This window comes from Rhinolophus ferrumequinum, chromosome 22, assembly GCF_004115265.2.
Source record: "Rhinolophus ferrumequinum isolate MPI-CBG mRhiFer1 chromosome 22, mRhiFer1_v1.p, whole genome shotgun sequence".
Taxonomy (NCBI): Eukaryota; Metazoa; Chordata; class Mammalia; order Chiroptera; family Rhinolophidae; genus Rhinolophus; species Rhinolophus ferrumequinum.
In genome coordinates, this window is record NC_046305.1 from 39,109,439 (window position 1) to 39,253,617 (window position 144,179).

General features: G+C 34.8%; 1 pseudogene; it reads right to left on the bottom strand.

Moving 5' to 3' along the window:
- Nucleotides 1-60,472: 60,472 nt before the first annotated feature.
- Nucleotides 60,473-110,017, bottom strand: LOC117015065 (protein FRG2-like-1; annotated as a pseudogene).
- Between the last annotated feature and the right edge of the window lie 34,162 nt (nt 110,018-144,179).

A 144,179-nucleotide genomic window follows, 5' to 3' on the forward strand; every position in this document is an offset into this window, starting at 1 on the left:
GAGTTAACAGTTATTTATGATGTAGAATTAGTCAGTGTATATTCTGGAAACAAATCTCAGATCTCTGGTGATAAATTAACAATGATTTTATTTTTTCTGTGTTTTAGGAAGACCGCAAAATCACAGTTCTTTGAATCTTTGTCATTCCTCTATGCTTATAACTTCTGCGTTCCATTGTTTCTTTCCATATATTTTGGTCTTGTTTTCTACCAACTTGTTTCAGTTTATTCCTCTCAGATTTTTTGTGCAGTGGCTTGAGTATTGTAGACATTGCCAGTCAGAGAAACTGTTCCTTTCTTTCTGGTTGCTAAACTAACTCATCAATCATATTGTGTGAAATATTATTCTCAGCATTTCTCAAATAGATTAATTACTGACAAATATTCAAGTTTTGTTTTCTTTATAACATTTCAATTTGACACTTTTCCAGATGCCTGATGTGTTCAGAAGGGTGAGCTCTGAAGAACTGAGGAATATCAGCATCGCTATCTATAAATGAATGAATGGCTATAAAATATATAACAATTAACTTTTACTTGAAAGTTCAGATCACTCAGAAGTCTAAAGAGGAAATTAAGTTATAAAATAAATGATTATTTTTAGCTCAATTATTCCTTAACAGTAGAAAAGAGGTCTGCACCAAGTTGATCATTCCCATGTAATCACATCAACAAATTTTGGTTTTGGTCAAGGCAGTTTGGAAACTGACAGCATTTGCTTATATAAGACCCTTGGTTGGTAGTGTACCCTCTATAAAGAAAAGCTCATTAAAGTGACATTTTATCCAAAACTGTATATAAGAAGATATATGTATTAGTTTCCCTCTATATGCAATCAATCATAACTGTGTTGTTTTTAAAGGGACTTTAGATTTAGATTTCCTTATAAATTAAAAGGAACAGAAATAAAAGTACTAGATATTTCCTAGGGTCAAGGAATTGGAAATCAGAGTATGTCTTTAAATATTATTTAAATATTTAAAATTTGTATCATCTCAAGTAAAAAAAAAAAAAAAAAATCCAATCTGTCCTAAATCATCCTTCCAGTACCAAAGCATTTCCTTTGGCTCGGTATTTCTAGCAGTTTTCCTGAATCAGGGACATAATTCAAATACTCCTGGAAATCCTACTACACTCACTTCCTTGGACAAGACTCACAGACCCGCCTCTTACACACACATTCAAATTGCCTAAGAGATCGTCAAAACTGTTTCAGTGACCCCAAGACGTACAGAAAACCCATTATCCGTTCATGTCTCATCCCTTGGACACTAATCTCCTTTAACAACCCCCTTTGTGCACTTTCATCTGTCTGGAGAGTCACACTTTCTATTGTACAGGAAAAAGAAAATCCTGACTCTAACTCTCTATTTCATACCTTCATCTAATTAGCTAAATGTATGTGAATAAATATTAAACTAGCCGTCTATTGTCAGTTTATATCCATGAACAATAACATCAAATTGGCCATTATTATTTAGCAAAACAATTGCTTTTACCCAGCTAAGTCACTCTCTTGATAACTTCAGTGATTAGTTTACACTCCTATCTCCTCAGGCCTGATGTTCTGTTTCTCACTTTCAAGTGATGGAAATAAAAGCTATTAAAAGAGAATACCTACCGCTCCCACCAACAAAAGTGTCAACTAACTGTCCCAGACTTCACTTCCCATATTTTTCAAAAGGTAAAGAGCTGGTGGTCATATCTAGGAATACACTGCCCATTTGTGCACTGGATTCTCTTATTTCTCAGCTATTCATATGCTCCTCCTGTAATTGTCTGCTCTTTCTCCCTAGTCATTAATTATTCCCTCCCTACTCCCGTCAGCATATACCAGAGTTTCTTAAAATTTCTCATTCCATGCGACCCTCAGTGCCTCTGTAATTTCTTCAGAGCTCTCAAACCAAAACTGTATTTAATCACTTCTTTTACCACGTAGTTCAGTCTAAATAAGTTAATCATTATTTATATCTTAAACATGTAGTAACCTGTAAAATGACAACTCTCTTTTGCCTGTTGCTCAGGCCCCAAATCCGGACTTGTCTCTCACATTCCACATCTATACCTGCTGGCTCTAACTTCAAAAAAATGCTTGTCTCTCTAACTTCTCAAATCTAAAATCTAATGATTTGTCACCAGTTCCACCGGTACTAGCCAATTTCAGGTCATCAGTGTTCCTCAGCTAGATTATCGCAATGACCTCCTGCTTCCATTATTGCCCTGTACCATCTATACAATACAAGTGACCCTTTAAAACCTGAGCCAGATGATCAGTCTTCGCTTTGAAACAAGCCAATGGCTTCTTACCTCACTCAGACTAAAATTCAAAACTCTGTTTCACCTACCCAATATTTCTTTATTCTTTGACCTCATCTCCCACCAGTCTCCCCTTCCAGCCATACTGGCCTTCTTTATGTTCCTCAAATATACAAACCTGGTTCATCTCAGAGCTCTTGCATTATTCTGTCGGCCTGAGCTGCTCTTCCTTTCTAAAGGAGTTTGACTCACTTCCACACTTTCCTCCAGTCTTTACTAAAAACCCCTACAGCAAAGACACATTCAGTTAGTACTCCATCTAAAATAGTCTCCTACTTAACACTCACCATCTTCTCACCCTGAGTTTTCTTCACTTAGTTCCATTAATCACCACACAAAAGAGTATGTTCATTTATTTATATATTATCTATTACTTTCTGGCACCCCATTAAGAATGTAAATCTTCTGAAAACAGAAGCTTCTTTTTTTACTACTGTATCCTGGGTCATATTAAAATTTTAACAGATATTTTGATACATGAATAAATAGACAACTGAATTTTGTTGATAGACATTCTAAAGCCATATTATGATTTAGTAGAAAAGATTGTAGTAAATAATTAGCAATATTTGAGAGCACAGTGTCAGTTGTACCTTATAAATATTTTATAGGAATAGGAATGGACTTTGTTGTGACTATATTAAGTATTCTCACAATGCGTAGTTCTTCAGAGTAAACCAGGAGGTCACTTACCTTCTGTGGTGTATGCAAGGACTTGCACTAAGATTTACATGACTACAGCATAGAGTGACAGGTAGTAGTGATAGGGCTGAGGGAGAAAAAGCGAGGCCCATTCATAATGGCTTCGTAGCCTGTGCATATATTTTCTTCTCCAAGGTCAGTGCCCTGAGGAAGTCTAATTCCAAATCATGACAAGTTGTGCAGGAACCAGTTTTACAGTGTCAACTCCTTTTAATAATTAGGCTGAATTAAGAGTCATTCACCAACTTGTGAAAATAAATAATGCATTTTAATACTTTTTGTTGTTAATGTAGGTATTTTTCATTCAAATGTCAGTGAACATTGGGGAATCATGTTTCCTATTATTTTATATGGCAAAACTACATATAACAAGCTTATCAATTATTTTGATGAGAGTAATTAAACTTTCCATTCCCATAATTAACAATGCATAGCATTCTTGGTAATGTGTTTTCATGATCATGGCTAATTTTTTCCATCTGCTAATTTTTCGTGAATTTGATAGCATGTATGCAGAAATTAATTGACAATAAAACATGTAAACGTATTAACTGAATTCAATTTAATGCAATTATTTAAATGACTTTTATTCTGCAAATATATTTAAAACACTCTAATGATTACTGTTTTACCTACAGGTGGGATCATTCACCTTAATATTTCAAAGCAATATTACCGAAGAAATCTTGAATTAATTGCCAGTAACTGTAACTTAAAAATAACGTAATGGCAAAAATGAATATATAAAAAGATGGTCAATTTTACTAATGGTAAAAAAATGCAAAATAAAGTAACAATAAGAAATACTCATACATTATTAGTAGGAGAGTATATGACACAAATTGGGGAGTGCAATATGTAGGGCCACCACATACGGATGTGCAAATTGTTTATTTTTAGTTCTATTTGGAAGTTCAAAGATGTGTAGAATGGTGTTGTGCATGGAAGCATGCCAGTTTCTGCAGCATATGGCAATCAAACGCACCCAGGGGCCAGTGGATCTTCGTGACATTTTTTCCAGCAGCTTTGGAGTGAACTGCCACAGGTGAGACACCTCCTTGTGAATGGCCTCCTCCCGGCCCCCCACCGTGTGACTTTATAGGGAGTTCTAAGTGGAACCCGTTTCTGTGACACCCCAAAGCATGGTTTTTCAGCAAGTGCTGGTGAGGCACCTCAGCAAATTCTCCACTATCCAGTAAGACATGGCTGTGCCCTCGCCAGTGTCTTCTGAATTCAAGCCCCGGTTGGTGGAGGGGGAGTCTTTCTGTGGGCATTCTACCTCAACCCTAGAGGTAGTGCTATTCCCTGTATCTTCAATTACTGGATTTTTACACTTCTATTTCACTACTGTTCGCAATTTCCCATTCTCTAACCCTCCGTTAGTAACTCTTTATAATACACTCTGTCTCTTTAAATTATTGTGTGGTTTTTGTCTCCTCATTGAACCCTGACTTACCATGCTAATTCTATTCTCATGAATAAAACTTCACACCTCATTCAAGGTGTCACGCATACGTGTATGTGTGTATGTAGGTTTGATTTGCTTTGTGTGTTTTCATTAAAGAACTGAATTTAAAAACTTTGTTAGAGCATGCAATATTTTAAATGATGCATATATTATTATAAAACAATACAGAATTATGTAACAAGAAAACAGGGGAAAATAATATATGTATCTAAACAGATAAAGAGCAATAATAGAATAAGATACATAGAATACGCTCAAGTCTTCCTGGTGCCACTGAAGAAAAGTGCAGGGCCTTTTTAAAGGGTGATTGCACAGATGCATGTGGTTCATTTGCCAGTCTGTCCTGTAATCTAACTAGGCATTGTCATTATTCGTTCTTGTATCACCACCTTTAAGCACCTAGTAGCAGAAAGTGGTAGCTGTCTCCCAGTGTCACTTCTCCTTACTCCAGAGTAATAGAATTTACACTTACATTAATAGAACTTTACATTTGGGTATGGGGGTTTTCTATTGATCTGCCTTACCTCACTGATTCTTTCCTTAGTTGTGTCCAGTCTACTGATGAGCTCATCAAAGGAATTCTTCATTTCTATTACAGTGTTTTTAATTTCTAGCATTTCCTTATGATCTGTTCTTAGAGTTTCCATCTCTCTACTTACATTACCCATCAGTTCTTATATATTATCTACTTTTGCATTAGAGCACTTAATACATTCATCAGAGTAGTTTTAAATTTCTGTCTGAAAATTTTAAAATCTGTGTCATCTGTGAGTCTGGTACTGATGCTTGCTTTGTCTTATTCTTCAGATTGTGGGGTTTTTGTTTTGTTCTGTTTTGTTTTTGGTTTCCTTTGCCTTTTAACATGCCTTTTAATTTTTTGTTGAAAGCAGCTATAATGTATCAGGTAACAGGTACTGGGACAGGCTTAGTGTGAGGTTTTATATTAATCTGACTAGGAGTTGGTCTGGGTTTAATGTTTGTTTTAGCAAAGAAACTCTGTGCCTGCCAGAGGCTTCACATTCCTCTGATGTCCTTGTTTTTATCTCTACTTTTGACTTTGGGCTTCTATAATAATTCCTCTTCATATAGAGCCTGCATCTTGCAGCTCTTATGGGTGTAATCCACCTTTATTATCCCAGAGCTCTGTCGGTCAGGTATGGGAGAGGGGTAGCATTCTATAATCTTAGGAACAAATCTCATTCTTTTAATGGACCTGTGTCCATGGGCTGTGACTTTCATGAGTGTTTCTAGTCCTCCTTCCCTTAGGTGTGACAGGAAAGCAAAAGGAGCTAGAGTGAGAGAAACGCCCCTCCCCCGTGGGTGATAAGACTCTGGTAATGTCTTTTCTCTGCAGAGAAGTTCTTTGTGATGGATTATTCTGTGAGCACATCACAATGATTACTCTTCTACTCCTGGTAGAGCAATGAGAGGATCTTTCTTGGCTCTTCATCATGAGAACCTGGTGGGGTTGCTGGAGGTAAAACCCACAAAATGTGGGGGCCTCCTAAGACTGTGGCCTTTGGAGCTTCGACTCACAAACTAGTTCACACTTAGGCTCCAGCCACCAGATTACCATTTAATTGCTCTGATCAGTTTACAGCTCCAATGGCCACTGCTCTAGGTAAGCACATCGTGATTGTAACTCTGGATTTGCCTGTCTTTCCAGATTTCAGCATGGAAGTTGGTCCTGTAACCTCAATTTTCTGAAGGGTTCAAGAAAGGTCATTTTCAATTTGTTCAGATTTTTCTTGTGTCAGAACACGAGTGTTGACTTGCAAGCTCTTCACAAATTAGAACCGGAGCCAGAAGTAGAAACCTGTTTTGAAATCCTAGAATTATGGTTAGTTCTCTAGGGAAAATTAAATGGTGATTTTTAGAGGAAGAGAACACTGGTTTAGGAGACAAAATCACCCAAGTTCTAGTCTTCTTATTCCACTTAAAACTGTATGACTTTCTCCAAATCATAAGCATTACAGTTTCATTTTCCTTATTAGGAAAATGAATATTAGAGTACTGATTAAAATATCTGGCAGTTTGAATCCTGGTGTAACGAAGGAGTAGGCAGTGGGATCTGTCTAGATGTCTAACTAGCTCTTTCTTTGCCTTGCTGGTTAGAGCTTCAGGAGAATTTGAAATGGTTCGTGATAAGGCTGGAAAGGATTCTGGAAAGGCCAAGACAAAGATGGTTTTCTGCTCACAGAGAGCCAGCTTGCAGTTCTTGGTGGGCCCTATCTATCTTCATGGCACCTGAAATCTAAGATAACCAGCCATGCAGATGTTGGCACAACTTCCACTGTGTGCAGTGCAGCCATCCTGGAGCACCTTGCTGCAGAGACTATTGCTATCATTCCACACACCCACAAATCTCTGAGAGAAAAAGGACACAGAAGATTGTCTAAAGGATGTTTGGCTTCCTTATTTTCTCAGGATTCTAAACACTCTTACTGCTGCCCAGCATTGGTGATGCCAGTGGGCTGTGTCACTGTGAAAAACACAATTTTGCACTTTTGTAATTCTATTTGAGCAGGTTGGAAGTTTAATTAGATCTCTAACCAACCACATTTTTGCATTCTAGTCTTAATCATTGTTAAGTGTTACTTTGGCTTCAAAGAAGCTATTGATTTTAAAGTAGTGGGCTTTGATTGCGTTGACTATTAAAAAACAAAAACAAAAAAATGCTGGTCTTATTTTATGAAGCACAAGTTAGAGTAATAAACATTTGCTTTTGTAGAGACATTATTTCTACTTTGATGGATACGCTCTACGAAGGTCATGCTCCCCCTACCCCACCCCCGAAAAAAAAATTGTCACAGTCCTTATAGAGGTCATAGAAGAAAATTAAAATGGAATTACTTTTAAACTGTGCAAGTCTTAGCAATGCATGTGAAATATATTCTTGGAAAAAGATAATAGTCTCAGAGAAAGATGTATAACATTCTAATAAATGTTTTAAAATTATATTAAAGAGACTAAAATATTCCCAAAGTAAATAGAACACAGTAGTGCATTTGTCACAATGTCTAAGTAACGGGTCATGGATCACAGGCGGTATACCGAATTTAAACATGGCTCATTGCAAATATTATAACAGCGTCACAGGACATAATGAATACTAAACTAGGAGGTAGGACCTACTGTTGCAAAAGTGGATCTGTACGTCTTGATCTCAGAAGTTACTCTCTGAATCACACTCCAACATTCGCTTCTGTGGAATTCATTATTAAAGCTGGTTACAGTTATTTACCTGGAAATTTACCTGGAAAGAAAAGAAAAGTAGCAGCAGTCTTTGGATTTTGTTATCATATTTTTACTTTGATTTCCCCCAGTACATAGAGGGATATAATAATTGTAGTTAAATTGCAGATGTTTGAGGAATATTTTATATCTTTGAATTATTTCATATATATATATATATATATATATATATATATATATATATATCAAAGGAAGTCTATCGAAAATATCTAAAATTCCCTTTATAAGTGGAGGGGAGATATGTATTATTTAGAAATGGAGAAACAAAAAGACTATAAGTAAACTATAAACAAACATGTAAATATGTCAAAGAATGAAAAATAATGTTTTTCATAAGGCAATATACAAGATGTACAAAAGTTAATAATGCCAATGTCACATCTTTGTGCAACTCATGCTTTTGAATACATAGAAATTATCCTGTAGTCATAAAATTAAGCATGTACTCAAATTTAATCTCCCTTTAACAGAATACTTGTGTATTTCCAAGAAAGATTTTCCAGAGACATGCAAACTAGTATCTGCAAATTAATGTTGCATAGGTTCCTGATCTCTCTCTCTCTTTGTCACAAGATTATAAAAGCTTGGTTTCATAACCAATAAAAGATTGTGTAGAGGACGAATTTAATCTGAGAATTATAAGAGAGAACACAGTCCTTTTTGAGTATGACATTACCTGTAATTATTTGAAATTTCCTCAAAAAGCTATATTTTCTGGGTATACGGTATGTTCAAATACTAGGAGAACTCCAAAGTGAATGTACTAGGGCTTCTTAGGAAAAAGGAAACGAGAAGATCTGAAACACATGCGACCAAGGGAATTGTGGATGGAAAGCCGAGTGTGACCTTTTGCTCGGTTCTACTGCCCCCAACAGCTGCACTTTGAGCAGCATTCTTCAGGGCCATTGCATGTGCTCCATTTAAAGTGGAGCAGGTCTAAGTCATTGGCACAATAAATTCCTTCTATAAGTACATTTTCTGGTCACAAAGCAGGTGATCTATAAGATCAGCCTAGCAGGTTGTTTTCTTCAATATGCAGCACGCATTGGAAATGGGAAATTTGAGGAACACAAAGTTAGGATTTGTTTGCTCATGTGAAAAAAAGCAGAATTCACAAAAGAATTGATTCTCCCTGTTTATTATCTGTTCTCTTCATTGACCATGTTTCAAATACAGAAACCTACCACTGTATTCCTAAAATCACCTTCTCTGATATCTCTCTTCCTGTACTCTGTTATAGAGTTCCTTGCGTTTCCTTCCTTCTCATAAATAGCTATCATGCAAATGTACCCTAATTCTACTTGCTTTTAATCTAACCCTTAGGGTTTTACTGAATGCTTTATTTTTAGAGCTCTTTCATGATTAAAAAAAAAGATTAATCCTTCAATTAATTGGTTTAATAATGATAAGCCAAATTCGTGCCTGAAACTTGTTTACATTTTGACAAAACGAGGCATAACCTATAAGAGTCATCCTAGAGTATAGAGTCTAGAAAGGAAGACTGATATTAATCAAATAGCTATTCAAGTAAAGGTAACATCACAAAGGTAGCTAGTGCCATGAATGAGAGATACTTCCTAACACGTGAGCGTCAAGTCAAGGTATCTACAGACTCAAGGAGGACAAGGAAGTTTTCTCTTTGGAAATGATGATTGGACGTGGGTGTGGATATGAAAATGTTAATTTGTAGGAGAAAGAAGGTAAGAATTGCAGAATACAAGTGCAGAGTTTCTATAGGTAGAGGGACCTGGAGTGAAAAGACAGATAAGGTTTAAGGAGTAAGTAAAGTAAAATCTTGCAGAGATTTTTGAGTCATGTTTAAAGAAAGATTTTTTTTTTTTTGTCCTAACAGTAAATAAGAAGCCATGGAAGTCTTTTAAGCAGGCAATACTATATATGTGTTTCAGAAAGATTTCTCTGCCTGCAGTGAGAATGAGAAATTGAAATAGGCAAGAATTGATACCACGTGACCACTTAGAAAACCGTGGAGGAGTCTCAGAAAAAGATGATGGTAAGACTGAATTACATTGGGTATGGAGAGAAACATATATAGATTTGAAAAATGTCTTACTTGTGTAACCACAGTTTTGGCATTTTATTGATTTATGGTTTAAATTCACTTTCCTATAATATTTTACTATGTGAGTAATACTTGTGCTCTTTTATGTCTAAACTCTCTATCGCAAACTAGAGTATACATAATTAGTCAAGAACAAAACATTTATTTGTCAAGAATAAAACATTTTATTTCATGGTTTGTGAGTAAAGAGGGAGCCACAGAGTTCCATGTGTCAGAAGCTAATTCCATTCTCACAATATCCACATCAATACCAATCTAATCTGCCTAAGATATTATCAGGACAATTCCCTTCAAGATCATCACTTAGACTGCCATCTCTAGACCTGTACATGTGCTCATCTTTCTCCAGTTCTCACTTCTTTCCCCCAATTTTTCCACTGTGCCCTCTGGATCTCACCGTCTGTCATCAGTCTGTCATATCCTATATCCTCATCCTCTTCTTTGAAATTTTCCAGCTGCTTGTCTAACCGAAACCTGGATTTTCACTGAATAAACTGTCCTTCAGCCATATATGTCCCCCTGCCTTTGATCCTGACATTGGAGGAGATGGTGTCCTCTTTGTTTCTTCAGATGATTATTCTTCCCTCCTCTCTAAAATCCATAAGGTTTCGAGATTATAGTTTTAAATTATATTTATTATAATCCTTGAGCTATTCAATAGGTGTGGAATTAACTTTTCAGTAATCTAGCCTCTTAGAAACTTGACTTCCTCTCTTTCCATCCTACCCTCTCTGTCTTCCCACTTTCCACTTGTGGGAATGCTTCCCACAAAATAAAGCATTCCCTCAAAAATATATGTAATCTCTAAGGATTCCATTAAAAGCTCTCTGGCATCCTCCCTTTCTTACTTCTCTTTATACCCACCCCACTTGCAGTTTCATCTACTGACTTTCTCAGCTTTCCAGAGTTGCACAGCCTGTTCATATCCTCACTTCTCTTCTTAGTCAGCCTACATGAATTGTTCTTATAATCAGGTCTTCTCACACACACGTATTTCTTTCTATTTCTGTTATTCTGACCTGGAAAAACACCAAACTAGTTAAATTCAAATTTCTGTCTCCTCCGAAGCTTCTCCAAAACAGCTAAACACAGTTGGAGAAAAATGCGCAACCATGATGACTGCTCTCTCTTTAACTTTACGAAGGAAGAGTAATATTTAAGTAGCTAGAGAGGAATGAGTATGACATTTCCAGTGAGCCAAGTGACAAAATAGGTCACTTTGGGCAGGTCAGAGAAAAGTTTAGGGAGCCTGAGGAACAGATTTTTATCCATGAGTGCCAAACGCGAGAGTCTGGGCCCCAATATAAGCTTTTCAATATGATCTTCCAGATGCACAATAGTAATTTTAAATAATTAATATATCTGTCATTTACTATGAATTTTACTGTCAATATGCCAGTTAAGAATCAGTTAAAGCAGGTTTGAAATGTGGAATTCCTGAATTAGGGTATGTGCTAAATTCTCATTATAGTTGCAAACTCAGACTCCATCTTTAGTTTTTGCATTTATAGTAAAAGCACAATCTTGCTACATTTGTGAAATGGTATCAATCAAAACTCCTTTTTCCTTTCGGTGCAGTTATTTGTATCAGATGAACACTAAGACCTTAGTTCTATTACTTTAAAAAGGTCTTGACCACCAGATAAAACGCATTACAGACAATTCCGCTTGTACTGGATACGATATTGCCTCTTCAAGGTAGGTAAAGTACAATAAATCTAAAATTCTCACTATGGTAATTACAACTTCAGGAAAATTCTCATATTGGATAAAGTAACAAAGTAACTTCTTATCATTTCTAGACTGAACAAACGACTAAAATGATAGTTTATCTTCAGAATGAAAGTACATTAACCTATAAAGTCAGTCTGTCTCATTGAAAATAAACGATTTTACCTCTATAAAGTCAATGTAGAAATCTCTTGTGGGAAAGAAATATCATTAAACCATAAATTGTGAGGTTTAACAAAATTCATTAATAATGGTTAAACAAATTCATGTTCATGGCATCCATCAAATATGGCAGGCACACAAATATGTGTCGTTAGCTTAGAACTGTTGGAACATCATTAGAAGCATACACTCATATATTTTGTCTGATCTCTAATTAGGGGAGCACAGAAATATAAGACAATGTATGATAAGCAGTAAGGGAATGTATATTGAGAAACTATGAGTCAATAATGTTTGCATCATACTAAGGACTATAGAAATATATAAAGTGTTTCAGACTGCATATTTAAGCATAGCTCTCTAAATAAGGAGTGGTTTTACTTAAAAGAATATTTCAATCTACCTAATGCATATTGGTGAATGAAAGAGTGTTCCATTATACACTCAATATAGCTTTAACTTAAAAAAAATTACATTACCGAGCTTTTCCTAATTAATGTATAATCCACATTGCAAGACTGTAAGGTTTGATGTAAAGGTTTGACTGTAAGTTTTGACTATATTTGACATAAGGATTGATGTAAATATTACATTTAGATTACCTGAAAGTTATGGTCAATTCAAAGATGTATGGGGCTAAAAAAAAAATGGGTCCTGACTAGCCCTAAGCAAGCACCCCATACTTTGTAAAGCTTCAAACAAATGTAAGTTGTTATTATTATTATAAGTCTAGCTCCATATAGCTACAAAACAAGTTAAATAAATATAAACAATAGAATTGATAGAAAGTTTGTGAACTTCTCTGGTTTAAGAGAAAATTAAATTTTCGCTGCCTATAAATAAGAATATTTACTACAGAAAGAAATGTAGAAATGATTTGTATTGAAAGTGAAACTAGCACTTTTGAGCTACTGTTGAGTTAAGTTTTCAATAAATCTGGCATAGGAGAGAAAAAAAATAAACGAAAGAGCAATCCTAGACCATAACTCTTTCTGTAAATAGCTTCCTATCTCCATTGAACTCAATCAGAGTGTGAAAAACTTCAGTGACCAAGTGGTTTGTTCTCTTTATTTTACTGGTGAGACAACCGATACCACTAGACAACATTTGGACTTCCAGTGTCTGGTACTGAATGTAAGAAGCTTAGAAGTCACCACTCTGTCGTAACAAGTACAAACAATGCGCAACTGAAAAATCAACAACTCTTCTTAGATCGTTAAGGGAAGTGAGGTCACAGGGCTAACTGCTGCCCCCCAAATTGGAGTGAAGACAGAGAATCACAAATTACCAGAGCACAGACTCACAAGCGGGGACTTTGGTGGGAACCAGTGCTGGGGTAGGAAGCCCTGACTGAATTGAAGGAAGCTCAATGTGGACAAGTCTGAGAGTTAAAAACTCTTGAAGAATGTCCCAGCCACACTTTTGTGAGTTTTATCTCTAGTAGCTTGCCCACGTCCTCAGAGAAAATTCTCCTGTTGCTAGCTTGCGAAGGGGGAAAAGAACCATTGTGAAATATGTCATAGCATTCTGTTCTTACCCAGGGCAAACTAGCTGGGGTTTTGTCAGACACTGACTGACCTGGGGAATGGGAAATACCCTAGTCCACTTAGATCTAGCCTTCCACAAGGAAAAAGAGAAACACCCAATTCCTGCCCCCTCTAACCATCGGATCCCACCTAAGAGGGTTGGGGGAGGAACGGAGAAGCAAGTGTGAAGTTTACAGTCCAGAGGCACAGGTTCACTAAAAGACTGGCACCTCTTTATAGGACTACAGAATGCTCCCCTCCCCCACACCTTCCCTCCACTTTACTGAAGTTCTAGTTACAGCAGTTCCTTTTACCGGCACTTCATGTCTGGCTATAAAGAAAAATATACAAGACATACTGAAGGGCGAAAATGACAGTTGGAAGAGACAGAGCAAGCATCAGAACCAGACTCAGACATGACAGGGATGTTGGAATTGTGAGACCAGGGATTGGAAACCATGATTAATATGTAAAGGGCTCTAGTGAAGAAAGCAGACTGCATACGAGACCAGATGAGCAATGTAAGCAGAGAGCTAGAAATTCTAACGACAACAACAAAAGAAAAAAAAAAAAAAAAAGAAAGAAAGAAATGCCAGAGGAGGTCATAAACAATGTGTATGTCTTCGATGGGCTTATTAATAGACTCTTCACCGCTGAGGAAAGAATTTCTGAGCTTGAAACTATCTCAGTAGAAACCTCCAAAACTGAAAGGAATCAGAAAGAAAGACTGAAAATACAGAGGAGAATATCTGAGAACTGTGGGAAAACTGCAAAAGGTGTCACATCTGCACATCAGCTAATGGAAATACCCGGACACTAGTAAAAACCAGGATTAGAATTTAGGCCTCTTAATTCCGGTTCTGTTTTTCATTTCTACCCCATGCTCCTGTAACACATAGGCCTGCTTTCCAAGTGCCTAACTGCTTCGAATTGCTGGCTGCTCACGAAGCCTCTTGGATGGTCTCCTTGAAAATGCCTTCAATTTACTAGTATATATACATGTCCGCAACCATAAAAACATCACATTGATAAAATATCAGGGTACCAAATAACTATACTAAAAGACAGTTAAGAGGTTAACAAATAAACAGAAATAAATTTTATTTATTTTCTAAACATGAAAGTAGAAATCAATATGTATGTTCTCTTAGTTGCACAGAAAGAGAAGGCAATTAAAAGAATAAAAAAGTTCTTGCTTAACATACTGAGGATTTCTTTGCTAACATTCACTGAAAATTAAAATAGCAGCTCATTTCCTGTTAGTAGAGATTTTAAAATAAAATGTCTGTTACTTATTCTCCCTGGAAAGCAATATTTGCACTACTGCAAAGTAGTTCAGTCATTCCCAGGTGTGAATTTTGATTGTCAACTTTATAATGGCAGTGAAAATAAAACAAAACTTGCCAAATTTAAGTTATAGAATAGCTGCTGGTTCTTATTGTATCCAGAAGGGCAGTAAAATATTCATACCACTTTTGGCTTTGAAATGAATGAGTTATTTGAAAAATATTTTACCTGAACTTTGGGAAACATATGTTAGAGAAATATATTATGAGGTGAGAGAAAAGGGATAGTAGTGATTAATGTTTTTTCTTATTTCCAAAGTATTGCTTATTCTTCTGTTTATGAAGGTAGTTTTATTTTCCATAAGAGAGCACTGCCTTACAAAAAGCAGTTTTCTGAAAGGGCCATGAATTTTAGAAGTCAGCTTCTAATACATGTAGTTCCTTAGCTTATATATTTTTTAATGTCACACCTGCCTAAATATTTGTAAAAACATTTCTCATACCACTGCCTTCTGAAGTCTCCTCTGAACAGAGCCATCTTAAGAGAGAAACAAAATGTCTTTCTAGATAGAAAGCTTCATGAATTTTGGGTAAGTGGCGGTCTTGAAGTCAATGAGTATCCTGACTTCTGTCCATGAGTTTCCTATCTAATGCATATACTTTCAGTTCACAAGGAAAATTTTGAACTCCAGTGGAAAGGGTATTTAATGGACCCATCCTTGTTACTTTGCCACAATAAATATTAATACTCTTCCTGGAGAGACATGCACAAGGTTTCTTACCTGTACTGTGTGCAGGTCTTATAACATCCCTGCTGAGTAAATATCATTAAATCCACTTGTAGATAAGGAAATTGAGACCCGAAGACATTAACTATCTTGATCAATCACAGTCCATAAGGTGCTTAGGATGGAATCAAGGAAGAGCATTTCCAAATAGGATGAGAATCAACTCCTTAAGGTGGATAAAAGGATATATTATGGCACTTGATTTACTCTTTTAGGTTAAGGCATTAGAAACTTTTTCAAAATAATGTATCGGTAAGGAGAAACCATTAACCCTTGAGTATATATGTATGAACATTTTTTTTTTCAGTTTCACCCAATTGAAAATCAGAGTCTGAGAAAAATAGGAAATAGATGGACCTATTGTGCAACAAATAAAGAGCCTCTTGACTTCCTGGAGCCCAGTTTGTGATGCCCTGCTGAGGTACCTGGAAGCAGGGGAGCAGATAAACAAGCAAGTGGGAGATTATGGGCTAGTTGTTCCCCATTAATTGGGAATTCTTACTAAGTATTTTGAGGGAAGATTTAATCAGGCAAAAATAATTTGAAAACCATAAATTTAGGAAATGAGATGTCTATAGGATGTGAATCGTCAAGCAATTAGTGGACTTAGGCAGAAACCATGACGGGAGGGGAATAGTTGGCTTGCATCAATTTTTTTTTTTTTTTTTTCCCCAGGCTGATGGAAAAGCTATTATCCTTTTCAGAGGAAGGAATTAAATACAGCAAAGAGGCTTACCAAAACTAAGAGGGCCGAGTGAGGGTTCTGCCATCAATGCTTACACTCCTCTTTGCAGTATTTTCTTCACTACCCGGATCCATAATTTGAACATCCACTAATTTGCTAGTTAGCACAATGTCAGCAGTCTCTAATGCTGTCACCAGAACAAAGCTGCGTTACAGTCCTGACCTAGGGCCACAAAGCTCTGTTGTACTTTATATATTGTACGTAGACACTGACTAAGGAGACAAATAGGAGGTGAAATCCAGCTGGCACTCAATTCACCAAGCTTTATTTCCTTGCTCAGGAATGTGTCTGGATGGAGGAAGGGGGACCCTTTTCTCACTTACACAAGGGTAATGCCATAGGCTATAACCTACATTTACTGCTCTCCTGGCATTTTACTCATAATAGTGTAACTCCCTGTAAATTTGGGACATTATTCCTTGCCATATAATAGCATAAGCATAATGGTAGGTTATTATATTTCCTACATCTTAGTATTGTCCTTAATACATTTTATATACTTCCTAATTCTCTTTGGACTGTTATTAAATGAATGAATGTTCCATGTGGTAAAATTAATTTATATAGTTTTCAATATAGAACTTAAAAAAATGCACGTGTGCTTATGGACTTTAGGACTTTTTTTATGTTATGATATTTGATGCACTTTGTGTATTAGATGAATGATATAAAGCATATTTAATTCACTGTAAATCCCGACATCAACTTATGTCTATTCTGTAGTACTTGTCAAGCTTCTTTAAACATTGTGATGCTCTCCATTGGCAAAGATAGTAAACTATAAAACCCATAAGAATGTGATTTAATCAAATCAGGTATTTGGCTAACAAGCCATCGGCTGGAGGAGGAAGAGGAAGTTTCTATGTGGTATGTCCACTTGAAATCATTCTGTTTCATTTTAAACTTACAACCACTCTTTGTAATGAAAGACTTTTCATTTTAAAAATGAGGCAACTTAGTATCAGAGAACTTAAAGTCTTAGAAAAGTCACTTATCTTGTAAGGGCCAGAATTAGAAAGTCCAGTGTTCATATGGGAGCCTAATTTTTCCAGTTGATATTTTACTTACACTTATGATGCCTTCACAATGATGAACTGTTTTGTTTACTTGGCAATTTCAGCTAATTATCTCAATATTATTTTCTACAGAATGAAAAATGACCAATTTGAGTGATGGTATTTTTCCTCAATTAGGTGGTATATTTCCCCCAACCTAACTGAATGTATTGACATCATTTTTGCATAGTCCAGAGCCAACCTCTAATTTCTCATTGAATCTAGTTATTTTACATGAAGTGAAATAGCAAGCCACATTTAAACATAGGGCAAAGACAATTTTCGTTATCAGTCCCCAACAAGCATGTATATATTTCCTTTAATGAAAATGGTTATCTTTTCCTAAATTTGTTCATGCAGAATAATTGAGTTTTCATCGTTCAAAAATGCCTTCCTGCTTCAAACTCTTCAGTAAGTTTTTTGTTTTTATGGTTTTGTTTTTTTAATTATACTGGGTGATTCTAGGTAATTTTACATAATATATGAACATACTCAAAAAAATGATTAAGTCGTGCCCAGAATATATATTTCAAAAGGAATCAAAGATATTAAAGCATGCCAGATATAAAATATAGCAATTACATATACATATTTTATACATGTTTTGTAATATATACAAAATATATAATATATAATTACAAATTTAGGTCTCTAGAAATGTGTGTGGAACATTATTTTTATATATACATAAACAATATATATGACACACACACACACACACACACACACACACACACAGTCTGACAATTAAGTTCGTGAACTTGTTGCAACAATGTTGCTAACCTTTTTGATGTCAGAGGGATTATTCGTTATGAATTTGTACCAACTGGACACACAGTTAACCAAGTTTACTATTTGGAAGTGCCGAAAAGGCTGCGTGTAAAAGTTAGATGAAACTGACCTGAACTTTTCACCATTTCATGGCTTTTGCGTCACGACAATGCATCAGCTCACATGGCACTGTCTGTGAGGGAGTTTATAGCCAGTAAACAAATAACTGTATTGGAACACCCTCCCTACTCACCTGATCTGTCCCTCAATGACTTCTTTCTTTCCCCGAAGATAAAGGAAATATTGAAAGGGAGAGATTTTGATGACATTCAGGACATCAAGGGTAATATGATGACAGCTCTGCTGGCCATTCCAGAAAAAGAGTTCCAAAACTGCTTTGAAGGGTGGACTATGTGCTGGCATCGGTGCATAGCTTCCCAAGAGGAGTACTTTGAAGGTGATTGTAGTGATTATCAGCAGTGAGGTATGTAGCACTTTTTCTATAATAGGATGAATTCGCAAACTTAATTTTCAGACCTCATGTATATGTTATACGGTATACAAATATAAGGTTAAATTTGCAAATTGCGTCCTCCTAAGGTGTTTTGTTTAGAAATAATGTTCTGTTTTGTTTTGTTTTGTTTTGTTTTGTTTTGTTTCTAACTCGTCATCAACACTTAAAAATTGGGCAATTTCTCATAAATGCCCAAATTTAAAAGACCGGGCAATGTTGGCTACGTGAGGTTACAGGAGTAGCATCCGTTAGATAGGATGTTCTCCAGGTTGTCATTGTACCTGTCACCCTTGTACGTGCGGTTGACCTCAACGGAATTAGGTACTCCCTTATCCACATATCATGGTTTAGGATAATTGAAAAGGAATGGGAATTAACTATTAAAAGAATCTAAGGAAAGAATGAGGAGCTAGCATGTTTTAGGTTGGATTGGACCGGCAGAGAAATTCACCCAGCAAATTAGACTGAAGATCACCTAGGAAATGCAGTAAAAAAAGGTATATTGGTGATTTCAAGTCCTCAATATTATTAAATAAACAAACTAGATCGAGTGCAAAATCTGTCATAAACTTTCTTAGGTAACAACGTGAGTAGCACAGTTCAGAAATCTGCGTAAAGGCAAATAGATAAATAATTTTTCAGCATCTACTTTATGCCTAGCACCAAACTGGGCCCTGAAGATGCTAAATTTGGGAAGCCAATCTCTGCCCCAAGGAAGTCACAAATGAAAGGTGGAGATCAACATATGTAAATGCATAAAAATAAATGAATTTATTAATATAACTCTATAATAAAAATAATCCAATAAAAAAATAAGCAAAGAACTTACCTTACACAACATTAAAAAACTAACTCAAAGTGGAATAAAGACCAAAATGTAAAAGCTGAAACTATAAAACTCTTAGAAGAAAACATAGGATAAAATTTTTATGATTTTGGATTTATTAATAGTTTCTTTGCTATGACAGGAAAAGCACAGCCAACAAAAGAAAAAATAGATAAAAGGACTCCATCAAAATTAAAAAAAAAACTTTTGTTCTTTTTCACCAAAGAACACTTTCAACAGAGTAGAAAGGGAACCTACAAAATGGGAGAAAACACTTGCAGATCACATATCTGATAAGGGATTAATATGTAGAACATATACTAAGAAGATATGTATGTGTATGTATACAATATATACATATGTATGCATGAGACATATATCTATCTACAGCTATATGTCTATCTATATCTATATATCTATATCTCTATGTACTCTTATATATCTTGTAGCTTATGGAGAGACGAGATTTACGCTAAGCATTTGGCTCATGTGATTGTGGGGCCCTGGCAAGCTTGAAGTCTGTGGAGCAAGCCACAGAAGGCTGGAAATTCTGGCAGCAGTTTTTTTTGCCGTCTTGAGTCTGAAGACAGTCTGAACAAAGTATTCCTTTATCTTCTGGAGACTGCAGTACTTTCTCTTAAGTACTTTACCTGATTGGATGAGGCCCACCCACATTATGAAGGATAATCTTTTTTGTTCAAATGTTAATCACATCTAAAAAAAAAAATGCCTTCATAGTAACATCTAAACTGGTGTTTTCCCAAACAAATGGGTATCATAGCCTTAGCCAAATTGAAACAGACAATTAAACATCACAGAGAACAAAGAATAGATGTGACAACTAGAAAACAAATAGTAACATAATCAATCTAAACTTAACCACGTTAGTTATCACATTAAATTTAAAATAGTGTAGTTTCTGGGCAAGATGGCAGAGTAGGCAAATGCTGTGCTTGGCTCCTCCCATCACCACATTAAAATTACAACAAAATTATAGAATGGTCAACCTGGAGAACCATCTGAAGACTAGCTGAACAGAAGTCCCATAACTAAGGATATATGAAGAAGCCATTTCAAGACTGGTAGAAAGGGCAGAGATGGAAAACAAGCTGGCACCACTCTCACAGGTGGCAATTGAGAATAAAGAGGATATCTTGGCCCTGGAGTTACCCCCTGAGAAGCAAGGGGGTCCCAGCCCCACACTGGGCTCCCCAACCCAGAGCACTGATACCAGGAGGAGGAGCCTTCACAACATCAGGCTGTGAGAAACAGTGGGGATTCTGTCTGTCCAGGGGAGACAGAGGGCTTCTGGAAATTCAGACACTCTCTTAAAAGGCATTCACACAGACTCTTTAACTCCCAGGCACTAATCCTGGGCTCTGGTGGAGAGATGACAGCTTGGCAGCTCCAGAGACATATATGGAGAGACTGAGTTGTGCTGCTACAAGATGAGGGTGGAACAGCCATCATTACGCCTGTGTGAGCCCTTCTCCTGTGCAGCTGGCAGGTGGATGCCATATTTCCTGTATTGAGCCCTCCCCTCACATGGCCAAATCTGAATCTGCATTAACCTGGTGAAAATTGCTTACCCCATCTTAATGACTACCTAACTCGTGTACTGCCCAAGTGGCTGAGATTTATGGGCAGACAGCAGGCAGTGGCAAGGCTTGGAGTGACCTGCACCTATTGCTGAGCTGCTCCATACTGGTGGCATCCAGCCACAGTTAGCAACGTGGCCTCTCCCAAATGATTCCAGGTCCAGCACAGGAAGTGACTAATCACAAATTGTTTTGTAGCACCTACCAGATAGCCCCAGGCCAGTCACTGTCTGACTTTGGCCTGCATGGGAGCTACTCATAAGATGCCCCAGAACCTACACATCAAGTGATTGGCTTCAGACCACAGCAGATCACCACTCAATTAGCCCCACAAGCGGCACACCCAAAGGGTGGTCCAGAGCCAATGGGGCAAATCCCACTCCATGAGGTCAGCCCCCACATAGTAGCTCATATGCTGTGGTCGTGGCCAATCCTCACAGCCAGTTAGCCTGAGGATCAATCCTACCCACTGATGTGCCAACAGCAGTCAAGGCTCAACTGCAGCAGGAGGGCACAAACAACCCACACAAAGGACAGTTCTGCAGCACCAGGCTCAGGTGATCAAGGAGACTGTGCCACTGGGCCCCACAGGACATCTACTACATAAGACCCCCTGCCAAGACTGAGAGACACAACAGATCTACCTAATATATAGAAGAGAAAAAACAAACAAACAAACAAACAAAACAACAACAACTAAAAAATAGAGAGGCAGCCAAAATGAGGAAACAAAGAAATATGTCCCAACAGACAGAACGGGAGAAAACTCCAGGAAAAGAACTAAATGAAATGGAGGCAAGCAATCTTCAGACACAGAGCTCAAGACAATGATTATAAGGATGTTCAAGGAACTCAGAGAGAACTTTAACAAAGAAAATGTAAGCATAAAAAGGGACATAGAAACCGTAAAAAAGAACCAGTCAGAAATAAAAAATACAATAACTGAAACAAAGAATGCACTAGAAGGAAACACCAGCAGACTAGGTGAAGCAGAGGATCGAATCAGTGATTTGACAGACAAAACACCCAGTCAGAACAGGAAAAAGAAAAAAGAATCCAAAGAAAATGAGGATAGTTTAAGGGACTTCTGGGACAACAGCAAGCATAACAACATTTTCATTATAGGGGTGCCAGAAGGAGAAGAGAGAGAGCAAGGGATTGAAAACATATTTGAAGAAATAATGACTAAAATCTTCCCTAACCTGCAGAAGGAAATAGACATACAAGTCCAAGAAGGACAGAGAGTCCCAAAGAAGATGAACCCAAAGAAATGCACACCAAGACACATCATAATTAAATTGCCAAGGGTTAAAGACAACAGATAATCTTAAAAGCAGCAAGAGAAAGACAATTAATTACCTACAAGGGAGCTCCCATAAGACTTTGACCTGATTTCTCAACAGAAATGTTGCAAGCCAGAAGCTGTTGGCATGAAATATTCAAAGTGATGAAAAGCAGGGACCTACAACCAAGACTACTCTACCCAGAAAGGTTATCATTTAAAATTAAAGGAGAGATAAAGAGCTTCCCAGGTAAGACAATGCTAAAAAAGTTCATGACCACCAGAATGATATTACAAGAAATGTTAAAAGGACTTATTTAAGAAGAAGGGGTGGAAAAAACCCATAAATGTGTATAATAAAATGGCATTAACTGTGTGCCTATAATAATCAAGAATCACTTTAAATGTAAATGGATTAAATGCCCCAATCAAAAAACATAAGGTAGGTGACTGGATAAGAAAAAAGATCCATACATATGCTGTCTACAAGAGGCCCACTTCAGATCAAAAGACACACACAGAATGAAAGTAAAGGGACAGAAAAAGATATTTCATGTAAATGGAAGCCAAAAAAAGCTAAGATAGCAATACTTATACCAGATGAAATAGACTTTAAAACAAAAGCTACAATAACAGACAAATAAGTAGAGTTCATACTGAAAAAGGGATCGATCCAAGAAGTGATATAGCCCTTGTAAACATTTTGGCACCAGTGTAGAAGCACATAAATATATAAAGCAAATGTTGACCAACAGAAGGGAGAGAATGACAATCATACTATTATAATAGGGGACTTTAACACCCCATTGACACCAATGGACAGATCTCCCAGACAGAAACTCAACAGGGAAATGGCAGTCTTAAATTATACATTGGGCCAAATGGATTTAATTGATATTTTTACCTGAAAGCAGCAGAATGCACATGGAGTATTTTCCAAGATAGACCACACTGGGGGACAAACAAGTCTCAATAAATGTAAGAAGATTGAAATCATATTAAACATCTTCTCTGACCACAGTGGTATGAAACTAGACATCAATCACAAGAAACAAAAAAAAATAAAAACAAACGCATGGAGGCTAAATAACATGCTACTAAAACAATAAATGGGTTAACAATGAGATCAAGGAAGAAATGAAATGATATCTGAGACAAATGAAAATGAAAATGCAAATCCAGTATCTTTTGGACACAGTAAAACCAGTCCTAAGCGGGAAATACATAGCAATATAGTTTTACATTAAGAAACAATAAAAGTTTACAATCTAATCTTACACTAAAGGAACTAGAAAAAGAACAACAAACAAAGTTCACAGTGAATGGAAGGAAAGAAATAATAAAGATCAGAATGGAAATAAAGAAAATAAAGTCTGAAGAAAAATACAAAAGGTCAATGAAACCAAGAGCTGTTTCTTTGCAAAGATAAGCAAAATTAATGAACCTTTAGCCAGACTCATCAATAAATAAAGAGAAAGGACCCAAATAATAAAATCAGAAATGAAAATGGAGAAGTGACAACAGAAACCACGGAAATACATGGGATTGTAAGAAAACATGATGAACAATAATATGCCAACAAATTTCACAATCTGGAAGAAATGGATAAATTCCTAGAAACATACAATTTTATAAGAATTAAGAAGAAACAGAAAATCTGAACGGATTGATTACTACTGAAGAAAACCAATCAGTAATCAAAAACTCCACAAACAAAAGTCCTGGATGGGATGGCTTTACAGGTGAATTTTACCAAACATTCAAGGAATTACCACCTATTCTTCTCAAACTATTCCAGAAAACTCAAGAGAAGGGAAGGCCCCAAGTTCATTTTACGAGGCCAGTAAAAACACTGATTCCAAAAACAGACAAAGACATTACAAAAAAAGAAAATTATAAGCCAATATTGCTGATGAACATAGATGCAAAAATCCTCAACAAAATATTAGCAAACTGAATTCAGCAATACATTAAAGATGGTATATCACAATCAAGTGGAATTTATTCCTGGGATGAAAGACTTGTTCAATATCCTCAAGTCAATTAATGTGAAACACCAGATAAACAAAATGAAAAAAAAAATCATATGATCATATCAATACATGCAGAAAAAGCTTTTGACAAAATCTTGTATCCATTTATGATAAAAACTCTCAGGAAAGTGAGAAGAGAGGGAACATCCCTCAACATCAAGCTAAAAGTGTTTTCCTTAAGTTCAAGAACAAGAGAAGGATGTTCACTTTCACACTTTTATTCAACATAGTATTGGAAATCTTAGCCACAGCAGTCAAGAAAAATAAATAAAAGGTGTACAGATTGGAAAGGAAGAAGTAAAACTGTCATTATTTGCAGGTGACATGATACTATATAGAGAGAACACTACAGATTCCACCACAAAAGCTATTCAAACTGATAGATGAATTCATCAAAGTAGCAAGATACAAAATTAATATTCAGAATTCAGTTGTATTTTTATAGACCAGTAACAAAGTATACGAAACAAAAATTAAGAAAACAATCTCATTTACAATTGCATCAAAAAACAAAAACAAAAACAAAGAAACTTAGAAATAAATTTATCCAAGGAGGTAAAAGACCCGTACTCGGAAAATTATAAGACACTGAAGAAAGAAATTGAAGAAGATATCAATAAATGGAAGGATATTCCATGCTCATGGATAGGAATAATTAACATTGCTAAAATGTCCATACTACCCAAAGTAATCTACAAATTCAACATGATACCTATCAAAATACCAATGACATTTTTCACAGAACTAGAACAAATAATCTTGAAGTTTATATGGAGCCACAAAAGACCCCAAATAGCAACAACAGTCATGAGAAAGAAGAACAAAGTTAGATGCATCACGCTACCTGATATCAAAGTATACTACAATGCTATAGCCATCAAACTAGTATGGTACTTGCACAAAATCAGACACATAGATTAATGGAACAGAATATAGAGCTCAGAAATAAACCCACAACTTAATGGTCAATTAGTCTATGACAAAGGAGGCAAGAATATGCAATGGAGTAAATACAGCCTATTCAATAAATGGTGTTGGGAAAACTGGACAGATAGCATGCAAAAAAAGAAGAAGAAAAAGAAGGAGAAGGAGAAGGAGAAGGAGGAGGAGGAGGAGGAGGAGGAGGAGGAGGAGGAGAAGAAGAAGAAGAAGAAGAAGAAGAAGAAGAAGAAGAAGAAGAAGAAGAAGAAGAAGAAGAAGAAGAAGAAGAAGAAGGAGAAAAGAAAAAGAAATTGGACAACTCCCTTTTATCATATATAAGAATAAACTCAAAATAAATTAAAGACTTAAATGGAAGACCTGAAACCTAGAAGAAAACACAGGCAGTAAACTCTCTGACATTGCTCTTAGTGAGTATATATATATATATATATATATATATATATATATATATATATTCACTACATATAATAAATATATAATATGTATTATATAGATATGTAGACATAGATATATAGATATAGCTATATCTCCTTGGGCAAGGAAAGCAAAAGAAAAATTAAACAAATGGGACTAAATCAACTAAAAACTTTTGCACAGCAAAGGAAATCATCAAACAAAATGAAAAGACAACCTACTGAATAGGTGAAGATATGCAATAATGATACATCCAATAAGGGGTTAATATCCAAAATTTATAAGGAACTCATACAACTTAACACCAAAAAGAAAAGAAAAGAAAAAAATCAAATTAAAAAATTGTCAGAGGACCTGAATAGACATTTTCCAAAGAGGACATACAGATGGCCAATAGACATATAGAAGATGCTCAATGTCACTAATCATCAGAGAAATGCAAATTAAAACCACCATGAGATATCACCTCAGACATGTCGGAATGGCTAGCATCAGTAAATCCACAAACAACAAGTCTTGGTGAGGATGTGGGAAAAAAGGAACCCTAGTGCTAGTGCACTGTTGGTGGGATTGCACACTGCTGCAGGCACTGTGGAAAATAGTATAGAGGAAATAATAGTATAATTTTCCTCAAAAAATTAAAAAGAGAACTACCTTATGACCCAACAATTCCACTTCTTGGTATTTATTTGAAGAAATCCAAAACACAAATTTGAAAAGATATATGCATCTGTTCATTGCAGTTATGTGCAATAGCCAAGATATGGAAACAGCCTAAGTGCCCATCCATAGACAATTGGATAAAGAAGAAGTAGTACATATATACAATGGAATATTACTTAGCCATAACAAAAAGAACAAAAAGTTACCATTTGTGACAACATGGATGGACCTGGAGGGTATTATGCAAAGTGAAATAACTCAGACTGAGAAAGATAAATACCATATGTTCTCACTTATATGTGGAATCTAAAAAACAAAACAAATGAGCAATCAAAACAGAAACAGACTCATAGATACAGAAAACAAACTGATGGTTGGGAGATGGGAGGGGTGTTGGGGGGATGGATGAAAAATGTAAAGGGATTAAGAAATACAAATTGGTAGTTACAAAATACTCATGAAGATATGAAGTACAGCATAGGCAATATAGTCAATAATATTATAATAAGTATGTATAGTGTTAGGTGGGTACTAGAGTAATCAGGGGGATCACTTCATAAATTTTATAAATGTCTAACCACTATGTTGTATACCTGAAACTAATATAAAATAATATTGAATGTCAACTGTAATTGAAAAAATAAATTAAATGGTATAGACACCTGATTAAAAGGCAGAGATTTTATAGTGGATAAAACAGCAAGATTCAACTATATGCTGCCTAGAAAATTTTTTTATTATTATTATAAAGGTACACATAGGTTAAAAAGTAAAAGGATGGATCAGATATACCATTTTAAAATAAATCAAAAGAAAGCTGAAGGAGCTTTGGTAATATCAGACAATGTATTCTTCAAAGTAAAGAATCTTACCATAGATGATTATAGAGGTATAGAATTATCAGGTAATCTTAGCCATCTTTAATGTGTATGTACATAATATAACCGAGCTTGAAAACACATGAAGCAGTATTTGATAAAATGCAAGGCAAAAATTGAAAAATCTACAATTGTAGTCTCTCTCACTAATTGATTGAATAACTAGAGAGAAAATAATTAATGATATAGACACAAAGATATAGTCTTAAAATCACTTAACTTGGTTGATATTTATAGAACTCACAATCCAACAAAACAGAATATACATTTTCTTTAAGTTCATACATAATATTTATGAAGATGAACCATATTCGGGGCAATAAGCAAGTTTCAATTAATTTAGAAGTTTCAAATCATATAAAGTATTGCCCATTAATACCTTGGAGCTAATTTAGAAATCAACAACAAAAAGATCTCTGGAAAATCCCTAAGTGTTTGGAAATTAAACAGCTATAAATAACCCATGGATCAAAGAAGAAAGTAAAAGAAAATTAGAAAGGTTTTTTATACTTAAATGAAAATAAATATACACATCAAATTCTGCGTAATGGCAATAAAACAGTGTTTAGAGACAAAATTATAGCACTAAATCCCTATCTTAGAAAGAAAGAGTTGTTTTAAATCAGTGATCTCAGCTTCCATCTAACAAAAGTAGAAAAAGAAAAGCAAAGTAAACCCAAAATAAGTATGAAAATAACTACTAAATATTAACATAGGATGCAGTAAGATTGGGAAAAAAAGGTAGAAAATCCATACTTCTTTGTGGAAAATAAAGCTGGTTCTTTGTGAAAATCAACAAAGTTCAAAGTTGATACTACTAGATAAATAAGGAGAGTAAAGTGAGAAAACACAACTTAACAATATCAGGGATTAGAGGAAATTTGGTCCACACCAACCCATCTATTGATCTCCTCCATGCGCCATTACCAGCTAGGCTACTAAGGTGAGAAGGATTATTGTTAGCAATACAGCTACAACACAATTATTGGGCCAATAAAACATGATAGCATTTTTAATGTATTAATCCTATAAACAAAGTATAAACTACCATTATGGGAACCCAGACATGTTTTCTTACATGTGGATGTTTTGGATAGGAGCATATATGAAGCACCATTTGGTATGGCTCAAATATGCTCATGGATGTTTTAGATAGGACCACATTTCAAGAACCTTTTACTGTGTTTCAATGTTTCAATGGACATTTTGGACAGAACCAAATGTCCTGCAAGGATTTCAGGAATAAGAGAGGTGACATTACTACAGTTTTTACATATACTAAAAGAATAATAAGGAAATACTGAAAAATTTTTTATCAACATGTGACAATTTACATGGAAAGGATAAAACAAAATCCATGAAAAATGCAAACTACCAAAGTTCATTCAAAAAGGAACGGATAACCTGATTGATCCTATATCTATGAAAGACATTGAATTTATAGTTAAAAATTATATGACACAGAAAACCCCAAACCAAAATGGTTTCACTGGTGAATTTTGTCAAACATTTAAAGAATAACTAATAACAATTTTACACATACTCCAGTAAATTTAAGAAAATGATACGTGGTGTAGCCCTGTAGATTCCCTTATTTACCCACTAGTCTGATTTTGCATGTCTGATCCCAAGTACTATAAGATGATACATTATGTTGTTTTTGGTAATTTGTTAAGGCAGAAAAAGGAAACTAATACAATGATTGTGTTGATTTGTTCCAATAAAGATAGCACATTCACAATTGAGGATTAAGTGGTAAATTCAATTCAACTGTCTTACCTCTCTAACCTTTGCATTTCCCCCCCCACCCCCATATTATGCCACAGCTGCTCTGGCAATTCAGTCTCATTTACTGTAGTCTACTTCTGAGTTCAAGTTTTGGTCAACCAACCAAGTTAGCAGATAGAGTCACATCCAGCTGTACAAGCAAACCTATTTACTCCAAAATCTCTAGTAACTTTACTGACTACAAGAATAACAGATAAAAGAACAGGTATTATTACCCCTAGGGTTGAGAGCACTCAAGAAATAGCACCCTTCTCCCAAGACATACACATGGAACATAGATCAAGATCTTATGGAGAGGGCAGAGTTGTGGGTCACAGAAGGGCAGAGAAGTCCCTGGTGAACTTTCTAGAAATCTGCTCTCAAGAGTGCTGGTGAAAGCTACTATGGGCACTTTGCTACAAAATATTCAGAAAGGGTATCGGGAGAAAGCTAGATGCTGCTGGCCTCCATGAACAGAGGAGCCAGGCACTGGAGAGGCTGTGAGCAGCCTGGTGCTGGAGAAAGCCCAACGCACATCCAGGAGCATGCCAAATGAGTACAGCAGTAACACAAAATAAAACTCTATTCTGCAGCGTCTCTCCACTTCCCTCTACTGACAAAGCTTCAGTGTCAGGTGTTAATGGAAAAATTTAGGGGGGTCAGATTCATTTTACAGAGTAGGCAAAAGGGGTGAATTTATAGCTGAGAGACAATAAATCAATATCTGTCACACCATATTAAAAATAAGAAATAAAAAACTATAGAATATCCCAATATATGCAGTTTATCAACTTCGGTTTCCAATATTTTCCAGTGTAAATTCTTGTGTGCTCATTGAAAAACTTTTAGAATGAAAAGTTCCAGATATAATCAGTTTTATTTAATAATCACATCCTGTCCACTTAGTATGATATTAAAGTAAAATATTGCCAAAGTATTGTCATTCATTTTCTTAGCCATGCTGTTGAATTTACAGCACTTACAAATTCATAATGATATTTCTTACATTTGTTTTGCTATTTCTAGCTGTAAGCTCGATTTTAAATTGAAAAAAAATACATAAGTGTTATGAAATTGCAATTGCAGATCTTCTGGCACATTTTTGATAAATAAAAATAAGCATATTTCAGGCAGAATTCCAAAAACATAGAAAAATGATTGAATTTGATCATGGGGGAAATCTCTTTTGGCTAGAAAGGAACTAATCACACATTCAGAGAAGAATTTTATATATTTTAGATACTTATTTATAAAAAAGCGTGGTACATCCTAAAATAATACTGACGAAAACAGCTATAGAAGACATATGATTTACACAATATATATACAGAGGCCCACAAAAATCTACATAATGTCTGGCAATAATTTTTGGGAAACCACTAAAGATGGAACAAGGCAGAGATTTATATTTCCTAGTGAGAGAAGACATTTTTAGAACAAATAATGTGATTAGATTACTTTTAATTTAAACACGAAAATCTTGCTGAGTTATATACTCATGCCCCAGAATATCATTTAAATATTTAATTCTATTGCATATGTAATTATTAGGTATGAATAACTAATGAGCAGGCTAAAATAAAGGACTTTATGGAGACTAGTTGGAACTATGGCCTTCTGTTTGTTTATTTATTTATTTTTGTCAGACTGTGGTCTTCTGTTTAAATAGGTGCAATTTAATTATATTGTAATATTAAAAACACTGGATCAATAAATTGGAAAACGTTGTTCTCTTCACAACCAGTAAACAAAATGTGTGACTCAATTATTAACATTATTGACTCAAAATTATAATCTGTTAATAATTTGGGCGAACTATTTTTTGAAAAGCAAAGACTAAATAAGTTAAAAGTCTAAAATCTGGAGAATATTATGCCATAAAGTAGATTCATATATTGGTATACATGTTCTAAACATCATAATTATAGTTTACCAGTTTTCTTTTAAAAGTCTTTCAGACTGAAAAAGAAGTATAAATATATTATTCTGAGAGATATTATATATTATCTGTTTCATCTTCAAAAGAAAATAATAGGAAGTGAGGTAATAGATAAAAATGCTTATATAAAAATTTGAGTTTTAAATAGTTATTAGGTCTTTCAAATCTACAATTTTGTTTGTAAATCACTAAAAAAACATGGATAAGAACTTTTTTCTATTTTAATTTAATTCGTTGTCATTAGATAATTTCCCCAAATGACTCTCTTTCTGAATACACCTGTCTACATTTCTATTGTTTTCTTTGTAGATAGTATGGAAGCCAGAGATTTCATACTAATAAAGAACCAAGCAAATACTATGAATGCTGATGGAATTACTGATGATGGGAACTGTGAGTACAACTGGTTTTATTTTACTCTTGCAAAAAGAAGTCATGCGTCAGAGCACTGGATAGCCTACAATGAGATGAAAAAAGTATCTGAGATGAATGCCTACTTCACGTTAACTAGTCAAGGCTGAGTCACCACTGCCATCCAGGCTAAGACTCAGTTTTACTTGATATTTGCTGTTCTATAATTAGGACAACAGAAACAAGACATGGACATCTGTGGAACCACAGAGCTTCCATTTGAATCTGTTGGTTTCCAGTTGCTGCCTCAAAGGTAAAATGTAATCCATTAAATGGCAGCAATATTCTTATAATTCCAACTAGTTTCTAAACGTGGAAATAAATTTACCCTATGAGAAAAAAAGCCATTATCGTCCCTGATAGTTACTACAAAGGAGAAATGTTTGCAACTATGATGAAATCAATTTACGTTAAGTTTGTGTTAAAAAAATATTGACTGAATATGATTTTCTATTCCCCTCCCACTTTTTTAAGGGAATATGAGCCTTTATAGAAGAGTTTCTAAAAGTTTCCATTGCTTAAGTTTTGTGATAGAACTTATATACAGAATCAGAGTTCATAATAATTGAGAGTATATTTAAGAAAAGTCGAGAAAATGAAGTAAAAATATTTGCTTTTCTTAACAAAGTTATGCATAATCATTGTTGTACAATGCCCTGTATATCTCCTCTCCTTTGTTTTCTGCCACATGGAGAGTCAAAACAAACTATAAACTCTAGAATAGGAAAGTTAAGTGAATAAAGGGAGGTTGTCTTTGTAATAGCCTACCAATGTTGTAATAACTATATATAAGCCAAGTGGACACTAGACCAACTGGGGAGGTCACTTTGTAAATTACGTAAATGTCTAACCACTATGCTATACAACTGAAACTAATATAAACTAATATTGAACATCAACTATAATTGTAGAAAGAAAAATTTAAAAAGGAAGTTATGTAAAACATTAGCCAAAGAAAAAAATGAACATAATTTAATGCCAACTGGAGTTCTACCTTCGCCTCGGTTTCAATGTAAATTTTAGCTACTGAAATTTTAGCTAGTGCTTCAAAAAACCAAAAATGTCTGAGGTTTCAATTCAAAAATAAGAATGAGTTATTAGAGGAAAAGTAATTAGAATATAACTAAAATATATTTATCAAATTCTTTCCAAAGTGTCAATATACAGTCTATAGACCCCCTTCACTTATGTTATTTTAAATTTTCTGTAAGAGAAAAAGGTGCTTTATATTTACATGTTTAATGAAAAATATATTTATATAGGTTGGTGCAAAAGTAATTGAGGTTTTGGAATTGTTTTTAACCTTTTAAACTGCAATTACTTTTGCACCAACCTAATAAAACTATCCTTTCTAATTTAATTATTAATAAAAGTTTGAGAATCACTGTTCAGATCACTTGGCCACATCATGCTATCTTAATAACTATTGATTTTGTTATTTAAAATTATACATGTACTTTATGTATATATAATTATACGTAATCATATACTAGTAGCATGGTGTATATACAAGTTGAGGTCAATGTATTGTGAAAGCAAGTGACTATGGTACTTAGTTGTTATGTTAAAAATATTGTTTCTAAATTTATAGTCACCTGGCTTCTTAGGAACTTGATAAAGTGTGTACCATATTTCCCCGAAAATAAGACCAGGTCTTATATTAATTTTTGCTCGAAAAGACACATTAGGGCTTATGTTCAGGGGATGTCATCCTGAAAAATCATGCTGGGGCTTATTTTCCAGTTAGGTCTTATTTGGGGGAAAACGCAGTACATAGGGAAATTAAAAGTCATGGATAAACAATTCGCCTCCAAATAAATTTTAAAGGAGTTCTTCATCTCCTATAATAGCCAGGACTGTCAGACTGAATCTGAGAAAAAGAGATAGAGTCATATTGCTGATTTAATGCCCCCCACTACCCATCCCGATCTCCTATGCTAAAATAAGGACACTGAGAGGAAGGAATAGGACCCTAAACCATAGGATGAGGAAATTTCAAAAGACATAGGTAAGGCCAAGGATATCAGACTTACACAAATTCCCCTAAACTTCCCTTGCCCTTGGAGGCAGACATCCTTCCTCTTTTTGAAGGAACTAGATTCTCTTCAGCATAAATGCCTTTCTGGAACTTCATCTGGAGAAGTTCCCCCAAAAGTTGAAGCTTATTTTCCTCAGAATCTATCATCACCATTTTTATTGTCCCCAAGCCTTTAGTGACATTTATCCCAGCACAACCTAGCATGAGAGGTACAGGCTATATGTGGAGATGGCTTGTGTGTCTCACAAATCTATTTTGGCGGGCATCTGGGGCACATACGTGGACAGTATAATGAAGGTGATAGAGCAAGTTGAACAGAATATAAGGCTTAGTTGGCCACATTCCTTGACACAGATGTACCTTATCCAGGACTTTTGATTTAATGGGTTGGCTTTGAACACCTGGGACACAAGTAATTAGCCTCCTATGTTAGTTAATTAAGCCCTGGACTCAGTATGACCTATAGTTAATGAAGTAAAAATTTGGAACTTTCAGGGCACATGGTAGAAGAGAGTCCTAAAGTTTAGGAAATGGGCTCTGCCACCCGCTCACTGTTATCCTGCCCGCTCCCAGCTAGTGAAAGGGCTATTTACAAAAGTGATTTTAGGGTGGAGGAAAACTAAGGGGAATACTTTTGTATCCTATCAGTGGTAACAAAGGAGTTGGGGAAATGTGTTTATATGAAACAAGAATTAAATAATGGGATGAAAACACCAAATGGTGATACTTTGTTAAGTGAGCTGGCTTACAAGCAAGCTAGACAAGCTAATAATGAGATATTTTGAAATTAATTATTTGATTGTGGAAATTATAATTATGTTAACATATATCACCTCTGCATTCAGGACTTGCCTTCCTAAACCATGATTTCTCTTTCATTCCATCCTACACAAGATACTCGGTTTATGAACTTTAATGTTTTATTGTCCATTTTGTCTTGAGTTTTATTTTTAAATCTATATCTAAATCATATCTAAAATGGGCATAATAATAGTCCCTGCTGCATAAGATGCTTGTAAGGATTAAAAAACATAATACCTGCAAAGCACTTAGAACAGTACACTCAATAAATCTTAACTCTTATTAGCACTAATCAGATTATGACTATTACAAAAGCAGCAGTATCAGCAAGATCAGTCCTTTATCTTTCATGTGAATACTTCATTTCACTTTTATTTTCACATTTAATTTATGTTGCAATCTATGTCTTAAATAAAGTCATATTTAGCTTTCTAGATCTATATAAATTAGCTTGAATTCAACTAATTAGCACTTATTTTTATATTACTCATTTGGCATTTTAATTATCTTTTTTATTGCTTAAGTGATTTACGTATATATGGCTGATAACCGTGAAAATAAAACCAGAGCTCAACCGTAGTTAAAGCGGTAAGAGCAGATTTTATTAAGAAACTATTACAATAAAAGAAAGAGCTGTCAGTATGGAATTCCATATATAGCATGGGCAAAGCGGGATATAGCAAAGCAGGGTAAAGATGGAAAATAAGAAGAAATATCAAAACGAGAGGGGGGATTCTGATTATAAAGACCCGACAAGATTCTTGCTGAAGGCAGAATTTCTTGCTAAATTTGGGCCATGCAGGCCCCACAAAGATGGATGTCAAGGTGGAGGTTGAAGGGGCTTAGAGAAGCTGACTAAAGTTAGGACAAGGAGGGTGTCTCAGTCCTGCCTCTTGGTCACATGAAGGAGAGCCATTGTTCCTTCCTTTGAATGATATCAGTCCCTTTCTCATTCAGTCCTCTTTTATTGATTAAGGATCACCTGAACTATCTATAGGAACTGGGTACTAGAGATTTTTTGCTGAATAGTGCAATGAGTCAGTCATGTCATGATGTGAGTTTCTGTGCAAATAAAAGCAAAACAAAGGTTAATAGTTGGACATCCAGTTTCTGAGTCCAGAGGGTAGTCAGTTGTGAAGATTTCTAGATTTTGGGCTGGAAGCATCTTTATATTATTTTATTTTTATTTATTTTTATATTAAAGTTTTAATGTACAATTAAAAGGTATATGATACAAATTCCCCTGCTATTTTTCCATTAGTTTTTTTTCTTTATATTATACTTACTTTTAAAATAGATTTTTATTAAAATATAGCTAACATACAATATTATATTAGTTTCAGGTGTACACCATAGTTATTCAACATTTATAGACCTAAAGAAGTGATCACCATTGTATGTCCAGTAACCATCTGACACTGTACCACTCTATCACAATATTATTCCCTATGCTGTACATTGCATCCCCATAATTATTTGTTTTATACCTGGAAATTTGGACCTCTTATTCCCTTTACCTTTCCCTCTCTTTTTAAATTTTTCAATTACATTTGACATTCAATATTTTCTATTAATTTCTGGTGTACAGCATAGTGGTTAGACATTTATATAATTTAAGAAATGATCCCCGTAACTAGTCTAGTACGCACCTGGCACTATAATAGTTATTACCATATTATTGACTATAGTTCCTGTGCTGACTTTACATTCCCATGACTATTTTGTAACTACCAGTTTGCACTTCTTAATCCCTTCACCTTTTTCACCCTGCCCCCCAGCCCTCTCCCATCTGGCAACCATCAATATGTTCTCTGTATCTATGATTTTGTTTCTATTTTGTTTATTTTGTTCTTTAGATTCCACAAATAAGCAAAATCGCATTGCATCTGTCTTTGTCTGACATACTCCACTCAGCCCAGTACCCTTCAGTTCCATCAGTGCCTCTGCAGATGGCCAGAACCATTCCCTTCCATGGCCAAGCAATATTCCATTGTATATATGTACCACCTCTTCTTTATCTATTCTTCCATTGAAAGGCACCAGGTTGTCTCCACATCTTGACCATTATAAACAATGCTGCAATGAACATACGGATGTACCTGTTTCCTTGAAGTAGCATTTGGATTTCTTCAGATAAATACCCTGCAGTGGGATTACTGGGTCCTTCTTTGTTTCTTGTTATAGGCTTTGTTTTAAAGTCTATTTTGTCTGGTGTAAGTATTGATACCCCAGCTTTGTGTGTGTGTTTTTTTGTTTTTGTTTTTGTTTTGTTTTCATTTTCATGAAATACCTTTCTCCACCCATTTACTTTCAATCTGTGTGTGTCTTTCAATCTGAAGTGAGTTTCTTCCAGGCAGCATATGTAAGGGTCTTGTTTTCTTATCCATTTAGCCCTCCTATGTTTTTTTGATTGGAACATTTAATCCACTTACATTGAAAGTAATTGTTGATAAAAATGAAGCTATTGCCATTTTATTGTTGATAATTTTGATATTTTTTTTTTCCATCTTAAAGAAGTCCCTCTAACATTCCTTGTAATACTGGTGTGATGGTGATGAACTTCTTTATCTTTTTCTTGTCTGGTAAGCTCTTTATTTGTCCTTTGATTCTAAATGATAGATTTGCTGGGTAGAGTAATCTTAGTTGTAGGTACTTGCTTTTCATCATGTTGAATATTTTGTGCCAGTCCTGCCTTCTGGCTTGCAAATTTTTTGTTGAGAAACCAGTAGACAATCTTATGTGAACTCCTTTATAAGTTACTGGTTGCTTTTCTCTTGCTGCTTTTAGGATTCTCTCTTTGTCTTTAACCTTTGCCATTCTAATTATAATGTATCTTGGTGTATATCTATTTGGGTTCATCTTGTTTGGGAGTCTGCACTTCCTGGGCTTGTATGTCTATTTCTTTCAAAAGGTTAGGGAAGTTTTCAGTCATTATTTCTTCAAATAAGTTCTCAATCCCTTGCTTTCACTCTTCTTCTGGTACCCTTTTGATGCAAATATTGTTACACTTCATGGTGTCCCACAGGTCTCTTAAAATCCCCTTATTTTTTTGGATTCCTTTTTCTTTTTGCTCTTCTGATTGGGTGCTTTCTGCTATCTTGTATTCTAAATCGCTGATTAAATTCTCTACCTCATCTAGTCTGCTGAGGATTCCTTCTAGTTCATTCTTCATTTCAGTTACTATATTCTTTATATCTGACTGTGTTTTTTTGTATGGTTTCTATGTCCTTTTTTATGTTTGCTATCTATTTGTTGAAGTTCTCATTAAATTTCTTCAGCATCCTTATAACCATTGTTTTGAACTCTTATTTCCTCATTTTGCCCGCCTCTCCATTTGTTTCTATGTACTAGGTAAATCTGCTATGTCTTCCAGTATTGGGCAGGTGGCCTTATATAGTAGGTGCCCTGTAGCACATTCTCCCTTGTCACCCATTCCAAGTGCTTCAGGAGTGTCCCTTGTGTGGGTTTTGTGTGCCCTCCTGTTATAGTTAAGCCTTGATTGCTAGTGACACATCAGTAGGTGTCATTGATCTTCAGGCTAATTGGCTCAGGGGGTTTGGCCATGTCCACTGCATACATGCTGCTGTAAAGGAAGCTTACCCCACTGGGTAGGATTCACCCCAGTGGGCTCTGGAGCCGACTGAGATGGCCCTGTGTATATGCCACTTGTAGGGCTAACTGGGTCATGCTATGCTGTGGACTGAGTCAACCTCCTAGTATGTTTTTTCTGGGGTCTCTTGCAAGGGCCTCCAGTGCTCAGGTCACCCACTACCTGTGATCAGCTGGGGACTACCTGGTAGTAGCTTCAAAGTGATCCGCAGTTGTTGGGTGCCTGTGCTAAACCTGGAGGCATGTGGGAGAGGCCACACTGAGAATCGAGGACATCTACCACCAGTACCGGGCCTGGGGTATCTCTGCAAAATGCCAGGACACCCTGAGGCCTGCTGCCACCTGCTGGCTCCCTTCAGGTTTAGCCGCTGATAAAGCCTCCAGCAGTATGCAAGTTGGATGAGGTGGTTATCTCAGGGAATCACTAGAATGGGAAGAGTTGTGGTCAACAGATTAATGTAGACTCTGGTTTGGTGCTAGTGCTGAGCCTGGAGCTACTCAGCAAAAGTTTCAGAGCACACCCAAGCCAGTGGCTGTTTGCATGGGGCCCATGGACTCTGTTAGTTTCCCAAGAAAAAGTGCAATGCAGGCTGGGCTGGCTGCTCACAGAGAAAGTGCCTCTGGTGTTGGGCAAGTTGGATCGGGCAGGGACACTGTGAGTCAGCAGGAGATCACCAGGCCAATCAAATTCAAATTTTTGGCCTGTGGGGGAGGGCTTAACACAGAAAATATGGTGCCCACCTGCTGGCTGCATGGGTGATGTACCCCACACAGGGAAAATAGCCACTGTCCTCCAGCCCTCGAAGCCACACACACACCCCAGTCCACTTCCTACATGTCCTTGACACCCCCTGAGCCACCATCACTCCACTGGAGCCTAAGGTGAGTGCATGCAAGTGAATGTGTGCATGGACTCTTTAAGAGGACATCTGGATTTTCCACAGCCTTCCATCCTAACCAGATGGTCAGAATCCCCACTGTTTTTCACAGCCAGATGTTCTGGGGGCTCCTTTCCCAGCACCTGTACTCCAAGCTAGGAGACTGGTTTGTGGCTGGGGTGCCTGGCTCCTTCAGGGGGAACCACCATGGCTGAGATATTTCTCCCAGTTCTCAACCACCACATGGAGATTTGGGGCTAGCCTGTTTTACATCTCTGCCCCTTCTACCAGTCTTGACGTGGCTTCTTCTTTATACCCTTAGTTATAAAACTCCTGCTCAGCTAGACTTCAGGTGATTCTCTAGGTTGATTGTACTATAGTTTAATTGTAATTTTAATGTGTTCATGGAAGGAAGCAGGCACAGTGTTTCTCTACTCCACCATGTAGGATCTCCTCTCTAGATATTGGGCTGGAAGTATCTTTGGATGGTGGAATGAAGACAGCAGTAGCAATCTGGTGGATTTCCTAGTTTGCAGTTTGAATGTATTTGATGATGGCTCTGGGTATTTCAGTGAAGTTTCTCAGTGTTCCACACAGCAGCAGGCATAAAAGTTTCCCATAGAGTCTGTTGTGGTTACTTTTTGAAGTTATTCAAGTCATCCAGCTTCAGCTTGCAGGGCTTCAGGAATAGGGCAGTTTCAGTTCTCAGAGATATCATGTCAGGAAGATGGGAGAAAAATTAGGAAGGGTGATTACTAACAATGCATAAAAAGCAGGACCCTGGCCAGTTCACAGGTAGATTTAAAAAAGTAGAAAGTAAAATAGAGTTTACCTAGAGGTTAAATGTACCTCAAGGCAGTAAACAGGATTATAATATAATCCAAAGGGATGTGCTGTAATTTCCCACTGAATCATAAAATTTTTCTTTATAGTTATCCCTGTCTTTTTACAGATTCTTGTTTACAAAATAAGTGTGGTTTCATTAGATTTAGTCTGGTTATTTACATAAGTAGAGCAAGAATGTAATTTATGACATATACCTTTTTAAATTTACTTTGCTAGAATTTTTCATACAGAATCTCAGATTAGACTTTTAAAAGCCCCTTGGGTTTAGGACACCACCCCAAGAACTCACTATCAGACTTCTGTATTGTTTACAGATTTGGGTGAATACCTTTCTTCTCAAGGTCCCAGGGATGTCCTAACCTTCTTGGGCCTGCCAGAAGTGACCTTCCTTAGTCTAGAAATGCTCTAAGGTTAGGAATCCTCTAAGCCAGGTACCAGTTCAGTTTTTTCAAGAGGTCTTTGTAAGCATTGGTTTCATAAAGTCAACCTTAGTTGATTAAAGCTATTTGGTCATATCTGATTCTGTGCAATATTCTCAAATATGGCATTCCAGGCAAACCTCGGTAATATAACTGATGATTTCAGTTATGTCCTATTACAAAGAGGACAGATTCTTTTTGAACTTCCACAAATAATTATATTTCAATGAAAATAACACTACTCCACAATAGTTTCTGAGTTCTGGAGGGACCAGTTCGGGAGAAAGATAAATATTTCATTTGCGTTTACATAAGTATGATTTACTAAGTTGTTTTGAGTTGTAGGTAGCTTAAGAGAAAAGAGAAAAAAGTTCCTTATATATAGAAAATAGAACATTAAATAACAAGCAATGTCCCAAACAAAAAGTGTAATCATCTTTTATCAGTCCATTCAGTCCTATGTAATGTTTTCTTGTTCTGCTTGATCTTCGGTTAGCAGTTTTATGAATCCATCAGCTTCTGCACTGGAGATCTGGAAATCCTTACTCAGTCCAGTGGTTAAAGTTATTTAAACAATGCTGTCAGAAACCTGTACTCCAGAATACCTGTCAGTTTTTTGGGTTTTTTTTCCATGGGTTCCTGAGACTGTCATTTTTTTGTTGAAGATGAAGTATTTTGGTTTGTAGCTGATTGGAAACAGATTCATGGAAGAATCAGAGTAAAACAAAAACTACCTGAAGATGACAAAAAATAAAAATAACCATGGCAAAAGATCTGTGAGTTCATTTAGCAAGGAGTTTAAAGGGAATATCATGAATTTAAGATGAGTTAAGATTTTTGAAATAAGATGATAAGTGTTCTTTATTTTAACCTGGTTACATAAGCATATTAACCGTAAAATAATGTGCAAAGTGGACAGTGTCCTGTACATGCTTTATACTTTGAAATAAGTTTATAAAAAAGTATCAGGAGTGGAAATTTTCAGTGAAGGACTTCTGTATTGAAATCACGCTTACCTCATTTGCTCGTAATTAGAACCCTAGGGCAATTATTATTGCCATAACAATTACAAGAACATGGTACTTAAGAGAGGTAATTATTTTGTTTTCAATCTATTTTTACAGTAGCCATATCATTATAACTTAAACATCTAAATAATTCGGCTCTGACTCACTTCTATTTCTTCTCCAAAGCCAACTTAGCTGCATCCATCTCCTGTGTCTACTTCTGAGTTTCTTCTTTTATTTCTGAGAGGAATAATCCAAATGATCCAACTGCAAGTGCATGCTGTAAGGGCAAATACAAATGAAAAATAAGAGGCTTAATTCTCCCTGTTGAAGACAAGAGAAGAGATTTTCCTTCCTCCTTTTTTTTAAAGCATTTACTTTAGAAAACTTGCAATTGAAGGTGCTTTCTTTAGTTCTTTGAAATGCATGTTAATCCCTTTAAAAGTTAAACAAGGCTTTGACAGCATTGTGACCCAGGAATGTCTTTCTCAAGGACCTGAGAAATATGTCTCTGAAATGTAATCAAAGAAGATACTGCCTGTATCTCTGTCTCTGTCCAAGGATAGTAAACTAATTTTATGGGCACCGTATTCCAAAACTGTCTCCTGTCCTAAAGATGTGAGTTCATTTCTTTCTTTGGATAAAGCCAGTTGTTCCAAGTATTTAATGTGTGGGTATATGGAAAACTTTGACAATAGTACCTGGTATCTAATAAGCTCTACACAGTGTGTGTTAAATTAATAAAAATAATGATTTATTCAAAGTTGTTTTCAGAATTACAAATACAAAGATGCTTGTGATTGTTTCAAAAACAAAAAAGAGAAAAACAAATCCCACAACTATTTGAAACAGAACATCAAAGGGATAGGTTACCTTCAGTATATGATGAGAACATCTTTAGGGATAATGAGCACATCCGCTCTGTGATTACTGAACTCTTATTCTTCCTTCAGTTCCAATTCAGTGATTATCTGTTCTAGAAAAATTTCTAAGCCCATACTTTGAATGTAACAGTTACTATACACAGATTTGCATAAAAAGAACTGATTTACAAATTTCACCAGGGCACTTATTTTCTATCATTTTTTAAGTCTCCCATAATATCCAGGAAGATATCGTACATGTAGATGGCCATCCCAAATGTGCTGGCTTTAGAGGAGGGCACTGTAATTGAACAGTATTACAGAGTACATATTTGAGGACTGTGGGCACCAAGTGGAAGATTAGAAAAAGAAATCAGAAGAACAGAAGTATGTCATTTATGTAAAAGATATTTAGCAATTAGTCTTACTGATACTATAGCTGAAGATACACTTTTTTCTCTGAACTATTAATAGTTTTGTGGTCAGGGCAATTTTAAGTATGTATCTATATCAATTAAGCGTTAAAGTCAATAATCATATAGAAAAATTGAGCTATACATATATTCTGATAAATCTTCTAAAAATTCTTGGAAATTATCTCTTCACAGAGCTCATGGATGAGTTCCATTAATTCAAATGGAAATTTTGCATATATTGTACATCAATTAGAGATGAAGTTCTTTTTATGTTCAACTGTGTAATTATGTACTGTACATTGTTTTGATGTGTGATTATAAAGTATGGATTATGTTTAATACACAAAGCCTTAAAAGATGAAAAGAGAATAACTGAAGCTTAACACTTATGCTCCCTTAAACAAAAAGGTGAAAACAATGGAAGGAAAGAAATACGTGTTTTACATGTGTTAAGGAAAATGTGTGTGAAGTTTTATATTGTGAAAGAATTAGGGCAGTGATGAAAGGGGCAGCCTGGAGCTTTCTTCCAGGGGAATTTTTTTTTTTTTCATCTACTTAATACTTTTGAAAGCTTTCAGAGGTATTCACTGTTCTCTAGGTATATAGTAATGAGGTTTTATTTTTCCATTTTCTCAACTCTTACAGATTGATGATGTTTAGAGAATAGTTTGCAGTTTAAAATTTTTAACCAGTTTCTTTGATTTTGCCCGTGTGTGATACTTGCATGATACTTGTTTTTGCCTTGCATGATATTCGTCTGCTCAAGATGCTCATATCCCTTTTATCAGATTCAGGGTAAAAGCCAAAGGTCTCACATTGGTTTGCAAAGCCCTAAATTATTGAGCCTTTATTTCCTCTCTGACCAAAGTACCTGCTTCCCTACCCCTATCTCGCTCAGCAATTTTAAACGCAGTAGGCACATAACTGTCTCAGGGTTGCTACTGCCTGACCTGCTTTTCCCACAGACTGAGTGTGGTTCATTGATTACTTCCTTCAAGTCTTTAAACAAACATCATCTCAAAGAAGATTTTCTGTAACCATTGTATTTAAATATTTAAAATCACAACTGCCACAAATATTTAAAATTCCCCACTGCTCTGCCGTTCTCAACTGTCTTACAGACTTATTTTATTGATTTGTCTGTGGTGTGTAAGCACACGTGTATATGTTGTGTATGCGTCTATATTCTCCAGTTATAATTTAGGATTCATGAAAGCAAGATCTTTGTTTTGTTCTTTGACTCATACAATCCCTGCAGTAGTTCCCAGCAAGTTTTAAATGCTCAGTGCATATGTGCTGAATGATATTTGATGAATAAATAAATGATTTCAAAAGAAATCAAATTGAATCATTACTTGTTAAAGTTTTACTTTATAAAAAGATCATCCTTTTAATTCATATTTTGAGTTTGACAAAATAATACTATTTTTTTTCTGTTTCTATACTTTCTATTTCCTTTTCTGTTCTTGAGTTATAATAAAATATCTATAATATAATGAGAAAGAAATCTGCAAATGGAATGACCTCATACTATTATAATGCTTATAGTATTCATGATTTTCTTTATATCTTTGTAAAATATGCCCATGTAAAAATGCTCTTTCTCTCTCTCTCTCTCTCTCTCTCTCTCTCTCTCTCTCTCTCTCTCTCTCTCTCTCTCTCTCTCTCTCTCTTTCTCTCTCTCTCTTTGATGATCTGGCATGTGATTTCTGTTTCCCATAATTTTGTTAAATTGTTAAGGTTGATGAATCATATGAAGACGTGATTGCTTTGTGTATAGCTGTACATTTGGTGTGTCTGTAGGAGGAAGGATGTTCAGGAACCTCCTATTTCGCCATATTGGTGTACCTCCCTCCAAGAGATCCTCAGTTATTTTCTTAATTTTCCTTCTTCAATTAGACTTTCATGCTCTCAAATCCCCCTATTTTTTTTCCACTCAATTTTCCTTTTTATTCAGTATAAGTTCAATGGTCATCCATTTCAAAGGTGCTTTAACTTATATCCAGAGTTTTCCTCCTTTCACCTATTTTCCAAATAGCAGTCTAAGGTAGCTTATCCCACCTACTTTCTCTTCCTGGACTTCTTGCTAAATAGTGGAAGTTTGTTGTTGTTATATATTTTTATTTTTTTGAATATTTTATATTTAGCCATGGAAACTACTAAAAGAGGAGATCTTTGGGAAAATCATCTGGCAGTGCCGAACAATGGGTGAAATGGTTAGACTCTTTAGCCTGAGTGGCTGGTTCCCTGTTCTGTGGCTCTTTGTGTTGTAGAAGTATTTTCCAATCCTTGTGGAGAGTGGAAAGTACTGAAGGGAAGTACATTCTAGAGAAAAAAAGTGAGATAGGTTGTAGTTAGTATATAGACATTATAATTGACAAAATGAATCAAAGATGGTTCTGAATCTTTTAGACTAAAGTCAGGGTGTCTGGTATCCAATGACCAAATCCAGACTTAGTAAGAAGAGAGGTTATTCAAAGGCATCATTGCATTGAGTAGGAAGGGACTGTTGAAATAAAGGGAGGAACATTCTGAACATAAGCTCTGCAAATGTCTGAAGGGTTAGGCAAAAAGTAGTTTCATTTTATACAGGGGAATGAACAAGGATAGAGGAACTGAATGTGGGGACATGGGATGAAAAGGTAGCATGACTGGATAGTAGATCGGAGCATGGTTTACCCTACAGTGAGTGCATTCTTAGAAGTGGCCTTTAAGAAGTGGTTCTATGCTGGCTTAGGATGAAGGTGAACCAAAATTCAGGGACCTGGGGAAGGACAGAATCTTATCCAAAGTTTGGGTAATATGCATTTTGTTCTGATTGATCAGTGGAGACCAAAGTGTTAAAGTAGTCATTTATGAGGCAATGAATGGAGATTTGGAGGGTGTCTGGCCATGTCATAAATAAACAATGAGGGTAGCAGCATATCTGTGAGTCTCCTCTGTCATATGGGGAAGGATGGTGTTGTGCAGTAAGCCACTTCCTGGAACACAAAATCGTGGGAGAATTTCTTAACATTTTCTATTTTGTAGCATCACAGGGCTTGAATAAAGTTTAACATGGCCATTCAAAAAACGAGAGAGGGTCAAAATTAGGACAGAAGAGTCCAGCTTAATTATTAGTAAATTATCTTAATGGAGTGTTCTATAAATGGTTGGTGAAATGACCTCAGTTGAGAGGAGAGGGCTAAAAATATCGGAAGCCATTACCCAGGGCCTAAAATAATTTGTACATTTTTTTTTTCTTGAATGAGTCAATGAACGAGTTAATAAAAATGGGTAATAGCATTACCAGTGAGAAAATTAGGTCTAGTAATTACCTTATTGACTCTAGTCTAGAAAGAAAATGCTTTGTGGTTCTTTTTTTTTTTTCCATTTGACACTTTTACTTTATAGACATCTCAAAAGAAATTCTCAATTCTAGTCCCTCTATGCACTACCTCTTCCCAGTAAAAAAAAGCACCAGAAACTGGTTCTTCTCTCAGTGAAAGGGGCCTACGTTCACCAGTTTTTCACGCCCACAGCTAAGCATTATTCTTGCCTCCTTTCTTTTCTATCCTACATTCAGTCCATTGACAAATACTTTCTGAATTGGATCACTTCTATTCACTTTTTCTGTTACCACCATCTGTTCATACCATAACCTGTTGCCAGCACTACCATAAAAATTAACTGGTTTTCCTGCTTCCAATTTGGTTTTCTTAGACTCTATTTTCCACACAGCAGCCAGAATGATCTTTTTAAAAGTTTAATCACATCATCCCCTGTTTTAAACCGATTTATTACTTTCCACTGCTCTCAGAATAAAATTAAACCTCTTACTATGGCCTAAGAAGCTTTACAAAAATCTCTCACTACTTAACTGTGGGACCCATTCTCTTACATTCTTATTCTTCCTCACTGGATTTGATCCAGTTTGACCTCCTAACTATTTTTCAAAATCCCAAACTAATTGCCGGTATATAGCCTTACTTTTGCTCCTTTGTCTAATAAATTGTTCTCCATGGCTTCTCTTACTGTTTTGTGGAATGTTTTTCTTTTGCACAATTATATATCAATGGCTATTCCAGAATTCACTGAAAATGCTCTTATCCTTTTTTAAAATATAGATTTCATTCATGCTTCATTTTCTCATCTGTAAAATAGAACACAGGGTACCTATGTTAAAATGATAACTAAATGCAATAGCAACACAAAATGTGGAAGATCTTTCTTAGCACATGATAACATTCATCATCATTGTCGTCTTCAACATCACACCTACAGAAAAGTATTTTACTAATTTATCGGGTTTTTTTTTTTTTTTCTCCTATCTCTTAGAATAGAATGAAGTCCTATGAGGGCAAAGATTGTCTTGTTTACCCTTTAATACAAGAGCCAAGTGTAATATCAGGCATACAGTGAGGAGTCAAAAAATATTCATTGAATGATTTGTATAAGCATTGTAATCTAAATAAATATGCCTTCTCTATATTAGTGCTTTTAGTTTGCAAGAGACACAGGTATTTTCATGTCACTCAGGAGGTGGTATTTATGTTAAGGGAACACAGGGAAGTGCAGAGGGAAACCAACACTGTATCAAAAGGGCAAGATATCAAAGAGCACTGGAAAACCATTTATCACCATTCAGACATAAAAGTAGCTCCAGTGACCCATAAGCAGCTCCAATGACCCAGACAGTAGATATAGTAAACCAGTAATTTTGTTGTTGCCTTTGGATCAGACATCTATTGCTTTTTGGTCTAGTAATCTGCCAGACTCATGACTCTTTCTTCCCTTGTCTGCTATGATTTCTCCTCTTAGCACTTCTTATCTACATTTTACCTTCCACTGTATTATCTATTTAGCCTTGTACTTAAACTTTCTAATATAGATTTGACTGCATACTGATCATCTGTGACAGATTATGACATCTTTGGTTATCTACTTGATAGCCATCACTCATCTTTCTTGCTAACAGAAGCTCTATTTTGTTTAGGCAACAATGGTCAACTTTCACGATTACCCTATGATTAGTTCAGTCATATATGTTTGATTCCCAATGACATTGATTGTGGTTGAGAAATTAGTGGCTGTCTATTCGAGAGCTTCTGAGAAAGGTTTTGTTTCCTAATAAAAATGAGAGCATCATGAGGAGACAACACTTTTGCTGCTATTCCCTTCATTTTGTACTGATGCTGTATTGGGACTACATATGCCTGAAACTGTGACAGCCATCTTAGAACTAAGAAGTTTCAAGGTCTAAGACAATATGCTAAGAAAGATGTTGTGTAGTGATAAATGTAGTTGTGTCCTCAATGCTATTTTTGAGTGGCTGTACTAGTCCTGGAATCATCTACATATCGACGTCTGATTAAGTAAACATACATTGTCTGGGGGTTCAGTCCACTTTTAGAATTTTGTTACCTCCAGCTGTACAAATCCTGATACACCATACAACATATAGTAACTGGAAGGGACTGATTTATCTAGACAAGACACCAAAGCACCATGGAATGCCTTTAATTTCTAGGGGAAATACCTGGTGTCCCATGTTTTGATCATGACAACAGAGTCACAAGATTCAAAATATGGCCAATAATGTATAAAAGACTGTCTATAATCTCTATTCTCAGAAGGTGGCTGTGGGAAGAACAAGGACTTGGAGGTACTCCATGTATTCACTTCTAAGACATTCTGACACATTTAAAAGTTGAAGAATCAATTTTTTATATAGAACCCCTAATTGATCACAAAACAGGGCAGATGTCTTAGATACTTCTAATTCTTTGTCCTGTGTTTCTTTCCCTCATGCTTCCTTACCTAAATTTTATATAAGCCTCCAGTGTGAGAAGACACCTTAGAACTTTTGTTGTGTGAAAGAAAAGTAGAATATTAAAAAGGCAGGGATTAAGGAGAAACAGATGATTGGGTGCAAAATAAAGCTGTGCTCTCACCTCAAAGACAAGAATATAAATATTAGAATTTAACACAAGGCAATTAATGGGTATACTTACAAATTTGTATTCTTCAAATCCAAATCACCAGTATATGCTCTATCTAAATATATAAGTAGTTTCTCTATATCTAAATATACAAGTAGTTTGTTAAAAGACTTCAGAATAAGTGACATGTAATAAGGGCCAATAAATTATTTATTCTGCTTTTGAATATTTTTAAGTTGACTTACTGTTTGTGTTCCCTAATGTACTCAGAGTTAATTAAATATTACCTCTCTTCTTCGTAAGTAATAACAAAGAAGCCATTGAAAGCAAATCTGATTGTCCTACCAATAATACCTTCATAATGTATTTTTTGTGTGGGTCTGAATCAACTATTTGTAGTATTTCTTGGAAAAGTAGGAAACACCCTCAACTGAACTGAATTGTTAGCATTTCCAGCAATTCTATTTTTAAAGTATGTCAGAAAGTGACATAAAAGTACTAGTTACAGCCAGTCATGAAGCCATGTTATAAAGTGGCCTATCACATTTCAAACCCTACGCTTTGTCATTCTTAGAAGTAGTCTTCTTCCCCCAAAAGGGGCGATTTGGGGGATCTATCACTAAAATAACATGAATATCGGGTAGTGCTGACAGATGGAACCTGTCACCTCATTTCCTGTAGTGCTGCAGGCTGATCAGGGTTTGTTAAAACATCCACAATGAAAATGTAAGTTTTTGAATACCCTGATCTTTCTGTATGTTTTAAACAAACAACTCAAAGTATTGTGTTATAAAGCAGCAATTATTAATCTATGTTAAATACTTGTTATGTATAGAGTGCAAAAATCTTAAATGTACACTCAATTTTTATATCTGGTTCTGCATGTGCAATAACTACCAAGACTGAAATACAAAACATTTTGATATCACATAAGGACCTTTCTGTCAATTCCCAGTCTGTGTGTCTCCAGAACTAAACAATTATTTTGACTTTTATACACATAGGTTAGATTTTCATTTTTAATTAAAGTTTATTGCGGGTGACAATTGTTAACAGAGTTACATAGATTTCAGGTGTACAGTTCTGTAATACATCATATATATATCACATTGTGTGTTCACCACACAGAGTCAGTTCTCTTTCCATCACCATATATTTGGTCCCCTTTACCCTTATTTACTCTGTTCTTTTTTATTTTCCCATTTTTTTTTCCTCTCAGTGCTTCTGTTTATATATTTTTGTATTGAGTTTCCTTGTTTACTAATTCTGTATTCTGCTGGTAGACTAATTGAATAAGTACTTAGCTGTATTTAACAGTTCAAAAATATCCATTTGGTTTTTCCATCTATTTTCGTATCTTGAAAATCTCAATTTCCATCAGTTTTTTTCCACCTTTTCCTATATATTTTTTCAAAGTATTAATTACATATTTTTTAAAAAAAACTTCTGTGTGTTAACTTCTAAGACTAGATTATCTATGCATTTGCTTTTTCTTTTTGCCTCTCCTTTAATTTTTGGTCATATTTCTTAACTTTTCATGTATGTCATATATTTTTTTTTTATTATATGGCTAGACAAATAACCATAGAAGTGGCAAATGATATCTTCTACCAGAGAAGGTTTTTGTTTGAGGCTAAGGGTCTGCTCACCTTGATTTAATTAAAGCTGGGTTGCTATTTTAGTAAAACCCAATCCACCTGTTCTGCAGTCTGACATTCCTGGTATTTTTAAGATCCTTAGTGGGTCTCTGACACCTCAGACCTGAGGGACCACAGTGCTTGCAGTTTTGCCCTTGAAGACTTTGTGCTTAGCTTTTATCCCTCTGTCCTGCATGACTTCAAAAATCATAAGTGGGAATTTTATTTTATTTTATTATTATTTTATTTTATTTTTTGTGGTAGGTTCCTTCCTTCTAGCAGAACTTTGTCTCTTAAGTGCAATTAGACTGTGAGAGATTTCCGTCCACCTTGCCAGTTCAGCCCACCATCTTCCTAGCTCCCCCCAGAAGTCATGTTTGGGGCCATCCACGAATTTGCAGGCAAATTTGGTTGCAGTTTATCACACTAGCCATACTCAACTGCCAAAACTGGTTACTTTCTTTCCAATAATAAAATCTCTCTGCTGGAGCCAAGCTAGGTCTTCAGTCTATGCTCAGAAACGGTGAATGGATCCAGATTTTAATTTGTCTTATCCTCACTGATTCTATAGTTCATCAGAGTTTTTAAAATGAAGATTTAACGCTTATCTATTTATCTTTTGTAGCAGTTGCATTAAGAGTATTGTCTACCATGAACTTAGACATTTTTCACCATAATAATTATACTTTCCATGTGAAGTTTTATACTATAATATAATAGACCCCCTCTTTTTTCCTTCTGACTGCTACCACTTAAGCCCTAACCTGCTCAGAGCACTGTTTAAGAAATGTAATTTTTAACAAGATTACAAAGTAGTGAGTTTCTAGTGCACGTGTGTGTGTGTGTGTGTGTGTGTGTGTGAAAGTGATTGGAAAAAATTAAAGATCCAACAATTGACCAGATATCACCATTTGGTGATGTTCCAAAAGCATGCCAAATTCAGTGTATTAAAGTCTTTCCCATCCCCACCTTTCCCCTCCTAACTTTCCCTTCTCTTCCATCTGTATTGAATGGTGTCCATCGTGGCTACATAAAGCTGGAAACTTGAGAGATAACCTCTTTTACCTCTCACATGAAATTTATAAATCATCCCTGAGATTGGCTTTGCAAAAATTGTCTTTCCTTTTTTCCATCAGGCCTTAGTCCAAGCTCGTTTTTCTTCTTACCTTCATGACCACATCCTCCCAATGGGTTTCCCTGTTTTATTTTGATCCCTTTCTAATCATTCTTTCCCATTATTGCCAGTGCATTTATGGGAGAAAAAAAATTGTCACTTTTTGTTTTAAACCCTTCCTTATACATTTATGTTAGTTAAGTACAAATACATTGGCTTAGCACACAAGACAGCTCATAATCTGACTCCTCCTTACTCTCCAGTCTCATTCTTGCCTTATAGACCCTTCACTCCAGAATATACCAGCCCCCGCAGTTTCCCAAGTGTATAACGGAACTACCGCCTCTGCATTTCTTATTGTGCTTTAACCTCTACCCAGCACACATTTTTAATGTTCTAATCTGAGTAACACTATTATTCCTTCAAGAACACCCCTACATACTTGTCATGATCCCTCGTAGGTGATAATAGTCTCCTTTGTTGAACTTCCAAAATGCCCCCATGCATACATCTATCATGGGTTTTATCATAATCGTTTAAAATCTGTGCATTGTTTCGCCTACTAGACTGTAAATGATTTGAAAGCAAGGACCATATTTATTTGACTTTATATTCTCTAAACCACTCACAATATCTGTTACAGAGTTTTAATAAAAGTTTGTTGAGAAGAGTGAGATTATATTGAAGAATAATCTGCAAATTTGTTTAGCGTGCCTTTATCCTTCAAGAGCATCTCATTTCTGAAACATACTCCACCATCAGCATATGCTTTCCAAGTAATAATCTGTGATTAGACTTCACAAACAGGTTTTGATTTTAGCCATAAAATTTTATAAGTCACTATGAAATCTTCTTAATTAAAAAAAAGTTACATTTTTCTCATGCTCACAATCTTAATCCTTTGCGAAAGTTAAAGTGAATTATGATTTTTTTTAGCAAAAGATAAAATTCATTTTATTACATCCTTACTCCTTCACTTTTCACTGAATTAAATATTAGAAGCTTGTGACACACTAAACTGATGCCATCTGCTATGATGCCAGAATTTCAACATTGTGACAAAAATGTCATATCAAATAAAAAAAACTGATAGATTTGAGGAAAATTAAATAGTGTAAAAAGAACTGTTGAGACAATTATTAAATGTGTTAGCGAACATTTTTTAAAATGTGGAAGGTAAATGGATCTTAGCTCTAATAACGATATAGTTTCAATTTCTTGATTTTCTCTTCAATGGGAACAAATGTGTTCACCATATTTTATTGCAGTAGTATTTTAATCAAAGTAAAATGTATTTCTTTGGCAGTGGATTCATTCTCTATAAATAACCTTCTATGCGATATGATTTCAGGCCGTACAGCTTGATGATAATTGATCCATTGAAGGTAACAGACCAGGAGTATAGAAAAATTTATTTGCATAAGGTTGCTGGCCCTACGGGGGGTGGGGGGGTAAGTTATACCAGTTAAATTAAAGATTATTACTGATAAATATTAGAATGTTGCACAAATAAGAACTGTAGCGTGTACCATGAGATACTAGACTGCTGTGATCATTCACTGTTCTTTGGATCTTAATTTTAGAGGCACTCACATACCCTACAGATAAAATGAATAAGAGACTGAGGGTGTTTAATGCCAAAGCATATCTAAAATCACACAATGAAAAAATTAACTTTAAAATAGAAATTGATTAGTATGTCAACAAATGAAATATAGGAAGTAGATTTTTGTGGTCCATCATGGTCAACAATATAAGCTATCTGTGTAAGATTTGCTGACTCTGCAAAACTAGTGTTAATTTAAAAATGTGTGCAGATCACTTTTTATGAAATAATTTTAGTGATCACTTTTAAATATTTAATAAAGTTTACTATAAACTGAAATTATAATAATCTGTATGCAGCATTTAATATTTTACTATATAAAACATAAAGTTTTTGTTCCCAGTAGAGTTATTGATAAAATAATACTATATAAATTGTTAAGTGCTACATTTTTTGGTATAGATAGCAGTTTATAGAAGGGAGAGACCAATGCACGTCAAATATTTGGAGATTTTATAAAACAACTGGATTTTAAGCTGGACCTAAACTAATGTATAGTTTTTGTAAAATTGGTTGATTTGAGTATGATAGTACTATAATATGAATCAATATACAGTAATTATTGTACTCAATAAATGTACAGTAAGTATTATAGATGATAAATATGCAATAACTATTATATACAATAATTTTTACAATAAAATGCACTTACCTTAAGTGTTCAGATCAATGAGTTTAGACAATTAGGTATACACATATATAACCAATACCCCAAACAAGATATATAACACTTGTATCACACTAAAAAGTTTCTTGCCAGCCCTTTTCCAGTTAAGTTTCTCTTTTTGTACTTTACACCCTCACCTAATTACTGACAACCACCCTCTAATGTCTAAAGCTATGTTGTTCTAAGTCATCTCTTCTTATAATTTCTCTTTGTGGCATGAATTAGCTTTTTAACCATTGCTGAAAAACTTTCTGTGACACTGTATTCTTAATTCTTTAATTCTTAGAGAATCTTCTCTGATTGAGATGCCAGTGAGAGATATTATTCTTCAGGCTCCAATGATAATAGGCAAAGAAATTATACCTTAAGTGTTAGATAAAACTCAGGCCAAGGCAGCTTTATCACTGTATTATAAGTTACTTTTAGGAAATTATCATTAGACATTTCCTTTACCTATTAACATTAAAAGATTACTAAAATTATTAAATTGTACAACCACTAGTCCTTTCCGTAAATAATATTACTGATATGAATAGGAAAAAACAGCATCTAATTCAAATAAGGTTTTCGAAATATAGGTTGTGCAAATGTAATTGCAGTTTAAAATATTAAAAATAATTGCAAACATCGCCATTACTTTTGCACCAACCTAATATACTATTATATTCCTCAAACAATATCCTGTCGTTTTGAATATGTTATATACAATTCTTATGTTCCTTTAAGTATTCATATCTAGGGATAGAGATTTTAAAAGGAATTTATACATTCTGCATCATTCGTCAGATATATTTAGTAAAGGTATTATTTTGAAAATGTCTAATCATTCCTTTAACCGTTAATCTGCAGCAGTCCTAATATTATGTCTGTGGTCATCTTTTATTTCAGTTAATACCTGAAATAAAACAAACAGTAAAATAAAATAGTATGAGTACTTTGAGTCTAATCTATTGCCAAATGCAGTGATCCAAAGGGATCAGTTTCTTTAGTACTTTGTTTGCCAGAAAACATAAAGATACAAGATAAAGCTGTGTTTCAATTAAATATCAAAGAAAACCAAAGTCATTAGATTAGTATAGACCACACAGGGTTCTTATGAAGAAACTTTTGAAAAGTGTGTCATGATAAATCCCCTAAAATATATTGACTTTGCCAGCCTTAGCCCCATGGCAGATCTTCCATTCTGCAACCAGACTGTTTCATGTAGAGATTAACCCAGTGATCCTGCACTTGAAAGAGAATGCTCTAGGACTTAATTTATATTCAAGCCTCACTGTTCTTTGGGGAAAGGCTGAGTAATCCATACAAATTGCCAAGTGATGAAACCAAGAGCAGAAATGCAAATGACAAAACTGTCACTGATTTAACTACTTTTGGAAATAAAACTAAGTAGAAATTCATTAAAATAAATATGTTACTGTGAACCCATTAAAAATCATGATTGAAAAAATACAACATTCTCATGATAACGTGGAAATCTTTGACGTTAAATTAAAATTTTTCTGGTCATAGCCACTTACTATAAGGCTACACAATATGTAATGTTTGTAATTATTTTTATACATTTATTAAAAAACTGCAGTCTATTATTTTTAAAACATTTTATTGGGAAAATTTTTCTTAATAAAACAATGAAAAACCAATAACATATTGGATTAATGTAATATGAAATATATGACTTTATTAAATGAAACTTTTTATAGTAAGTCTATAATATAATTATGTGGTATCTATTCATGTACACAATACATAGATATAGGGAAACAGTTATCCAATTTCATATGATGATATCTTAAAGCATATATAGTTAATATTATATAAATTATGCAAAATGAAAAAAGTCATTGATAATGAAAATTTTGGCATATAAATAGATTAGTGTATTTCCAAATATATATGTAAACAAAATCATTTTACACTTCTCTTCCTTTCTCTAAAGAATCACTTTTTATTAACTATATACTTCCAATACTAAAATTTCTCGTTAAAAATTTTAAACACATACATAATTTGTCATTCATAAACTTTGAGAAAACGTGCCAGGTATATCTGAATGTTACAAAAAGATTGAAAACAAATGAGATACTCCATCTACAAACTTAAAATATAGTGGGAAAGAAAGATTTATACAATATGATCCACAATCCAAAGAATGATTGAATAACTGGTATCAGAAGAATAGATGTGTTAACAACGTGTTAACAGTACCAGTAAGTAAAATTCCAGGCTGTGGGAGCGCTGCACAGAGACTAGAAAGCAATTGTTGTGTTCTAGATTCAAGGATGGCTGGAGACTAGAGTGAATTTGTATAGACATATACATAAATGAGCTCATATTTGTTTACGGAATTGTAATTGTAATGCGCTAAGAGTTAAAACATTTAACTCACGTTACGGCACCTCCTGTAAACAGTTTCTACGAAAAGCAGACCAGTTTGCCATCCTCATCCCCTCTGTGACTTTACACCTACACCACATTAAACAGCAGATACTCATGTCTGCTGAACAAAATATGGATACTGCTGAGCTATGTTAGCCACACCTCTGTTTTTGAGGAAGCTATATCTGAGCAATTCATCCAAAGATGCCATATGTAATTTATGTAAAGATAGGCGCAACAGAGAACAATAGGTCATTCTTTCTTGTTCTATGAATCTGTAAGTCATCTACCCTTTAGGCCAAACCCACAGCTGGTGGATATCAAGACAGTTGCTAAGAGGAATTAGATGAAAATAAGGCTGAGTTGTATTTGAAATGGAAAAGGAAATAACTTTCCTGTTATCTCTGTTGTGATATAAAATCCTACAAACAAAACAAAACAAACAAAAAACTTAAATATTGACTATTTACCTGGTTCACAATAGAGCGAATTTAGAGTATTACAAGATTCATGGCATTTAGTTTGTTTGTTTTCATTTAGGAAATGTAGATTAAGAACATTTAAGTTTATTGGAATTTAGTTAGAATTCTTCAAGGTGTCACCTCATTTTCTGTCTTTAAAGAAGCTCTGTGAACTTTAAAGTATAAAGCTTAATCCCTTTTCTGATCTTACCCTCTCTTCCAATTCTGCCTTAATGAATTTCTACATAAACTTTTCTTCTGTGAAACGTTTACTGATTATATTTTTAGTCTCCTAATTACATGATTCAGCTTGAGAGAATTAACTATTTTGAATATTAAGATAAATAACTATAAATTTATATAATATTTATATATTATATAACAGATGTGTTATAATATATTATAACAGATGTGTTATAATTTCAGGCTTTTTGCATAAATTTTATCTGTGTTACATTTTATTATCTACTCTATAGTGTGTACATGAAAAAAGTTTTGGTGCTACTAGAGTTGCCCACAGGCTAAGCAATTTAGTCATAAATCAATGCATCTACTTTTCTGATTCTGAACATATATTCTGTACCTTACAGTTAAAACTACAACAGTACTCACTAGGACTCCAGTCCTTTGAAACAAGAGTGGTTCCATAATTCATTAAAAAACATTTTAGCAGCTTATTGTGAGTAGGGCACTGTTCAAGTGAAAGAGGAGATAAAGATAACTGGCATATTCAATAGCTCTGCCCTCACAGAACTTAGATTCCATTGGGGGAAGACATTGATTTACCATGTCCTTCCTATATTATTTTGGTGTGTGCTTGTTGGGGGGAGGGTATACTTGTATGTACAAATGATTAGCTAGCTAGCTAGCTAGATAGATAGATAAATTAATTCCAAATACTGTAGGTTGTTTCATCTAATAATATTTCAACAGCATGTTTTAGACTATGTGACATAAATTGTTGAGCCTGTTTTGAACTCTTGTTTGCTTTGTAGCATGTACCTTTTTCAGTGTGTGCCACATGGTTATTTTGTCATACCTCAGATGCTCTGCTCTGCCGCTTTGAAGGTGACATCTGTTTATGTCCATGGCTCCCTAAGTTTCTCTCACATTGACTGCAGTTCAGCTGCCCTTGAAAAGTCACAGCTTTGCTATCGCCCCTCCCATTATTTACATTAAAAGAAAAAAGTATTTTCCTATTGGCCTTTAGGTTGTCATTCCTCTCAGTCTGATATTTAGACTCTCAAAATTCTCTGTTGTTTTAGGTCTCAGCAGTGTGAAACTAAGACTTATTGATCCTCGGATTGGAATCTTGTTCAATCTAATTCATGTTTATTCATTGAAAAAGTGAAATTAAAATCAATTAGTTTGCAAAATTAATATTAGAGTCCATGAACATATAATTACAGAAACATTTAAATTTATGAAATCATCTCAGTAAAAACATGAAAATAATGTGCAACCCTACTATGCCTAAAAGAAAAAGATACATCCTTTTTAAATCCCTCAAAATGAGTATTGAATATTTTAAGAAGAACCATCAGAAGTATATTAGTGACATTTGTAACTTCTCATAATGAGTTTAAAAACAGATAGAAACTCAGATAGTTTTATTAGTTTATGTAGTATTTTATATGTATTATATTGATTAAAACAAATACCACATATATTATATATATATAATACATATAGTAAACACAATTATAAATATTGATTTATAAGGACCTAAACATTAAGGCTAAGATCTATTGTATAAAAAATTCAAGCAACCAGTGTCCCCATCACTACCTGGTATTATCTCTAAATGTAATTGAAGGTTGGATGGTAATACAGATTAATTGATTTATTTGTTATCCTATGCATTTCTGCCTTTCCCATCACATTTACCGTTTTACCAGAATAGAAACCTTGACAGATTTAGTCACAATAATACACAGTGTACTTAGCATGATGTCTGAATCCATAAAAGGATCTCAATAGACATTCAGTGAATGAATAATAAAATGAATACATTTGGTTATGTAAATGAATACATAACCAAAATGAATACATTTTGGTTATGCAAAATAAAATATAGTCATTATAAATTCTGAGCATTTATATAAAGTATGAAAATGAAATATAAGTATATGGCATGTTAGTAGTTTTATTGAGAATTCACTGTGTAATTGCTTTCTATAGAATCTTAGGATGCAAGATGTTTAAGTGCAGAATTTGATTAGAAAGAGAAACTCATCCCATAGTCTCCCAGAAACTTATTTTCTAAAGTCATGACAAATAAACAAGGGAAATAAGCCCCTGGTGCTGTTTGTGTATAGAGTGAAGTAACTAACGTGACACTGAAACACATGCATGGTCTGGGCAAAAAAGGGTTATGTGTGTATATGTGTCTGTCAGTCTGGGGAGGCATTGACAAAGTAAGCAAAAGATAATACATTTACTTGCTCATTCCAACTTTGATGTCATTTATAGTTAAACAATTTTTTAACTATAAATGTAATAAAGTAATTTTTATTACTTTACCACACGAGTTCATGCTTGGCCAAAAAGAAAAAAAAATACTAAAAGGTCTACATTCTAGAATTTTTTATGCATATTCTCAATCACTGAGCATCATTATCTAAGGTCAAGGATTTTCGCTAATTGTGTACCTGAAAGAAAAAAGTAATTATGCTTATTTATCCTCTAAGTCATCAGTAAACTAACAACGACTGAAAGCACATTTCCTTTTTTTATTGGCTAAGGATTGAAGCAGAGGCAGAGAATATAATCACTTAAATCACTAAATAAATATACCTTTTCATAAGCTGGATACAATTTAATATTGAGCAATGATTGATGAAGACTTGCATGTTTTTCAGACGATGATCCTTACCTAATCATTAATCCTTATTTGACATCAATTCATTAAATATCAGTGTGTTACTCATTTGTGCAAGAAGATGCTAATGACACAACAAGGGCCTAGGAAAGGCAAGTCTTCAGTAAGAGTTGAAGGCAATCTGGAAATTTCTGAATAGAGTGATGAGAGCAAGCGTAGCCTTGGGAACTTCAGTGCACAATAATGTGTCATTTGACATGCAAAAATCCATTGAACTCATGAAGCAAGAAGTAATTTTCATGATGACTAGCTGAATCATGTTCTTTGAACTACATGACTATTTTCTAAGCAATTACAAAACCCCAGGAACAGAATAAGAGCAATTATCGCAACATTAGAAAATACTTTATTTTCAGCAGGTTATAATCTAAATAACACAATTTAAAAAAAAATTTTGGGGTCCTCTGAAGAAAGACTTGTAGGATTTGTGGCAGATGCCTAAAATGCCAGTAAACTGGAAGTAGTTTTAGCTTTTCCATTTAAAGTATTAGTTCTATATCAGGAGATAAATCTTGATATATGCTATCTGTATTTGAAGAATCTAAAGGAAAACTTGATGGAAAATAACTAATTGGGCGTCCTCACTGGTGAGTGGGAGTGATTTCGCAGATAAAATGTGGACTTAGAAAACAAGAAGTGTAGAGCAGAGAGCTGAGGAACCTCAGTACAGAATGGCTGGGATTAACTGATTGGTCACGTTAAATTATTGACAAAATTAATAAATACATTTGGTCAAATCGCAATTCCTCCCTCAAAAATCATAGCATTCATTTTATATAAAGATGAATGCCAATGTTAAATGCAAATTTATGAAGTATAATTATAAGATTAAGAATATTAATGTGTATTTACATAAACAAGTACTTCAAAATATTCTTGTTTCAAAAGTGGATAAAGCCATTAGTACGATTTATACATTGCATGAGAACTAATACAGTTTTGTTTTTGTTTTTGTTTTTTTTGTTGTTTTTTTGTTTTTTTCTTACATAAAAAATTAATTTGATGAAAGATTTCATGATCCCAGTGTAAAATGCAAATAAAAAAACTAAAATAAGATACAATATGTAAAAAAAATGACAATATCTTATGTTAAATTTAATTATCTAATAAAATAGGATACATTGAAATCTATAAAATAGAAGAAAATTTACAATTAGGCATATCATATGAGCCAGCTGAAGGATAAATACATATGATCAATAAGCATTTAATATGTAGTAACTACAGGGGAAACAAAAGTGACATGGTGATCTCACCATGATTTCAAACTGAAAAGTAGAAATATTTCTCCACACAGAATTAAAGGCTTGTGGATATCAGTCCTCCATGGACTGGAGGTAACAGAAATATATGTTGACTTTTTACACTTTAAATACATAAGAATTACACCCAGATATTTGTTCTCATGCTCAAATAATGCTTGGTTCTCCTAAGATATTCAAAATACATGAAATGTCTAACATGAAATTTACACTTTGGAAATTTAGTCCTCAAGGAAACCTAGAGTTCACCATTCTGAGTCTTTCAAGTTCCTTACGATTAAAATCCCAAGTTCTATCATTGGTTAACACACAGTATCGAAAAGAGGTCCTACTTGGTCATCTGCATGAATCTGTGAGGGACAGGGTTCTGCTGTCGCTCCCAGAGCTATATCTGCTGAATGGGGTCCTGTACCTTTAGGTGAGTCCTAATCTCACCCACTGGCAACCTCAGCCATCTCCGGTCAGGGAAGAGATGGACCCTCCCAGATCTCCCTCCTAGGAGGAGCCCTGGGCTTCTCAATTCTCAGCTGGACGCCAGGGACCCGGAAGGGGGGCTGGGACGAGCCAGCCCTCAGCAGGAACGACATAGGCCGCCTGAGTGGCCATGGTGTAGAAGGTCTGTACCTGGGCGCACAGATGCCCGCGGAGCTGGGCCAACTTGCTCCCAGTTCAGAGAGGAAGGAACCCACTGGTTCTGTATCTGGACTACGTTCTGATAAATGGCCTCAGACGTAGCCCGCAGGGAAGTCACCAGGCTTTTCCGAAGTGGAGGTGGCTGGATTCCTGCGGACCTGGATCTCCGCCGCTGCTGCGCCCAGTGCTCCCCCTCTGGGCTTTCCTGGGCCGGGCATCCCAGGTTTCTTCACTGTCGTGGCTGTGGCCAGCATCTGGGACCTTTCGTTTCTTCTTCTCCAAAGTCACACTGCGCTCATCTCCTACAGAGGCGCCTGTTCTATCAATGGGGCTGTCCCTGGAACTGTTTTTTCTCTTGCTGGAGCTCTTCCGATTGGAGCAGCGTTCTGCTTCTGATCGAGCAAGGCAGCTAGCTACTTCTGCCTTTGAGTTCAGTTTTCTTGGAATTCTCTTCCTGGTCTGTCTTGGGCTCTAACCCTCCCCTTTCGGTGCTGTTCTCTCGTAACTGGGAAGAGAAGTTCTTGCCATCTTCTTGGAATAGTTTCTCCTCCACTTCTGAGCCCCTTTCTTCAAAGGAGTTCTTTTTGGAGGGGGAGCTGTTCAGTGGGGCTTCAGATGGAGGGGATATGGGGGTCTTGCTTTTTTGTTCCCCATTCCATCATGAAACCCAAAGGAAAGACCCTCCTTGTGATAAGTCCAGAGTCAGATATCCAGTTGTTTTGATAAATTTGCTATTTCACCTTTGTCTTAGCAGCTATTAAGCTAATCATCATGAATTTTGTTTAAAATAAGTGTTTTGTTAGAAATAATCAAATGATATAAAATATCACTATATTTAATAGAAGTATTTAATAATTTTTGTACTATGTAGAAAGAACTACATATTTAAAAAGTCATAAATAAATGGCACATAACTGATATATATGCAATACATATTTACTTTGTACTAAATATAGAAATTGACTTTACTCCATGATTATTACTTTCTAGAAGAAAGATGTTTTTACAATTCAATAAAATTTCATTAAATGGAGGAAGTATGTAATTTGTCATCCATTGAGAAATTCCAATTAAAGCCTACAGTGATTTAAAAATCGATTTTAGTGTTTAAAAATCTATTTTAGTTTCAGTAAGAGTTAATAGCCTAATGTAGCTGATTCATTATGTGTTTGGCTTTACCTTAAAATGTATGCCCTTAAATTATATATTTTACACTTACACAATATAGTTTTTCGCCAGATCCATTTCAGGTCATTGTAAGGTGCACTCTCTACTGTTGATTGTGATTATTAACCAAATATTCCTCATTCTTCTCCCTTATTGTCACATATTAAAATTGCATTTCTGGCTTTCCTATAGGTTATTGTAACTATGTGATTAATTCAGGCCAATGAAAATGTTACTTTCAGGCTGAGCATTCCATTACTTTTTAAAGGTTTTCCAAAATATCCCTTTTTCCTTTCCATGGCAACTAGCAATGTTTAAGATTGTGCCTACTCTATCATCCTGAGAGAATTCTCTGTCCATCTTTGATGAGTATAGTGTGACTGACAAATAATTTTTATTATGAAATTTGTTTTATTACTATAGCATAATATAGCCAATCCTTATTAGTAAAGAAATTGGTACCTAGATAAGGGATGCTACTGTAATAAAATTAATTGCAGGCCATGTGGCAAACTGAGCAAAAGCTATAATGAAAGGGACTGGAGAATGGAATTGGTAATACAGTGGCAAAAATTTGGTGAACTTGTCTGCATTATATATACCTAAAGAGTTATATTCCAAAAGAAGAGGTTGGGAAAGGAATGTTAACAGCCTTTGCTCGTTACTTTTGGCTACATTTACAAAGTGCTACAAGGAAGTGATGAACATATGAAATAATTGGCTGTTGTTAAAGAAACGAGAAGAAATAGAGGCTCCAGGGATTTGGCAAGTAGGCAAGTTAGAAAAGGCAACTCCTTCTCATCTCCAATGTGTAAGATATAAACTGAGAAGGTTTTGAACAACAAAGTCTGCTTAGAACTTATCCTTTTGCATGGTTGAAATCAAAAGTCTAGTAGCCACACTCACACTCAAATACTCAATGCTAAAGCCTATTGTTTGAGGTGATGCCCAGGAAATTCTTTCAGAGGAAGGATTTATGGCTTTCCTGAATACTGATAGGCCCAATGCACCATGAATTTTTTCAAGTGATACTCAGGTCTCCAAACAAATATGAGTTTGTTCTGTGAAAATGTCACGTTGGAAGTGACTAGAATCAGGAAGCTAAGTTTGTGGAAAGCGCCAAAAAAATTCATAAATGTGGATTAAGACAGTTTATGACTTAAAATTTAAAACAACTCTTGGCTCCAGCTTCTGGATATGAAACCATACCCAGAATTTATGGAGAGACTAGCACCTGTCTTACTAACTTCCCTGAATCTAGCTTGGTACGAGGACTGGATATGCGTTTGATTCCCTTGAATGGGGTAATGCATTTTGAGTGTAGGAAGGAGGGTAAATAGAGTTTTTGATAGCCAGAAAGGAGAACTCTAGTAGTCAGTAGTGCTGTTTACCAAGTATTTTTATCCCCTTCTCGTTTGGGGGAGAATGGTAGGATTTTATATCCGGTTCTCTTTGAGGTTAAGTGGAATATTTGAGTAGTTCTGGCCTATGAATTATATATAAGCCTAAGGGAAGTGTAACATTTCCATGTCAGGAATTTCTTTGACAGTTCAAGACCTCAGAAATCACATTTCCTCTGGAATGACATCCAACAACATTTGATGGAAGCTTCTTTTTCAAGCTGGTTCTTGGGTGACTGATAAGGAGACTGCCCCTCCTCCACCCACTACTGACATTCCGTGGACATGTAGCATAAGGATGAAATGCACTTTTGTTGTTTTATGCCACTGAGATTTGGGAGTATTTATGACTGAAGCACGACCAGGCCTTTGGTGACAGGCACAGGGAAGTACGTTAGTTTGGTGAGTTGTCCATTCCCAAGGGAATCAACGTATCCAAGGCTCCAGTGGACCCTGAGCATTGAGGCCTGACACATTGTCACATGACCACAGTGCATCCCATATCGTTGAAAAGGAGCTGGATTAGGCTTACTGGACTTCCTTATGCTGTGTTCCCAAATGGGGGCTGAGAGGTCAAATGCTTCTTCAGGTTTTATTATAAGGAAAGTTTTAGTAAACTTTAGTAAACTTAGTAATGGATTGGAAGAATTAGGATCCCTATATGATTTGTGACAGAATTAGTTAGATTTTGAACAATAACCTCCTCAAACAATCATCGCGATGTGCATCTGTAGTCTGAGGCTTCCTATATCATAATTGGAGAGGCTGAATTTTTTCCCAAATTATTTAGTAAATCACAGAGAATAATCATAGAACTGTTATAGACCTAGGATAAGATTAACCATATATCTAAAAGAACATCGACCAGATAAACAATCTAATTTTTAGGAAAAATATTTAAGTCAGAAAATACATATAAATAAATGTTCCAAAACCACAGACATGTCTACTAGAAAAGTTTCTTAAAGAAAAATCTTTAGAAAAACTAACAGTACAGGAGTTTGACCAAATTAAAAGAGTGTCCTTACTCTTGACAATGTGCCCTTTTGTTATAACATATTTAAAAATAAAATAAGATAAGAAAACAAAACAAGCCTAAGTCTGATTAGAAAGGTAGCCTATTTGTTTCGCCTTTTAATCTGCTTAAGTAAGAAAATAGTAAAGGCATTGGAATTGCAAAGTAAGAGGAAAGATAGGATGCTGGATCATTCTGGAACATTTTGAAAGAGCAAAAGTCAAATTGCCTTTTCTGTCATTTTTGCTTGAGGAAACATCATGTCTTGTTGGCCACTGTCTGTAGTTCTGGACCAGGTTAGGCTAGTGATGTTCATTCGCATCCAGGCCATCATTACGACAATGCTGATAGAGGAAGTGGACAGAAAAGTTCTGAGGCTGAAGATATTTTAACCTCCTTTCAGTAATAGTTTGTACATGTTTTAAATGGCACCAACAGTATGATTCACGAATTCATTAGACATGAATTTAAGAAATTACAAAAAACACTACTTTAAATCAATTGTTAGGTCACTAGAATAAAAAGCTTAACTAACCTATGTTGTTCCACCTTTACATGAACAGATTACACTTTGCCAAATGAAGGAAGGAATGTGAAAGTGTCAAGAGGTTTTTCTGTGTAGAGTGGTTGAGCACCCTGTTCATGGCAGTTACTGAAGAGAAGTTTCCTGCAAGGAAGGAGCTTACTTGTATACAAGATTCCTGTTTGCTGGGTTTTCTAAATAAGTAAGTAAATAAAATCAGCATTCCAGGCTATAAAAGGATAAAATTTCAAAGCAGAAATGATAAAGGCACATTGCCGGCAACTATTCAGAATCTCAGTTATTCAGGTGGGTAAAAAGAAAAGTGTTTTGTTAACTGAAAATAATTTAAAACTCTAAAGACCAAATAATGCACATGTGAAGCTTACTTAAATTTTAACAACAAAAACAAAGTGAAAACATTGGCCTGAGAAACAGTCAGCAGTACTGTCCCCAGGAGTCAAGGTTCCTCTTTAGAGAAACAGAAGTGCTCGGGTTAGCCTTGAAATGATTTGGCTTTTAACACAAAGATACAAATAACTTTTGATTTCCAAATCTCCTGGCTACCTGGATAGAAAATTAATGTATTGCTCTATTTGAGCAAGTTTTCTTGAAATTTTTCCACTGAATGTAAGGACATTGTTAAGATTTATTTTGATTATCTGATTCAAAATAGACATGCATGATCTTTATATATATTTGTTATGCAGATGCATCAGAAACACTGATAAGACACTAATTGATAATTATTTGGGATACCTTATTTTGTATACATCATGCCTCCAGGAAATAACTCTTTACAAATATGTGAAGAACTAAATTTATAGAATAAAATGTACCTGAATCTTTATGGGCAAAAACTACACTTCCCTAACTTTTTATTGGGTTGATCAAGGTCGCATGTGTTCAGGACGGTAGCCTGTCAAATATAGATGTTAGGCTATTCAAAGCTAGACTTGCTAGAATGTTCTTCCAGTAATTCAATACTATTTTTAGTTGCATAAAATCATTCTGTTCAATTTTCTGTTTATTTAAATATACTATTGTATTTTGGGGAGTTCAGAAATAGAATTAAGATATTTTAATTCATCCATTCAAAAATTGCTTCCTGAGAATTAGGCACTGTGACAGGTTCCAGGAAACTCATTCTCATTAAGAAAGACTTTCAGCCTGGATTCTAAGAAAATCTTCCTTAGTGAAAAAGATATAAAACTTACAGTCTAGTTGAGGAAATAGGCAAATAATAATACTAATTACACAAATATATATTTACTAGCGATAAAGTGGTAAGAGACACATTACAGGAACCTTTTATGTTAAAGATTCGTTAGGGAAATTTCATTTATGCTGTAAATTCTGAGTATGGACTTTTTTGACCAAAAAATATAGAATATACCAGGAAAAGACACCAGCATGTATCAAGTACTCATAGTAAAAAGAACATTGAAGGATAAAACTGAAGCAAAGTTAGGCAAGAAGCAAAGGAAGAGTGGCACAAGAATTTGGAGTTAAGCAGGTAACAGTTTACACAGAGCCTTGACCCAAAAACAAAACAAAAACACATACACGCGCACACACGCACACACACACACACACACACACGTCAAAATAATATGAAGCTGAGGGTGTGTGTGTGTGTGTTTAAATTATAGCTAAAATCAAGATTTCTACCAATGTTGACATTAGCTTTAAAAAGTCTATGTTTTGGAAATGAAATAAATCATGACAACGTTATTGTAGAAAAGTCTGTTTGTCTTGTTAGTAAATGAGGAGAGAAAAAAGTAGAATTTGTAAGTAGCTATGTCAGAGAAATTCAGAATGTTTTCTATTCCTTTCATGCTGAGAATGAGAGAAAAGTCGTATATGAAAATATTTTCTTACAGAGTGTTGGATTCCTTTCTACCAACCCAACCTGTGAAATAGAGAGGGCTGAAGGACTCATTTCTCTCAGAGCAGGCTGCCTGTGGCCATATAGATATCTTCAACTGTGTGTGGGGAAAACAAACAAAAAAACAAAGAATTACTAAGTTTCTGCTCAGATTATATTTCTCTAGGATAAGGAGAGCTGTGTGTGTGTGTATGTGTGTGTGTGCACACACGTGGGTGTGTGCACACACACATGTCCACACACGCAGAGATTTGAGGAAACAGAGGTCTGTCAAATGCCGGTTCTTCTTCTTCTGACTTCACATAGAAGCACAGGCAGAAGAAAGCTGAAGGTGGGGATTTTTCGCTATGTGAGAGTCAATTTTTTCATTCTGACATTAAAAAACAGGAATGCCTAACAAATACAAATTAGAAGTACCTTATATTATAATAAGACTACTCTTTTTTTCTTTCTTTTATTATAACATGAAACAATTTCCTATGCTAGGGTGGAATACGATACCCTCATGTCGTGTTTTCTTGCTCACAATTTGCTTAGCTAAGACTTAACAATCACCATAAATCTGATACGAGATTTAAAAGAAGAACCTCTCACTACTTCTCTTATCACTTAGACCCAGTGGAGACACCTACGTCTCATTTCTATGAAATGAGACTTTAAACATATATTTTTAGTTAAGTTTATATTCACTTAAAATCACTATTTCTGCAATCAATTTATATTGTTTATTTTTTCTGTATTATTTGAACCTCCACATTAGATTATAAACTAATTTGTATCTGTTTGCTTTGTGTTTTGCACATACTAGATGCTCAGTGAATAATTTCTAAATTCTTCCAAATGTAACTCAGTTGTGCAATTTTTTCCCATGTAAGACTATTCATACTCCCAGTTAGGTTTTATTTGAGGGGTATTCTTTACATGTTTTTGGGAGAGTTAGTGTGCCACATAGATTTCTCAGCATTAACTAGGTCTACCTTAAAAGGACATATCAATGCAAATAATTCATTGGGGTTTACCCAGAGTTTTTCTTCTCTCCTAAGTATTTACTTACTCTGATTTTTTTTTTTAAAAAAAAAAGACTTGAAAAAGTGGAGAAGCAGTGAAGTTAAATGTAACAATAAGGAAGTCTCAAACATGCAAGTTGACTTGATAAGATTTTATATACTGAACCTTAGGTATACCCCAAAGACAGAGAATTTTATAATGCATGGTTTCATCAAATTCTTTACATGACACAATGAATGTTACATTTCTGTGACCAAAATGTTTCTGAGGATACATCTAATACTAGAAAAAAAGTCAATTGTTACTTCATCAATTAAACAAATCAATCCAGTTACTTCTATAAGTGAAGTATAAGACTTATACAAAGTCATCTTTCCAGTGAATTCTCAAAGAGCTGGTATTTGAGCTGGGTGTTAAAAAATGAAATAATATGAAGACACCAGTAAAGGAATCCGCATCTCTAGAATAATAGCCAACTTTATTGAGCACTTACTATGTGCCACAGTATCCTAAGAGCATTTACATAAAAGCATTTGTTCTTCAAAACCTTGTAAGATGGGTATTTTATTATCTGCATACTTTCTGTAGAGCAGAAAGTTGAATTAACTTGTCAGCTGGTAAATGGTCAAGACCAAAATTCAAAAATGCATTCTGTCTTTGAGCAGTGGTAAGTACCTCAGCATGGCTAAAGCACAAAGAAATTCATATTTTTTAGTAAATATTTAAAAAAATATTTAAACTATATATTCTATCTATCTATCTATAGATGGATATAGATATATGTATGTTTATATCCTACACAGGGCCTAAGACTGTGCAATGAATATAGCAGATGGTTAACTCATGTAAACTAAACTAAATTAAATAATTTTATTACTGAATTTATTAAGATTTATACTTTAATAGTACTTTTAGAAAGTATTTTTAATAGAACTGGATACAAGGTAAACTAATTCTCAAGACAGACAACTTTGTTGAGAAGAACGTGAAAATACGAGCTCAGTGGTCCACTTGGATGTCATAATGTGTATAAACCGAACTCCAAACCTGGCTTTGGAGAAGTTCTTCTATTTTCACTCTGCCTCACCTTCCTCATCTTTAAAATTGGTACAATATTTACACTTAACCTATAAGGGTTTGGTTAGAATTAGTGAATTTATATGTGAAAAGTTCTTGGAACAGTGCTTGGGTAAATGTTTGTTAGGAAGATAATGATGACTATGATGATGATGAAGAGATATAGAAACATTAAAACATGAAATGAACATTCTTTCTTGCCTTTAAACCCTACAGCCAAATACTTCTCTGATACATTTCACTCTATAGTCAGAACTTCCAGCCTCACATTTGCATTCTCCTACTATTTACCAGTCTTAATCTCATCCATTTCAAATATCTATCTCTCCGGGTCTACCACTGTTTTTATAACAAACACCCTGTATCTGTCTCCACTTAAAATTGAAGCTCATAGAAACTGGGGTCTATATCTTATATTCCTCTTGTAAAGATGAATCATATTTCACACTTAGTAGGTGCTTAATAACAAACATTCAAGAAATAGAGATAACCCCAATATTTGTCGGTGACTGCTTAGTCATTCTGGGTCATCTCAGGTGATGAAATAAGATGCAAACAAATGAGTTTTATATACTGTAAATACCATGACTTTATATAAGCACACGATACTGCCTGAATTTTATATGTCTTGAAAAATCAGGTCAGCTGATACTTATTTTAAAATACCACAAAACATAAGTGCTCAGTGAACAGAATTTCAGAAACGTTCATTTTGATTGGGCACAGGAAAGAAAGTGCATAACTTGGAAGCAAAATCTGCAGTTGAGGTTAATCGTGACTTGTGAGAAGTTGTTCTATAAGTAAATGCCTATTTCATACTATTTTATCTATTCTGAATGTGGAAGCTGTGAGTTTTAAGTCAGGTCAAGAAAAAAAACAAAGAAAAAAAAGATATTTCTTAAAAGAAAAAATCTAGGCCGCATTTGACTTCAAAAGCTTCTTTTCTCACTTATTTGACTGTTGGCCTAAATTTAAAAAGTCAGATTTCAAATAAAATAGTTGTTTTTGTATCAGTTTTTGGGGCTACAAATGAGGACACAAAATAATAAATGTTTTAGGGCATACATCTTCAAATATCTATTATATCACTAGTTTTATTGCACACAATCAAAGCTTAAAATCGTGTGTCCAACTGTAGTTCAACATTTTTGGTCTAGAAACACTGAATTTGTAATTAATTCATTTATTTAACAACCACTTATTGATTCTGTATTAAAGCCTTGCTGTCTATATATGAGACATGAGAGTAGGTCTAAAGACTATTTCCTCTGAATTAAATCTTCATTAGCTTAGTAGAAAGGGATCTGGAACTTAGAAGTATATATGCTGAATGAAGCAATTATTAATAAAAGATGCTACGTAATATCTTCATTGTCATTAGGAAAGAACTGAAGACCATACATTAAGTACCTTGCCAAAGGTAACTAAATGAAACTCACTGATTAATATTATTGAAAAGAGACGAGTTCCTCAGGATTTAGGCACAGATAAATCTAAAGGCTCAAATTTGTCTTCAGTATCTGTCTTAGGATTGATTAGGCAGTGTCTTGCTATAAGCTGTCACACACACACACACACGCACGCACGCACACACACACGTCTTTCTTTCCAATCATACGAAATCAAGAACATACATGGCTAACTTATATATAGCATGATATCTAAGAATTGAAGTACTTGGCTTCATAGTCCAGGTGTGTCATTTTCCTAGCTGTAATACCTTAAGCAATATTTTTTAATTGATCTGAGGCTTTATTTAAGCATCTGTAAAAATGGGAATAATAATAATGTCTACCACATAGACTTGTTTGAAGAATTAAATAAAATGATCCAACTGAAAACCGGTACTGTTGCCTTACAGCTGCCGAACCGTCTGTTCCCCGCGCCTTCCCCATGACATCACAAGGAAGTGTCTCGGAAAGCTGAGACCCAATGGAATGTTATCAGTAAAGCTTCCTTGAGGGAGTGTCCCGGAAAGCTGGGAACCGATGGAATAATATCGGTCATCTCTCTTATCTGATGGTTTCAGTACAGTGATTCCATCCCCTGGGGTTATGCATGTGTGTGAAGGCAGAGTACGTGTTGGAGCACAATGGCAACTTTCCGGAAGAGCAGCCAGTCAGGCGCGTGACTCGTGGACCATGGAAAAATCAAACTTTACTTCCTTTTATGATTACTAATAAAAGCCATGCGTTGGCCCAATTTGGGGCTCAGTCCTTGAAGCTTGAGTCCCTTGGCTCCGTTTGCACTCTACTCTTGTCTACTGTCTTTCTTAACCTCACGCTGCAGATCTTGCTTCCCACAGCTCTTGTCGTGCTGGACGCGACACGGTATCATGCCTGACAAGTAGTAGTTATTCAGTAAATAATAGTTGCTACAAATATCTTTATTACTATGACTATTCCACATGCAGTAGAAAACGTCCTCGCCAATGCTCAAAGATAGACAACCCTAAATATTACCATCTGCTAAATCCCAAATCGATGTCATGGGGCAAATGTTCTCTAAATCTAGAATGTTCCTAATGCTTTCCTCAAATTAGTTATGGATGTAGTTTATTGTGGTCCAGAAACCTTAAACTTAACCACTAATAATACTTCCGATGTATGATCATTGGAAACTTCAACAAAATCAACACCTAAACTGACAGGCAGGATAATAACCACATCAAATACTGTTTGAATGTGAGTAGAAGACGCAGCATGCAAAATTAAGTGTTCTACAACATATTCCATGTTTATGGGGAGTGGAATATCAGGTACACCCCATCCTGGCTAACCATCATTCTACATTCTGTCTCTATGAATTTGACTACTCTAGGTAACTCATATAAGAGGAACCACACAGTATTTGTCTTTTTGTGACTGCTTTGTTTGTTTCCCTTAGTATAGTGTCCTCAAAGTTCACCCATATTATAGAATATTGTATAATTCCCTTGCTGAATAACATTCCATTATATGTATACACCACATTTTGTTTATCCATTCATCCATTGATGGACACTGGCTTCATTCCACCTTTTGGCTATTGCAAGTAATACTGTTTTGAACGTAAATGTACAAATATATTTTCAAGACCCTAATTTCAGTTCTTTTGGTTATATATCCAGACGTAGAGTTGCTGGATTATATGGCAACTTGGTATGTAATTTTGTTGAGGAAATACCATTCTCTTTTCCATAGTGACTGCACTATTTTACATTCATATCAATAGTGCTCAAAGGTTCCAGTTTCTCTATATTCTTGCCAATATTTGTTATTTTCTGTTTTTGATAGCAGTCACCCTACTTGTTGTGAGGTAATCTCATTGTGGTTTTGATTTGCATTTCCTAGTGATTAGTAATTATTTTTATATTCTGCATATTAATCCTGTTTCAGATATATCAGTTGCAACTCTTTTCCATTTTCTAAGTGCCCTACTTACTCTATTGTGTTCTTTGATGCACAAAAGTATTTAGTTTTGATGTAGTTCAGTTTATCTATTTTTAAATCTTTCATTGTCAGTACTTCGGTATCATATTCACATAATCACTGCCACATCCAATGTCATGAGACTCTTTCCCTTGTTTTATTCCAAGTTTTATCTTTAGCTCTTACATTTAGGTCTTTCATCCATTTTGAATTAACTTTTATACTGTGTAAGAGAAGGATCCGGCTTCATTCTTTTGCATGTAGATATCCAGATTTTCCAACACTATTTGACGAAGACTGTCCTCTCTCCATTGAACGTCTTTGGCACCTTTGTCAAAAAAACATTTGACCATATAAGCAAGAATTTGTTTCTGTGCTCGCTATTCCATTCCATTGGTTTATATGTTTGCCTTTAAGGCAGGACCACACATGTTGATGACTGTGGCTTTGTAATTAGTTTTGAAATCAGGAAATATGAGTCCAACAACTGTGTTCTTTCTTTTCAAAGCTGATTTGGCTATTAAGGATCCATTTGAGACACCATATAAATTTTAGGCTTGAGTTTTTCCTGTTTCTGCAAAAAAACACCATTGAGATTTTGATAGGGATTGCATTAAATCTGTAGATCACTTTGTGTAGTATTCTCCTCTTAACAATATTAAATCTCCCAATCCATGAACAGGGGATGTCTTTCAATTTATGTGTCTTCTTTAATTCTTTCATCATTTTTTTGTAATTTTTATTTGTACAACTGTTTCACCTCCTTGATTAAGTTTAATCCTATATGTTTTATTCTTTGTGGTGTTATTGTAAATGGAATTGTTTTCTTAGTGTCCCTTTTGGATTGTTTATTGGGGACAATTTTCATAGCTAAGAATATACTCTTTCTTGAAAAATGTTCATGCATACCAAAAAAGAATTTGGAAATTTCTGTGTTCTATACATGTTATTCAGGTCATGTTGGTTAATATTTTTTATTTATTTGTTTGTTTTCTATACCTATTGATTTTCTGCCTAATATCCAATCAATTATAGTATTAAGAGAGGAATATTGAGATCTGTAAACTATACTTTTTGGTTAAAGTCTCCTTAGTTTTGTTTTGTGTATTTTGAAGTTATTTTATTTGGCACACTACCATTTAGCATTATTATGTTTTTTGAATTTAAATGACCTTCCTTTGTCATTATGAAATGACACCCTAAAGAAAGTGATCTAAATTAAAATGACAGTTGAATGAAAGGAGTTGGTAACATTTCTGGGGATGGAAATTGGGGGAAACAAGGAAAAACAAAGAGAGATTCAACTCTAAATACAATGCTGAGTACAGATAACAGAATAACTGTCACACCATGACTATATTAGTAAAGTAAGGACTTCTCTGGCCCCAAATAAATCTCCTTTTTTTCCTCTTTGAACCCTGAACGAGAAAAACAAAAAACAAAAAACAAACAAACAAACAAACAAACAAAATAGTGCTATCAGCATGAATGAGAGAGTGTAGAAGAGAAAGTTTGGGAAAGAGAGATGCCCACCATAACTCCTTTTTTCCATTAAAAGTGCATATCAAGTTGAGATAAGACTAAAAGCCTTATCATTCAATAAAGATTATGAATTTTAATTACTAATTTGGACTGGCATTATTAACTACTAACCTGGCACTGCTTTATGACTAGAAACGACTATAGAGATTTACGTTATCCAAAAGTATACATAGAAACCATAGAACTTTCACTGACATGCCTAAAAAAAGTCAGAAATGAGTTTGATTGCACTGTGAAAGAGAAAAATTTCTGACTTTAGCTCACAATTTTGCTTATCTGACATTTCCTTTATTGTGATGTCCAATTTTGTCTTTGGCTTTTTTTAGACTACCTTGGTCTCACCTACCTCTTATTCGATGCCAGTTTGCTTGAATTCTATCAAACTACTTCCATCTCATCTTTGAAGTACCTTTAATTCTCTATGAGATGACATATTTCAAATCAAACAGGAAACAAAACTCAGAGTCCAGTTTTTACTGGCTTTTCTTGTGAGGCAATTAGCAAGGATTTTGATTGAGGAGCTTCTTTACTTTGCAAAGCAGGATATTACCAGGTTACTTATCAAGGAATTTTGAAGAGGCCTCAAAAAAAGCATTCTTCCTTTCACGTTTTTGCCTGTCTATTCTTCAGCTGATAATTAAAAAATTGAGTTTAGCTATATAAACTTCATGGTAATTGCATTCATTTATGCAAGCTGCTTAACATTGTGCCTAATTACCATGGAGCACAATGAGGATTAGTCGTATTATTAAATATGCTAGATAATTTTGCTGTAAAGTCTATTTGATTAAAACCTTAAATCCTGTTCATATGTGTTCAGACATCGTATTATGTTGCTCAGGAAATACAGTCAGCTACTCACAACTTAGAAAAGAAAGCTCATACTTTCCCTATTGTTGTTTTCTGTTATCCTACCACTCAAAAGTCCTCTGAATGCCTTACATGGCCTTTAATTCACAGGTGGATGGCCTTAGCATGCTGAAAGAATGTGTAGGCACTAGCTCCTCGATTGCTACTACTTTGGACATTTCTTATCCACTTCTTTCTAGGCTGTGAAGTTCTCCGGCCATGCCAAAGGCCCTCTTTTCCACTCAGAGAGAGTGTGTGTTCCACCTAAGTGCAAAACATTTTAAATCTTCTTCTTCAATCCAGATTGCTTACTTCTTTCCATTTTATTTTTCAACTCTGATTAAGTAACATCTCCCTTTTGAAGATTCAAAAGCATTTCCAAATGAATGTGTCCAAATCTGCGCTTGTGATATTCCACAGGAAGCCCCCAACCCATAGCTGTCATTATCTCAGTAAAGGGTACCACTTATTTCACTCATGAAGTAGGTATTAATTCAGTGCCTGCTATATAAAAGGCATTGATTTAGGCACTAGGTAACAGCTTTAAAGAAAACAAAGACCTTGACTTTATGGTGCTCATCTTCCCCCTGCCCCGCCCCCCATATACCTGATTGCTCAAGTTATACAATTAGGAGTCTCTTGAGAAATCTCTTTCTCTTTAATCTTACAAATTTAACCTCCAATATAGTATCAGATTAGTCTACTTCTCTAGTCTTCCACTACTACCTCAGTTGCTCAAGACCCCGCTTCAAATTTTTCCTCATTTCAGTTACACCAAATTCCTACCTAGGTTTTTATGATTCAGTAAAATTTAGCCTCTACCCATGTAATAGAAAGAAAAGAAGGAAGCAAGGAAGAGAGTGATGGGGGGAGGTCTTTTCTTTTTTACTTTTTTATTTTCTCTTCTATGGAAACCTAGATCATTTTCTAATTGCATGTTTTTCTGATTCTCTTCTTGCTATTATGATATATTCTTTTGTGGATTTCCCTTACGTATTATTGAATAATTGTTAACACATACTGTGTTCTAGTTAGGACATGGGCTAAACTTCTATAATAAGAATATTCCAACATTCTGTCCTTAATAAGACAGAAATTCTCTCACAGGGAAGAGATGACCCTTCCAAGGCTGTTGAGGCAGGTCTGTCATTCTTAATATGAGGCTTTCATGTTCAGGTTCATGGTGGCTCTTTCATTGTTGCCTTTCCAGTGGGAAGGGAGAAATAGGCAGTTGAGAAAAAGAAAACTTTCATTTTTAAATGACACCATCTGGAAGGTGCACGAGCGTTCTGTTTGCCTACAGTTAGTCACATAGCTGTATCTAGCTACAATAAGATGTTGGAAAATGTAGCTCTAGTCGGATAAACACCTTGCAGCTAAAACATGTTGGAAGAATGGATTGATGTTTCACCATTAAAAGAACAAAGAGACAATGAATCTGTCTTTACCCCAATTAAAATTTTTACAAATTTTGCTTTGTAGAAATTGTACATTATCTGTCTCTTTTTCCTACTTTTCCTTTTTTGTTTTAAGCGTGCAGCTGCATTTTTAATCTGAGAAATCATAATTTTAAAAGTTAAGTATAGTACATCTAAATTCTAAAAATAATAGTTTATTAATAGAGCACTACACCTATAGGAAATGCTATGAAACTGGCAGAAGTTGTGTTTTTCAATAAGAATATAATGACCAAGCTTTATACAAATTTACTCATTTGTCATTTTTCTTCATATTCATTAAAAATCAGCTATGCCAATTTGTAAATAAACATGATAATAGGAAGCCACATTGTAAATTCTTAATATATTATGTAAGTGAAGTAATTCAAATATCAAAAATAAACAAATAAATAAATAAGTAAATAAATGTCTCTAGTGATTACTAAACAAGAAAAAAACCTTAGCCTATGCCATAAACTTTAAGAAGCTAAAGTCCAAGGAAAAGAGAAGAAGGAGTTTAGCACAGAATAGTAACACTTTTAATCAAGTTCCCATTTACCAAAACTGGGACTGACATGTCACGAAGATCCTGAAAACTGTCACTACATTTCCCCAAATTCTAATAGAAATTGATTGGTTGAGCAAGTTTGGTGGTAGATTAAGAACTGCTGTTTCCATCTTACACATAAAATGGTAAAAGTGAATAAATAGAAATGGTTTCATCTTGATTGGAACAGTAAGCCCAGTCCTGAGAGTATTTCTCTATAAGAATGAAACGAAAGTTTCCTTTTTAAGTAGAAGAGACCCAGGAAAGAATATTTCACAAAATCCCAGAACACATTGCTTAGGTTGCCCACAGCTAGCTCTAGCTGAGTTCCTTTTTTCTTCAAAATAACTTTGGTTTAGAAGACAGTGTTGATTCTCAAACTGTGGGTAAAAAGTGAAGACAACCAGGTCTGAAATGCTGTGGAAAGTACAATAAGAAAAAGCCATGTATAGATCAATGAACTATCTGTGAACAAAACAAAAACATATGGCCCAAAAGAGGCCAAGGTATAAGAGAAGAATATATATTTTAAAGGAAAGGAAAAAGGCATCTAAAAGTTAGATGGAAGTATCTAGCATAGAATAATACATAACTCAAGAAATATGAGAAAATTCCCTGGTGCTTACTTCATACCATAGACTAACTTAATGAGATAGTGAATTTTATAAGAAAGAGATAGCTGAAACATCATACCTTCAAACCACAGAATGCAATTAAAATGGGAATAGCAAAACTGAGGAAACAAGATGAAGGTCAATATAACCTCAATATATAGAGAAAAATAAATAAGAAACTGAAAGGAGGGCAATAGATACCGCTGCCATTTTATTTACTGATGGAGGAAAAATCTTGAGTTAATGAGTGGAAATCAGAGGGAAAAAGTCAAGGTGATCATATTAATTCACAAAAATTAACTAATATAGAAGACAGGCAAAAACCATCCAATGAAAGGATAATTGACATCCTCAATGAATGGAACAAAAACTTAGTCAACTATATAATTGGAGAAAGTTGTGTTGAAATGAAGAAAAATTATATCTGTTAATTAAAAGACATAGAAAATTCCAGGAAAATTTGGTATAGCATGATTGATACCAATACCTCTTTTGTCAGTTACTAACTTGAAAAAAATAAGGAAAGAAATACACTCAGATGTCCAGATAAGAGGAGATAGGGCTGAAATCAGCCTGGTCTTAGAATTGTGTACAAAATATTCAAAGCCTAAAAAGTTTAGATGCAAAGAAAATATTTGATATCATTAAACATTTCATTTTTAATAAAAAAAGCTGAAATCTCTATATGCCCACCATTTTTTATCTTTACTTTTTATTTTTGCGAAGTATATTTAATCCGATAGCAGGAAAGAGCAAAAAAGGGGGGAAAAAAGGTGTTGTTCAGGGTCATGGAATTGTATTACCATATTTCACTGCATAAAACCTTTAGCTTTGGCTATAACATTTCATTTTACTTCCAAGGATACTGTATTTGTGCATCACCTGTGTGATTAAAATTAATTTAAAAGTACTATTCTTTTAAATCTAAAGCAAGCTTCAATGTTCAAAACATTGAGAACTTTGAAAAGTAGAATAGAGAAGCACCATGATTGTGCTTTCTTTCCTCTCCTTGAATTTGTGAGAGTGCTCAGCAAACAGCTTTCCTTTTCTATCTTGACATCTTTGTAGGTTAATAACTAACTGAAGAAATAGTCAGTGCTATTATAATATGGCATATCTTCTATTCATGGGCCTGGACACTTTTTCCATGTTTATATTGCACTTGAATTTTTAAATCCTGTTTCAGTAAGCTAATTTATCAAATACGAGTATAATAAGTTTTTTTCCCCCCAGTTGACTTGAAAGCAGTGTGGTGACTGTGCCATGCATTATGTCACAGATCTGGTGCCGGGTCTACATGGAACCTGATGTCTGCTCCATTTTTGGTCCTTACACTCTTGTTTTAAGAGGATATGTGAAAATTGTCAATAAGCTTTAGCTCAGAAACTTTTTCAGGCTGGTTTTCTTAAGCCATATTTGTGCCTTGCCCATTTATTCTTCATATTTCAGTTTTTCTCTAGATTTAGCAGAGTGCCACATAGCCTGAATTATAACTTCTCAAACCTATACTGAGAATGTGACATCTTTACTCATTAGCTGCCCTCATCACAAAGAGAGAAAGCCACAAAGAGTGGCTAAGAAAAGCTGTTTCTCCTGAACCAAGTCATATAGAAGGTACTTCCCCATCCAGCTGTCGGATTTAAAAAATGCACCAGAAGAGCCGAATTTGACAGTGAAGCAGAAGCTCAGCAATATAAATTAGACCAACATGAAAAGAGGTCAGAAGTGCCTGCAGTGGACACGTGGAAGACAAATACTTCAGCCACAATAGGTACTCAATTTACGGCCATAAGACTAATTGCACTTCACACTGGCTATTGAATCGGAATCTACTAATAAAATGCCTTCTTGATAAGGATTTACATGGAGACAGTATAGAGCTGAGGCTTCAGATGAATGTCAGTTGCTATATTTTATAGTAGGGAGAAAGTGACTTGGAGTTTAACAGTGCAAAAACCAGTCAACAGGGGCATTGATGGCAGATATCCTATGAAAACGTTCTGCTTCTGTTTTGAAATTTTGGGCCTTCATAGCTAGCCATAACTATTTACTTCAAATAAATACCAGAACAAATCCTGCAATTATAAAATCTTTGCCAGTAAAACACAATTTTCTTTGGCATTTATATTTGGGCTATTGTGATGATACCAAATAAAACGTTAATTTAGGAAAACGTGTGTTATTTAAAAGATGTGCTTTAGTGAAACTAATATTCATATTTACGTTTGATTTGTTTCTTACTTTTTTAAAGCAATTATCATGGACATTATGATCAAAAAGCCTCCCCTAAACGTAGCTGGCTTTGAGTATTGGTTATGCCCCATATGTTATGTAATATTAGACAAGTAACTTAAAAACAATTTTTCTATACAAGGAAATACCTTTAAAAACTACTATAATAAGAAGTGATTACAGGTTACATCTCTTTGTAAACTATGCTACTCTCTACAACACTAATATTAATTATAAAATAGTTATTTTTTAAGTAGCTTCTACTCTAGGAACTTTATTTAACATCATAATTATTATTACTAAAAGACTGTAAAAAGAATTCAAAGTTAAACTCATGTAAACTGTGGATTTTGGGTGATAATAATATATTAGTTGAAGTTCATCAGTTTTGACAAATGTATTACTCTGTGGGACATGTTGACAATGAGGGAGGTCTGCACATGTAGGGGCAGAGGGTGCATAGGAAATCTCTACCTTTCTCTCAGTTTTACTGTAAACTAAAACTGCTCAAAAAGTAGATTCTGTTTATAGGAATTGACAGATTCTAAAATACATATGTAAATGCAAAGAACTTAGAAGGTCCAAAGCTACTTTTAAGATGAAGCTCAACATTACCTGATTTCAAGATTTATTTTAAACGACCTTAGCCAAGACAGTGTTATCAGCATAAAATAGACAAATTGAACAATGGAACCGAATAGAGAGTACATAAATAGCCCTCATTATATATGGACAACTACTTTCCCACTAAGGTGCAAAGGAGGCAATCCACTGTTAAAACGGAATAATTGATATTTGTATATTAAAAAATGAACTTCAGTACAAACCTTGCACCATGTACAATAATTAACTGCGAATGAATCATAGATCCAAATGTAATACTTAAAATTTTACAAATTGCAGGGGAGAAAATATTTGTGAGTTTGCCTTACGCAAAGAGTATCTCGAATATAATATCAAAAGCATGATCCATAGAAGTGCAAACCGATAAATTAGATTTAATCAAAAGTTAAACTTCCAGTTTTCAATAGACATTGTTAAGAGAATGAATCAACAAATTACACTCTGCAAGAGAGTTAAATAAATTGTTTATTGTCAATTCCCAAGCACATACGTAGTATCATCCTCTTCATTATCATCATCACCGTCAACATCATCTAAAATCGATTATTGATTTATTTCTTACCATATTCCTGGTACTTTGCTAAATGTTTTCCATGAATTATTTCATTAAATCCTTTGAGCAGTCCTATAAGGAAGATATAACTTTCTTCATTTCACACACGAGTAAAGAGAAAATTTAAAGGATTAGGTAAAGTGCTTTGGGTTAAAGAGCTAAAGCATCTGAATGTGAATGTGTACCTAGTCTTTCCTTCCCCTACCACCTGGCTAAATAAAACCCACAATTCTTGGATCATGTAAGAATTACTGAATCAATGAATTGAACACAAAAGGAACAAAGATGGGCACTGGCCACTCAACAAGTCAGCAAAAACAAAGCTCAGTCAATGATTGAACTGCCACCCATTTATTCTTCATATTTCAGTTTTTCTCTAGATTTAGCAGAGTGCCACATAGCCTGAATTATAACCTAGACTAGCCCAGAGCATGTTGTTTTCTATGTGTGTCAATCCTAAATATCCAGCTTTTTCTAATTATCCCCTTCCTCTCTCACTCCTTAGATTGCCAATACAATGCCTCTTTTTCCTTTCTCTGCCTTTACGTAGAAATTGGTGCTGAACTGCCATTTAGGAGGAATTTTAATACCCTAAGCATCACTTACTTATGAGTACATCAGTACATCACAGTACTTAACAGGTTCTCACAAGATTTTAAACATATGTATGCAAATATACTGGAAAATGGAAGTCACTGACTTTTGTGGGTTTTGTTCTCACTGCTATATTTGGAAGTAAATGTTCATTCAACTGTATACCTTTTCAAGAAAAAAATGAAAGAGTTCAAACATTGGATCAATTTAGACTAAATTCTTCCAAGAGAGTTTTTGAAGATGCAATTAAGATAAATACAATTATAATTTCTTAGTGACTACTATTATGAATAAAATTATTTAGAAAATATGACTATGCCCAGATGGTTTGTATTTACTTCTCACTCTCCTCAGTGGTTTCTGCCTTTTTAATGTGTTAACACAATGTGAATTTCGCTTTACTAATGGAATCAAATCTGAAGGAATAAGAAATAATAGCTTCTAATTGTGCCAAAAGACTTTCCTAAATTAGCCCATCTTCCAAACAGCATCTACTTTGGTTTCATATTTAGACTTTAACCAGTTTTAAATTATATCAATGGCAGTGTGAATTGCATTACTTTTGTATATTCTGTGAAATATTGGCTGACTTCCCCAAGTGAAACTCTCTTTCTCTTTTTGTTTAGCAGAATCCAAGTAATTAAAATGCATTTTCCCCTCACTTTCATTTAATCTTTCTGAAGGTGTTTTTATCTGACTAAAGAACAATGCTTTCAATTATCTCACAGATTAAAATATCCTAGTAGGAACTTTCACATTTGCTGACTAGGTTTTACATTGCCAGCTTTATATTTGTTTCATTGGACCCTAGACTAATTGCCAAAATGAAAGAGTAAATTTGTTGTCTTCTTTTGGAATGTGTGGAAGCAAATAGGCTTGAATAGCCACCGAATCTTCAGATATTCTTCTTCTTACACTCAGCCACCTTAAACTCAGCCATCTTCCAAGTCAGTGTGCCAGGTGGAAAGTAACAGAGCAATTACTGAGAAATCTTCCAAAGGGAGATTTCTTATTACTTTCTCAATGGACGGCATACTGCTCAAAACATCAAGTGGCTAGTTTGTTTGTTAGATACAAGAATCAATCTAACTAAAAAATAAAAATAAATAAGGCAAACCCTTAGTAGATATGAAGACAAAACATATGAGCAGTTTGACATGAAGAATATATTTATATATAAATATAAGGAAACTTGTTTATCAGTAACCTCATCAGTAATCCAATGACCACGATGATTAGATTATCCTCCCATCTGCTAAATTAACAGACATTAATAATAATACTAATACTGGTAAGAATGTGTTGACACTACTCTGTTACCATTGGAGCATACAGGCTTTCATTTATTTAAGACATTTATTAAACACATACAGCGGTACCTCAGTTTTCAAATGTAATCCGTTCTGGAAGTCCGTTCGAGTTCTGAAACGTTTGAAAACCGAGGCACGGTTTCCCCATGGAAAGTAATGCAAAATGGATTAATCCATTCCAGACCTTTAAAATCAACACCTAAAAATTGCAAATTTAGCATGAATTTTGCTATCTAATGATACCATAGATCCGTAAAATTTACAGCGTTCATAAACTGAACTGTTCGTCAACAAAGACGTTCGAAAACTGAGATACTATTGTATTATATGCTATGACTTGATGACACTTGAGTGTACAAGAGGACTAAAGTTCCTGCTCTCGTGGAAAATCTGGGGAAAATGTTAAATAAATAATTAAATAAAAAGAGTTACAAATTTTCTTTCATCTTAAAATATACCTTTTGCCTATTTTAATTCAAATCTTTAGAATTTAGAAATATATTTCTGAAATTGGGTTGTGTCTTACAAACACATATTGAATATGTATATAACTCATAAATAAGGTTCTCTTCTGCAGATAGTAATGATATCAATTAATTAATGTAATTGAGAAATCACCTTGATTTCTCCAAAACAATTCAAAACATAATCAAGGGCAGAAAAAAGGTTTATTGTCTTAATACTTGAATTACTCTAATGTTATTGTTTGTCACCTATCTTGACCCTTAGATAATTCAGAAAAACAATGAGACATAGAAAGGAATGTGGAAAAATGTATAGACCACATGAGAGCAGTGGTTTAATTCATGACACTCCCCCAATTTCTTTCACTGATATTATAATGTTCTCTGAAAAGTGCTTTATTGAAACTAGAACTTTCTATAGGCAATGAATTTTGCACTTTTGGGTCCTAAGGAATCAAATGCCTAGCCATCTCCTTTAAGAGATGGTATGCAAAAAAAAAAAAAAAAAAAAAAAAAACAGAGAGATGGTATGACAGTGGGTTAACAGTACTGGCTCCGGGGTCAAACATCATTGAAATCTCAGCTCTCACACTTGTTTTGTGACTTCAGGCAAAATATTTTCTAAGCTCAGTTGTTTTGTTTGTTTTTAATTGTACTATAGCAATAATAGTAATAATGTAAGCAACATGAGAACAGAGTCTTCAGTTTTGTGTATTGCTATATAGTCAGTGCTGCTGGATAAAATAATAAACTAATGAATGAATGGTAGTGTCTAACTCAGAACATTCATGTGTAAATTAAATTGTAACATCAATTAAAATTAAACAGCAGTTTATCTTATCCAACATTCTATTTATTTATAGTCTCTGAGTTTTATGGTACTGTTGTGTTCCTGAGTTTTTCACTATCCGTTCGTAAAGGATGTGCACGGGAGTTAATTGAGTGTTTTTTGTGATTGTGTAGATTCACCAGTTTTGAATTCTTAAAGAAAATATGCAATGACCAGACATAATTCTAATCGCTGTGATTCACTGATATGTTATGCTCGATTGGTAGAGTGATACATGTCAGACATACCTAGAACTAAAAGGGGATTTTAGAGCTACAGAGATCCATCATTCTAATAGATCTTATTCCTACTCTACAAAAAATACTTTTTTACAAAATCTGCAAGCTTTTTAAAATACACATCACAGAAATAATCTTTGTGGCATGATTTAAAAATGGAGCAATCTGTATATTTCAATATTCTTTAGATCTACATTCACTATGTAAGCCTAAATTTAAACATATGTCATTGTCTTTCATTTTCATCTCTTTTGTGTCAGTCTAAACTTATAAAGTCTTTTTGGAAGTCTATTTAAATATTCAGTCAAATGTTAAATATGAATACATTTTGACCCTTCAAATATCCTATATATAAATCTGTGCTCTAGGGATACTTCTTACATGCACATGGATGTGTGTGTGTGTGTGTGCGTGTGTATAATATATCCATATACATGTCAATTTATTAATGCAAAATCTGATGTTTTAGTGTTTCCAATCAAATATATGTAGATATGAGATTTGTTATAGCAACAAAATGGTGTTTTCAGGATATTTTTACGTTTATTAAGCACCACTAGAGGGCAGGGTTATTTCTCAATTCTACTTAAATTGATTAACAAAATAGTGACATCACACTTATATTTTTGTTAACTTTTTTGAAAGGTGATTTCTAAATGATGGCATTTTCAGATTAATTTCGTTCTAATGGTTAAGACAGTCATAATTTATGGACAGATGGCTGTTTTAAATTTAAACAATTCCTGGATTACTTAGCATAGGTGAAGACATTTTTTTCAGTCAAGAAGTACATCAAGGAAAATAATAGTGAAAATATATTATATTGTTAAAATATCATTTTAGATTCAAGAAGTCATTAAACATTTTTTAATTACTACTGGCAGTTTTGTAAGACCCTGAGGATAGATACAGCAAGAAGTTATTTTACATACTATTTTCTTCTGGAAACTGATCTTTATTCCCCTTTCCAGAAATTAATTGGAGGACCTTCTATGCGCTTATATAAGCTTATCTCCATCTCAAAATGTAAAACATTATGCTGGAATTGCCCTCATACTCTGTCCCTTCACAAGACTTATGAGATCTTTGGGCACAGATCCAAGATTTTGTCAACACTGTATTCCAGCATGCAAAATAGAATTTGCCAGAGAGTAGATAGATATTCAATAGAAATTTGTAGCTGTATTATAATAATGGTAGAAAAAAATCAATGGAAAATTAATTATTTACTATGGTAATATCTGTACTCCGTATTATTTCATTTTATTCAATTTCGCATCAATATAGTATTGATTTTTAAATGATATATGGAGTAAAGTGAACCAACAACTTGGCTCTCAATTAAGTTGAATTCAGCAAGCATTTCTTGGGGACCTAATATATTCCTTGTATTATGCCCAATGCCGGGTATAAAAAGCTGTAAAAAAAATATTCTAGACTTTAAAGAATCAGTGCAAATAAAAGCACTAAAAAAAAAAATAACTTTAATTTTTGTAACTGAGATAAAACATTTTGGTCAACTTATAACTTGTCCTCAGACGCATTAAGGATAACTGTTATGGTCAACTTTTGGATTGCTCAGCTGCACCAAGAGTCGAAGAACAAACATTCTGCCAAATTACGCTGTAACATAATGAGTTCAAGCTACTTTATCAGATAGTATCATACTATGACATATATAATAATAGTAAGCATGATATCAAAATAATGAGTGGACCACTCAAATCGGAGTGCTCTTAGGCAAGTAAACAAGTGCTTCTTCTTAAAAAACAACTATAAACACTACTTACCTTTAACTATAGGAGATTGTGTGATTAAAGAATCAGATCCTTCTTCATAAAGATGTGATGAAACCTTAAGCCAGATGTGACAGTATATGTTATTATGGACTAATTAAAAATTTCCCCTTTTCTCTTAACTTGTTTTCTGTCATTTGCTGGAATTCATATATCTGTGATGTTCAGTTTTACATGTGCTTCCCTATTACTTGGATACATTCTTGTATCAGAGCTGTGTCTACTATTAATTGCTATAAGTTTCTATTTTAAGGCACAAAGCTTCAGACACAGTACTATTTTTTCTTCCAGATATTTCTGTTTATGCTTGGTCTTATTCTGATTTTTTAAAAACTTCTAGAAAATTAATATTAACATATATTTGAAGTGGCCGTCCATAAGGATTATGCTAAACAAGAAAGGAAGTGAAAATTAATCAGACTACACAGATGGGAGAGGAGAATAAAAGAGTAGCTAAAGAATTGAGAACCTTTATATTAAAGGAGCAGGTCAAGGATACTGGGAATAAAGAAAGAGCAGTAAGGGTAAAATATTACAATCAGAGAGAGATGTTGTGATTTCACTGTAATTAGTCTGAGTAAAAGAAAAAAAAAAACATCTTTCTACTGCCAGGACATTTCACTGAGGGAGAGATACTTTCTAAGGGTGGCTTAAGTGTCTCCACTCTCAATTTCAAGGATGGTACTTTATCCTGACTTCCCATTTCACCTGTTCTTTACAAATGGCAGGAATTAAAACTGTCCCCTGATGTCTTCAAGTACTTTGATTTTAAAGTATAGAATATATAAAATCATATATAAAATTGATTATACCATTAACATAAAATTATGTATATAATTGATTATATATGTATGAATACATATGGGAAGCAATTTGATGGATGCTCCTTTTCTTTTTCTGCATTTTCCTGTTGTATGTAGGAAATTTCTACTTTTCTAGGTAAGTAGCTCTTATTATTTATAAACACTGAGAATGATTGCTCTTGTCCTTGAGTGCATTTGCTAACATAGGAGGGTAAATATTTAGAGCAATACATAGGGATTTAGCCTTGTGATTCCCATTATTGTGAAGAAATATAAATATTTACAGTATATTTATCCCATGATGTTTGTTCTGGGACTCAGTATAATGAAACAAACAACTATTTTAAAAAGTTATATGCAGCCTTGAATAAAATTGTAACTTAACATGATATAGAAGACATTGTCTTCCTACTATCAGAATGCACTAAAACGTAATCAGTCTATATATAGCCAACACTTCTGAAAGATAGATGCACTTAAAATTGAGGCTATGAGTATAATCTATAATTATTTAAAAAGAAATACCAAAGTGGAAAAATTGAGAAGAAGTTAATTATAATTTTCCACTTTATTCCACAAACATAGAAAGCCACTGTGATACATTTAACTGACATTTTTTAAACACAGTATGTTACATACTCTGCCCATGTAGAAATTTAAGTAAATTAACCTTAAATGATATTTTCTTAAATGATATTTTCTAAAAGATGTATCATGTTAGCAGAAGATAAAAATACGTAATCATAGCATATCCTCTTTTTTTAGGATAAGAAAATCATGCCGTTTTTGCTTTCTCTGTTTTCTTTTTTTAATCCACAGTCCTAATTTGAAGGGATTAAATAAAAAGTTCTGTCTTTTAAATATAGGAAAACAAGAGCTCATTGGAGACCAGTGTAGACATTGACATTATTCTTCTTACTATGAACTTGGCTGCTTTTGGAAATATTTCTAGTTCTCCAACTTCGTTGTGTTTATATAAGTTCCCTTAGGTTAAAAAAAAAAAATACTCCTGTAGTTGTAGAGCTACTTGCAAGAGTGTGTTCTGTCAGTGGTTGGCTACCTTATTTGGTCTGGTTCAGGGAAATGTCTTCTCTGCCAACTAGTAGGAAAGCCTCTTCTGTGCACCTACGTACCGTGTGTCCATTACTTCTCTTGCCCTCATCATACTGTATTTTAATTATTAATATAGCTACCTTTTCCACTAGGCAGTAAACTCTTTGATATAGGGAATTTGTCTTAAACCTATGTGTCCCCAATATCTAACACTATTTTTGACACCAATTCTACTCATTAGGTATATCTTGGGCAATATATATCGTTACCAAGGTTTATCTGTATTCATAACCTTATCTTGAGTTGTATTAGAAAACATGGCTTAGTTATGAACCTGCATTTGTATGAAAATTAACATTCCCTTGAATAAACCTAATGCCCTCTTGTTTGATACTGCAAACTGTCTAAATAAAATTACAAACTATTCCATATTGTTTTAATTCAGGTTTTACATAGTCAATTATCACAAAAAACAGATTTGCCCAATTGACTCTTGAGATTTCAATTCTCAAAATGTGTTTAACCAAACACTTTTCTTCAATTTATCAGTGAAGTGATCTGTGGCATATTGTGTGTGTGTGTGTGTGTGTATGTGTGTGTGTGTGTGTTGTCTAGAAACAGTTATAGTGTCTCTAAACTGATAAACAGCATTATTCCTTTGGAATAACAGATTAGGAAGAAAATATTGAAAATGTTCACTATATATAAATATAAATATAAATATATATATATATATATATATATATATATATATATATATATATATCTTTATGGTCTTTCTACTAATAAGTAGTATCTTTTAATGTGTCTTTTATATATCTTTACAATATAGTTTTATATATATTGTAAAGATAATATACATATTATCTTTAATATGTAAAATATATAGCTCTATCTAGACCATCTATATCTATATCTATCTGTATATCTGTAGATAGATATAGATATACAGTTTTAGCCTTGGAAAAATGCATTAGAAGCCAGTAGTAGGGCACTAAAACTGCCAAAGCCAGGAAAGAGTCTCTGCATGTGAGTTAGCATAAAACACAAACACACTTAGTGAGCAGGCATTGGTTTTTATACACCATTCTCCACTAAAAGTGACTAAGCCTCCTTGCAGAAATGATTGATTTCAAGACTAAAGCAGAGAAGCACAAGATGAGCCTGGACATCTTATTTGTCAGAAAGTAGAAAATATCTGTATTTTTCAGAAATAAAGTATACTCTATCAAAGAATGATAGATACCAAAAGGACATAGCACCTATGTCCTTTTAAACGGGTCACACTGACCAAATCTGGGGCAATTTGGACCTCCAAATAAAATAATAATGACAGACTATACCATAGCATAAAGTAAGAATCCATGAATTCATACTTATATAAAAACTAAATGACTAAATAAATGTTTGATGAGAAACAGGACATTTATATAGTCTCAGAGTATCTCCCACAAAACAGTTAGTAATTACAAAAGAAAAAAAATGAGTAGAAAAGCCTCACAGACACTACCTTAATTGAATATCAAAGTGAGTAATACCAGTATTAGGACAAGCTGAATTGTGTGCTAAATGATAGAATTAATGACAAAAACACAGCATCACTCCTGTGATAGTTCTGCCAAAGATGCATAATCTGAATGTAATCTAAAAGGAAATCTCAGTCAATCCTAAATCTAAGGTTATTCTATAAAATAATGGACCTGTGATCTTCAACAGCATTAAGATCATGAAAAGAAAGACTGAGAAATTGTTCCAGATTGAAGAAGGTTAATAAATGAATATAACACTTTTTTCCCGAACTAACTCATTTGTTAGAAAGGTTTTTTGGTTTGTTTGTTGTTCTTGTTGTTTGTTTGTTTTTAGGGTAATGGTTGACAAACTTATATGGGGTTTAAGGATTAGATGATAATGCATTATTCTATTTCTCATAAACTCACTTCCAGTCTAGTGGCATAAAACAATAATGACTTTCTCCTGCTCACATTTTGTGGGTTAGGAATTTGAAAAGGAAGCAGTGGAGATGGTTTCTTCCTGCTCCATGATCTTGAAGCTTAGCTGAAAAGACTTGCTGGCTGGAAGCAGGAAGTTTTATTTATTCACATGTCTGGTGGTTGATTCTGGCTGTTGGCTCGGAACCCAGACGTCACTGTGGTCTCCCCAGGTTGATGCTTGAGCTTCCGCACAGCATGGTGGCTGGGTCCCAATAGTGAGTGTCCCAGGAGAATCAAATAGAAGTCCTATTGTCACTATGACTTGGCCTCAGAAGTTGCAGAGCCTTCCCAGATTCAAGGATAGGGAATAAAGACTTTCTCACTTCCTCCTTCCTCAAGACAACATCACACATTTAATGAGAAGAATGTGAAACTCACTCTATAAGAAGAGCATGTGAGATACAAGAGATATTGGGTTTCAGTCATCTTTAGAAAACAAAATGATATTTAATTGATAAATAATGATTATTAACTGATTTTGATAGTTGAACTGTGGTTTTTTTATAAGACAGTCACCTTATATATAAGAAATCATAGTAAACATTCAAGAGTGATGAGGCATTATTAGATAGGCAACTGACCCATAAATGGTTCTTGACAAATATTTAATTGAAATGTTCTGTTCTTACAAAATTTCTGTAAGTTTTTAATTGTTTCAAAACAAAGCAAACAAACATCTAAGAATATAAATGAATATTTACAGGAGAGCTCCAGATTTTTTCCCCCATGTAAGATGCATATTATTATTGAAGTTAAAAAAAAAAAATGTAACCGAACAAAAACTACTTTGATAGAAACTACTTTGTAAACTGGAAATGGAGAAAGCCAGTCAAGAATTTACCTGTGTTTGTGTGGGTGGTGGGGGTAGATTGCTATTCATAAGAGACTATTAAGCTATAATGGCAAGGCTGCGAATATAAGGGTTTAGTTGAATGTGAACATTTGAATTAGATGTTCAATGATAAACAAACATAAACATACTCTCCTCCCTACCTCACCCTCACCAGGGTATGTGGAAATGCATGCGAGAGTTTTTGGTTGTCACAATTAATGGGGAAGTACTATTAGAATTTAGTGAGTAGGGAGTATAATGGCAAATAACTTTCTCTGAGATGAATTGTGTATCAAAAATGCTATAGAACTGCTTTCAAAATATATTGGCTGAGTGAATAAGTGAATTTAGGGGGAAAGCTATATATTTTAAACAATTAGAATTATTTACATAGAGCAATAGAAATGTAAAAGAACATTATTTTTATGATATATAATCAGACGTTAGTAACTGAAACATAATTACAATTGATAATTTAATTATTCCGTTTCAAAAGTTAGAGTTTTGTATCTCAGATAGCACTTTTATTGCTATGATTGTATTGGACAGTAAATCATTGTTGTTAAAGGCACAGGTTTTATAGGCAGATCTTGTCTCTATTACTTATTAGTTGTATGACCTTGAGCAAATTACTTATTTGCTTTTATTTTCTTGTAAAATAAGGTCAGTACCTTATTGTATTGTTGTAGGATAATGGATCTAAAGTACTTAGCACAGCAAGATCTTATATATTTAATATTAATATGAATGATGGTAGTATCAGCAGTGATGATAACAATGATGACAGGAATAATAAAGAGTAGACTTCTTAACTTTCATCTACAAAGAGGAACTTAACTGTTATTTTACAGAAATGACATAGTACTCCTGAATGGAAGAATTGGGTTTCCACCAACTACTTCAAGTAGAAAATAGCCTATCGTGCTAGTAAAGTTTTCAAACACTCCTTTATCTATTTTGCAGAACAAACTGGCCTTTTAAAGATAATGTAAATATAAAAAAGATTGAAGAAAATATTTTGCAGTTTAAAAAGACAGAACTGAAGAATCACATATCAGAACTATCTTCTTAGCTACAAAGCTTAAGTGTCATTTTAAATCCCTAAATGAAGGAGAAATTATAATTGTTATCAGAATGAAAATACAATGATAACCATACCTGTAATATTAAATTTAATAGTAACCACGACTTAGATAAAGTAAAAAGAAAAACAAGTTAATTTTAACAACACATTTTTTTAACCCAACATGATCAAAATATTATTTCAACATGTAATAAATAGTAAAAATTATTGAGTTTTGGGGGGATTTTTTTGGAATAAGTCTGCAATCTGAAGCATATTTCACATTTAGAGCATGTCTCGATTGGACTAACCACATTTTAACAATACTCAATAGTCCCATAGACCTACTGGCTTCCATATTAGACAGTGCAGCTCTTTAGTATGTATGTGTGTGTGTGTATATATATATATATATACAGTACCCAGCATGTGGTTCTATTACTGAGTAGGGATTCAGTATTTAAGTCTATTCAGGTACTATTACAGTTCACCCTTGAACAATGTGGGAATTAGGGGCACTGATCCCTATCCACATATAACTTTGAAAAATCCACATATAACTTTTGACTCCCTAATACCTTAACTACTAATAGCCTACTGTTGACCTGAAGCCTTACCAATAAAATAAATAGTCAATTAACATATTTTGTATTTTATATGTATTATATACTGTATTCTTACAATAAAGTAAGCTAGATAAAATATTATTCAGAAAATCATAATGAAGAGATACATATTTACAGTACTATACATATTTATTGAAAAACACCCATATATAAGTGAACCTGCGGAGTTCAACCCTGTGTTGTTCAAATGTCAACAGTATATTTAAAAAATGTGTTTGTCTCCTCTCACGAGCACATAAAAATTACAACCAAACTACAGAAAAACCATCATTGAGAAGCACCTGATGTCTAGCTGAATAGAAGTCCTATAACTAAGGATATACAGAAGAAGCCACATGTAGACTAGTAGGAGGGGTGGAGATGAAGAACTGGCTGGTCCTACATCTACATGTGGTGGTTGAAGATGAGGAGTGATATCTAAGTTTTGAAAGTCCCCCCTGAGGAGCAAGAGGTCCCAGCCCCACACCAGGCTCCACAGCCTACGGTTCCAGTGCTGGGGAGAGAGGTCCCCACAATTTCTGGCTGTGAAAACCAGCAAAGACTGTGGCTGAGAGAGAATGAGGGCTACTGGAGTCCCACGTGCTCCTCTTAAAGAGCCCACACACAGACTTACTTTCTGACAGACTCACTTACCCTGAGCTCCATGGCTGTGGCAGCAACTTGAAAGGCACCAAGGACATCCAGGGAGGAACTGGATTGTCTGTTTTGGTGTGAGAGCCAGAGGGACAGTTTTCTCCCAGAGAGAAGTGCTGGCAGAAGCCATTGTTCCTTTGTTGAGTCCTTCCCTGACCAGGGTGCAGATGCAGACAGGCACTATATCTGACGCTCCATCAACCTAGCTAATAACGTTAGCACACCCTGGTGACTCCCTGAGACCCTGCCCCACCGAGCTTGTGGGCCCACCATGTCACCTCTAGTTGTTTTTCCATACGAACAACCTATCTTGGCTCATGCTGTGGACTTTCCTAAATTCTCTCAAAGGTTCACAAACCCCAAACAAGCATCATCTGGCTTTGGCATGTCCCATACCTCTTGCTGAACAGCCCCACACCTTGCATTAGTGGCAGCCAGCCTCAGTTCACAGCTTAGCTTCTCCCAAGCACCTACAAGCACAGAAAAACTGTCAACCTTTCGCAGATCACTTTGTAGCTCATTCCAAGTGGCACTGGGCTTGACACAGGCAGCAGCTGAACTTGGCCTGTATGAGAGCCCCTCCCAAGAGGCCCTAGTTCCAACACATGTGGTGGCCAGCTTCAGACCACACCAGAGCACCACCCAGCCACTTCCACAGAAGACGTACCAAAAGGGCAGATTTGACAGGCACCAGAGCCCTGCTAAAGTAAATTCTGCTCTTTAGAATTTAGTAAATTCAGCCCCTACAAAACAGCTCATTCACTGTAGTCATGAGTAATCCTCACAACTAACGGACCCAAGAGTCAATCCCTACCATTGACATGGAAACAACAACTATAACAGAAAGGCACATGCAAACCACACAAGCAACACACTTGGAGCACCCTACTCAGGTGACCAGGGAGAATTTGCTACTGTCCCCATGGGACAGCTACTAAATAAGCCCACTCAACTAAGACCAGGAGACATGGCAGTTGGACATGATACATAGAAGCAAACACAGGGAGGTAGCCAAAATAGGGAGACAAAGAAACCTGTCCCAAATGAAAGCAGAACAAAGCTCCAGAACAAGAACTAACCAAAATGGAGACAAGCCATCTACCAGATACAGAGTTCAAAACATTGATTATAAGATGCTCAATCTCAGTGAGAACTGTATCAAAGAGATAGAAAACATAAAAATAGAGATAGAAAACATAAAAGAGAATCAGTCAGAAATGAAGAATATAATAACTGAAGTGAAGAATATATTAAAGGGAATCAACAATAGTTTAGATGAAACAGAGGGTTGAATCAATGATTTGGAAGATAGCAGAAAACACCCAATCACAACAAAAAGGAAAAAGAATCCAAAAATATGAGGCTATTTTAAAAGACCTTTGGGACAACATCCAGTGTAACAACATTTGCATCATAGGGGCACCAGAAGGAGAAGAGAGAGAACAAGGAATTGAAAACCTATTTCAGGAAATAATGACTGAAAACTTCCCTAACCTGGCAAAGGAAGTAGACATACAAGCCCAGGAAGCACAGAGAGTCTCAAACAAGATGAACCCAAAGAGGCCCACATCAAGATGAATCATAATTAAAATTCAAAAGGTTAAAGACAAAGAGAGAATATTAAAGCAGCAAGAGAAAAATGTTAGTTACCTACAAGGGAGCTCCCATAAGACTTTCAGCTAATTTTTCAACAGAAACTTTGCAGAACAGAAGAGATTGGCACAAAATACTCCAAGTGATAAAAAGTAAAGACCTACAACCAAGATTACTCTACCCAGCAAAGCTAACATTTAGAATTGAAGGACCTATAGAGTTTCTTCCCAGACAAGAAAAAACTAAAGGAGTTCATCATCACCAAACCAGTATTATAAAAAATGTCAAAAGGATTTCTTTAAGAAGAAGGAAAATAAGATAAAAAATACGAATAAAATGACAATAACTGCATACCTATCAACAATTACTTTAAATGTAAATGAAGTAAATGCTCCACTCAAAAGACATAGGGTGGCTGAATAGATAAGAAAAGAAAACCCTTATATGCTGCCTATAAGAGGCTCACTTCAGATAGAAAGACACACACAGATCTAAAGTAAAGGGATGGAAAAACATATTTCATGAAAATGGAAACAAACAAACAAAACAAACAAACAAAAATCTGGAGTAGCAATACTTATTCCAGACAAAATAGACTTTAAAACAAAGGTTATAACAAGAGAGAAAGAGGAACACAGTAATCCCATTTCTGGTTGTTTATCTGAAGAAACACAAAACACTACATTGAAGGGACATGTGCATCCATCTGTTTGTTGCAGTATTATTTACAATAGCCAAGATATAAAGGCAACCTGGGTGTCCATCAGTGGATGAATGGATAAACAACAATGTTACCTATACACAATGGAATATTACTCAACCATAAAAAAGAATAAAATCTTGCCTTCTGCAACAACATGGATGGAACTAGAGGGTATTGTGCTGAGTGGAGTAAGCCAGACAGCATGACAAATGCCATATGATCTCACTTACATATGGAATCTGTAGAACAGTATAAATGAACAAACTAAACAGAAACAAGTTCATAGATACAGAGAGCATTCTGATGGTTGCCAGAATGGAAGGGTAGGGGAATGGGTTAAGGAAGGAGTGGGTTAACAGGTATAAATTAGTAGTTACAAAATAGTCACGGAAATGTAGTGTATAGTAGCATGGGGAATATAGTTAGTAATATTTTAATGTGTTGTGTCAGATGGGTACTGGATGTATATCAGGTGATCACTTCATAAGTTATATAAATGTCTAATTACTGTGTTGTACACCTGAAACTAGTATAATATTGTATGTCAACTGTAATTGAAATATTAACATAAAAATTCAAAAATACTATATATAAATATCTGAAATGTTCCACACCCAGCTACTTAATCCAGTAAATACTCAGGTACCCAGGGAGTCTCAGCAGTATTTCTTATGCAACTACCTTCTCTGAGACTTATTCACTGTGAGAATGGCAAGCATTTATTACAAAAAGTTAATTTAAAAAAATTTTACACCCCAGAATAGAAAATATGAAACAGTCCCTTCTCATAGAAGTTATTTTGATCAAAATTGAAGTTACTTTGTTGAAGTGTCAGGTATTTTCTGACTAGGACAGCATTGAATGTCCTCTGAGTGAGAAGAGATTTGAGATTGCTGAGATAGTGGTACAGGGAGCTTCAGTACTAGTAACTAGTTAACGATGTCTTGGGAAGTCTGATTCTGCAAACCTGCTGCTTATCAGCTGACTGTTAATCCTAAAGTTTACCTGAATGTTACTAGGTTGCAGGATAAAATCAATCTACAATTTACTAAAACATTTAGCCAAGAAGTCATCTCATTAGTAGCAAATAGAGGCCAAGATCAACCATATCTATTTACGTAAGTACTGAGGTTTGGGACCAAACAGAGGTGAGAGTTGGAGTGTATTTAATATGAACAGGGTTAAGTGCTTTGTATGCATTTGATTATTTAACCTTTACAATAACCCTTAAAGGACAGTATAACCATTAACCACCAGTATTTCCTATGGGAAATTGAAGGTATAGGGAAATAAAAGTTATTGCCCAAGTCTTATAGCTAATAGGAGGTATAGCCAGGATTCAAACTCAGATTAGTTGGACCCTAGTGTTAGTGTTCTTACTATCTACACTACCTGTCAAAAAGATGAAATTGTTTCATTCATAAACCCACCTGCTTATTCAATTATTTCTGATGTATGCATATTTTAGGATACGCCAAATTAAAGAATTTTTTGATCCAGTAGTTTAACTTAACTAAATATGAATAAAACTTAAATTTATTTTCAAGCCTAGCACCCTTAAAATGATATACCTCTACCAAGTTGAACAAAATATCCTTTTTTTAATTATTAGTTTCAGATGAACAAAACAATGGGATAGTCAGACATTTATACCCCTCACAAAGTGATAACCCCCGTCCCCCAATCTACTACCCCTCTAACATCATATGTAGCTGTTACAGTTCCACTGACTCTATTCCTTATGCTGTACTCCACATCCTGTGAGATATATATATATATATATATATATATATATATATATATATATATATATATAAAATAATAGTTGACATTTATTATTATTCAATGTCAGCTTGTCAGCTTCAGGTGTACAGCTCAGTGGTCAGGCACCTACACTGTCCTTTTAACAGTGCCTGGTGGCCCTCATTTCCATTGTTGTCTGGAATCTCCAAAGATTTTGTTTGTGACCACTGTGGATTCTACATGTGCTTCCTTTCTGTGTAACTAACACTGTTTTTTTTTTTTTTTTTTTTTCTGAACTTTGAAACCAAATGAAATTTAGTACTTCAATTTCCCTCTGTGACTTCTAACTGATGTCTTCTGTTCTGAACCAGTAGAGAATAACGACAGGCAGTAGAATTTCACTCTGTCCCAAAGTGTCTTCACTTATTCTGCTGGCTGCATCAAGGATTCCCCAGCTGGCATTTCACTATGCCCCTAGAAATATAACAGTAAACAGAGCAAAATCTAATGTACTCCACCCATCAATTCACGCACGCACATCTAGTCACTCATCCAGGACTCACAGGGATAATGAAGTGTTTCTCTGGCATCTCAGCAATAGACCCACATATATTTCAGAACAATAAAACTGACAATGCTGCCAAAAGATCATTCTGTTTTGAAGACTTGCCTGACTGCTGTCAATCACGTTACCGTTTTTCTTCTTTTCCTTTTAACTTAGAACCATATCCTAGTTTGAAAATCTGTGTTCTCTCTAAATGCTGTATTTGAAAAAGCTCTTGTTTACTGAATATATGACTCAAAGCAATAGGGATCTACAATTTTACTTAACAGCAGGTGCCCTATAACTTTCCTAATCAGGCTCTTTCTTGTTAGATTTAGCTGGGACCAGATAGCAGCTCTTTTTTTTTTTTTTCCTTAATCGGTAAAGGATGTAAGGTCTGCTTTTCTTGAAACATTTAGACTAAGCTGTCACAAAAATTAACACATGAAAGCGATCATTTTATTTTGGTGTAAAAATAAATGCTGGGAGGTTGATTTCTGTAGCTGATTAACCAAGTTGAACTAATCAGTAGTCTATCTGAATGTTCCGTTCTCATAAGAAATAAGTCTGTTGCCCATTGGGATGAATAACCTTAATAAGGAGTCTATTCTAAAGAGCCTCCTTGTGGTCCACTTCACAGTAGGAATAAAAACAGTACAATGTGGTTTTTCCAGACTGCTTCAGTTTCCATTGCTTCCATTTGTAAAGTAGACGGTGGTAGTCTTGGCATGCAGTGGTGACAAGGCTACTTAAAATTATCACCTGTATACATCTGTATTAAAGCACGTAGAAAGACAAAGGAGAACAAGTGCATGACAAGTAGTTGCTGTCATGAAACACTTTCATGAAAATAAACAGTAAAATTGAGTTGGTTCCTTATAAGTATACAGTGGAAAACTTATAGAAATAAAATGATTATCTCAGGGCTATTAATCCCTCACCTCAAGTTTTAGGGATTAAAAACCCTCTATGACTGCCCTTTAAAAAACCCTTATTTCTTTAAGCTACAACATTTTATTAGTTTCATGTGTACAACATAGTGGTTCAAGCATGTACACTCTGAAGATCTGCGTAGGGTGCCATGATAGCTCTGGCATGTGGTCACTGACTTGATAGCTCATCTTGGTGTAAGGCAGTACCTGCACCTTCAGCTCCTGCCAAGTCTCCTTCAGCTTCTCTGAATCTTAGGCCAAGTGCACGTGTAGCTCTGTGGTGAAGGGCAGCAGCTCTGCTAACAGGCGACCGATCGCATCAGAGTTGCAGATGGTGAAAGATCGGTGGGAGTTCTGTTTCATCCTTTTGGGTTCCATTTTGCCCTTATTCTTTTCCACATTTATTTTTTTTGTTGTTGTTACTATCTGGCAAAGCTATAATGACTCAAGGTGAACACTATACCCAGAGACATTAGCCCATGGAAATTGTTCTAGCAACGCCCACAATTGCTTAAGATCCAGCTCTTATAATAAATTATTTATTCTGTATCACTCATCTTGGTTACTTTTCTTTGTATCCTGACTGACACAAATGTCAGTGTAAATGCAGCGAATCCTGAAGTCCTGAGCCTTCGAAATCTGAGTCATGGGACGTGTTCATTCAACATGCTAAAAGCTTAAAAGGACCAAGACAACCATAGGCCTGCTTAAAGAGTATTGCTACCTCCTAAGGAATAGTAAGAGGGAAAATAAAATCAGGGTTTGTCTGTCATGATCTATTTAGCAACTAATAATGAAACCCAGAGGAAAAGTGGAGTAAAAAGAAACATCAAAATTTAGACAGTGGAACTTACTGAGTTTTGACTATGTCTATCATCTGAATGATAGTAAAATTTCATTCTCATTCCCTTTTTTCCTTCAGCCACTTATTGTGCATCACTTTTTCTTTTTCAGAGCAGAGGAAACATAAAGCTTCTATGATAATTCTCATATAAATTGCCTTCTGAGATCAACATTTCCAAGTGCCTGTTTTACTGCTGAAAGTGACACTTATGTAACAGAGTCTATAAACAGGGGCAGGCCTTGTTTAGATCAACTTTTTTTTAATTAAATTTATTGGGGTGACAATAGTTAGTAAAATTACATAGGTCTCAAGTGTACAATTCTGTAACACATCATCTATATATCACATTTTGTGCTCACCACCCATAGTCAGTTCTCCTCCTTCCATCACCAGAGAGTTGACCCTCTTTACCCTCTTCTACTATCTGCCCACACCCTTACCCTCTGGTAACCACTAAACTATTGTTTGTGTCTATGAGTTTTTGTTTGTTTGTTTGTCTTGTTCCTTTGTTGCTTTCAGTTTTATATCCCACATATGAGTGAAGTCATACGGTTTCGACTTATTCTGTCTGACTTATTTCATTTAGCATAATGATGTCAAGTATATCAATTTTTTTTTTTAAATCCCACAATGCATATGATGTGCTGCACCTCCTGTCCTGGTATAGAGTTCACTGATTTTGTTCTCATAGTGCCTCTGCATGTTAAGACGCTGAAATTACCTTCACTTTTTCCAGCTGATATTGATGTGTCAGCTCTCAGTTCAGGACTGAGCTTGACACTGTGTGGCTTCCTCTGTGGATTTTTTATTTAATCCTTTCTCTACTTTTCTTCCTCCTTTGTTGGAGCTTTTACTGTAAGCTTTTAATAATGAGAAAGGGGATTTCATTTTTTTTTCCATTTTGTTTTAAATTACTTGAAATTTTGTACCCTAATGCACAAAGTTTGTGCCATCATTTGAACTCAAATTCTTCATAGATAAACTGAGAAAACCTAAGCAAACAGAAGACAAAACTAACGTGAGAAAAATTACATTTGTTAAATAATCCCCATACACATTTCTTTCTGCCAGGAATATTACATTTAAAAATCAGTGATCAAAATACATTAGTGTAACCACCACCCCATTAAATTTAAAGTAAAATTTGTGTGTTATTTGTATATACAGACCGTTTTACATTATTTTTAAATTAGATAATTTCTTCCCTTTGCAAGATTATTTTTCTTAAAATGTAACCTTTGTGGTATATGCTGAATGTTTTGCCATGAAGATGTAACATCATTTTATCTTTCTTGTTAACTGAAAGCATAGGTATGCTGCTCTTTTTGCTCATATCTCGTCAACAGCTACAATGGAAAATGACAATCATGTTGCTCGAACCTCTCATTCAACACTGACACCAGGAAATGCTCCCCTGCTTGACCACACCAAGCAGAAGTTAGAGAAATGTGTCCTATTCCCAATTTAATTTTGGGCTTTGGACTCCTACTTACTCTGCATTCTTGAGATTAACAGATGTTCTGTGGTATTCTATGTTCCAATAGGCATCACTGCAAAGATTGATCTATAAGTGAGCAATGATGAGTGAAAAGCTGACACACAGAACAAGGTATAATCACTTTTATGGTTAGGAGTCTGCTATGCTGTCAGCAGAGTTTCTTCAATTTACTCTTCTGTTTCCCTGTTACCTTGATGCTTGGATATGGCGCAGGTAAAATGAGAGTGAGACCACAAATGAAAGCCTTTTATAAGGAAAGGAGGAAATCTTACGGATCAGCTGTTTCAGTCACATCTTTTGATAGATGAAACAACTAAAGGCAATGGAAGTGAAGTGACTGACAAAATCTCCCAGGACAGGAATGGCAGCTAAAGAGCTCGTAAGGAAAGCAAAAGCCGCAGAGTAGGTCAGCTAGTGTCGGGAATGCAGTGTGGCTGCCTGCATGAGGCAGGACAGGCATGAAATGTGCACAGAGGCAGACATGCTCAGTCTCACTTCCTCTGTCTTCAGTGGCAGAGGTGACCCCGAAAGAGCCTCTGACCATACATATCCTCAGCTTTATCTCTTCTTCCTTCTGGACACCAGGAAATCCAGAGGAAGGGTTGGTTCCTTGGTTGATGTTCTCAGAACTACAATATATGAAGGTCTGAGGGTAAACATAACCTGGCAGTCCTGTGGGCTCTGGAATTGTCTAAAATAGGAGATTGAAGCCTTTCCAAGCTTCCACTCACATAACAAGTCCCCACCCAACCCCTGCCCAGTTAGCTTAGATTAACTCAGTTACAGTCACTTCTGTTTAACATGGCGTATGCTTTCCTAAAAATCATCACAGTTTACCAAATCACACAATAAAAACAATAGGGCTTGTGAAGAAAAATGAGGTTAGAAAAATGAGGTCAAGAAATAAGATAGAAACCTAGCAAAAATGGTTGAACAGTTTTGCACATGTTAACAGGTTAAGAAAACATAAAAACTACAATAAGTATGCTACTTTGCTCTAAAAAAGACCATTTGCTTGTGGAAATGGGTATCAGAAGGGTTGCTATTTGAGCATTATTGTGAAATGGTGAAAGGGGTATTATTAGAAATTGATGGAAAGTTATAATCCCCAATATGATTGGATGTGACACATTCCACTCACAGTGACCCCAGGTAATCTAGGAGATGTTCGGGGTATGTGCCTGTGTGTGTTGTGTGTCTTATGTGGCATAGTTCAGCTGGGTGCAGTTTTCTTCATTCACCTACTGTTTCCAGGGAACAAAATTGCACACAAGCAAATGAAAAATTTGCATTATGCTCAGTTTGTTACTAAAAAAACAATGGTATTGGAACCAATATGCATTTAAAAAGAAACATAATAGAACTGATTATAATTTAAAAGTCTTCAACAACTGCTATGTACAGTGTTTAAGAGTTACAAGTTTGGCCATAAAGGGTTTAAATGCCACTGGGGAGATAGACACTTACTATATCGTCAATTTAAGTGTTACGAGATTTTATGAAAGGAGACTGTAGAGCACTATGGGAATAAATGCAGGGGTACCTCACCTAGTCTATGATAGAGATGGCCACTGTGGACCTGTGAAATTTAAACTGAGACTTTAAGTGTGTGTGTGTGTGGGGGGGAGTTTGAGAAGTGAATAAGCAGCAAGAATGTTATGGGCAGAGAGCAGATCACGCTTTGGAGCCTAGAGGCAAGATAATACAGCATGTCTAAAGTACAGGTGAAAGTTTACTTAAGTTGGCAGCAAAATTTGTAAGGAAAAGTTAATCAAGAAATGAGGCTGGAAATTTAGAAATGTGATGAGATAAATATTGCACGTGAGCATCCGTGAGAAAGCATGAATTTTTCTCAATTCAGTGGAAATCTTTAAAGGCTGTAAACAGAGAAACATTTAAATAAATTAAACTGTTTTAAAGATCATTCATAACATTTGGAGGACAATTTGGATCACAACAAGATTAGTGGTAAGTATGGCAGAGATTACCAGCTGATAACCAAAAAAAAAAAAAAAAAAAAAAAAAGTCTTTTTTTTCTTTCACTTATTTGAGTCAAATAACCAAATGCTTGCCAAAATAGGATTTAAGTGAAGGCTATGTGAGCAATTTTTGGGCCAAGGCTCTTAAAGAGCCTACAAGTTATTTTTCCTCTTGCTGGCCAGTTATAGATGCCATCATGAAGCACAAGATTAAAGGAGACTGGGTCCCCAAATTCTAGAAAAATAGTTGCATGCAGACCAGAAACATTCAACTCCGAAACTGAGATGCAGTGTGACAAGGGGTTTACATATTTGCTCCAAGAGACCACATAAAGCCCATTTCATCCTCCAATGAATGATTAATATCTCTGTTCGATTTTCCTGGACAAAGTAAGTTTCTGATGGATAAGAAAAGTTCTGTATCTTCTTTATGTTTATTCTTTTATATCTGTGTATTGCATCATCATACCAGGAGATTTTACACTAATAACTTTTGTCAGTATACTTATAGATGCTAGACTTCCTTTCCTGGTTTTTGAAATTAACTCATAGTTAACAAGGTACCTCATCATCTGAAGGTAAAAATGAGGTCAGTTCCAGGGTGTCCCTGAATATTACCATTATATGTGCTTTACAGTATTCTGGAAATTGTTTAACCTGCTTTCAATTTTTTCTGTTTTTTTTTTTTTTCTCACTTCTGTGATGACCAATCTGATATATGTTAATAGGATAGTCTCTATCTAACTGTCCTGCTTTTTCTCCTGTCCTACTTCTGCATGTTAGAGAACATTATCTAATTCTAAAGAATTTACACTGGAATTCTTTCCATTCCTCAAAGGTGCTCTACTACAGCTACACTCATTGCCTATGCACGTGCTGTTTTCTTTCCCAGCAATATGTGTCTCTTTAAATTGTCTGCCCTTTACTTACTTTATTCTGGCTTAAACTTCAGATACAGCTCAAATGAATTTTCTCATAGAAACCTTACTTAACACACCATATTTAATAAAGTCTACCATTAAATGCTCTTACATCTTCCTGCACATAAGAAAAACAAAAACAAAAAGCTATTGTTATTTGTAATTACTTGTGTGATTTTTTAATAATTTACTCAAAAATTTCTAAGTGCCCTGAGGTCAGAAATGATGTATTTTGCTCAACATTACCTTCCTAGCATCAACACAGTGCCTGGTAAATAGCTGGCTGTTGCAGGCACCAAAAGTGGTCTATCTGACTCCCATTTCACATATTTCATTACTAGCGGAGAACAGTTTGGTTCAGGTGTGCACTGCACCCACACAAGACTCAGGTAATTGTGTTTCTCACTTCAGCTCCTAGGATAATTCTTCACTAATCTAAATCAATCATTCTGATCCAATTCCCCTTTTAAGTGACTGGCTTGGGCTTGACAGATGACACATTGTATCCACTGAGACTTGAAAATCTACTTGGGGACTTAAAGGAAAATGTTCCTTGCTCTTAAAATTTAATACATGAGAGATTTCCACTCAAGATGGCAGAGTAGGTAAACGCTCTGCATGCCACCTCTCACTACCACATCAAAATTACAACTAAACGACAGAACAACCATCATTGATAATCGCCTGAAGTCTAGTTGAACTGAAGTCCTACACTAAAGACATACAGAAGAAGCCACCTCAAGACTGGTAGAGGGGTGGAGACACAGACTAGGTTAATCCCACACCCGCGTGTGACCCTTAAAAACTGGGAAGGATATCTTGGCTGCAGAGGCCCTTCTGGAAGGGTAAGTGTTCCTAGCCCACACCAGGCTCCCCAGCTTAGGGTTTCAGTGCTGGGGAGAGAAGTCCCATAACTTCCGGCTGTGAAAAACAGTGGAGATTGTGGCTGTGTGAGACACAAGGTGGCTAGAGTCCCAGGCATTCCTCTTAAAGGGCCCACACATGGACTTACTCTCTGCTAGACTCACTCACTCTGAGCTCCAGTGCTGGGGCAGCAGCTTGAAAGGCACCAGAGACTTACAGGGAGAAAGTAAATTGTCTGGCTACACGGCGAGGGTTTGAGGGGCAGCTTTCTATTAGATAGAAGTACTGGCAGAATCAATTGGTTCCTTGCTGAGCCCTACCCTCTCTTGGTGTGCAGACACAAGAGGAACCTGCATCTGAGTCTTCATCAACCTGGCTAACACCATACCTTCACCCCACCCTGGTTGTCTCCTGATACCCTGCCCCACCCAACTTGTGGGCACACTCAAGCTGTTTCCAGTGGCTTTTCCATACAAACAGCACGTTTGGCTCATTTTGAGTAGTTTTGTGAATTATATCAAAGGTTCACAAAACACAAAAAAGAAGCATCCGGCTTTGGCATGTCTTGTACCTCTTGATGAGCAGCCCCAAGCCTGGCACTAGTAGCAGCCAGCCTCAGTTCATGGCTTGGCCTCTTGAGGCATTTCCAAACCCAGTGCAAATGGCGGTCATCTGTGGATTGCTTTGTGGCTCATGCAAGGTGGTCCCAGGCAGGGCACAGGCTGTGGTTGAACTTGGCCTGTGACATGCCCCTCCCAGGAGGCCCTGGGTCTGGCATAGTGGGTGGCCACCCTCAGACATAGCTTGAGCATCACCCAACTACCTCCAAGGATGTTGCCCTTAAAGGACAGACTGGGCAGGCACCAGAGCCCTGCTAAAGCAAATCTTGCTCCTTAGGGTCAGCTCTGGCACAACAGCTCCTCCGTTGTGTGGCCAATTCTCATAACCAGTCTACCCCAAGGACAATCCTTCCCATGATGTGCAAACAGCAACCAAGGCTCAACTACAACAGGAGGGCACATGCAACATATGCAAGGGACACACCTGAAGCAACCAGCTCAGGTGATCAAGGAGACTTTGCCACTGGGACTCACAAGACATCTACTACATCAGACCACTCTACAAAGACCAGGAGACATAGCAGCATAGAAACAGACACAGGGAGGTAGCCAAAATGAGCAGACAAACATATCCCAAATAAGATAACAGAACAAAGCTTCAGAAAAAAGAAATAAACAAAATGGAAACAAGCAATCTACCAGACGCAGAGTTCAAAACATTGGTTATAAGGATTCTCAGGGAGAACTACAGCAAATAGATAGGAAACCTAAAAATGAAGATAGAAAACATAAAAAATGACCAGTGAGAAATGAAGAATACAATAATTGAAATGAAGAATGCATTAGAGGGAATCATCAATAGATTAGATGAAGCAGAGGTTCAAATCAGCAATTTGGAAGATAAGGTAGCATAAAATATCCAATCAGAACAGCAAAAAAACAAAACAAAGCAAAACAAAATGAGAATATTTTCAGGGGCCTCTGGGACAACATCAAGCATACCAATATTTGTATCATAGGTGTACAAGAAGGAGATGAGAGAGGAAGAAATTGAAAACCTAGTAGAAGAAATGATGGAAAACTTCCCTGATCTGGAAAGGGAAATAGATATACAAACACAGGTACTGCAGAGATTCCCAAACAAGGTGAACCCAAAGAAGCCAACACCAAGACACATCATAATTAAAATGCCAAAGGTTAAAGAAAGAATCTTAAAAGCAGCAAGAGCAAAACACTTACCTACAAGGGAGCACCCATAAAACTGTCAGCTGAGTTTTCAACAGAAAGTTAGCAGGTCAAAAGGAATTGGCATGAAATATTCAAAATGATGAAGAGCAGGGAAGCAAGAACCTCCAACCATGATTATTCTACCCAGCAAAGCTATCATTTAGAATTGAAGGACAGAGAATGAGCTTCCCAGACAAGACAAACCTAAAGGAGTTCATCACCAACAAACCAGTACTACAAGGAATGTTACAGGGACTTCTTTAAAACAAAACAAAACAAAAAAAGATCAAGAATATGAATAACAAAATGGCAACAACTACATCAATTACTTTAAATGTGAATAAATCGAACGCTCTACTCAAATGATAAGGTGGCTGAGTGGATAAGAAAACAAGACCCATACATATGCTGCCTACAAGAGACTCATTTCAGATCAAAAGACATACATAGGCTGAAAATAAAGGGATGGAAAAAAGTACTTCAAGAAAATGGAAACAAAAACAAAAGATGGGGTAGCAATATTTATGTATTTTGCTGTGTATAATGCACTTCCCTGTATAATGCTTACCCGCATTTTTGGCCCAAACTTTCAGGAAAAAAAATCTTTCATTTTAATTTTCTTAATTCAAATTTTTATTTGTTTACACTTAGGTACTTGTTTTTGTATTATAAAGAAATTTTAGCAACTATTTTTTAACATATTATGTACAAGAAATTTTATGCAACAAATAATTACAAACAGAAACAGATACAAGGTACAAGAAATTTTATGTACTGCTAACAAATTTATGATATTTAGGCATCATAAAAGGCCACGAACTCTTCATTGTTGCAAGTTCATTGTAAGTTCAACAAAACTGATTGTCGTATTCCAGGGTATTATTTTGCATACAAATATCATTATTGATTTCTAGAGTTATACTTTTAACTCATAAGCTTAAATAAAAGAATTAAAAACATTTATATAGATATGGAATTAGTACTACCCATGTATAAGATGCATCCTTATTTTTTTCCTCACAAATTTGGACAAAAAAGTGCACATTATACACAGCAAAATACAATGTATCAGACAAAATAGACTTTAAAACAAAGGCTATCACAAGAGACAAAGAAGGACACAGTAATCCCACTTCTGGGTGTTTATCCGAAAAAATCCAAAATGTTAATTTGAGGGGCATGTGAATCCATATGTTCACTACGGCATTATTTACAATGGACAAGATGTGAAGGCAGCCTGGATGTCTGTCGATGGATGAGTGGATAGAGAAGGTGGCACATATATACAACGGAATATTGCTTGACCATGTAAGATAATGGGTTCTCGCCATCTGTGGCAGCATGGATGGACTTGTAGGGTATTTTGCTGAGTGGAGTATGTCAGAGAAAGGCAAATAATGTGTGATTTTGCTTATATGTGGAATCTAAAGAACCAAATGAAAAAACAAACAAAACAGAAACAAACTCATAGATACAGAGACCATTTTGATGGTTGCCAGATGAGAGGGGGTTTGGGAGCAGGGTGAAAAATGGGAAGGAATTATGAAGTACAAATTGGTTGTTACAAAAGAGTCATGGGAACGTAGGGTAGAGCATGAGAAATATAATCAATGATACAATAATTATATATGGTGTCAAGTGGGTACTGGCTTTATTGGGGTGATAGATGGGGGGTTGAGGGCAGGGTGGAAAAGGTGAAGGGATTAAGAAGTAAAAATTGGTAGCTACAAAATAGTCATGGGGATGTAAAGCAAAGCATAGACAAGATAGTCAATAATATGGTAACAACTATGTATAGTGCCAAGTGGGTACTAGACTAGTCAGGGGATCACTTCTTAAATTATAAAAATGTCTAACCACTATGCTGTATACCTGAAATTAATATAATATTGAAAGTCAACTGTAATTGAAAAGCTGAAAATGGAGGGAAACAGGTTAAGGGGAATAAGTGGTCCAAATTTCCAGGTATAAAACAAATAAGTCATGGGGATATAATGTACAACATAGGGAATATTGTCAATAATATTGCGATAGCGTGATATAGTGTCAGATGGTTGCTGGAGTTATGGTGATCACTTCTTTAGGTATATACATGTTGAATAACTATGCTGTATACCTGAAACAAATGTAATATTGTATATTATCTATATTTTAATAAAGTGTTTTTAAAAATTTAATACATGAGAAGAAACAGTACCTCTTCTGAATCCTTCTTGAGTTCATGAGGGGAGTTAAGCAGAGATGGTAAGGCAAAAAAATGGAATGAATTCTGATTATGTTTAACACTGTTCAAGCCACCAAATTAGTCCATTTTGAAGCTACATTACCTTAAAAATCTTAGTAGACATCAAAAATCTTTAAATCCATCAAGAATAATTTTTTGTTCCTTGTAGATAGATAAGTTTCCTACATACTTACATGTAATTAACCACTTCTTGAATGACTGAAAGGTATACTATATATTTGGTGCCTAATAAACAATAAACATAATACATGGACATGTTTCCAAGCCTTGGTATTGATGCTTCCTCTGCCTTGAATAAAATCTTTATTATCCTCACCTGACCAACTCCCAGTCTTTCCAGACTCACCACAGGTCGTTATTTCCAGGATGTCCTTTCCCTCACATTGTTGGCCAGATGAGTGGATAAAAAAAATGGCACACACACACACACACACACACACGAATATTATCTAGTCACACAATATGAAATTGTGCCATTTATGACAACGTGGCTGAAACTTGAGAGCATTATGCTAAGTGAAATAATTCAGACAAAAATAAAGACAAATACTGTATGATCTTACTTACATGTGGAATCTAGAAAACCAGGCTAATATAATCAGAGTGTAGAACAGCGGTTGCCAGGGTAGAAGGGTACAGGAAATGGGTGAAGGTGGTCAAAGTGTACAAACTTCCAGTTATATATAAATTCTGAGTATCTAATGTACAGCATGGTGACTATAGTTTATCATATCGTATTATATACTTTATAGTTGCTAAGTGAATAGATCTTAAATGGTCTCACCACACACACACAAAGAGGTAATTGTGAATTGATGAATGTGTTATCTAACCATACTGTGGTAATCACTTGACAATATACACATGTGTCAAATCATCAGGTTGTACACCTTAATCATACACAATACCTATTATATGCCAATTATATCTCAATAAACTTGGAAAAAATAAAAAGAAATTCAATATCAACTCTATTCGATTTAATTCAGTGTTCTGCTTTGATAGCTTGATTGCACCACTTAATCAATGAAATAGGACATTTTTTTGTGAGGTGTTTTCAGGGGGATTGATAATGTAAATTATATTTAAAACAAAGATGACTGATTAGAATATAAATTTTTAATTTTTTATTATTATAAGTAGAAATATAAAAGAACTTATTTTCATAGACATATCTTAGTCATACTCCTATACACCTTGGAGGCATGCCCTCTGGCCTTTTTATCTTTAGGAAACATTTGAAAACCCTAGGATAGGGACAAAAATCTTAGGCTCTATATTAACCCTATCAGAAACTCATCATAGAATCAGTTTTATTTGAATTTCTTAACTTCTCTGACTCTACTCTCATAATTTTTCAATTTAGAAGAGTTCATTAAATTATTACTAAAATGCTTCACATGAGCTGCAGAATAGAGAATCCTCAGAAGTTGACAATGTAGTGAGAGCAATAGTAGTGAAACATTCCGTGTTTTTTCTGGAATTGAGTATCTTGGGGAATGTTTATAATTGATAAAAGAGCAACTTAAAATTTTACATTTTTAAATCAACCTAAGTGAATATTTTGCACCTTTCTCGTTAAACTTTGGTTCTGACTAAATGATGTTAACTTACCTGTGTACTTGTTTGCATTTAGAAGGATTGGCATCCTTTTTCATGCCTAAGGTTTTTGTATTGCCTTAATTAATATCAGGGTCAAGTTTGATGCTTTGCTTTTATCATATGATAACGTGTCTGCAGGCAATTTTCTCTTACTCAGGTACCAGATATTACTTTGAATCAGTTGTTTGCTTTCTTAAAATGTCCATAACTTATCCTAATTATCGAAGGTAAGCCCTCATGATTTCCAATATACAACAAGGAAGATATGAGTCATTTTCACTGCTATATCTGGACAAAGTATATCAAAAAGCATTTTAGGATCATTCCAATATCATTTCAATAATAAGATTTGGTCTAACTATTTTCACTTATTCCTTTATTGCTACTGTCATGCACAGCCATATGTGATAAGCAATTACAGAAGATCCTTTATGAAATTGCATTATGTTTTGCTATGTTCTATGTTATATGTAACCCAAGGCGTTTATCTTTACAATATTGAATCAATTAAAAGAATGTGGAATAGTTGGAAGATAATAAGAGCAACTAATTCAACAATTTGACATTTAACTGTTAGGATTGATGCTCAAGGTTGTACCAAATACAAAGTGTTTTCTGTCCTTTTTGTCTTTGTATTTAGAAACCTGAGAGAGCAAACAGTGGCAAAGACAGCACGTATTTCATTTTAGCTGTGAGCATCTTCCATTGTGCATCAAAAATTCATTCAAAACACATCTGGCTTAAGGTTTTGCTTTTAACAGTAAAAATGGCAACATCTAAACTCATCGTAAATGAAGACACAGTGATTATATTTTTTAGAGATATATATATGTTTAGATTTCAGATAATTCCAGCAGGTTGCAAAATGTAGGGAAAAAATGAACCTTGTTTTTCCTCAAATAAAGAAAACTGCCACCTACATTGGAATACCGTACTAGGTGTGCTGCATACACAGGGATATGAAAGTCAGCTCTGTGATTATTATTTGCAGTTATTAATAAACAAACCAATTTGGTGCACAGCCAGCCAGTTTTCTGGAAGGAGTTGCATTCAAGGACTCAGGTACAGTTCCTGGCCAGCCATGCTTATACTTGTATCTGCATCCCTGGTCCCAGTGCCTCTGTTCAGAGGTTTCATTATGGGGACCTTACCGAGGAGCTCTTCTCCACTGGCAGTGAGACACTTCCTCTCATTTGTGCTGATCCACCTGACTGTTGTCTAGTGCCATTCCATGGTGGGAAAATGGAATATTAGGAAGCTGACACCACTTGTTGCCTCTTGTTTGCAGTGTCACACACAGTACACGAACAGAGGTTTGGTTATTCCTTTTCATTTGGCTTTTTTGTCCTAATTGACCGCTGCCCAAATGTACATATGTAGCCACTGGGGTAGAAAAGCACATACATCGGAGAGAAGAAAAAATTCCTATGTCAGGAAACCGACTATTCCATACTACACATTGTTCCCAGCCTTCAACATATGCTCTATTTGCTGTGTCTCTAAGGATCTTTTAATTACTTAACACATTTCTAACGGTTAACCAAGTTTTGTATGCAAGTGAGATAAAACATAATCAACTTGGCAAAAGGAAACTTGGAGAAGGATAAATTTCACTTACTAAGAAGTAATACAAATATATAAAACCCATTGTCCATTGCAAATCTGCAGGTCAACCTGTGGGTAAAACATTACGTTGCTCTAATATATGCCAATTGCTACTGCCACAGTAGTTCTTAGGTTAAGGTCAATATGTAGCCAAACCACTAAGGCTATTTTAGTCTCAAAATAGATAGGTATAAAGTTATAGGCCTAGGTGTAGATCTAGAAATAGTAAAAGTAATAGGAGCAGGAATATAGACACAGATACAGACACAGATACAGATACAGATATAGACATAGATATAGACATAGATGTAGGAGAATGGGCAGAAGTCTTAGCTATAGGTATTGTTATGTACACAAGGAATAATAAATGTAAAGTTATAAGAATCATGAGTAAGGCAATCATTTTCTACAATTAGTATTAAATTTACTAGTAACCTTCTTAGATACCCAATGATAAAAAGCTTACAAATATCATTATTTTTAAAACAAAAATGCCTATTATTCAAGACGTATTTCTTCTTTTTTTAATAACTAATTTCTAGGAGAGTTCTGTCATGTGGCACTTTAAATCAGGCACTGAGTTACATAATGGACAATGTCTTCAACAGCAGTTTTTCAGCATCGGTCCTTAAAGGCCTGGCCCAGTTGTGACCTACTCCATGGTTAAGTCAACAACCAGATGTCTGCAGGACAGTGAAATAATTGTGCTGTTATATATAGCCCTGCAGGGCTAAGGGTGAAGGCAAAGGGGTGAGAAGCAGCTTCTCTAGATCCAGTCAAAAAGGTTCCAAGGACTCGATCATCATGTGTTTTAAATGCTTAAGCATAACATTTATATTTCTGTATGCTATGAATCCATGTACTCATATGTAGTAAAATTATAAAGCTCAATTTCAGAAACAAAGAAAAAAGTGCTGTCATATTTTTCATAACTAAATTAGTCTTGCTTCTCAAGTTGTGAATCATTTTCTCCAAGTTCTTCAGTGCCTAGAGATCAATCCCTGTCAGTTTCAATCCATGGAGCTGATTCTGGTGCAGAAGATCTTTAGCTTTGTGCCATCCTCCCCTAACTACACCCATCTTTACACACACACACACATACACAAACAGAGATGACACTCAAGGATAAGTTTCCATTTAGCATCAAAAGCTACATTTTAGCGTCCTCATGGGGCAGATGGAGAACTCTGGATCCCTATTATTCAAACTCAAACTAAAGAATCCTTTTTAAACAGATGCTTGTTAAAATATACCTAACATACAATTTTATATTAGCTTCAGTGGTACACCACAGTTATTCAACATATACCTAAAGAAGTGATCACTATGATATTACCAGCAACCATCTGATACCATACCATGCCAGCACAATATTATGGACTATATTCTTTGTGCTGTAAATTACATCCCCAAGACTTATTTGTTTTATACCTGGAAATTTGGACCTCTGATTTCCCTTTACTTTTGCTCCCCTTTTCTAATTTTTCAATTACAGTTAACATTCAATGCAATTTTATATTAATTTCAGGTGTAAAACATCGTGGCTAGACATTTATATCATTTAAGAAGTGATCCCGTCTAATTTAGTACCCATATGGCACTATACACAATTATTACCATATTATTGACTGTATTCCTTACTCTATACTCTACATCCCCATGACTACTGTGTAACAACCACTTTGTACTACTCACCTTTTTCACCCTATCCCCAACCCCCTCCCATTTATCACCCCAATAATTCTAGTACTCACCTGACATCATACATAGTTATTACAATATCATTAACTATATTTCTTATGCTATACCCTACATCCCATGACTACTTTGTAACAACTATCTGTACTACTTAATCCCTTCTCCCTTTTCACTCACCTCCAACCCTCCTCCTATCTGGCTACCATCAAAATGTTCTCTGTATCTATGAGTTTGTTTCTGTTTTGTTTGTTTGTTTGTTTGTTTGTTTGTTCTGTTCTTTAGGTTCTACATATAAGTGAAATCACATTGCATCTGTTTTTCTCTGTCTGACATATTCCACTCAGCAAAATACCCTACAGGTCATCTATGGTGCCACAGATGGCAAGAACCCATTATCTTCCATGATCAAGCAATATTCCACTGTATGCATGTATCACCTCCTCTATATCCTTTCTTCCATCAACTGACACCCAGGCTACCTCCACATCTTGACCATTGTAAACAATGCTGCAATGAACATGTGGATGCACATGTGCCCTCAAAGTGGCATTTTAAGTTTTTTTGGATAAACAACCAGAAGTGGGATTACTGGGTCCTTCTTTGTCTCTTCTGATAGCCTTTATTTTAAAGTCTATTTTGTATGATATAAGATCAATACCCAGCTTTTTTGTTTGTTTTCATTTTCATGAAATATATTTTTCCATCCCTTTACTTTCAATCTGCGTGTGTCTTTGAATCTGAATTGAGTCTCTTGTAGACATCATATGTAAGGGTCTTGTTTTCTTATCCATTCAGCCACGCTGTCTTTTGATTGGAGCATTTATTTCACTTACATTTAAAGTAATTGCTGATAGATATGTGGTTGTTACCATTTTATTCATATTTTTGTTCTTTTTTGTGTGTTTTTTTTTGTTTCAAAGAAGTCCCTGTAACATTCCTTGTAATATTGGTTTAGTGGTGATGAACTCCTTTAGTTTATGCTTGTCTGGGAAGCTCTTTGTGCTGCAATTCTAAATGATAACTTTGCAGTGTAGAGGAATTTTGGTTGTAGGTCCTAACTTGCCATCACTTTGAATATTTCCTGCCAATCCCTTCTGGCCTGCAAAGTTTCTGTTGAGAAATTAGCTGACAGTGTTATGGAGCTCCCATGAACTGCTTTTCTCTTGCTGCTTTTAAGATTCTTTCTTTATCTTTAACTTTGGCATTTTAATTATGTTATATCTTGGTGTGGGCCTTTTGGGGCTTATCTGTGCTTCCTGGACTTGGATGTTTATTTCCTCACCAGGTTAAGAACGTTTTCCATCATTATTTCTTCAAATAGGTTTTCAATTTCTCACTCTCTCTTCGCCTTCTGGTACCCCTGTGATTCAAATGTTGGCACACTTGATGTTGTCCCGGGGCCCCTTAAACTGTCATTTTCTTGGATTATTTTCCCTTTTGGCTGTTCTGATTGGGTGTTTTCTGCTACTTTATCTTTCAAATTGCTGATTTGAACCTCAGCTTCACCTAATCTGTTGTTGATTTTCTCAAATATAGTTTTTATTTCTGTTATTGTACTTTTCATTTCTGACTGGTTCTTTTTTATGTTTTCTGTCTCCATTTTTATGTTTCCTATCTCCTTGTTGAAGTTGTTCCTGAGATCACTGAGCATTTCATAACCAGTGTTTCAAACTCTGCACCTGCATTTTGTTTAGTTCTTTTTCTGGAACTTTGTTCTGTTCTCTTATTTGGATATTTTTCTTTGTTTCCCCATTTTGACTGTCTCCCTGTGTTTGTTTCTACGTATTAGTTATGGCTGCTATGTCTCCTGGTGTTGGTAGAGGGCCTTGTTTAGTAGGTGTTCTGCAGAGCTCAGTGGTGAAGTCTCACTGGTCACCTGAGCCACGTACTCCAGGTGTGTCTCTTTTGTGTGTTGTGTGTGTCCTCCTGTTGTAGTTGAGTCTTGGTTGATGTTTGCACTTCAGTGAAAGGGATTGAACCTCAGGCTGATTGGTTATGAGGACTGGTCATAATACAGTAAATGAGCTGTTGTGCAGGGGTTGATCCTACAGAGCTAGATTAGCTTTAGCAGGGTTCTAGTGACTGCCCATCTGCCCTTTGGTTGTGTCATCCTTGAAAGTGAGCGGGTAATGGTCCAACTATGTCTGAAGCTGGCCACCAGCCATGCCAGCCCTAGGGCTCCCTGGGAGGCACCTCACCACAAGGCAAGTTCAGCTTGTACCCTGCCCAGAGCCACCTGGCATGAGCCACCTACAGATGTCTGCCACCCACCCTGGGGTTGAAGATGCCTAGAGTAGCCAAGTCATGCACCAGCACTGGATGCTGCTAGTGCTGGGTTTGGGGCTGCTCAGCAAGAGGTACAGGAAACACTGAAGCCAGATGCTGTTTTTTGGGGCTTTGGGAACCTGTGCAAGAATTCAGGAAAGTCCACAACATGAGTGAAAACAGGCCATTTGTATGGAATAGCCACTGAAAGAGGCTTGGGTGTGCCTGACAGTTGGGTGGGGTGGGGTCTCAGGGAATCACCAAGGTGGGGCAAACTTTGTTAGCTAGGTTGATGGAGACTCACATATGGCATCAGCCTGAGTCTGCATGTTGGGAGGGATCAACAAAAAACGAATGGATTCTGACAGCACTTCTGTCTGGTAGAAAGCTGCCCATCCAGCCCTCACCTTGAAGCCAGACAACTCAGTTCTTCCTTGTATGTCCCTGGCACCTTTCTAGCTGTTATCCCAGCACAGGAGCACAGAGTGACTTAGTTCATCAGCAAGAAAGTCTGTGTGAAGGCGCTTTATGAGGAATGCTTGGGACTCTAGACACCCTTTGTCTCATCCAGCCACAATCTCTGCAGGTTTTCATAACCAGAAATTATAGGGACCACTCTCCCTGGCACTGGAAACCTGGGCTGGCGGGGTGGGGTGGTGCTGGAACCCCTCACTCCTCCAAGGGGAATCTCCACAGCCAAGATATGCCTCCTGATTTTTAATGGTCCCACACAGGTGTGAGACCAGCCTGTTCTGCATCTTTGACCCTCCTACCGGTTTCAAGGTGGCTTCTTCTGTGTGTCCTTAGTTGTAGGGTTTTGGTTCAGCAAGATTTCAGGTGATTCTCTATGATGTTTTTTTCTGTAGTTTAGTTATAATTTTGATGTGGTCATGAAAGGAGGCAAGCACAGCATTTACCTACTTTGCCATTTTGACCAGAAATCCAAACTAAGGAATCTTAAAAGTAGAAACTTAGATCTTCTCTCTTTGCCTTCTCCTCACATCACCATCTTACTCTGCTGGGCATTCTTTTTTTCTTTTTTTCATGTTGCCATAGTGTGTGCCCGAGTAGCACTGTTTATTTACATACACAGAGAGATCTGTGGGGTTTGGGACACCACAACCCCCACTTTTGATTTAGCATCTCCTTTTACCCTTGCCATTGGAAAGGAATTGTTCCTTGTCATATTCGATATCTACAAGTTGCATTAGCCCTTTCCTCTTTCCTGGGGCCATATAAATAGCTTGATTTTCAAACCTGATTCAGAAGAGAAAGGAATGAAACATATGCTTCTTCATTCAATAGTTTCAAAATGCTTTCTTAATGATACTTATTTTCTAATCTATCCTCCATCTATAGCAGTGCCTCTGCCATGGCAATTTGGATATTTAAAAATTTTAGATGACACCCATATAGCAATTTAAAATTTTTCTGGCTTTGGGGAGAAAACACACACAAGTGCATTTTCTGGATAAGTGAATTATACCTATTGAATCCAATGCTATAAATTATTTAACCATTTTAATTCAAATATTGTGAAATAAACACTATATCAATTTCCCTTATAAACAGATTATTTAAACACAATCTAGTTGGTTTTGCCAGAAGATTGTTATTAAAATAAGCAGTTGCTTCATGCTATAGTATGGTAATATCCCCAGAAACCTTTCAAAGGGTGTATAAATCTTTTGGTCCTACAGCTAATGGCTGTGTATTCCTACATGTTTGGTGTGTTTAGTTTTAAACCTCTCTTTAAGTCTCTTATTGCTATTATCAATGTCCTTGTGTATTAAATGATTTGTACTTGATGGTAAGCAGCAAAAGCAGGATAGCAAAGAACCTTGGTTACTTGACAAAAATTCTTGTGGTTTTCTAATTATAACACATTGCCTATGAAAACTGTATGCTTAAGGATCACACCTCTATAGATTTGTCTATTCTGCACAGTTAATATAAATGGAATTATACAATATGCGGCCTTCTCTGACAAGCTTATTTCACTTAGCATAATGTTTTCACGGTTTATTCATGTTGTAGCATGTATCACTTATTTATTCTTTTTACAACTGTGTAATATTGCATTTTATTGATACACTGCATTTTGTTTACCCATTCATCAGTTGACATTTGAGTTATTTCCTCTTTAGACTATTAAGAATAATGCTACTGTGAACATTTGTATGCAAGTTTTTGTATGAATATATGTTATCATTTCTCTTGGATATGTACCTATAAGTGAAATTTCTGGGTCACATGGCAACTCTGTTTAACGTTTTTAGGAACTGCCGAACAAATTTTTCAAAATATCTGAACCATTTTACAATCCCACCAGCAGTGCTTAAGAGTTTTAATTTCTGAAAACCCTCATGAAAATTTATTTCTCTATTTAGTTTTTAGTTATCTTAGTGAGTGTGAAGTGGTATGTCGTTCTGATTTTGCTTTGCATTTCCCTTATGACTAATGATGTTCAGATTTACATGTGCTTAATGATCATTTTCATATTTTCATTCAAGAAATGCCTTTTCAAATAATTTGTCCATTTTTAAATTGGGTTATTAATCTTTTTATTTTTATATATTTTCAATGCAAGTCCTTTATTAGATTTGCAAATATTTCCCCCTATTCTGTTATTTTTCTTTTCTTACATTCTTGATGGTGTCCATTGAAGCACCAAAGTTTTTATTTTTTATTTCTATGCTTTTAATTGCAATTGAATTTGTCTATTTTTTTTTCTGTCAGTTCTGCTTTCAGTGTTACATGTAAGAAATCATTGCCTAACCCAAAGTTATACGTTTAGTCTTATATTTTGTTCTAAGAATTTTATACTTTTTACTTTTAAATTTAAGATTATGATCCAATTAGGGTTATTTTTTTTTCATATGTCGTATGAGGTAACAGTTCACATCTCATTCTTTTACAGTATATTTAGTCCCACCATCACTTATTGAAAACAATATTCTTTCCCCATTGAATTTTCCTGACAGTCTTGCCAAAATCAGTACATCATTATTGTGAAGATTTATTTCTGGACTCTCAATTTTATTCTGATCTACATATCTATTCTTATATTGTTTTAATTATTATTGCCGACTTGGTTTTGAAAGTGAGAAGTGTGAGTCTTCTAAATTTGTTTTTCTTTTCAAAATTGTTTTGGCTATTCCTGGTTCAACACATTCCCGTATGAACTTTAAGGTCAAGTTGTCAATTTCTGGAATAAACAAAGCCAGCTTGGAGATTGATAGGGATTGTGTTGAATATGAGATTTTGTTGTTATGTTATATATGTTTATGATTGTTATGTATTTCTGGATTATTTTTATCATTATGAAATGTCCTTCCAATAATGATGTTTGTCAACAAGTCTTTTTATTTTTTATTTTTTAATATGGTTGTTGCCACTCCAACTCTGGAAGTGGCACATATTTTTTCACCCTTTTACTTTTAGTCTTTTTGTATATTTGAACCTAAAATGTTTCTGTTTTAGGCATCAAACAGTTTGATATTTTAAAATGAATTCTACCAAACTTCATTTTATTGGAGTGTTGCTCTAAGTTTAATGTAAGTACTGATAATGTCGGATAAAAGTCTGCCATTTTCCTGTTTGTTTTCTACATGTCTTATATGTTTCATGTTCCTTTCTTCTATTACTGTCTTCTTTTGCATTAAATATTTTCTAGTATTAAATATATTCTAGTGTTTCATTTTAAATTTCTTCTTGTGTCTTTTACTATCTATTTGAATTAGTTTTTATTGGTTGCCCTGGAAATTACATTAATATTTGTTGGGGACTGAACGTTTATAACCTCTCCCCCCAATTTTATATATTGAGGCCCTACCCCCCCCACACACACACAATGGTATTTGGAAGTAATAGTCTTTGTGAAGTAATTAGGTTTGGATGAGGTCATGAAGGTAGGACCTCCCTGATGGAATCAGTGTCCTTATAAGAAGAAGAGAGCAGAGCTTATTCTTTCTTTGTGTGCATGGAAAAGAAATTATGTAAGCACATAGCAAGATGGTGGCTATCTACCAGCTAAGAGAAGAGACTTCAGAATAAAACGTACCTTCCAGTACCTTAGTCTTGGATTTTACAGCCAGTCTCCAGAACAATGAAAAATAAACTTCTATTATTTAAGCAACCCAATCTATGGTATTTTCTTATGGCAGCCTGATAAGAATAAGGCAACACTTAACCTTGAACAATCTAGTTATGGTTAATGCCAACTTAATATCAATAGTGTGTAAAAACTTTCCTTTAATGTAGCTCTAGTCCCTACACTCTCCTTGTATTATACTGTCATACAATTTACATCCTTATACATTAAGAACACATCAAAATGGTTTAATAATTATTTATCTATGCAGTTGCCTTTTAAATCAGATAGGCAAAGGAAAGAGGTATAAATAAAAATGCATTCGCTGTCTTTTATATTTAATAGTATGGTTGCTGCTACTGATATTTGTTATTTTGTGTATGTGTAGGTATATAGATTTGAGTTACTGTGTCGTGTCATTTCATTTCAAACTGAAGACTTCTTTTAGTATTTCTTGTATGGCATGTCTGCTAGTGACAATGTATCTCAGCCTTTGTATAAAAATGTCTTAATTTCTCCTTCATTTTTGAAGGTGGTTTTGTGGTATGTAGAATTTTCATTTGACTTTTTTGTTTGTTTGATTTTTGTTTTTTCTTTCAGCACTTTGAATATGTTATCCACTGTCTTCTAGCCACCATGGTTTCTGATGGTAAGCCAGGTGTTAATGTTATCGTGGATCCCCCATATGTGGTAAGTCATTTTTTCTTTTGCTGATTTCAAGATTCACTTTTCATAATTTAGTTTTCAACAGTTTGATGATGATGTGTTTTGCTGTAGCGTTTACCCTACTTAGAGTTTGCTGTGCTTTTTGGATGTGCAGATTAATGTTTTCATTTTGGCCATGCTTTTATATTTGCTTGCTCATCTCATTTTGTTGTTGTTGTCAAAAACTGGATGTTATAAATAGTATAAAGTAGCTATTCTGGAAATCAAATTAACCCTACCCCTCTACAAGGTTTGTTATCATTGCCACTACTCCTGTTTGTTAATTTAATTTCCTTCCTAAACTAACTCTAACTCTATAAAGTCTAAATTTTTTGTTGTGCATGGACACTGAAGTCTATGTTTAGTTAGATTAGTGGTCAGCCATTGATTGAGTAAAGATTTCCTTAAATGCATTGACCCAACAAGTCTCCTACCCTTTGCTAAGGTCTTTGTGTGGTGGTGGTGGTCGGGGCGGGGGGGTGGGGACACAGCTTCAAAACTCTAGCAATTTGCAGCTTTTCCTTACCTCTCACTTCTTGATTTCACAGGACCTCAAGGTTGACAATGGGGCTTCTTAGTCCCTTCCTGTGTGTGCACACACGCCTGTGGGTGAGAATATCCTTCTAGATCTCTAGGAATATGTCACAGCTTTTCAAAGCTACTATAGATACCTCGCTTCACAGGTTTTCCTTTTAAGTTTTTTCCATGTTTCTTATTTGTCTAACTGGTATTTCTTCTTTAGGCAGCTGCAGTGTGAAACCATTGCTGCTGGGGTTTTTTGTTTGTTTGTTTGTTTGCTTGGTTGTTTGTTTCATTGTTGTTGTTTTAACAAAACCCTAGACGTAGAACTTTTCTCACTGAGTGGACTCTGGGTCAGATCAAATAAAGACAAGCCCTAGGAGTGGGCCTTCTTCAGAGAGCTTCTTCAAAAAAAAGTTGATCTTAACTATTTTTGACAGTGTTCTCATTTCTTTTATGGAAGAGTGGATTTTGGGATATCCTTACTGTGCCCTTCTAAAAAGTAAAATAGGTTACAATAGAAAATAAGAGAAATATATCTGAAGTATAAATTGATATTACATTTTTTTGAAATAAAAAATTAAATTTAAACCAGTAGGTGATAAATATGAATACAAAAGTCACAAGGTGGGTATCTGGAAATTAATTAGTGGTTTGAAGCGGCAGAAAAAAAAGAATTTTAAAACTGCATTGAAAAAGAAGTATTAAGAGTTGCTGCATTCTAGTAATATTGCATATCATTTTTCTATTTTAGTTATTTTCTCAAAACTCTATACACTCCCATGTGTATATTTTAACCGTGTGTGGCTATGTCTATAATGGGCCACATATGAACACAAAGATGAAGTGCTTTATTTTTTCATAGAAAAGGAACACATGCAGCGCTAACCTTTCAGCTTTAATACAACTGATCATAAAAAGTGAATTAGTACACTACAGAGGACCATAAAGTTTTGAGATAGTGATATTGAATAATAAAGTAAATCATTTTGGGGGGTTGTTAGTTAACTGTCTGACCTACAATACTGATTCACTATTTAAAAATTTTTATGAAAATTTTACCTAATAAGTCTCTGGATGCCTTGGAAGAGATGAATGAATACTTTTCTGAAAGGACTGTTTGAAGCTGTACTTGTATGTAAAAGATTTTAGTAATGAAGTACGTCTTTAGCTATCATATACACTAGTCATCTTGTATGACCCTGATCACTTGCCCTGCCACTATTCAATTAACCTGTCATCCAACATTCCAAAAAGGACACAGAGCATTACACATCATAAATGGCTCTCAAGTGAGCTCACTCAGCTGTGGTAAATACATTATGTAGACTCGTGCAGAAGGGGAATTCATAAAGATACAATTTTACTAGCCCTTTGTGTTTGGTTAAATTCCTCTCAATAATCCAATTCACCATGCTCTCTCAACACCCAACAATTCTTCTAGTCAAAACAAGTGATCATACCAAAAGAATATTAGATTTTAATATGCCATATTCAAGTCGCATTTATTCTCTTATTCCAGGGAAGCCTCTAAGTGGCTATTAGGTTAACAAGCTATGCATACTTTCTATAGAATGCTTGTTGTCAAACATTTTTATTTTATTTAATTTATTTTTTTGCTACTACTAGCAGGGATTTTACTCATAATTCTCTAAATATAAACCATGTCCATTTTTCTACTTTGTAGGAATATGTTTGTCTACACAAAATTTTTAATGCTCAGATAATGTTGTCAGCATTTTGTCTCTTTTTCGTTTGAGATTATCTTTTCCAAATTTGCATAAGTGAAAGGAATGGGTACAAAGGTTAAGTGTGATAGCACATTAAAGCAAATCCTTTAACTTGCTGATTTAGGTGTATTCAAGATCATCTTCTCATTGGGGATTCTGCTTGGGTACTATGTTTAAAAAGCTGCCTTTTTTTTTTTAAAGTTTGAAGAGCTACTTTCTGCTCCATTGTTTTGCTTATGTAAATATAATTAATTCATTAACTCTTGCCAGAAAGCAATGTGACTGATATTAAGTGATTTTTCTACATGAGATTTCAGAGATCATTTTTTTACTTCTAATTAAGAGCCAATTTACTGCTAATCATAGAGCCATCTGTGTGAAACTCAGTGTCCTTCACTCTGAAAAATGAGCAGTTTGTATCTCATATGAGGAGCAATGCAGCCCACCCCTCTCCTGGGAAGGAGGCTTCAGAATCTGACAAATCTGGAATTTAAATCCTGGATTAACATTTACTAGCTCTATATGACCTTTACTGAATGATATTTACATTTCTGAGCCTCAATTTCCTCATCTGAAACACAGGGTTGATGGTATTATCTCTCTCATAGGTTCCCCATGTGGATAAAATGTTATAATGTATGTAAAATCCTTAGAACCTGAGAATGTGTATGGTGCATGTCCTTATTTCTTTTCACTTGGAGAATAAGAAAAGCCAAGCAATAGATGGAGAATTATTGTTCGTAGAATAAGAAAAAGCAGGAGAAAGCCAAAAGATGCAGTTTTGAGAAAGGGGACGTGCCAGTCACTAAGGTCCTAAGCCCAAGACTGGGGTGTGGCGATCCCTGCAAATACTGTCACTAGAGTGGTCAGGACTGAAATCAGATGGAAGAGGTTGAGGGGGAAACGTGTGGTATGGAAACAGAAAAAGCAAATTTAAAAAAAAAATTGCACTTAGAGTATCAGAAATACAATGAATGCTTAAGACCAGTTTGCCAGAATTTGATAGTAAATGGAAAGGTATGAATTGAGAGCTTGAGGGAGAAGACTGTATAGAGTGTTTTCAGAAGGAAATATTTAATAAGTCTTCCAATGAGCTGCCAACAGAGAGAAGAGAGAGAGATGAGGGAGAGAGTAATTAATGGTTTAAAACACCACTGAGAGTGAGAAAAGGTGGACAAAGAGGAAAGATAGAGAAAGTTGGAGACAGAGCTGGAGAGAAAAATGAAGCATTTCCACTATATTTCGTGTCCATTTATTTGTCTCCTACTGTGGGAGATCGATTGCAAAAATTGCTCCAATTCTCCACCTCACCCTGTACTCACACCCTTTAAATATGATTTTACACCACTTTCCATAAATAAGTGGAGTATACTTTTCCATTGTCTGAATACTGAGCTTATGAGTTGTTTAGTCAATAGGATGAGGCTGTCGTAAACATGTTACAGTTCTGAGCCTTGTTCTCAAAAGGCCTTGCACACATCCTTTCTGCCTATCTCCTTTGCCTACACCATGAGGACATACCCAGGATCGCCTTCTCTTGTATCTGCTTGGACTCTTATAACCAGCCCAGGCTAATCAAGAGATGACATGACGCAGGGACAAGTTGTCCTACCCAAGCTCATTTTAGAACAATCATTCCCTTGCGAGGTAACACCAAATACATAGGAGATACCAGCTGAGGTGAGCTAATCCTGCCTCAGATCAACAAAGCCACCTGCTGATCTATAGAATAATGAACAAAAATAAATGTTTATTGTAGCATGCCACCAAGGGTTTTGAGGTTCGTTGTTAGGCAGTATTGCTATTCCTCTAGATAACTGATACATCCATTCAAGACAAATATGCCTCTGAAACAGAAACAGTATATTACACTGATTCCCCGGCATTAATCATAGGCCCTGAGATAATAAATGAATCTTCAAAAATTGTTTTATGAATGAATAGATGATGAGTGGATGAATTAGTGAGATATTGAAAAAACAACAACAGTAAATATCAGAAATTTCCTGCTGGGTATTAAGTGAAGATAGAGTCTGATTTTACAAGGTCTTATATGTTAGGATTAGGAATTAATATACTACATATATGTTAAAGGGGGGATATTTTTGTTTTCATTTTGTATACAGGTATAATGTGATTAAAAATTGATGTTATTTTAAGATACTTATCGTAGTTTAAAAAGAGCTTTCACATTTTATTCTTCTTTGATTTCACAGTAAATTTGTGTCGGCTAAGTATTTGAATAAATATTTTATAGATGTGAAAAATATGTTTTAGGGAGATTAAACTAATTACCTAGAGCCACACATTCTAATATGATTATTCTAATCACAAATACTACTGTTTTAGGAAAAATAACTTGGTGGATGAGATACATAGGAGGATTTTAATGTGAGACTTTGATTAATATTTTTAAAAAATCATATACTAAAACAATACTTCCACCATAGGAATAATGAAAAGGGGTGGTTACATGGTAGATGTAAATCATCTTCTTTACTAAATTAAGTGCATTAGAGGCAAATACCATTCTATTCCTTGTCTTATGTACTACAAATGACTAAGAACAAAGAAAAATCATGCAGTCAGATCCAATATTTCCAATATGAACAATAACTAATTAATTAGTAAATGTTTGTTATTAAATATATATATATATATTTATATATATATATATCCTGGAAACATTTTGAGCATTGATATTTTGCATTCCTTTTTTCAAATATTTTGTGATGTTGTTAAAGTCTTACTAATTTTTTTGTTCCCTTAAAAAATCAATACAGTAAACAAAAGAGAAAAAGTCAATGTATGTAAGTGGTATAATAAAAATAAGACTGGAAGGCATGAACATGTCTATGCCTAAATAATAGTAAAATCTTTTAAAAACCATCTCATAACAGTGATTTATTGAAACCTGTTACATGTATTTGATTCATGTAAAGACCTACAAAGAAACTGACAAGTCACATTTGCTGTCTCTGTCAACTCTATCATCTATGCCCATCTTGTTTTATTTTACCACTTATATTTCAAAGGAGCCATGAAAGCCACCTAGAGTCTATGGATCATCAATACATAAATCTATGAAGATAGTCTGATAATCTCATTGAAAGTCTCTTCAGTGATGTTGTTTGTTATAATTATTATTTCTCAGCAGACATTTCAGAAGTGTGTAATAAACATGAGCTGCAAAATACACTCTCACCATTTTCTTTTATTCAACTACCTGATCATCTCCACAGAAACATGTTTCTCCCTACATTGATTTTTGAAATTTATAAAACATTTCATTTACCACCCCCACACACCAGATTTTCTAAGATATCTGTTACTGACAACTCCTTGGTTTTTTCTGTTCTGTAAATGACTATGCCAACCTACTTCTGGGAAAAACTTCAATTGAGAAAGCATCCTGGCTCCTCCAGTTTAATTTAAAACACAAGAACAAAATTTTGGTGAGAGAGTAGTACTCAGTAGGATGGGTAAACATAATTGCCTAAGAACAACCTTAAGACGTGAAAAAAATGAAGCACACTTACTATAACATACTTCTTTCAAATATTTAATCATTCATCCATGTCACAAACTTTTTTATAAATGGCTACTAGCAGGAGACAGATTGTTATGAGACAGTAATAACTAAGAAACTAAGTTGGGTAATGGAACATATAAGTCAGTAGGGGTGGTAGGCAAATATAGAGGAATCAAAATACGTGCTAAGCCTTTAATGCTAGACAGTCCCATGTACTTAGCATACATTTCAATAAAATAGAATGAAGTTAAGCAAGGAAGGAAGAGAAAAAGGGAGGGAGGGAGAAAAGAAGAGAGGGAGAAAGAAAGAGAAGAAGAGAGTGAGAAAGAAAGAGTAGTCTCACATTACATATACTTTCATGAACCCAAACCATAAAACCCTCCAAGCCTCCTGATAGAGAAGAATCAGAAGTCTCAGACGGGAGAGCGATGGTTGGTCTATGTTCAGGATACATACCTCGAATTCACACATTTAAATTCTCTTCACATGGGGTCACCACCCAATCGCAAGGGGTATCAACTCTCAGCACCTGCCTCAAATCTGCTATCCAACTGGTTCATGGGACTTCATATATGACGTTTTGGGAGAGGAAGAACTTTACTATGTTTTGGGGAAGAACACAAATAGGAAACAAAATGTGAAAATTATGAATTGAAATAAATAAATAAGTAGAAAATAGATTGATATATTAATGTGTTAATAGATATATACATTAATAGATTTCTATATATATAATAGATCAAATATCCTCAACCCTAAGATTCCTAATCTAAGTTCAGAGGGAAATTACCTGTAATAGGTGCTATTACATTTGTCCAAAATTAAAGGCTAGATTACAAAAAATAAATCATTCATTTGTCTGATTTTTAATAAACACATTTGAACACAAAATTACTGTTTTGCCACTCTCCTAAAATCATCAGATTTAGTTCTAAAGCTCTATCTTAAGGAAGCATCTTAACCACGGATGGATGGAGAGAGAGAGAGAGAGAGAGGGAAACTCTAGTCTGAAGGAAACATTTCATCCACAAATAATTGACATACATTATAGTTAAGGAAGCTGAATAAACATCCCTTTCCTGAACAGGCGTATAGTACAAACTAATAACTAAGGGAAAAAAGTACTCAGAAAGATGGAAATTCAAGTATCAACTTTAGTATTCATAAAAGCCTCATAGAAGAACAACTTTGACGTGGCTTCCACTGAATTTGAGATTTAGGCATATAACTCAGCAGTTACCACCTCTGTGACTTGTAATAATTAAAGTGTGGAGAGCTCAAAATAACTATTCTTTGATTTCTAAGAGAGGAAAGGGTAGAGCTATTGATTCTAAATCTCGATCATTTCAATCAACCCAGCCCCCTGGGTAGAAATAAGCGATGAGGTGGTGCCCCAACTTAGGCAAATCGTGAAGTTGAGGGCACCATCCCCCAGATTGCCATGTGTGCCCCAGACCCCAATTGTAAGGAATTAGGCTTTCATTTTCTGTTATGATATCAACTGTAAGTCTTATTTTTGCACCTTTGCAGATAGTGTATTTTTTGACCCCTTTGGTTACTTTAATATTTTATTTTTGTCTTTGATGTTTGGCAGTTTGGCAATGAGGCAATGATATGCTTAAATGTGGTTGTCTACATGTGCCTCTTGGGGTTCACCGACCTTACCTTGAATCTGTGAGTTGATAATATTTCTTCAGTTTTAGATAATAGTTAGCCATATATTTTTCATATTGTTTATGCTCCATTATGTTTCCCTACTTTGTCTAGCCCTCCAATTACGTGTTAGCTTTTAAAATTTGTTCTACATTTTTCTGTGTTCTTTTCCATTTGTTTTTCTCCATGTTTCTAAAATATCTTATGGTGCACTAAGCCTGTATTCTGCTATAGCTAATCTGTATTAAACTCACCCAAACTGTTCTTAAATTCATATTTTATTTTTTCAGTTCTAGATTTGCTGATTTTTTAGGAATTCCAGTTCTTTTTTTCTTTATCCATTTTGTGTATATGTATGTGTGTGTGTATATATATATACACACACACACACACACACACACACACAGACACACACACACACACACACACACACACACACACACACACATATATATATATATATATATATATATATAAAGTTTGTGAACACACCAATCTTTTTAGAGTCATGTTATTTTAAGTTAAATAGCTGTTTTACCTGTGGGTATGCTTCTACTCTATTTGTTTCTTTTCTGTTTCTCTTTTTCTTTCTTTCTTTCATTTTTTTTTTTTTTTTTTTTTTGCTTATTGTCTACATGGTCTAGTATTCTTACATGCCTAGAAATTTTTATTAAATGACAATTTTTTATTAAAAAAACTACATTTACTTCAGATAATAAGTAGTCTCTTATCCAAATGACAGCTCTATCTCTGTCTCAGTCAGTCCTTCACGTACACTCTGTCAGATTTATCTTTCTGGAATGTTATCTTGGTTAGATGGTTTCCCCTTTTGCAAAATTTGATTGCTATCTCATGCCGGCAGAATAAGTTGAAATGCCTTAGGTTTTGAATCAATTAAGACATTTTCAGCATAAAACATTATACATTTTTTATTTTTTCTCTTAAAATATGAGAATTTACTATTTTAGATAACCAAAAGTTATGTGATATTTGTTCCAGAGCAGGCTGATTCCAGGAACTGAACAGTATTATCAAGGAAACGGGTTTCATCCATCTACCCAAAGAGTCACTCAAAGTCTGTTGACTTTTTTCATGGCTGGTGCCCTTGTTGTCATGTATATGTGCTTTTCAACCTAGGAGCAGGTACTATATACCCGGATATGGAAAGACTCAACCCCTTAAAAAGGAGATTCTGCTAATATGAAAAAAAAAAATGGTTAATGGCTTTAGCACAAGAACATAACACTATTTTAAAGCCAGTTACATAAGACTATACACAATGTCGTCTCAAGCAACCATCAACTATCCCCTTTATAGTGTCCTCCTCCTTCATCTCCTCCTCCTTTTCCTCCTTCTCCTGCTCTGCAGAGTGACTTGCATTAATTAGAAGAATTGGGGAAGGAGGGAAAGTCCATCTTTCTAAGGAGGAGATAGTTTTTCTGAGAGAAGGTATAGAGGAGGAGACAGTATGTACTTTTAGAAAGTATTTAATGTAACCTATAATATAATTGATCTTGTAATATGAGTCACAGGAAGTAAAGCTGACACTGTGTCTATTCTGGTTAACTTGTAGAGTAGATGTGTCTATTAAAAAGGAGTGAATAGGAAAATAGGTTTTGATATATTAAACTGTGCTATATAGATAAGTGGTTGTAATTGAAACATTCCTAATATTAAGACATATTTGCACTGTAAATTCATAGAACTCTAGATATTTCCTAAGAAAATTATTCTTATATTTTACTGGAAAATTAACCATATTACTGATCCTTCGTATATACCAAATTATTTGATTTTAAAAATTATAATATATACTGGCTGCAATGTGAAGAAACATATTATATACCGATGGAAGTCCCAGATGCATAGATATTGAATATTAAAACAATGCCTACATAATACACATTTGAGGAAGAGGTCACAGTTTAAAAAGTGAAACAGAGGGAGAGAATGTCTAACATAGATTGAATCTGGAAAACTTTCTAATTTAGGCACTTCTTATAATAAATGGTTTTTAGGGATTGCCAGCCAGACTCTTTAGTTTCCTATAAATTGGGGAGTGTTTTGTAATTTCCTTCTATTTCTGATAGCCTAAAATCAATAAAAATAGAAACCAAATATATAGGTAAAGAAATTAAGATATAAAGTCATTCCCCTCTAAAAAAAGAAAAATCTTGTTGGCTGTTTTTCTTCTTTCATGTTCATGGCAAAATATTCACATTTATTTAAGTTAATATCAGATACTTGGTAGTCAAAGTCAACTGCTAAATAAGATTGTCTTTAATCTCTCTAAAGTTAATTTAGTGTTTTTGTTTTTTTAATATATCCAATCTGACAACTTTTATCTCTTATTTTTAATGCACATGCAACCAGTAGGCCAGAGATCAGTGCCTTATTGCTATTTTCCAGCCCTTATCACCTGTGTATATCTTTCTGTCTCTTCCTTATCGTGCAGTTACACAGTCTTTAGTGGTTTCAGGGCTCTCTCTCTTTTTCTCAGAGCAATACTGACTCTATCATATCAGTGTGACAAGTGGCACATTTCAAATGGAGCCATATTCTTTTAGTGTTGACCAGTAATGGGAAAGTTAATTCATTTAAGATTGATTCAATGAATTAAATACTTTTCAAATTATGATGCTTATTTCAGTAATAACGAATGTTAAATCACCAAACTACATGCAAGTTTTCCATATAAAATTATTTTAAAAGAAGAGTTTGTTTTTCCTTGAAAGAAATGATGGCATATGATTTAAGGATTTCTTTTTCACTCACTGAAAATAAGCTAGCCTGGTACAGTACTTGAATAATTCATGAGAGAAGAATAAAAGATTTATCAATGAAAACAGGGTCAAGTTCCCAAGCGGAGCTTTAAAATATAAGTATATGCTAGAATGGCGTCAGAGGGCAGTTATATATTTTAATGCTCAATTTGAGTTTTTATATAGTGCAGGTCTTTGTTAATAACTTAATATAGGAAATTCCCACCCCACCACAAAGCCTATGATATTTCCGAATCACAGATTTTTAAATATTACTCTTGGGGAAAATCCTCTGAAATCATTTTCCACTATGCCAGTTTTTAAGAACCACTCAAGTGTCCTTAACATAATAAGAGAAGTGTTTACTTCCCACAGAGGTACTTGTATAGCTTCATGTCGCCTGGCATTTCAAGAGACTATCACATAAACTTCTTGCCACCTCTCTATGACATTATCTTTGATTCATACAAGTATACATGCGTGGCTATAATATATTTATGCTACATATCCTCATATTTGATGAGGCTATAGGTGAACGCTAAAGGAAGACCGTATGGGTGTGATTACACAGCAGGCATCCATTTATCAGGAGTGGAGAAGAGCTGTCAGCTAATGTCCCTGCATACAGCAATCAGAACGACCCTCACAGGTTGCTGCCAAGCAGTCAGGGGCATTTCAGAGATAGTACAACTGCCAAAAGCACGACAAATGCTTTTAGAATTGGTAATAAATCATTATCAGCTGTCTCAAACTACTCCTTAGTGTATTGATTAAAATTAAAATAAACTAATTAGTTAGAATTATAATCATGAGGCACATAAATGTTGAGCTCACAGATGCGAGGGGAATGGCATTGTGGATTCTCGGGGTGACGTTTAACAATGATAAGGATGATCTGAATTTGAAAACCTCACCTGTGAAGCATGTAGATAAATTATTACAGCTTTTTTTTACACAACTATTTTGTCCCAAACCATTTCCTACTTAAAGGCTTTTTTAAAAACTTTAAAATAACCCCTCCCGGGAAATTTTCCCTTCAGGAAGGTATATGATGTAATAAGTTGGTCACTTTTAATCACGTTGCCGTAAGTGAGCCATAAAGTGTCACAGCACAGATTACTTCAAATGATTATTAACTTTATTAATAATAGCCAATGCATGTATATGGATTTACAAGGCATATACCTGAGAACACACTTTTTAAAAGGATTATATTGGTTCTTAAAAATCACGTAGTGATTTTTACCACCATAATTTTCTCACACATTTGACAGTTTATTGTTTATGGATAGTAATAATGAAAAGCAGCGTCTGAGACCGGATTGTGCTGAAATCCCTAAAATCATTTGCTATCGTGTTAGCTATAGGATCAACAGTGCAGGATTCTCTGAGCAGATATTGTGCACTTTACTAAATGGAAATCAGTATTATTGGGAACAGGATATAATCATCAATATTTATTTAGACTCAGATTTCAATGAATACCAAAATAAATAGCGATATAATATCACTATCTATGACTATTTAAAAACTGAATATTTTTTTCTCCTCGGGAAATTTTTCATTAACTTACCACTTATTCGGAATGCCACATACAGAAATACTAAATTTAAAAGAAATTGCATAATCTACCTTGCAAATAACTTTTTTTAAAAAAAATGTGGATTGAGAGACAATGAGTCAAATTCTCATTGTAAATAGTATTTCATGAATTATACCTACAAATGTATTCTTGGAATTTTAATATATTGCTCATACACTGTCAGCAATGGAAGAATAGCAATTTTAAAAATTGCTTAACTTGTAGTCAGAAGTGATTTCTTAATTTAATAAGATCTGGTAACAGATATGAAAAATTCATAACTTCAACTGAGCAATGAACTTTTCTTATTATACCCAAGTGTACATGTCAGCATTGAACTAAACTATGGAGTTTTATAGGCACCTATAAGTTGGTGAGTTATTAGTATCCATTTTCTTAAAATGATTCTGATAATAATAATAGCTAATACTCACTGTACAAACATTATGTGCTAAGGACTGTGTATGCCTTTATTTACATATGCTCCTTCTATCCCTTATAAAAATGTTGTTTATAATATAGATAGTACCCTGACACACCTGGAGTGTTGTGTCTTGCCCAAAACAATAGAGTCACAGTGGCTGAAGCAGGATGTGGATTCAAGACAGAACAGTCTTTGATACAGTCTTTGGTCATCAACATAAAGCAAAGATTATATTAGAATAAGATTTATAGGATGATATGCCCTCTTATACCATTAATCTCCAAATGTAATCAAGAACAAAGCTACAGTTCGTGAATGATGAAAGATACGATTCACAGATGGTTTGGGGTGAAAATAGTCTTTATTAAGTACATCAGCAATTGACATAAGGGTTTCCTTATAAATAAACACCTGCTCACTTTACTACTATCATGTACATGAGCCCTTAAGGATAAAAACCATAACAACATTCGGCCTCTTTGAAGTACTTTACTTTAAAAAATAAGTTCTTGGAAATACTAAGTAACTCTAAAAATTTGTTAAGGGTCTCATTCAATTCAGCATACACATACTATTTGTAATGCATAATATGCATAATTGGTCTATTGCAATAAAAATATGGATAAATAAAATAAAAACCCTGCCTCACATTACCCTCAGTGCCGTGAAAGAGACAAGCAAGGGCAGACAATCTGATAACTGCTGAGATAGAGGCACGGCCAGGGGACCAGTGAAGCAGAAAATATGCCCCAATTTGGGATCTGCCTGTTTCAGTCAGGGTTGAGCAGAGAAGCGTAACCCCTAAGAGATGACTTAAAACCACAAGATCAGGTGGTCTGGAAGGAAACATGGAAATGAATTGGGGGAAACAAGGAAAAATTGGAATCTGCAAGGGTAAGCTGAAATTCACTACAATGTGGGGAAATTTTAATTTTGTTGAAGATTTTTTCATCTAGATTCACGAGCGGTATCGGTCATAGCTTACTTTTCTTGTAATGCTTTTGTCTGGTTTTGTTATTAGAGTAATGTTGGCTTCATGAAATGAGTTCTAAAGTGTTTCCTATGCCCCTGTCTCCATTAAGAGATTGTAAGATAATTGGTACAGTTTCTTAAATGTTTAGTAGACTACACCAGTGAAACCCTTTGGGCCTGGTGTTTTGTGTTTTGGTAGGTTATTAATTATTACACATGATCTTAGCCAAAAGACCGAGAAACGAAAGGTTAATTATTGATTCGATTTCTTTAATAGACATAGTTCTATTCAAATTGTCTATTTCTACTTATGTGAGTTTTGGCAAATTCTCACCCCTCATTATTCCCAGTAACTTTCCTCAGTCTGAAGTCTGCTCTGTCTGAAATTAATATAGCTTACTCCTGCTTTCTTTTGAATAGTGTCAGCATGGGATACCTTTCTCTATCAATTTACTTTTAACCTATAGTATCTTATATTTAGAATGCGTTTCTAGAAGACAACATATAGTTGATTGTTTTTTCTTGATCCATTCTAACAATTTCTGTCTTTTAACTGGTGCATTTAGACCACTGACACGCAAAGTGATTATTGATATCTGTCATATTTGTTACTATTTTCTATTGTTTCCCTTGTTGTTTGTTCATATTTTTGTCTTCCACTCTTTTTCTACATTTTGTGGTTACAACTGAGCATTTTATATGATTTAATTTTCTCTCTTTTCTTGGCATATCAGTTATAATACTTTTTTCTCATTTGGTAGTGGATCATTTATTTGTAGTGCATCACTTATTTTTATTGTATTTTTATAACTAAAATATTATTTGTAAATGTACAGTTTCCTGACTTGATATGTAAAAGGAGTATATATACACAAAAACAATACTGTTTTTTTCATACTTTTCACCATAAAACTTATTTTGACATTATTAGCTTTAAAAATATGTTTTGAAAGATTTTTATTTTCTATTAGATCGTAAGTGTAAGCATTTGTTTTAATGGTATTTGTAATTTAATTCAAAAATATTGAATGCCCACTATTATATGTCTGATATCTTACCATCCTCATCTTAAGTACTCATCCACCTATTTAAAATATGAACATCAAAGCATACTCGCATTTGATATTTATAAATTCAACATTTCCAGCATAGGAAACTTTGTACTATTTCATATCTTATGAAACCATATTGTACAAAATAAAAGTAAAACTGTTAGAAACATGCAGGCTGTAGATCCCTGGGGTAGTTTAGTTTCACTTAAATCATGGTTTCTGTCATTTCCACACCCATCTCCCTATCACAAGTGTTCTTTATAATGTTCCTTCAACTTTATTTTTGTGACACACAGTGATTACCTTAAATATAACACATCTTGTTTAAACCTGTTGCCTGCATTGATGTTAAAATCACATCAGTGACATCCAGTCCAGTGGTCACATTGTTATAGTCTACCTTACTTTCTCCACAGCACTATGATATATCTTCTATTTAGCTAATCTATTTTCTTCTACAAGCTCCGTAAAAGTAGACATTCCCTAAGTCACTGTTGCTGACACCCATTCCTTATACATTTTGCCTGGGAGATTCTCATGTGCACCTTTGTGCTCAAAAACCCCCATTTGTAGCTAATAACTAAATCTATATGTGCAGAATTGATTGTATCATATGAATAAGAATAATTTAAATTTTACTGGATATTTGCATAAAGAATAAACACAGCTCCTTCTAAATTTTCCAAGTATTTTTTGGTGAGTATCACTATCTTATTCATGTTTAAGACCCATCTTATTATATTCTCCCATCTGGCAGTTTCCTGTCCAAGAATCTATTTTGGAAGAATGGGGGACGTTCTTTCCACCTACATTGCTTGGGAATCCTGATTATTATGTCATGGGTTCTCTCAACTCTTTGAGATATCAAAGTAGCATCTTGGCTACTCAGTCCTCATTGTAAAAAGGTCATTTTGGAGTGGGGACAATCTGCCACCACACTTGATGCCACTTTTTTTTTTTTTCCATTAGGACGCCAGAACAGTGATGTGGCTTCAAAAGGTATTTCAGCTTTTATTTGCAAGATTTTTTTCCATTAATCTATGTGTCTTTTTATGCCTATGCCATACTGTTTGGATCACTATTACTTTAATATAGTTTGAAATCAGAGAGTGTGATACCTTTGGCTTTGTTCTTGTTTCTCAAGATTGCTTTGGCTATTTGGGTTCTTCTGTGGTTTCATATACATTTTAGAATTATTTGCTCTATTTCTGTGAAAATACCATTGGAATTTTGATAAAGGTTGCATTGAATTTGTAGATTGCTTTGGGCGGTATGGATATTTTAACAATGTTAATTCATTTTTTAAATTATTTATTTGTTTTTGAATTGCAGTTGACACACAACAGAATAGAAAGCCTAGAAATAAATTCACATATTTTTGGTGAATTGATTTATGACAAAGCAGCCAATAATATATAATGGGGGAAAAAGTCTCTTCAATAAATGGTGTCAAGAAAACTGGATAGCCACATGCAAAAGAATGAAACTATACAACTATCTTACATCATAAGCATACATAAAAATTAACACAAAATAGATTTAAGACTTGAATGTAAGACCTGAAACCATAAAACTTCTAGAAGAAAACATAGGCTTCATAGAAGAAAACAGTTGTTCCTTTACATCGGTCTTGGTGTTGAATTTTTAGAATTGACTCCAAAAGCAAAAGCAACAAAAGCAAAAATAAACAAATGGAACTACATCACACTGAAAAGCTTCTACACAGCACTGGTAATCATCATCAAAATTAAAAAGCAACCTACTGAATGGGAGAAAGTGTTTGCAACTCATATATCTAATACACAGTTAATATCCAAAATGTATGAAGAACTCAACCCAATAGAAAGAAAATCTGATTAAAAATGGGCAGAAGATCTAAATAGACATTTTTCCAAAGAAGATATACAAATGGCCAACAGGCACATGAGACGATGTTCAACATCATTAATTATTAGGGAAATGCAATCAAAATTACAATACGATATCACCTCACAACTATTAGAATGGTTATTATCAACAAGACAATAACTAAGTTTTGGAGTGGATATGGAGAAAAGGGAACCCTCATATACTGATGGTGCCAATGTAAATTTGTACTGCCACTATAGAAAACAGTATGGAGGTTCCTCAAAAATTAAAAATCGAATTACCATATGATCTAGTGATTCTACTTCTGGGTATTTATCCGAAGAAAACAAAAATGCTAATTTGAAAAGATGTGCATACCTCTGTGTTTATTGCAGCATTAATATAATATCCAAGATATGGAAACAACCTAAATGTCCATCAACGGATAAATGGATAAAGAAGATGTGTCACACACACACACACACACACACACACACACACACACACACACAAATGAAATACTATTTGACCATAAAAAAGAAGGAAAATTTGCATTTGCAGCAACATGGGTACCTTGAGAATATTTTGCTAAGTGAAATAAGTTGGAAGGAGAAAAACAAATACCATATAATTTCACTTATGTTTGGAATCTAAAAATCAAAAGAGCAAACAAAACAAAACTCATAAATACAGAGAACAGATTGGTGGTTATCAGACAGTAAGGGTTATGGGGTGGGTGAAATGGGTGAAGGGGGTTGATTGTATGTGACAGATGGTAACTGGACAGATTGTGGGGATCACTTTGCAGTGCACACAAAGATCGAATTATGTTGTACACTTTAAACTAACATGTTATACAAGTATACCAACTTTATCTCATTTTAAAAGAAGTAAAAAACTGGTTAAAATGGTTAAAAAAAAAAAAAAAAACTTTTTTCTGTAAGTTTTAGACTTAAGCCAGGCAAGTGTCTGGAAAAAAAAAAATCTTAAAAATATACAGTGGATTCTCATTGTTCACTCTTCAACATGACTCTTTTCCTGTATAACACCTAGCAGGTATTTTTAAAATTCCTCCGTAGTGTCCTGATCTACAGAACCTGCCTTGCCTGGGAGTTGAACATTCCCCAGGCCATATCACCTTTTGAAACATGGGATCCAGCCAGAACTAGCCAGGAATTGTTTAACATTTTCCTGATCCTGAGTAACGTGACTGTAAATTTCTTTGTCTTTTAACCTCACAACAGTGTTATCTACTGCATTTTTTGTATTGGTCCTCCTTTTCTCAAAGTACGGCATCGTTGGTTCATTAACACTGAACTCACAGCCAGCCAATAGCACTATCACTCATGCCTGAAAGACGCTTATCTAACGCACATATTTTCTACGTAAGACACATCACAGCCTTCCTGCACTTAGACACCACTTCAGCACTACGCTTTTGGGGCATTTTAAACAGAAAATCACCAACAAAAAGCACAAAAATGCAACCACAAAAAAAGTGGCAATAAATAGGTCATGGGAAGGACACTTTATTACACAGTATGAGAGCTGAGACAAGAAAGCAGCGCACAATCTCATTAAACCTGAATTAGGAACAAGTGAGTTGAGTGACACAAATTTTTCTTCATTCTGAGCATGTCTGTGAGTGACCACAGCGCATCTGTGAGTATTGCTTTTGGAGTTTCAAATGCGTTTTAGCAAGTAGGCTAATTTGCAAATACAGAATCTGAATTATGAAGATCAACTGTACTATGCTGTCCCCTATATTCTAATTCTGGAATGTTTTATGAGATTGGATATATTTTATGAACCCCAGGAGAAAGAGAAAAAGCAATATGAGATATATAAAATACTAATCTATCCATTCTATGTCCATCATTGTCGCTGTCATTAAGTCATTAAGTATAAATTCTGTTTTTGATTTTGTGATTTTTTGTAGGTTTATTTTTTATTTTTTTATTCAAAGCAATATTTAGAAAATCTCAGATGATTAATATGATGATAAAGTATCTAATTTGGAAGACTTGTGTTTTTTTATTATAGCTCGCTTATTTTATAAATATAAAATAAATGTTTAAATGTTCACAGGCTAATGCTATAAATTATTTTTATTCTCTTATAACACATTATAGAAAGTATTTTTCAAACAATCACTATGTTTGAAATGTATAGCTACTAAGAGGTGCACAACAATGGCCTCCACAATGAAGAGCTAAACAAAACTGCTGGAAAAGAATGCTTAGTGTGAAACTATCCACATCTCTCCAGAACACAGCAATCTGCATCCTGAAAGCAGGTTTCTGCTGGGAAACACATTTTTAATGCACTGGTAAGATTTCTTGCATTAAGAAGCACTCAAGAATGGAAAAAAGGAAACTGGAACTTAATCTTATGGGAAAGTAAATCTCATAAATACTTTCTTCATCTTTACTACTTCTTCAGATTACTTAAGGGATTGTTTTCTATACAGATCTTCCTGAGTCAAAATACCATTGGACTATCAGCTAAAACTCAAGAATCAGGTTTTTCTAAAAATGTTTTACAGAACTTCGGTGCCTTTGACATGTTGGGTATTTTTCATTGGACCTCCGTGGTCAAAATAAATGTGGGCAGCCCTGCACATGATGACCCTCTTGGATATTCAAAATAAATCTTAAATATTCCAAAGTGTCTTGTGTTCAACTGATTTTGCTCTGTTGAAGCCAGTGTTTCCCAAGTTTGTTTGATCAAAAATACTTATTTAAGGCAGTGTGGATAATGCTTAAAATTACAGGTGATGGAATCCGACTGCCTGGCTTGGAATCCTGGTTTGCTCACTAGCTAGCACTGTGACCTACGGCAGATTGTTTAACCTCCCTTTAGATCAGTTTCTTCGTTATAAAATGAAAAAATAGCAATACTGACCTTCTAGAGTTTTGTGAGCATTCAATAAAAATAGTGGTTACTCCAGATTAAACTCTCACAAAGCATTCGTTATTCAAAAAGGAAAAAGGCCTTCTGTAGAAAACAGTTTGGGAAACATCATCAAAGGACATTCAATGTACTTCAAACTTCCTTTTTGATTTAAATGTTTTCAAGATTAAATTACATAAAATTAGTTCTGAGCCTTAGATACTATTTTCTTTTGTGGATGAGGACAGTAAACCTTGGAAAGACCAAGAGATTTGCCCAAGGTCGCACAACTCATTTGTGGCACAATTAGGCTAAGAGATCAGGCCTTCTAATTGTTAGTTGAATAGTATTTCTCTGCACTTCGCTGACTCTCATATACTCAGATATTCACATATTGATTCTCTTTCAATCTAAGGGAAAACATACTACACAACAGGAAAGGTGTTAGGAAATCAATTTCCTATTACATTTGTCATTAATGCTATTGAATATCATGCTTTTTCATCACCAGTTACTTCTTATCATTGAAACACTTCAAGGTTATGGTCCACTATGACATAAAGATTATTTTCTGCCCAAAATACTAGGCCACAAAACTTTATATTCTGTTTGTACTTCTTCTCATAATATACTATTCATTAATTATTCTTTTAAATTTGTTTTAACATTTTTCTTCTTAAACATGGTCAGTTTTAATTTTAATTATTTTTTCACAAAGGCATAAGCATCCCTTATTTTTAGCATCTATATTTTGTAATTTACTCAGTTATTTGGCTAAATAATATGCTGTATGATACAGATGGCCATTAGATATTTTAAGGTTAATAAGCCAACCATAGCAACAGTTTTCTTGTAACATTTAAGTCAGTTATATCACTGATTCTCTAAAAATGCAAATTTTATTAATTCAATATTGAATATCTCACACAGCTCAGAATGAGAAATTTTACAAAAGTCAGTATCTATTAAAATGCATAAAAGACACCTACAAATTCAATAGAAAATGATGACTATGCCAATAGAAACACAGACAAATAACTTGAATAAGAAATTAATTTTTTTAGAAATTCAATAAATATACTTAAATCATCCAATTTTTAAAATCAGAAAAGCAAATTAAAACAAAATCATGTTCAATAGGAAAATAATGCATGCAAAGAAGTAATTACATACTTGAACTGCTTAAAAAAATGTACTTGCATGAACTTCTTAGCACCAATTTTCTGAAGGCTATTTGAGCATTCTTTGAAAGCCTTTAATTTACCAAGGATAAACTATGTTGTAAAGATGTTGTAGAATAAAGATGTTGCTACAACAGTCCATCGCACAAAGCTGTTTATTAAAACCCAGGCTTACTTATACACTGCTGGTAGAAATGTAAATTGGTACATCCACTATGGAAAATAATACGGAATTTCCTCCAAAAATTAAGAATAGAATTACCATATGACTCAGCAATCCATCTTCTGGGTATGTAACCAAAAATTTTGAAAACATTTACCTGTAAAGATATTTGTACACCTATGTTCATTGCAGCATTATTCACGGTGGCCAACACATGAAAACAACTGATGTATTTTTCGATAGACAATCGGATAAAAAAGATGTGGTATATACAGTATATATATAATGGAATATTACTCAGCCATAAGAAAAGATGAAATAGTGCCGTTTGCAACAACATGGGTGGATCTTGAGAGTATCATGCTAAGTGAAGTATGTCAAATAAAAAAGTTGAGAACCGTATGATTTCACTCATATGTGGGATATAAAAGTGAAAGCAACAAATGAAGAAGACAAACAAACAAACAAAAACTCAAAGACACACAGTTTAGTGGTTACTGAAGGGTAAAGGGGAGAGGGGAGGTAGAAGAGGGTAAAGGGGGTCAAATACATGATGATAGAAGGAGAAGTGACTCTGGGTGCTGAACACACAATGCAATATAGAGATGATGTATTATAGAATTGTACACTTGAAACCTATATAATTTTAGTAACCAGTACCAACCCAATAAATTTAATTAAAAAGAAAAAAGTTCAGGTTTAGAAGTTACTGAAATTTCCAACATTAAGAATCTTGATTAACTACATGATGGCACATACACATGTCAAAATACTATAAAAATGCAAGAGAAGAGAGAATATTACAGAAATTTGCTGAATGATTCAATTTCCACTTTTGGTGTATAAAAATGTCTGGATTAGGTATATAGCATAATATGTTAACAATTTTAATCTCCGGGTAGTGGGATTTCAGTACATTTTATTTGCTAATTTCTTGCTCTTTAGCGTGTATTACTTTGATGATAAAAATGTGTCTATTTAAAATTATAACACCATAATAGTTTATATTGTATTACTTCTCTTTGTGGAGAACCCAGAGACATAAAAATCAAGTCATTGTTAATTTTGAATTACATAAAAAGTGTGATTAAAAATTAAAGTTTGAAAATATGATTTTACAATAAAAATATAAGAGAAAGACATAAGGGTGTGGACAGAATTTTGCTTCCAACAATTTTTAAAATACATAACCATGAAATTAGAATTCAGAATAATTTTTATCTAAGTTACTACCACAATCAATTTCACTGTTATCTTAACTGATTAATAAATAATATAGTTATACTTTTATTTGTTTTCAAGTGACGACTTCCAACAAACCATTTGCTGTTAGGAAATGTAATATTCTTAATGGAAAAATTAGCACTTGATATTTTAAAATTCTTTAAGAAACAACTTGGAGTAAATTCTTTTCTATTTCTCATTGCATTTTGTGTATTTTATGAACAACGTTGTCATTCAGGTGTGCTCTGTACAAGTTTTCCTTTATACTCTTTCAAATATCAATCTGTATCCCCACATTAAGTGTGCTGTCTACTCTAAGTGTGCATACTCGTATATTTAGTCCACATTTAGACTGTTGTTGTGTCGAGAAAGCATTGCATTTGAACTATGTTCAAGCATAAGAAACATTAACTGGAAGATTACCTGACTCTTAAGCATTAATTTAGGAAGTTTTATAGATTCATATATCAAAATGAGATTTTAATGGATACATTTGTGTGTGTGTGTGTGTGTGTGTGTGTGTACAGTAGAGAATGAACATCAAGTATAGTGTCCTAATACGAATGAAATTAGGAAATTGAAGGGTAAATAAAGAACTTTTAACAAATTAGTATACATATGATTAGATAAGAATACAAAATATGTTGTCAACCCCAATTATTTGTAACACACAGGTAATTATAGAAAACATTTTCTCTTTGTGTAGTTAGGCAACTCTCAGCGCCCTTTCCAAAGGTCAGCAGCTCCCGGGAAGATGGATTATATTCAGGTAGAACAATCTGGCATCTGTTATGTTTAAATTCCTAACACTAATAAGATTATCTCTGCCCTTTTCCTCCATTTCCAAATAGTTTTTAGAGACCTCCTTTTTTGAAAAGCATTTGGTGTAGCTTACGACTATGTTATACAAAATTTTTAACCTCTTATTATTTTCAAAAGGTTTTTTAGTTCTATCACATGATAATTTCTCATAAAATATTATTTTCCTTCAAAATAATATGGTTCAGTTTTTATTGCTTAAATTCAATTTCAATGGCACAGCAGCACAACATTTCTATAAACAATACTCACAAATATGTTTATCTCAAAACAAATTACTAAGAGATTCCAAATAGGAGTCAGAAAGAGAACAGGCCTGGAAATGAACTGTTACAGCCTGTACTTCTTAGCCTTTGCTTTCTCCATTTTGCCTCCATTCTACAGAATGTGCCCTTGTAAAGTCGACCCATTGGTTTTAGCTATCCGCAGTGCTCCTTTCAAAGTACTGATCTAAAATCTCAGTTTTTTACTGTGATGAGAACTTCCAAGGTTATTAAATTTACTGGCAATTTTCCAGTTTACATACCATAATACTCTCATTTTCACTCTCAGTTTCTGCTTCTAGCCTCTATATAAGTTTCACCATCAGAGCAGGGATAGTAAATTTGTTTCAGTTTTTAGAATAACTGATTCACAGGTAACAACTGCCTATTAGGAAGGATTTGAGGCTGCATCTATAAATCCTTTGACTATCACCTCCTAGAAGTCCTCTAACAGAAATAATGCTTCGTCCCGTACACCCTTCACAGTGACTCGCATCAACCTTTATTATAACCACAAAACACTAGGTAAGTTCTGAGCCAGAGTTTGTGATGTTCACCTCTCAGGTCCCTGTTCCTAGCCCAGTGCTTATCCCGGAGAAGCCACTCAACAAACGCTTTTGAATAATTGACTAAATTAAAAAGTAAATAAATATATGCCAAATTATCTGGAGCTTTGATTTTTATGCTCAGAAGTTTGGACAATTTCATGAAGGAATTTGATCAGGGAAACGAAAGCCTTTTTTTTTTTAACTGCACATTATTATATTGATCATCAAGAACTATATTAATTTGAATTAAAAATGAAATAAATTAATAGGATCCCCCACATTTGTGATCCTACTATTGAGAAGAAGAACAATAAAAACAAATGAGTGATATTAGTAGCCCTCAGCCTTCTGAGAGGAGTGAGCAAAATGACCTAAACTGGCACAGTTATTTTAACAGTTATTGCATTTTATGTCTTTTAAAAAATGTAAAATCTTGCAATCAGAGATTATATATTCCCCCTATGTATATATAAGGTTTCAGACAGATAACACCTCAGAAGATATACAAGCCAACCTCCTGGATTCATTGCCCCACTTGTCCTTTTTTAAAAACTAATCTGTTCTGGTAATTTGATAATAATTGGGTGATAAACATGATAAAAACAAGTGAGTAGAGGATATCTTCTCTGATCTGCTTTGTATCTTGCCAAATGGAAAAAATAAAGTGGGATAAAACATGATAGTAATG